Source organism: Mugil cephalus, chromosome 14 (genome assembly GCF_022458985.1).
Source record: "Mugil cephalus isolate CIBA_MC_2020 chromosome 14, CIBA_Mcephalus_1.1, whole genome shotgun sequence".
NCBI classification, from domain to species: Eukaryota; Metazoa; Chordata; class Actinopteri; order Mugiliformes; family Mugilidae; genus Mugil; species Mugil cephalus.
Window position 1 is genome coordinate 8,168,951 of NC_061783.1, and position 144,179 is coordinate 8,313,129.

The window sequence follows — 144,179 nt, forward strand, 5'->3', positions numbered from 1 at the left end:
TATATGCGAATGTGAGTCTGGATATTTATCATGGCGCATGTTTAAACTGATTCAGAAGAAAAATATATGTCTGCGCACAATGGGATACAACCAATCAGAGCCATATTGTTGTAAACAAATTCAACTGCACAGCACTTTGGTATGCCTAGTCACACATACCAATTTGGTATGTGTGACTAGGCCGCTGTTATTATTCTGTCCATCACTACAGTAAATAAAGCCCAACCAAACAATTTGACTGGTCTGGCAAATCTTTACTGGAGCATAATCAGGGGTGTTTTACCTTCTGATGTTGGCTGAAATTACATCGATTTCTCTAGTTGGCCAGGTTTGCGTGTTCTTATTGACGAGGTTATTATGTCTGGTTTTAGCTCATATATTCAGCCAAAAAACAGTAGAAACTTGAATATCTTGCACTGTGTGGAAGAAAATATACAACAAGCCTGAGGGGAGAAAGTGTTTTTGGGCACATTTGTGTCATTGGAGTCTGTAGATCCATATATTTATCACGAAAATGTCAATCAAAATTTTAGAATGTCACAGAAAACACAAATGTAATGTGTTACCATTAACTCGTTGGTGGCAAATATATACTACCAGACTGTGTAGTGCTTGCAAAAGGCGGCAGTTTATGTTTCTATTGAGTCTGATAAACGCAGTGGAAAAAACAGAGCTCACAAACACAAGAAAACGCTCATAAGAAGACGTAATTTAATCAGATGTCTTGGCCTTCAGCAAGAGGAAAAAGGGCTTCAGGTTTTCTTCAACTGAGCAAATTTGATTATGCTTTCGTGTTTGCCATTATTGGACATTTATCAATCCGCACAGCAACGTTCACACCAAAACAACATACACCATACCTCTTGGGAGAAATGGGGCCTTCTTCTTTCCCTCGATGGCCAGCTGATCAGTCACATCAGTAAAATGTTCACGTCTTCGAAGTAGGTGGTTCCACATCCAATTAAGCTCATTGACATTTTGCACAATTCAGGAAAATCTTTCTGTTGCAGTTTACGTAGGCAATGTTTTAAAATGTGGACCAAAATACATTTATGGAAAAATTTATGGAAAATACATTTATGGAAGCGTGTGATACTTAGGGTTAGTGATGAACAGATGAGAACCAGCAATGTGGTCATTACATCATGTGAGCGACATGGAATTTATTTAGAACAAAATTACTCTGAATGGTTGTAGGACTATACATTTGCTGCTGAGTTTTATTTTTCTTGGTATCAGTTGAAACGCACCTGACAATTAAATCCAAATGGTGTGCTAGTCCAAGCATGACTAGCTTCCACTGGCAGTGTGGAAGATCTAAACGAAAGTTTGTCAATGTTATCGCTGAATTCTACTGGACTTTGACTTTCAATTACAATATTTCAGTGATAATGTCACAATTTTATGAAATTGAAGGGAGGTTGGGTCTAGCTAGCATTAGCTGCCTCTGTGCATGGGTGCACTTATATTAACAGCAAATGGTCATAATGCCAAAACACACAGCAAGCATCCCCTAATGTACCCAATGCGGAAATCATGCGGCAAACAATAGCTAACAACATTAGCCCCCGAAGCCCTTACACTTATTGTAGCACTTAAATTACCCGTACCGCATTGCCCCTTGGAAACACTATTATAGAGGTAATCACAATTTTGACCAAATGATTACACAAGCCAGAATAAACACCAAGGAGTCCTCAGCAATGAGAGATTAGGTTCAACTTAGCTATCTTTACAGAAAGCTATAAAACAGAAACAGGCTCAGTGCTTTTTGAGAATGAGAATTTAATTTTATGTAGAATTTTGTTGCTCTTCCCTCCTGCTAATCAAATGTAGAAATTTACCTTAATTAACTTGGACCCACTGTGATGCTCAGTTGCTCTCTTTTTTCTTTTGTCACTCAAACCTGCTTCTCTAGATAATTATGGATTCGTTCGCATCGCTGCTATTTTGTGGTGCATCATAATTGCCCTCCCAGCCTTATCTCCTGCTGCGCTATGAAAGATTCAGTCCACGCTACAAACCAGATCATCCACTTAATCATTGCCTGAACGGACAGACTCACAGCTCGCTTTCAATGCACTCTGCTGTTTCTTTTCAATACTCTCCGGCGACAGTGATCAAGCACCTTTGACTCAAGCAAGCACAACAGAACTCTCCAAGGATAACAGGGGAGGAAGTTGCCCCGTCACACATTTAACATGAAGGCCGCTGCTTTTCTTACCGTGATCAATACTCCCACAGAGGAGCAAAGCAACATTACCCTTTCAAATTTAACCTTTTCTCTTTTCGTCAATTTTCTTGCTTTTTCCCAGTGCACAATACGAAAGTCCTAATCTCGCATATGCTTCCCATGCGCCGTAGCGCCCGCACCCTTATCTCCCAAGCGCGATGAGCATTCCTCGCGACAACCGTTGTGTGAACACTTAATGACCCACCAGCTTTAAAGCCCCAGTGTGTGGCCACATCACTCAGCCTACCAATGACTTGGATCTATAGCGGCACGTATCAGCTCATATTCATCCAGGTCATGCACGCACTGTATATACTACAACGGCAACCTTGCGAGCACAGCCCGATTGATTGATTTTCATTAGGAAATTAACTTCACCGCGGAGGCGATGGTGCTGATTTCATACGCAGGGCTGTCACTGCGTAAAGAAACAAAGAATGTTTTTCTTCAGCCTCAAACTGTTGGCTCGTTGTATTCTGAGCACTGTCCCCCCTGTGTGCGTTGGTGAGGCATCAATTTGACTTGTGTGTTGATTAAATTAAACGACTTCCAACTACCGTTCACGGGAGAGAAAATTCCCTGCAGTCTCTCCTCTTGCCATCGATCATAATCACATGTCACTTCATGTCCGGCCTCGGTCCCACAATTGCGAAAAAAAAAACACAAAAACTAGATACGAGATTGTTGGCAGGGGGGGTCCCACTGAGATGAATTATGCACAAACACAAGCATGCTTCTGTTTTTATGTGTAGAAACAATTTGCGCACAAGACTTTGTATGTGATGAAAAGACGGCACGTAGCCAGCGCATTGGACGTAGCGGAGTAATGATCTCGTGCAAACTCACTGACGCAGCGGTATCAAGAGGGAGATCGCAGAGCATTGCTCCCTTTGTGGCCTCTTTATGGAGAGTAAAAAAGAGCACATTCACATTTTATTGCACTTAGTTTTTCATCTAAGAGCAGAATAAAGAGGAAGATGGAATTAGGTCTTTTTGGCAGAGGACAGGGCCGAGCAGAAACCGAACCAAGCAGCAGTCTTGGCGAAGTCGCGTTGGAGCGCAAGACGTCGGTACTGTTATTATTTATGGAGATGGTTCGAACAATCAAACTGCCTCAGGTCTGTTGTTTGTCTAGCAATACGCTATGTATCATCAGACTGTGTTCAATCATCGCGCGAGAGTAAATATTTAAAATTACAGAGCCTGCTTCGGCTTACGCAACTGGATACGAGTGAAAGTGAAAAGTGGATGTTGGCGTGTGCTGAGAGGAGTTTGACTGCCGTCCAGTATTCTTTCATAAAACAACTATCTCGCTCTCAAACTAAGCCTGCTTCCCTTTGTAAAACATCGTGTGTAGTACCTCACATAATTTATATCTCTGAACCCTATGGGGCATTGTGGAGCACAGGCACTAAAGGGATCTTCTCTTCCTCGTGTATTCTTTTTGTGACTGTGTGATCACAGCGGAGTTAAAAACAGAAGAGACACCGCATCACAAAAACATTTTTTATGACACATGGTCATCAAAATGCAACATATACATAACCAGATGCTCTGGAATATCCCTGAATTATGTGTGTCGATAAAGGCCGACATATTTTCTCATGCCCTTTTTTCAGATTTGCCCCTGAAAAGTTTTGTGCGCCAGGAAACGTCTCATATATGTAAGGTTAAGTGGTTTGTTTACTGAAATGCACATTTCACACATGAACACATTTTCTGCCATATAAAACAAAGTTTGGCGTATAATTAAATGACCGGGGGCCTGTAATTTATCGCACTCTGCAGTTAAGCGCTCCTCCCGGGGGGAAGTGGGTTGTTTAGTTTAGTGTCTCCTGTCAGTCCGAGGTATTTCCCACTGCTCCCCGAAGGCCCTGAATCAATCCGCCTGCTGGATTTGAAGGTGACATTCAGCTTCCCCTCCCCTCTGGTCTGGACCCAGCGACTGGATTTCTTCCTCGTCTGCAACCCTCACCCTGTCCCCTGGAAACCAAGAAAGTCATAGTGGACAAAAATAAAAATCGTTTGTGTTAAGTTGGATCAAAAAGGGAATAGGATGATGTAAATGTTATTTTGATAATGATAATTTTATTAATTCAGACTCGTTGAAAGGCCGTCCGTGGCCTGGTGGAGCGGTGGATGGTATCCACCCTGTGGTACAGCCTTGCGCAGTGGGACCCGTCACTCCTCAGTGCAATCTAAACTGTCCTCCTGGGCAGGGTGGAAAGAACAGAGAGAACTGAACTGTCCCAGATTCCCCATAAAAGTTCCTCCTTTTAAAAGGCAGCCTGGAACACCGAACACCCTCACCCACCCTCGTCTACTCTGGCTGTCACTCAGAAATGCCCAACTGTTTAAAATCTGTTTGCTCAGGCTGGCAAATGGGAGAAACTTGAGAAGTGACCGTGCACCTCTGGCCGCGATCCTGTCACTGCCTTAATAATAAGTGTGATAACAATGACGGCGATGTTAGCATTGCTTCGCTGCCTCCCATCGCGCTGTTTCTGAGAGAACAAGGCAACTAGGCAACGGCGAGCCCAGGGGAGCTGTTCTGCAGAAAAAAGTTCAGACCGCTAATTTGAACTGGAAACGATGTGAACTCGACTGAACCGCATCTGACGAGCCAGAGAGTGAGAAAGGTTCCTCTACTTGATGCTCATTTAAGACATGCGGGTGAATCAAACTCCTGATGTGTTCACTGATTTGTGAGTCAAATCTCTTGTGCCAGAGGTATGAAGATGACATACTCCCAAACTGCCAGGTCCAGAAAAAACAAAGCCCCGCTTTGAGAGGTGGGGACTAAATTGAAGCTTGAATGCCACAGAAAGTGATTCACCCGTGGACCCTTTTGATTGTGTACACAATGATATGCCTTCATTTCCATGGAGACTAAACAAATAGACCCGTGGGTGCTCTTCTATTCCAGATACAGTTTTACCTCTGCTGCCTGTCAAAGCAACCAGACTATTCCAAGTGGGAAATGCTTGCGTTAGCAAGAAAATATATTATTGACTATAAAACCCGAACTTACTGCAATTAAAAAAAAAAGAGAGAAAGAAAGGTAGTTGTGCGTAACTGATTGAGACTGATGTTGACATAAAGTAAAGGAATGACAAATGTGCACATGGGACATAACAGCATTCAGTTAGAAGTAGATAGGTAAAGAGTTGTGAGAATGTAGCGGCTGAGTGTGTGTTCGAACGTGCCAACTGCTCTACATAGACAATTTAACGGCCCTCATAAAAAAACAGGAACATTAAGCAAAGCGGGTCCAGATCCACGTCTGTCTCTCATCGACCTTCCTCGTCCATTCCTCTCGATCCACTTCACCAGGATGAGGAATGTCCCAGCTTCGCTCTCTCCTTTTTTTTTTTTTTTTTTTTTTTTAAATTTCACCATTTAAATTGCTGTCTGTGACACATACAGTCTGCTATGTGAGAGCGGCTTGATACACGGCCCAGAGAGCATTATTCATAGCAAGCAGTCTCTTGTAAAACACCGCGAGAACCTGTTCGATGCCTGGGCGCAATTAATTAGAGAAATAGACAGATGAATAGTGTAATGTGGTGAGTTTTTACCACTGCGGCTTCCTGCCCAGTGATGGAAGTACACAAAATAGGTCGAGTTGCAAGAAACTATTGAGCTAATGCACATGGATTAATCATGTCACGCCAGGAGTCTAAACTGTAAAACATCAGTAAAAGTACCTGCTTGGTCCAGTTGTAGTTCATGTCACCATTGCGCCTTCAACATGTCTGTTTCCATTTTTTCCCCCACCCTCCGGTGAGACAAGCTTTCAGTGGCTCCACACCCGATTCAACTATAAAGGCCTGTAATGTGCTTCATATGTGATTTCCAACTGCAGTGGGTGAGCGAGGTAGTGTGTGCATGATTAGGAGGCACCTCTCTTGTTTTGCAGTTGGGATTAGGTAATAGAAAGCGTTTTATGGATGAAACGCATATTGGAAGCAGCTGCCTTTCCCCAGCTGTTTTCCCATTACCTTTGCTGTGTGTTGGGTATCAGGAAGTCCACTCCGGTGCCCAATAGCCCAACTGTCGCTACCTTCCAAGCTAATGAAAAATATATACTTACAGGCTTGGATCGGTTTACCAAAAATTGCTGAAAGTAAGTTCTTTGTGGACGGCTGCAGGCAGCCATATGTGGCGCTGCTTTGTGAAGTCATAGCCATTGATGTCTGTGCGCGTTTCAGTGAGAAGCAGAGGAACATATCAGCAGTCTAACAAACCCTACACATGGCTCTGCACGTCTGTACATTAGGTCTCACATGGAACACATGTAAAAAGGCCTCTGACCCAGCACACACTCAGTAGTCTGTTTCCTTTTCCTGACACCAGCACCTGGGTGCAGTTTTCCACTTTCCATTTTTTCATCCCAGGGGGTTATCCTTTTTTGTGTTTGTGTGTGTGTGCATACAGATGTGTAGGCTATGTGTGTGTGTGTGCGTGCGTGTGTGTGTGTGTGCGTGTGTGTGTGTGTGTGTGCGTGTGTGTGTGTGTGTGTGTGTGTGTGTGTGTGGGTGTGCATGTATTAGGCCCTTAGCGTCCGGCTCTGGTGGTAGTGACATGGTCCCTAATTGGGGCAGAAACTTTTCAGTGGACTTAAGATGATTGAGTTATTTGTGCGTGTGCGTCAATGTGAGTTTCTGTTTTTGCCTTTGTATTGCTGTCCCACATACTGCCCTAAAATGAAATTGAGGAAATAGACATTTTCACATTGATTATTTTTTTTTATTATTTTGATTATTCAATATGTACTGGAATAGAGCATGCCTCAAACTGGCACTATATCATCCAGATTAGGCTCTCATCACCACACCCCCTTTTTAGGAAACACAGCTCCGTTTACTGCACACACGGCAAGAATGTTAAAGCTTGAAAGACTTTTTGTGTTGTTGGTCGTTCCAACAATAAATCCAGAGGCGATTAAGTCAAAGAACCTATGACTCTGGACACAGTGAGGACAGAATTATTGATAAAAAGTCCAAAAAGAGTGGATTAATAAGAGATGTGCTGGCAGCTGAAACGCTCGTTTGGTGTCTGAAATGAGTCACTTGTGTGACTTCATCTTGTGAGATTAACTCAGCTTATAGAGTAACAAAGACAAACCATTTTACTTCCATGAATTCAATAGTAACATCTACGATGCTGACATTTTTAATGTCAGCATCGCAGGTGTTAACAGGATGGTTGCAGTCTGTTATGTGGGTCATTTAACAAATAAGATCATAGCCTTGTACAAATTATGTTGGATAAAGAACAGATTGTAGTGAGGCCCAGATCTTGTAGGCCAATAATAATAACAATAAATACTTGGGATCAGGCTGCACTGAGTAGAGTAACATACAACGTAGCTAGGTCATGGCTAGGCTTCTATTGTTATAGCAAGACAGAAAAGTCTGTATTGTGCATGTTATATGGTAGACAATGTGGATATAATCTGATGTGAAATTGTGTCTCTGATCATTTATGGAACCATTTTGCTGGCAGGTGTAATTTGGTTTAGCCCAAAAGAGGGCGGGGACATGTTCAAAGTCACACCTGCAGAAAGTTCTGGTCTGATATATGATGTCAGCACACCATAGATACAAGCTAGCTACCAAGCTAACCAAATCATAGAATGGGTGAACGGATTCTGTTTACGTCTTATCGTTTAGCTTAATTAGTAGTTAAAGCAAAAAAACAGTGCTAATTGATTGATTGAAGATACAGCTCTCCATTAAATATGTTAGCGTTGCAATTAAAACAAATGTTAGCTGGAAAATAGAGGAAGCTTTTGCTAAGGCTAACTGTGGCTAAATCTCCAGCTACCTTTTAGCATGACATTGTTCTCTGTTATTCAATCAAAACTGTTGTGCTTTGAAAAAGACATAAACAGATTGTGAGATACCTTATAGTTTATATATGTTATGTAGGTGAGTGGAAGGTGGAAATGGTGAAAGTTTGGCTTTACCAAAATGGAACATTTATTCCTGAGTTATCAACAGTATTTGTTGCGTGAGAAATTTGGAATTATCAATATGAAATCTTTCTCAGAGGGTCGCTGAACCAAACCTCTACAGAAAACATTGAGGGAACATTTAAACACACCATTAAGACAATGTTTGTCTACATGTGAAATTAAATACTAAACAGGGTCTGAAACCCATAGACAATTTGTCATTCTGACACAAACACTAATACGCGGCAATCTCAAGCAGATCTTATTGAAATTCTGTGAACATTATGTCCCTGTGAATTATAGTTTTAATGCTTCATCTGCTCCCATTAGTCTATACATCACACCAGTGCTCACTTCATCAAAGGAAAACGGAGGGGAGAGGGAAGGAGGCATGCACAGAGAAGAGTAGAACTGACATAGATTTTAAAAATAAACAAACAAAAAACTGAAAAAAGCACTGAGAAATGAACAGAAATGACGAGAGGGTGAAGTAAATGAAGAAAAAAAATCGTGCCGATAAGTGGTTGTAAACGGAGGGATTAGAGGGATAGGGATGTTGATATGACCTGGAGGGAGATAAAACGTGTGGATAAAATGAACGAGCAACAGCAGCGGCGGAGAGACAGAGCAGAGAGAGGAGTCATTTAGACAGATTGATGGTGATGAGGGAGGGCCCGAGATCCCTCCAAGCCTACTGATAACTACTCACAGCTGCTCTGACTGACAAAACGGGCCACGTGTGAGGTTCTGTCTTTTTCTTTTCTTTCCCTTTTCCTTTTTTTCCTCATTAACTCTAGGTCAGATCCTTTGCTGCAACAGTGGCTTTTTCAAAAAGCGGCCTTGACGCAGGGTGGGAACCAACTAATATTTAAAGCCAACACTGGGCTGTTTAGACATGCATGATCCAAACCATTAATTCTAGCTCAGCGTCTAAATTGAATTGTTGTTCAAGGGTTGTTTGTCAGTTTGCATTAGGTGTTAGGTCAGGGAAAGAGTGAACATGCCCTGGTAAAGCACATAATTGTAGAATGAAACATTTAAATACATAGCAACATATCATACAATGCAAATTTATTATGATGACTCATGCCACTGGTCCTTCTATCAAACGAGATCTTGTTACTTTTCATGTCATCAAATTATAAAAGAAAAATCTAAAGCCAATCCTTTGGTTGTAAGATCAGGGACAAATAAAGCTTTCGTGGTGAATTAATACTTTTACCTCTGCACACAATGTACTACTTCCAGCCTTGATAGTAGACCTTGTAATTTTGTGGTTTGAGGAAAAGTTCACTTCACACTATTATGTATTTTCATGGCAGTTGCAGCCTAACATCGCAATTTTACCTTTGTTCCAGCAGCTTTTCACACATTTTTTTTCCTTTTCATTTAGAAAGCCTTTTTACTTTGTTATATAACTGCTGATTTCTTTTTTATAAATCCATTATGCAACCCTGGGTCCAACGAACCGGAGCAGCCACTGGTTTACCATTCAGCGTGCTGCATGCCAGGCCACCGAGGTCTTTATATAGAGGAAATATCAATTCAGATGGAGGTGTTAAAGTAAAATGCTGTCAGAAATATGGATCACTGGCCACAGAGGGTTTCAATCAGCCATGCGGTACGAGAGGAAAAGGCATGGCAACTCTGTCCAAAATGTCACTGACAAATGCGCAGTGCGAGAGCTCTGAAGGTTGTGTGTTATTGGGAGAAGAGGGTGGGATGACAAGGAATGAAAGAGTGCAAGATAAAGAGATGGATGAATCTGGACATGTGGCAGAAGAGGGGAGATAACACAAATGAAGAAAAGTGAGAGAGAAAGAGTTCATTGAGTCCAGCGAAGGGAGAAGTTGCTCGGTGTATACGAGGACACAAAGCCATAGGTTGCAGTAAAGGCTTGAAACTAGCGTGTCTTATCATACGAGATCAGCCTGAGGGATGAGATGGAAATCCTGCACAGAGGTGTCTGGGTGAGGAAAGGGCGGGGGGCTAGGAAGCGCATGGGGGATGATGGGAATGATACAGCTGGGCTGTTTCATAGAAACCTGTAAGGAAATAGATGAAAAACAGAGAAGGTGCAGCGAGCCATATGCTCGGTCGGGTTCACGACGTTCCTCCCTGAGCACCTACAAACAAACATCCCACACCGCTCTAAAAGTTAGACACCGGCTCTTATTATTTTACAGTACAGTGTTGTCAAAGTAAGAAATGGGATGTAGTCGCGTGTTGCTCGGGATGAGCAGTTGCTCAATTTGCGGAGAGCACTTTTTGCTTACATTTCCATAAACCCCAGGAAAACCTAAATACTGCTTGATATTAAGCTGGTCATGTAGCATCTGGTGTTACTCAAGAGGCTCAAAGCAAATAGCTGATGTGTGTGTGTGTGCGTGTGTGTGTGTGTGTGCTGTGCGGGAATTGTTGGTTACTAGCCAGTTTTAATGCTTTTACTTAGAAATTAAATTTCACACAATGTCAGCCTGCGATGTGTAGCAACACAGCAAGACCCCGGAGGTGAATTTATGTGTCTTTAACCAGGTGCTCCGTTTTGTGCGTATGTGTGCATAAAGTGCAGTATAGGTTCACTGAACAATATTTTATATTTGAGTTTTATGGTCTCCAACTGTGCCCTATTTGTCAGTAATGTTTTATATCATGCATTACAAAGTAATCACTTCTAATTTATAAGTTGGATCGAATACACAAAAGCACTTGTAGTGGGTCCAGATGACTAAACCAGAACCGTCTGTGCTGATTCTAACATAATAGGGTCCTTAGGCCATTGACGGGCTTGGCTTAAATGCCCATACACATGTACGCTTGTAGAACATTCGATTGTTTGCTATTGCTTTCAGACAGATAGTAGGTCACATGATTTGTGTTAGGCCTGGTTTAGGTCTTCTCTGCATGGTGTAACATCCACGAAAAACTACCCACAATGCTGCTCATCCAAAAATATCAAATGATGCATTTGTGCCTTGATAGTAGGTGGCAGCACACCAACAAACAGACACAGCGCCAACTAGCATTTTATATAGCTTATAAATTAGGCCATATAAAGCTACGGAAACAATTACCTATTAATAATCAAGCAAACAATGAACGAATTTTGGATTATCATACTCCAACAACTCCTGGTGGAAATAACAGGTTGTGCAGCCACTTACTGTTCCACCAACTAACAGCTAATGTTTTCTGTTTATTGCTGGAGGATACCATATGTTGGTTAATAAGAGCTTTTTTGATGATAATTGCTGTGGCAATGGTTCATGAATGTCAAAATAAACCAAGATGGTTAAGTTGTGGACCATAAAAAATAAGCCTTTGGGCTCAAACAATCAACTTGTTTTTCCATCAAATATTTCAACCATTGTTAATATGAAACATTTTGATTAAAAGTGAAAGTAAATTTGCATTATGGTTGAGTCGTTTCTTGTTGCTGAGTGGATTAGGGGTCCAGATGTTGGCTGAGGTCAAGAAACATACCGAGAATGGAATGTTTATCGGATCAGGCTTAAAAAAGTGATAATATGCATATTATATTTCTGTTCAGCACATCCTCTTAGTCATCTTTGGATCGGTTTATATCTGTCACTACATGCACATCAAGCAATTATCTGGACCCCACTTTTACTAGCTGTTTCTAATAATAATATTTAATATGAAAACTCAGTCATCACTGCAATAATGCAGATAGGAGCTGGTGCATACTGCTCACTCTGCTTTATTCTTTGCTTAATCCGATTCAGAGCTGAGAGATCCATGAGTCAACATGAGGCTTACAATTTAATACAATTCTCTTTAACAGTTTAAAAGGTTTGTGTTCCATGTGTAGTGCAGTCCAGATGTAATCCATTAATTGAGACTTGCCTTTGCTACTCAATCAGAAATAAACTCTTGTTTTTATTACGTATTTTACATATAAATGATTCTAAAGAAATGGTATGAGACAGATATCGCTGGTATTGCTGAGAAATTTGGAAAGATGGAGTAAATCTTTAGTGTTGGATGGTATATTATATAATTTAAAACTGCTCCGATTTTATATACAGTGACGATAACAAAATTGTTTTTGTCCAACTTTATTTAAAGCTGCACTGGATAGCTTTTTGGCCACATGGGGGCAGAATTTTACAACAAACTAAACTGACAAACTAAAAAGACATTCCGTTAGAAAACATAAACATTCAGTTAGAAAACATAAACATTCAGTTAGAAAACTAAAAAGCAAGTGTCACAAACACACTCTTTACTTTTAACATGGGGCTTTTACCAGTCTATTTTTGCAGAAAACAGCTTTAAATTAGTTGGATGACAGTGGTGAGACTGACTGAAATAATTGTGGGCCATGATGAAACCAAAACAAATAGTTAAAATGCACTGAAATACTTTAAAGTACAGGAAATTGGCACAATCTGTTAATATTTTTTACTGGTATTTCACAACATTCTGTCTGTTTCAGACACTGGATCAGTGCAGCTTTGTGAATGAAATAAAATAATATAGTACATGTGTGCTGTACATGTAGATGAGAAAATGAGAGACAAACGGAACAAATTGTGTGTGTGTGTGTGTGTGTGTGTGTGTGTGTGTGTGTGTGTGTGTGTGTGTGTGTGTGTGTGTGTGTGTGTGATGAAAATTGAAAAATTGAAATTGTCTCCATTTATGCCACGGCACCAAATCACACAATAACGTCAAAGTTATTTATATACTGTGTATATGCATGCAATGAAACAATGCCCCCACATGCATACAGTATCTTTAAAACTGGGCACATGAAGCTGAAAACTGATCCCTTTAAGTCAGTCTTTCAGATCATTCAGGGGGCAGAGAATTGGGCTGTATATGACCATTGTTGGATTGTCTTGGCTCATTTTGGGTGCAGGACTTTTGTTTTAGTCATTATTGGCCAACGCTTTGTTGTGGATTTATTTTGATTTATTTTGCATTCCATAAATGAAATGACTCTGGACCACAGTGTAACGGCCTAACACAACATTTTTCTCTTATTTTTCAAGGTGTACTTGAGGTCCAAAAAGCCCCCAACCTATATCCTTGGACTTGTTTTTGGATGTCCCGTAGGAAACTAAGCAGATTGTAAACAGCAGGGTGTTAGTAGTATTGCTAGGAGTAAAATAGAGGGGAGGTATGGTTGGCTTGCTGTTACTCAGTTCAGCTTCTTTCCAATAAAATTAAACATACACATGTAGGGAATATGTATGGGAAATGGAAGTGGAACTCTTGAGCTAATGAAGGAAGTCAAATGTGTTTCTTTTCTAAGCTGCAGAGGAGAGAATATTGTACTGAAAGACTCGTACACTGATCAGGCACAGCATTAAAAACACTGACAGGAGAAGTACATTGGCAATGAAATGTTATGCTGGGAAACTTCTGCACCTGTTATTAATGTGGATGTTGCTTCTACGGGCACCACCCATCCCATATCAATGACACTACTTGATGGCAGCAGCCATCCCCAGCAGGATGCAGCCTGACACAGACCCACAGACACACACACAAAAACTGTTTAGGAACAACTAAAAACATGAAGAACACACAACACAAGGTGTTGACCTGGCCTCCCAATACACTAGATCCCAAACTGATCAAGTATCTGTGGGATGATCCACAGAGACACCTTCAGAAGGTCCATGTCCATTCTCTGATGAGTCACAACTGTGACTCAACTGTGCTGGAGGCACAAAGGAGACATAGCATAGCAAAAAGATAAGGGAAGGGAAAGATTGGGAATATTCTGGAAAAGTCAGGAAACACATGAACACTTGGAGTTAAGCATGAACATCTCAAGTAACAGACATTCATGTCCGTTCAACAAGGGGAGACAATGTCATTGAGGCGAATCTCAGATCGTGAGGGCACTGATTTCCTTACTGAACTTTCACCTCAACTTCATTTGAAGGCATATGAAGTATGACACCACAGGCAAGATGCAGTTAGCTTGTGTTAACATTTTTTTTTTTAAATAAAGCTAGTTTACATCTGTCTACAGATTAAAAAAGTGATTTCATAGTAAGTGCACCTCTGACATCAAAGGTGATGGAATGTGTTAGCACTGGCTTGTTGGCTGTTTCCTCTTGTTTCTAATCTTCATGCAAAACTAACCATCTTCTGGCGGGAGAGATACAAATACTGTTGTAACTCCTGGCAGCAAAACAAGCGAGCAAATGTCCAATCAAGTGACACACAAGAATGCGGCACCTCAACATCTGCAAAACATGTGGCAGCATAATCCTTGCAAAGCCTCAAAAACATGAAATAAACATAATCTGCATGTTTCCACTTACATCTGTAACACATTTATTGTGATAACTTGGATGTACTGTTCCTTATTTATGGTGTTTGAAGTTTGGAAATCTCACACCAAGAGCCCAAATAGGATTTAAAGACCACATCGCTTCATGCCAGACCACCTCCACAGGCCAATATATTCCACCAATTATGTTTGCTGAAAACAGCACTTCATCGCCTTAATCTTAAATCAAATTCACGGGAGGCTGGGAAAACTTGTGGAGGATACAATAATATGTAGCTACCATAATAATGTCATATCATGAAATATTTACGTGTGAGCCAATGAAAACACAGTAAATCAATAGTAAGAGACTGTCTTTGATCCCTGTTATTCCTTATCACTGGTGGTGGTGGTGGAGTGCGGCTCTGGGCTTTACCCCGACATGCAATATGTGTCATGCTTTGTTGCCTAGAAACCCCTCACCAAGCTGAGGCTGGGGTCAGTGGCTGCTAAGCGGTGTGTTTTTTTAATCTCCGCAGCAGTCATCGCTCTGTCAGCCTGTGACTCTGGGCCAGTTCTCACAGTGCAGCTGGGTCTCGCCACCACATCAGGTTCAAGTCAGGGTACCAGGCTCGGTGAGAAACCGGATCCCACTCTATGACAGTTGCACTTTGCAAACGCACCTCAAGACGATGAAAGTGGCTTTGCAGTGGGCAGCGCACAAATAGCAGGCTATTTTCACTTCTGGGTGTCATCTGGCGCCCAAGAAGTCACTGCACGAAGAGGAAAGGAGGTCCGAGGCACGATTGCGTGTGAACTTTCACCTGTCACGCATATGCGCACACCCTAGAATGTTTTGTACTGTCAGCTTCATGACAACCGAATCAAACCGAGAAATGTCTTCATCCGCCGAATCCCTCGGTAATTTTACATGTCAGAGAAGTTTTAACCTCCGACTGACTGGAGCGGCTTTCTCACAGCGAGAGTAGCCACAAAGCACTCCAATGAATAGGTTTCATACCAGATAAACTAATATCCCCTGCCTGCATAACATCAGCCTGTCAGTGCGTGGCTCTCCTCCCTCTACTCCGGCTGTAAGCTATCAGTGGAGGGCCAGGAACAGCAAAGGCTTCGGGGTTGGCCTCAAACCCGACCGGGTTCTTAATGACCTCCTCTGTTATCACTGCAGCGCTACTCCTCACACCTGCGCTCAAGAATAATATTTACCCTGTCCATCACCGTCACGCGGGTGGATGTGTGTGTTTGTATGTGTCCTCCTGTCTTTGTGTCTGGCTGTAATGATGACTACCATTCTCCTCTTTCTCTCAGGCGTCTTATTAGAGAGGGGAGCGGACGTGGCCTGTCCGTGTGAAACAGATCTTTCTCAGGAACACTGGGAGCACAGAGCCGAATACCAGCGCAGAACCAAAACCTCCCTGGTCACTCGTAACATTTCAATTAGGCGCTGCTCAGATGCGTGAGCACGCCCTTTGTGTGTCTGTGTGTCTGTCTGTGTGCTTGCTTTGTTCTGTTTTGTTCATTAGTGGCGGGGAATCTGAGGCAACCACGTGTGAGGACGGTTGAATTTAGGTGGCATCTCTCAGCTATGATAAGTATGCTGTCCACCCGCATTTAGAAAAATAAAGAGTTAAGTCATACTCCCCTGGGGTTTTAAACATGAGCAGGAAGAAGGAGTCAGACAGAGAGAAATTCTGTGAGGCTGAGAGAACCGGGAGAGGCCAATATTTTCCTTAACTGTTTTTTTGAAGTTTGAGGAAGCTGGGGAATCATTTGTAACGAGAAAGACAACAATTGGATAATGATTCCTTTGAGAAGATCAGCCCAGCAGGTTTTTGGATACAAATGCATTTCCATGCATCTCATGTGTCGGTTCCTCGCGTTGTGTTATACAGTTCTGTGCGTGAGATTTTTATGTGGAAATGGAAAATCAAATAAGAACTGCTTTGCTTTTCATGTAACAGCAGAGCAGTCCTGAAAAGTCTATTTGTTAGTTTATGTTCACTCTAGACAGTGTGAAATTGTTTGACATTTAAAAAATATGCTGAAACACTAGAGTATTATTTATTGTGATAGCCAGATCGCCTAGCATAAAGGCTGGAAACAAGACAAAAGGCTCTGGTAGCTCTCCTTTCTGTTGATTATTTGTACACACTAATAATAACAACAACAATAATAATAATAATGATCTAATTTGCTGGTTAGAGAACTATAGAGATGAAATAAGATTTTATTTAGCTCAGGTCAAGCTGTAACTTCCGAGGCTAAGAAATGAAGTCAATGAAGACATGCCAAAACTGCAGTACCTTACACTGACCCCATCTTTGAAACCACCAATACATCACAAGAGCCCGACATGTGTAGGGTGTCCCGCATTTAATCAACAGAAATAATGTCCTTTTTTACATTGTGTAAATTTTTCCAAATAATTCAAATAATATATTTTTAAAAAAGTGACAAATGAGCTGTGGGTCCACAGAAGAGAGCACTGCCTCCTCGATATATAGTTGGATGAGAGCATATCAGCTGCTTGACACACAAAAATACCAATGTCTACGGCCAAATTGGCGAGACAATGTGCGAGGCAGACGCCGACGTCAGTCTTAAAAGTGTTGGCTTAAAGTGAAAAAACTTCGCCAAAGATCCTGCCAATAACTTTTATCCAGCGATTGACACATGAGAGTTTGTTTACAATGTTGGTCCGCTTGTCAAAAAATGCAATGTGACTTGAAACTGAACCAACATTTTGTTTTTCAAAAGGTCCGGACCAAAGCAAGTGAACTATCGGACTTTCCTGTGTGCACACGCCCTTAGAGAGAGTCTTAGCTATCCTGCCATGCTGATTGGTTCTGAGCTGGTCACATGTTTCATGGGTGCCATGTTAGATACATCTAACCACTATTCACCCACAGTAGACGACTGAAAGGATGTCAACTAATTTCTCACTATTATGTGAGGTAAATGTCAATCTCTCTCTTTCACGTTTGACAAAATTATTATGGCCAGCGTGCTCATGTTATATGGTAATACTAAATAACAGTAAGACTAGTTTAATTTTCACTATTTCCGACTATTTATAATTGCAAATTTTTAACTGCGATAGATACGGGAGAACACTGAAGAGAAGATAAACACAGCTCCATGACTGATGAGGCGATTGGGCTACAAAGGATTTTACAGTCTCATTTAAGATATTTAAAGTAAGTAGATGGTGGGATATTTAAGTGAGGGCCTTTTACATAGTGTCAGATGTTGGTAATAACATTTATAGGACCGTTGATGAAAATAAGACATTTATTTCAATATAGCATTTGAGTTAGCCTTCCCTGTAGCTAATTTCTCTATTTATTATAGCTATAAATTATACATTAAGGCTTAAGGTTATTAATGCATACGGTGTATTTAAGTGAGTGAGCAATTTCAGTGACAGGCGGGTACTGTCTCAGGTTGCTAGCTGTCTGCTTCGTTTGCTAGCTGTTTGCCCATTTTTGAATTAGCCAGAAGTTAGGCTGAGGAACTGGCAAGATGGTGGCTGTTAGAGCCACACACATTAAGCTTCAAAAACACTTTTCATGAATTCCATGCATGGAACCCAGAATGTTGGCCCATCTTTATATTGGTCTTTTATTTTGAGCAGATCCTGGCTGGTTGTTCCTGCGTGTTTCCAATCAAGTTACAGAGTTAAGCACTAAAGCAACAGTGTCCTCATATGAGGGTACCTGCCTCAAGTAACAAAAGTAAACACAACATGAAAGGCTACACATGAGATGAATTAAACAAAGCTTAAATATATCACACAAAAGCTTTAAAGTCCACGTTTTGAACCCCCTCAATCAAATTGTCAATCATATGGTCATTAAATCATGTTCCTCCTCAATGTGGCAATAATCAACCGTTCAAAGGAAGTGACTCACAGGAATTACAAGAAAAGGGTACTGTGTCATCTGGCTTTGCAGGACGTTGCTGACACTGTCACTTTTGCAACGTACTTGTTGGAGCAGTGGCTTCACAGTTCACTAGAGCCTAAGGAAATCAGAAGACCATTTACAACGACTGCTTGTGGTCGACGCAAAACACAAATTCGGCCCTCTCCTTTTAGCGTGCAGATGATGAGCCACAAGAAAGAAAGTCGTGCAGCATTATACAATTCATTGCTGACTTCACAAACCAGCTGAACCATTTACCACTCTGTTACACTGAATATTGAACTGCTACGTTTCTCTATTTCTTTCCAGGTCCTGTGTGTGAAAAGGAAAAGAAAAAATTATGTTGAAGTAATTACAATACTGTAAGAGCAAAAACAAAAAAGATTCAGACTGCATATTTCATTTTAATTATTTGGTTTTGTAACTATGATGTGGCCTGTTTGAAAAATAAACACATAACATCACCAGGAAATTGTTAATATATAATATTTTGGGCCTAGTACAGAAACTGCAATAGCCATTTATTTGCACTTAGGGAGAGTAGAAAAATCTGTAAAACAAATACAGCACAAACGCCACCACTGGGCTTGTGTCCTAATTTGTGGTTTATAACCGTGTGCTTGGATTCCCTGTAGTATGCAATAGATTTCAATATTCACTATGATCTATATTGTCACGGTGGACGGCAAATGTGATGTCCGCCTTTTGCATCGGCAGCCAAACAGCTCTGCAGGGCCTCATTCGGTGTGTGTTTGCTGCCATCTAGTGGACAGAAGTAAAACATTTATATGGTGCAATGTGATCTCTGTACAATAGAGGTCACTATAAGTTACTTTTTCACATCTCGCCGAGATTTGTTTATTCTGCTTTGAAAGGCCACTGAGGATTAGTGCGAGGCACTAACCTGTTCCGTGTGAAATGACCACTAGATGTCAGTAAATGCCTTAATTTGCATCGGATCAGAAAAATGAAACATGTTGGGAAATGTTTGCCATTTCCAATTGCACTTCACAAAGCAAAGGATGCATCACAGTTTTTTTTTTTGTTATTGGCTGTTTCCTCTTCTCTCAGTCTCTTCCATTCGCATGCTTTTTTTCTCCTCTTTGGATTATCTTTCAGTTTCCATTCATGTTTGCAGACGAACACTCACATGGCGAGCTGTTTGGGGGGTATTAGCACCGTCATGCCAATTTTAGCCTCAGGGTGTGAGGACAAAAAACGCTCAGATTTGCAGAGAGAGAGAAAGACAGAGGCGAATGCCAACCACAGGCCAACCGTGATTGGTATTGAACAGAAAATTGTTCAGAGGCCTGTGATTACAGTAGGAGTTTTTACACAGTTGGCTTGATACTCTGCTATTTGTTCATTGGTGCTTCCCTGCTGATTTGGGAGGAGCTTGAATGCTGCTCTGCCCAATTACCTATTTAACTAATCTGTAGAGCGTCCAATCTCAGAAGCTGAGTCCACGTGCAAAAACTTTTTTTCCCCACCCCAGGTGTAAGGCTGGCATGTATTTGGCTTGCCTTTGTGTACCTATATATAGTATATGTTTTCCCCTCTTTTGATGAGTGGATTCAGTGTTTTTTCTGTTCAGGGGCCGGCAGTGGGGGCAGGATTGCACCTCTCTCTCTCTCTCTCTCTCTCTCCCTCTCTCTCTGTGCCCTACTCCCTCCTCATCCATCCATCCCGCTCCCCCACCAGCCCCCCCTCCCTCCTTCTTCTCGGGCAGCCTTGCTCCACCAGTTCTGCACTGTGCCGGCCTGGAGTGGAGTAAAGGAGCGTAAAGAGGAGCAAGAAGAGAGGATTTGCTGAACCGAGGAGAGACAGACGGGGGAGAGGGACCATGGCTGCTCTCTCTGCCTTGCTGAAGACCTGGGTTATACTGCAGACCCTGTGCCTGGCTCTGGCCCAAGTGGTGAGTGGACAGGGGAGCTTGAGACCTGCTCTGCTCAGGCTCACCTCCCTTATTCAGGGGTTCAGGGGACAAGGGCCCACTGGAAAGTGCCAACTGGCTCTTGAAGTCTTGAGGTGATGTTATAGGTTTCATGGAGTATTGTAAAGTGAACAAAAATGTTGGCGCCTGACACCTGTTTTATAGCATGAATGTAAAAGAAAACATGAGTGTGGGTTTTCATCTGTGGAGAGAAAATAAAGCCGGACTATCTTTTATGGATCATCATCCTTATCGTGAATGGACTCTTATCTCTTCCTAAGTGCGGCGACTTGGATTTGTCATTACCTGTTATCCTTCTCTGAGGCCAAGAGGACTTTTTATTATTTTTTTTAATTTTTCTTATTTTATCTAAGAGTAAAGGAAAACACTGACTTTCTTCAGGGGCAGACTTGACAGCCATGAAGTTGAATCGGTGTGCGCTGACACGAGCACACAACCTTTATCCACAAAGTGTGAAAGCGCCTATTCAAACAGACGCCTACGTGCTATCCCTTGGACTTCTTTCAATTTCAAGGATTATTCTTTTTTTTTTTTTTTTTTTTGCTTTTAATTGAAGAATTTAAAGTTGGATTAAGGCTTTTTTTCATGTGATGGACTGACTGAAGATGACATTAAAGACGGGGATGGAGAGAGGGGTGCGAGGCGGGGGAGGTGGGGGTAAACAGTGCCAGTCTCATGACCCCTCCTCCCACATTCCTCCTCAATGCTTTGTTTTTACCCACAGTTTCACTTTAACTTCACTTCTCCATTGTTTTGTTATGATGTGCACCACGATAAAGTCTGTAGACATTATGTTTAGGATGTCCCAGAAAACAGTAAACCCCTCAACAAATATGTGTTATTTACATCCTGATTCTTCATTTTTAAAACTGAACATATGCAAAAGAATCCATAAAAGTAATGTTACCATCCATTATATCAATTACATATAATGTAGAGTTTATTATATGTTATTTTAATATTTTAAAATAGTTATTGTCATATCCGACATTGCAAGTTGTTTGACATCTCTTCTCTCTCCCTTAATTTTCAGAGGGGCCCACCTGGACCTCAGGGCCAGCCAGGCCCACCAGGCCCCTCTGGTACTCCTGGGTCCGATGGCATTGATGTGAGTATCCCACTCAGGTTTGCCCAACAGGTTTGTCTACAAAGCTGCTCATTGTGCTGCAGAAATATACTGCAGCGCTGCAGTCTTACCAGCAGAGGGCACTGCAAAATGAAAACACACCTGCACAAAAGGGCTCTGTTCCCAGCAGAGAGAGGGGTCTTTGAGACCGGACCCCGAGTCCAGTCCTGGGTCTGTGTCGCAGTAACGTGATACATGCGAGTTATTTCTGAGGGTTAACGACAGACAGGTTGTATAAATATGTTGGCAAAGGAAGCGGCTGTGCTGGTGGAGCAGGAAACAGTCTGGTGGTGCAGAGATAACATGCTTGGCTGCTTAATTTAATTTTTTTTTTTTTTTTTAAAGTATCACCAGGTTTTTAAAAATGCACTTGTTATGAACACATACATAAACATACATAATGCCCATAATGCTCATCATCTAGTTAACCCTAGAATGTTCTCGACCTGGCCCTAAACACATCTAAATGACGGAGAATCTGGGTGCTGTTTAAACCCTCATCACTGGTGGAATTCTCAACCATGTGCCATTCAGTGCACTCTTTAACCAGAGGGACATTAATGTCACCGTAAAGTATGTATATATGCAGAGATAACACGATCTTTTGAATTCCCAGCAGAACTATGACATTATATTTAAGCGGCCATAATGGTTTCCATTAGAGCATGCAAAATGACGGATTATAAAGGGGATATAAGGGATTATAAGATAGACATGCAAACAAAGTCTAATCATTTCATAGAGTTAACATGTCTACTGTGTGTCTCTGTAGGGAGACAAAGGACCCCCTGGGCCGCCTGGACCACCAGTAAGTTTGTGCTGTGCTGTGCTGTTTGTGAGATTTAATATGAGAGAAACATTCACATCACATTCTGTGATTTACCTGGACTCGGTTTTCTTCATGACAGTGCTGTGTGTTTTACTGTAGGGGCAAAAGGGAGAGCCAGGAGAGCCAGGTCCCGATGGACCCCCAGGGGAGAATGGTATTGATGTAAGTGAACTGACCGGATGTGAGCTAATTAGAAGGAAAAATGTCAATTTTTTCCTTCAGAGTATACACTGTTTCAAGATTTGTCAGTTAATACGAGTTTAAACGCGTGTTTGTGGCAAATTATAACTAAGAATCTATAAGAAAGATTACTGATTTTTAAAAGTACACTTAAGCATTTTTGACCACTAGGGGTGCTGTAGAGAAATGTTTCAGCGAGTGGGCCCCAATGTTGTTGTTCGTGAATTCACATGCACAGTTACACCTGCAATGAAAGATTTCTTAACTTAGCAAATTTAACAGAACACTTTCATTCTACACGTTGTAGCATCTTGAGCTTAGCAGTGTCCCATGACTCTCATGGAGTTTGCTTAGTCGTGTCGTGGCGATAGATCTGTTTACATGAGAGTTTAGTCACCTAAAATGTACACAGCTGTTTCTAAAAAGTACTTTTTTTTATGCATATTAAGCATTTAGAATTGTACAGTGTGCTGGGTTTTAATTATCATTTACAGGTGTGTTTTGTTTTCATAAAACTGCAGTGTTCACCTTTGAATCTCCAACTGTTGGTTTATTGTAATATTAAACAATTTTATTTCACAGCGGGAAACTTGTTGGGAATACTCGCACAATGATGTGAATGTGCAGTAGTTCAAACTCATTAAACCTGCTGATTATACTAATTGATTTGATAACTGTTAGCGTGGAGATAAAGACTCGAAAATGCTTGTTTTCCTCATTATTTACGGATTTAGCTCATAATAAGTGCTTCATCAAGAGGAAATTGAGCATCAGTGCGGAATTGTCACATGCTACCAGAAGCTGGCACACATACACACACGCAGGCATTCCTCAGCGGTTTAGCCAGTAATCTGCCCTGGAATCTCGATCTCAGTTTTGCTTCCCAATTACTAACCAGAACCGTGTCAGCTTCGATCAAATTTGCGGCTAACCGAAATCTGAGGGGGGCTCAGGTCACGTGTTGCCTCAAGAAAGCACAGTAGCAGGTGCGACTCCCCCTTTCCTGACCTCATGTAACACACTTTCATCCCTTCCTGTCCGTCTCCAGGGTTTGATCGGAGCGAAGGGCGACCGCGGCCCCATAGGGAACCCTGGCCAGAAGGCAAGTGTCTAAACCATCTCATGAAAAGATTAGTATAACACATTCACCCTTGTCCTGGGAAAAACCTGAGAAAATATTATATATTTCACAAGGGTTTTATAGCATATATATAAAAATATCCCCAGGATGTGTTCCCTTTTCCTTGCATGGTGATGTTGAGTATTACACCGAGCCCTCTTTTTTTTTTTTTTTTTACAGGAGAAAACATATACTGTATGTCACTAGTTATAAATATATTACTCTACCTCTTCTCCTATAATGTTCTAACATGTAGTCATGTTGCTCTTTTACTGTTGTCGCAGGGTCAACCAGGTTCGAGTGGTGAGCCTGGACCTCCTGTAAGTAAATGATCTATCTCTTACTAAAGCGAACAGTTGCCAGTTTATTAGGTACGCCTGCCAATGTAGTCTAACACAAAAGCCTTGCACGTTATTGCACACTTTTCTCCCATAAATATGTTTGTTGAAATGAAGTTGGCTAAAAATGTGCAACACAGTATTAGGTTTTACATTATATTTCACTAGATCAGTGGTCTTCAACATTTTTCAGGCCAAGGACCGAAAACTGATGGAGAGATTAAGTAATGAAACCCTACCTTCTATATGTGTTCTATAGCCCAGTGCTATTTGCAAATATACATTATTATTTTCATTTTGCATTCAGTATTAAGCTATTCATATAATACACAGGTTCAAATATGATTTTTTTTTTTATTTCAAAATGTGCAACAGTAGGGTGCTGGTAACGTCTTCTGCCTCCATTTATTCCTTTACTGAAATATGTTGCATTCATGTTAATTTGTATTTAAAGAAATCTAAATTATGGGGGAAAAATTAAGAAATATATAAAAAATGTCTAATCAACCAAAGATTTAGCGACCCCACCTGCAGTACCTACGCGGACCCCCTAGGGGTTGCGGACCCCCTGTTGAAGACCTATGCACTAGATCATTCAGCCACAGGATATGAGCAAGTGGAGGCAGATAGTCAAATGTCTTGTGGTTTAGCACTTTGTTTTTCTTGAGACAGTTTCAAAGAATGAACCTTTCAGTTATTCAGGATGTAGCCTTTGGAGCTGGATTTGATTATTAAGCCTTTGCAGAAAATACTGTATAAAAACAATGAGACCATTTTATACTCCTTTATCTCCTACGCCTCGACCATTACATCAACCCAGCATCTATTAATCGCCTCCAGATCGCACAGTTTTAACCAGAAGCAATACAACTGACCGCATGTTTAACCTTCCTCGCCCTGCCTCCCCGTATGTTTTAGAATTGAATTTAATGTCATACCGCTGACCTTTAACGTCCCGGCGCTATATATCCGACCTCTTACTCACATCATCTCAGATGCTCTGGCAAATACCTTTAATCTGCTCCCAAGGCACTGCTGAAAACTAGAAGAGACACAGTATTTAAGTGAGATCCCTGAAGCTAAACCATGAGCTGCCTGAGGAAATCAGATCAACAGAGTCAGTAACTTCTTTAAATCTCTTCTTGAGACTTACTTCTTACTTTACTGAAAGTCTTTCCTGATTATCTTGAGTTTTATATATAATTTTGCCTTGTCGGCGCTTCAAAGAGTTGTCTCGAGAAAACCATGTGTTTAGAGAGGAAGTGTCTCTTTGATGTGACAGGGAACCCCCCAACCAGACACTTTTCCTGTCAGGGGTCACAATTTAAAATCTTTGCCAACCTCTGTTTTAATCTTTGACGTAGTAGTTCGATCTAAAGTGTAGTGAATAAGAAATACAAAATGGCAAAAAAAAAAAGGAAATGCTCAAGTAAATCCATCACCAAGTTCGGTACTTAATGTGCTCGCCATATATTTACATAAAATGACTAATTAGACAACATTTTCTCATCAGGGCGCCGTGATACTTATGATGTGAGTAATGACTGAGAGAATTGGGCATGGTTTGAAGCCCAGTCGCTTTCCCAACAAACATATTGTCACCCAGCTGGTCTCATAAGTCAGCCTCCCGTGTCCCCTTTTTTGTCACGCCTGACTGCCTGGCCAGCTGTGCCCCCCTTTTGGGTTCAGTTTACCCAGATGTGACACATGCTTTCTTTCGGCTGACATGAGCCTTATTATTACACACCACCCGTAATGGAGGAGACACGTTTTAATTCTGCAGCGCGTTAAATTCAGCCACTCACGTCTGCAGTGGCTGCGACGCAGCCTGAAACCACTTGGTGGTGCTCAGCATCCATCTATCGCACATCCTCCAACGTATTGAAGTCCGGAGTAGCACGATGCCATGCTCGAATGCAGCACTGTTTGTTAATCCTTTGTTTAGCATGAACAGCCCGCCCGTCTGGGGGTTGTGCTGCAGAGCCAGCTGCCTTTCTCCGCACAGACAGGAGATCCTGCCCTGTGGGCTGTACTTCCTCGGAGAAGGCTTACTTTCTTAATTACTTTGTTTATAATTAATTCCCAGCAAAGGAAACAGCACACAGAAACTGATTACATTCCCTGTCTTTGTATTCCCCAGCACTGTTTAACCTGCACTCACTCTGTACACAGGCATTACTGAATCACCGCAGTTGTTATTAACCGGCTTTCTCAAACATTAATTGATACTCTGATGGATTTGTTGCGCTTGTTATTCAGTCATTTAACCTCCTGTCTCTTCTGTCCATGCAGGGATCCGGCCTTCCAGGTCTGTCTGTAAGTACCTTGCGTGGCGTAATACAGCCGTGCCTTTATCTCTTAATAGTGTAGCTTCGAGGTGTGGAGATCATTTGTGCCTGGCAGGGTACCTGCATGTTATGGTTTCTTTTGTTTCTCTGTCTAGGGTATTCCAGGACCAATTGGTCTGCCGGGTGAAATTGGACCCACTGGACCGAAGGTAGGGACACCCGCTTCATTTTGCCTTAATGACATATAAACACATCAGAATACTAATAAACCATCCTTCTTCTTTATCATTTAGGGTATTTTGGGACCACCTGGACCACCAGGACTTCCTGGACCTCCTGGCAAACCAGTAAGTTTCTGTCCAGGGTTGGTTGTACAGGGCAGAAAATAAAATAAATAATAATAATAATAAAAAAAATAATAATTAGCTGCCATGTTGCACTTTAATCAGTGTAATAATGACCATCCTGAAAAATGGAATGTAGCATGACCAAATGCATCACTTTTTGTAACATATTCATATAGCAGGTGGACAAAATAACACAATTATCCTCTATAGATACAGTAAACTCCAGCACTGCGCAAAAGTCTAATAGTCGGGTCGAAAAAAAAAAGGACTTGAAGCTGCAATAACTCACAAGAGCGTTCCTGGATTTCTGAGGCTGAGACAAATTTCAATATGGATATCCATTTGAATTTATAAAATAAAAGTGTCTGTGCTCTGTGGTGCTCAGTCTAAACCAATCAGATATTGTCTAGGTCTCCCTTGTGCCTCCAGAACAGTAGTGACTCATCAGAGAATGGACATGGACCTACTGATGGTGTCCTCTGGTGTCTGGTAAAACATTGTTGTTAGTGGGGGCCTTTGGCTCCTATAGGTTGTGGGAATCTGCCTCTGTGGATCATCCCACAGATACTTGATCAGTTTCTGATCTCATGAATTTGGAGGCCAGGTCAGCACCTTGTGCTGATATTAATTTTTGAGTTGTTTCTGTGCTTTTGTACGTGTCTCTGGCCGTTGGTCTGGTCTAGGTGGGTGGTACAATTAGCATCCACACAAATCCCAGGTATGAAAGTTTCCCAGCAGAACATTGTATCAATGTTAGTGGTTCTCTGTTCAGTGATTTTAATGTTGTGGCTGATCGGTGTGCGTCTGCCAGAAATACATGAGCTAACAGGTCTTCGTTGTGCCTACGTCGGCCTAAACGCAGCTGACTTACATTACCGAGCAGGATGGCAGCGTAAAAGACAGGCAGTGGCAAACTGCTAGTGTCATGCTGAACGTGTGCTCTATTCAGCAGCAGTTAATGTGCGTTTTAAATTCACTGTACAGTAACAAAAACACCTGCCAGCGCACACTGCTGCCTGTGCATGGTCCCAGAAGACAGCACTGGTTGTTGAGATACTGCCAACAGTTTTGAGAGGTGCGCTTTTAAATTTATTTTCCAGTGGCGTATGCACTCTCCCCTGTGTGCATCTCTGACTGATTCCCAGAAGGGCGTTGGGAGGGAGGGAGGGGGGGGGGGGGGGGTACCTCCACTGACAGTGATGTTCCCAGCCCAGGGGAGTGTATTTGTTTAGTTTTAGTGCGCTCCCAGGGTAAATAAGCCCCCCATTAGATCGGTGGGCTGTCTCATCTGACTGTAGCAGGAATACATCAGCACCCGTAGAGATCCTTTAGTTTCTAACTCAGTCTAAATACGGAGAGAAGGAAGTATGGACGAAGGAATAGATAAAAAGAAGAAAAGAGAGAGAGTGTGGGCTCACCTCAAGGGACAAAACACGGTCTTCATCTATGTATCTTTCTGTCTGCTTAGGGTCCTCCTGGCAAGTTCATCGGTGGAGAGGAGGGCAGCGCAGACTTAGAGGTGAGATCCAGGGCATTTCCTTTATTGCAAATTTGTTTTGACCCAACTTCCCTAATCCACACTTTTCTTTCAGTGTCCTCTTAACTGCCCAGCAGGACCTAAGGGTCCCCAGGGACTGCAGGGAGTCAAGGTGTGTGTCTTTTTTTTCCTGTTTGTTTCAAGCATGATTATTTCATGTTACAATCTATATGTATATCAAACCACGTTGACTGATTCTTCCCCTCTAGGGACACAAAGGACGTGCCGGTATTCTCGGAGAGCCCGGCAGCATAGGAAAGCCGGTGAGTCGCGCGATCTCCGTCAGGGAGGACACACACATGCACTCAGACGGCGGTACATGTACATGTCGTACAGTCTCCCCCACTCACCTGGCATTTAGGGCCAGAAGAAGCAAGGATTAGCTCTAATGAAGCCCCCAGAGGAACATGACTGGCACTAATCTGGCCGCGATTAGTCGTGCCTGGCCCCGGAGTCAGCATGAGCCAGGCCAGATGAAAGTGGCGGTGTGGAGCCAGGTACAAGAACGGGGTGGATGATGGAGTCTAGGTTCACGCGGACCTCTCACCTTGCTGTATTAAGCAGAGCTAATGAGCACACAGCGGGGCTCCGAGGGAGCAGCCAGCCGGGCCCCTGGAATTAGCCTCTGATCTCCACGCACAAGGAGCCTTCTGGCAGCGCTTAGATGCTCCAAACACTCAGCACGCCGAGTAACCTAACCACTCCTCCCAGACCGAGCAGTGTTTTTGAAAGATCTGCCCTGACTCAAGGTTGTACTGTTTGACTCAGGTTGGGAGCTGTTTTTTTGCTTTCTCTTCGCAAAGACGGCCAACAGGAGCTTTGTTACATCCCTACTGGCTTTGCAGCCTAGAACACTACACAAAAGTTTGTTTCTACCTGCTGTATCTTTGATACAAAATCCATTAGTGCAAAAGACAGAGCAACACTAACACATTTATCTTTTGCTGAAATTGATGAAAAATAAAATGCATTCATCATCTGTATGTCAAATAAACAGAATCTGATGAATATGGTATTAACGATGAGGTTAACTTGAACTGTGAGCATTCTTTTTAATTGTTGCTCAGAGTTAGCTGAGGTAATAGACACCGCTCTGACTTTTTGTCTTTGTAAATGTAGAGCTGGAGCTGGGAAATAATTAGGGCAGCTTAGCTAGGATTATTGTAACGCAGAAACAGCATGTGTAACTCAGTACAGAGTTCATAAATCCTACCAGCAACTCCAAAGTTCGCCGATTCCGTTGCATTTTGTTTGTTTAATCCATCCACTTTGGGATATGCAAAAGCGAACTGTGGATTTACGGGGAGCGGCTGTAAGGGATGTTACTCTTTTCCCTGTTTTGCACTGCTTTTTATTCTCAGTGCTAAGCTAAGAAACGGGCTCAACCATGTTACCAAGATTCACATTCAGCTCTGGGTAATAGCGTATTGGCTTTCTTGAGCATAAACATGTTCTGCCAATAGTCTAATTTCCCAGGTTGGGAAAGTTTTTTTTTTTTTTTCAGCTTTAGTGTGTTCATGCACTACTAAGTCAGAAGGTAGCATCAACACGAATGTAGCTGTTTCCATTATTCGTGAAGGAAATGGATCCGAGGAGCCATGAAGCACAATTAATATTAAACACATACATGTTGACTATAAAAATCTCTATTTTCTCAAAATTGGATTTTATTCACTTATTTGAAATGGAAATTGACAGTGACAAAACTGTAACATGGGCCAATGTTTAGTTAGGTTTTCTTATCTAATATCATTGCATTTATGACATTGCCAATTCAGCAACCCATGTCCCACAGTTTTCCTTTGCATCCTGAGCTGACAGATCTTGGCAGATGTTTGCAAGAAGTATTTCTTTTTCTTCTAATAATAAAAATAAGTGCAATTCCCAAAATGTTCAACTTTTCAATTAATAATACAGACCTACCATTACCTCGATTGAACTGCTTCAGGAGCCAAAACTACCTTGAAATAATTACTTGAGAAGGTTACGGTTGTTGTTTTTTTTTTTTTTTTTTCTTTTAGTGTTCATTTATTTTTAACCAGCTACATCTAACAAGTTAGTTTGGCTCAGGTAGATTTTTATGAAGCTGGATGTGGTAAGTGGACCTTGCCCAGTGTGGGCTTCAAAAGAAACCATCAGACCCCTAGCCCCGAGTGGATTTTCTCAGCAGCTCAAGGTTTTACTTTGTGAACACGCACATGAGACAAAATAAGAGCTCCTATGAGTTTGGGAAAGATTATTTTCAATGTGCAGTTATTCACAGTCACACCTGCTCCAATGAAAAGCACATTATGAGAATAACTAATCAGCGTGCTGTTATTCTTCCCCAGGGTCCCAAGGGAGAAATAGGCATCTCGGGGGAACAGGGCATCCCAGGACCTCCGGTACGCTGAGACATTATGTCACTAATAGCAATTAGAAATGTGTTCATATCCTATTATTTACTCATATTATGGTGTTAAATTGACGTTTGCCAATGTCTAGTTTACGTCTTAATTTGTTTTACATTCCTTCTTAGGGTCCAATGGGTCTGCGAGGGTATCCAGGAATGATGGGGCCTAAAGGAGAGGCAGTGAGTACCACATTTCTTTAATCACATAGAACTTTATTGTCTTTCTGTCGCTGCGTGTGTACGAGGCTGTCCTCGTTCTTAGATGAGCACCGCAGCCAGACCTGCCCCCACTTCGCAAACATCATCCATTACCAGCAATGGGGACATATGGAAATGATGCTAACACAAATCTCTCTCCTCCTGTAATGAGTTGGGGTTGTCTGGGTCCACGGTGCCTCCATCTGTAGTTAATGATCCACTGTAGCCATCCGTCTTACTGTTAACATTAGCCGCGTTAGCCAAGTTAGCACCCCGGCTTAGTGCCAAAGCAAGAGTGGCTGGCTCTCTGTGTAGCTCCCATTAGTAAAGTGAGTTAAGTGCTAATTATCCCAATGAATAGTAGACTACTGCGACGCGGCTTCCTCTCTGATCTGAAGTGACTGATGGCGCTTTGTTTTTTTCCCGTAGGGCCCTCGTGGTTACAAGGGCATCAACGGACCTGTAGGAATTCCTGGGCCTCCTGTAAGAAGACGCACAAACACCAAGACTAAAACAACTACTCACAAAAAAAAGAGGTACTTACACAGACATTCTGTTTCTCTATTTCGCAGGGTGAGGAGGGACCTCAAGGACCACCCGGAGAAGCGGGAGACAAAGGAGACAAGGTCGGTGACTCTTCAAGTGTTTTATTGTCAAAGCAGGAGAAAAAAAAAACTAAGTGGGGACAGCGATCCAGACGTTCATTGTGAATAATCTGAGGCTGATTGGGTTATCTTCTGCAGGGTAGCCGAGGTATCCAGGGCCCGCAGGGTGCGGTTGGCAAAAAAGGAGAGAATGTGAGTGAACACACTTTTGTTACAGACGGTGTTCCGAGAATGTGCCAGTGAGGTCCACTGACTCGTTTGCATGCTTTTTCAGGGTCTGCCGGGTATAGACGGAAAAGACGGCACACCTGGTATTCCTGGAATCAAGGTGAGCATGCACCAGCCGTGATGATGATGAGTAACTTCAGTCTGAGGAAAAGACGGCAATTTATTTTAATTCTGCTCTTTTTCACGCAGGGGGGCCCCGGGCAGGCTGGAAGACCTGGTCCTCCTGGTCCTCAGGGAACGGCGGTGAGTGGTCTTTCATCGTGGTGGGGGGTGTGGGGAGGTATTACTGCATGTCTGAGGATTCTTAAGCAACGCCGCCAAAGCCACATGCTTATTTTGTTTTCTGGGCACTCGTCCAGTCTAACCGCGACCCTGTGATCCAGTCTCTTTTAAAATATAAACCACCTTGAAGTAGCATTCTCACTCCCACTGCAAGTGATTCATCACAATCAGACCAGTGGTGTTTGTGTGCGCGTCATTCTGACTAAGGGGTAATGGAGCGTGAGATGCCCACTTTGCTGTGTGGTCACCGCGGTGACACTGACAGTGCTGCAAACTCAAACACTTTAACTTAACCTGCTTATACCCGGCTGTGATAAACCACCAAATCACTGCAAGGCGCGCGGCTGTTGCTAGGCCTGTTTTCATCCACCTTATTAATACACATTACATACTTTTGTTCCCGCTTGCAGATTCGATCTGCAGTGCGCGGGATGCATATGATGCAGATTTAATTTTCATTTGAAGTGTTATCAGTCTTGTTAATTCTGTCTATAGGGATTACCCGGCAGCCCAGGGGCAAAGGGGGGGCCTGGAGATAAGGTACGCACATTTACCTACTGCGCATTTAATTATTTTTCTGCTTTTCATTTTTTTTTTTTAATGATTGCTTTTCTTTTCTCGCCATAAATTGCCAGGGTGAACCTGGACCAAGGGGTCACACTGGCTCGTCTGGTGCACCCGGACCTCTGGTAAACACAGTTTTTTTCCAACCTTTTCAGGTTTCAAGCTTATATTGTGCCGGGAATAACTGTACATTTGTATTTACCTAGGGTGAGCCTGGTATTCCTGGTGAGCCCGGTATGGAAGGAGTCCCCGGACCCAAGGTACAGACTCATAATATTACACCAAAACATTAAAACTGCCACTTTAAACTGCACTTATTCACCTTAGCTAACTTTTGCAGGGCGACAGAGGACAGCGGGGAGAGGTTGGGCCACAAGGAATAGTCGGCAAGCCTGTAAGTTGGAATTTCAAGTGCATTTTAAGTCGATTCCAGGAGGTACTTCTAACACCCTATGTATCATTCCCTGACAGGGAAACAAAGGAGAAAGAGGGCCTATTGGTGTCCCAGGTGCCCAGGGTCTCAGTGGGACGAAGGGAGACAAGGTTTGTCCACTGTGTATAATATTAGTATTAATACTTACTGTTCTCAAAGACACTTTGATATTGTAGTTACTTGAAGCCATCCTTTGGGGGCAGTATTTAACCACGAATAAAACTGAAATGAATCCACTGGAAATCATTGGAGGAGGCAAGTAATATAAATAAGCAATATAAATGATAATCTGAGCGTCGTCATCTTCCTTGTTTTAGAGATGCAACAACATCCTTCTTACTTTGTGGTGTCACTGGCTTCAATCAATGTTTAGTTGCTTCTTTTTTTTTTCTAAAGGATAATAAATTCTAGGTCTGACTGCATTTACATGTGCTCTCTACCCATCTCTGTTCCCAGGGCTTCCAGGGAAAAGTGGGTTCAAAGGGGGACATCGTGAGTAGCGCTGCCGTTCTTCTTATTTTAGACCCCGATGTCAGAAACCTCTGTATCCATCCTTCTCTATCCGTCTTCATGGTTTCTTTCCCCTCTCTGTCCCTTTTAGGGTGACCCCGGTGTTGAAGGATTGGCTGGCGAGAAAGGTGAAAAGGTAAAAACTATTACACCACCACCTAGAGCTGTTTCAAACTTTGTGTTGGAAAAGGCCACAAAAGTCTCTCAGTCTAAAACGACGTTTCAGACTTGAGACGAGAAGGAGGCTTCTAAGCAGAGTGATATAGCAGAACATGGTGGGAGAAGGGGATGCCTGTTTTTGAATTAGCATGCAATCCCCATAATAGTCCAGATGGCAAATAAGCTATTTACATGACAGTGAAGCATTGTTGCGCGCTGTTTCTTTGAAGCCACATTTAGACATTCCCATATTTCTGAGACACAAGTGGTAAATGGAAGTGCTGACTGTCTGTCTTTGTCATGGCAGGGTTTGTCTGGTGAGCCTGGGCCCAAAGGACAGGTGAGAACCAGATCTCGTAGAAATGTAATGACTGTCGGACATCTTTCGTGACTCTTTATCATCCATTTTCTTTAATGCTCTTCTCTTTGCAGCAAGGAATTAGGGGAGACTCTGGGTACAATGGACCCACTGGAGACCCTGGTAAACCAGGAGACCCGGGACCACCTGGGCTGCCCGGCCCAAGGGGACTTAACGGAGAACGAGGAGTGCCCGGCATGCCTGGCATTGGGGGATCACCGGTGAGTCCAGTTCACCGCATTTATCTTGGACGGAACCCAACTATAGCGATCAATGTTTGGCTGGCTGCTGTCTTTTTGCAATGCTCAGTCTCCTCTTCTCTCCAGGGACGGGATGCGTCTGACCAGCATATTATTGAAGTGGTGCTGAAGATGTTGCAGGGTGAGCGTCTAGACCTGAACACTCACCTTTGATGTCCATGGGGGGAGATTAGATTAGCTCATTTCACCCTAGTGCTTTCATCTCCTGAGCAATCAGTTGCCCACCATCAAAGGCAGTTTAAGTAAAAATGAAGATGCTGTCTCTTCTGTTACAGAGAGGCTAGCTGCGGTGGCAGTGAGCGCCAAGAGAGCTGTGCTTGGTGGTACAGGTGTAATGGGTCCTCCCGGACCCCCTGGGCCTCCAGGGTCACCTGGGCCTCAGGGCCAGCATGGCTTACCTGGTGCCCGTGGCATCCCTGGTATTATTGGAGCACCTGGGCAGATTGGAAACACAGGCCTTAAAGGTAAACTAATAAACATGGCCACATTGATACTTTTGCACATTAAAAGCAAACATTGCTTTTAGGCTACATGTGATGTCTTTACATCATTTTGTCCTCTGCAGGAAAGAGAGGGGCAAAGGGAGAGAGAGGAGATCCAGGAAAACCTCACTCGGGACCACCAGGACCCCCAGGAATCCAAGGTAAGAAAACTCTCGGAAACGTTTGATTTAGAATGGTCTGAACATGTGATGCCTGTCAAGTTGCCATCCAGGGCTTCAAAAACCACCCCACAGCTGCCAGTCAAAACTCAAGTTAATCGAATTTTCTGGAAAATACAGCGTGATCCACCAGTCATGGCTGTGCATGGTGCATGGACGCTCTTTTCCAAGCTTCAGCATTGTGAAAGTGTTGGGTTTATTTTCGCTGTAGCAGCATCTGTGGAGCAAAACCAAAAAAAAATAAAATAAAAATACATATAAAAAATCCCATACTATCCAATGTGTTTACATACTGAAGGGAACATGCATACACATAAATCCACTGATGTAACCACCTTAAAGAGTATAAAAACTTGAGGTGAATTACAGGTAGTTCCACGCAGGCAAATAAACATCACAGTTTATTAACTCACTTTGTCACATTTAAATTTTACGCTACCAACCTTTCCTCCTCTGCCGACTTTTTCGCTTTTGAACCTCCCGTTAGTTATGTGGCAGTGTGCATAAAATCGGTTCGATGGAAACGCAGTTACTGGCCGTAGGTGAAGAAGAAATGGACAATAAGCTACTGAAGGACTTCGGCTGATGCCACTGGAGAGGCTGCTGAAAAGCATTTTGAATGCATCGTTAACTCTGGTCATTTAACAGACGCTCTTGAATGAGAACGTAATAGGATTGCAAAACCTCCACGCTAATTCAGGCTAAACACACTCCATTGTGCGCGCATAAATTCAACTTAAATATGTGCACAGATACAGTACGCAAGTGTAATCAAAAGTCCAGTCCGGTCCCAGTGCAGTTAATTATCCCGACCTCTGTCACCCACAGGTCCTCCTGGCGTAGATGGCGTGGCTCGGGACGGTAGGCCCGGCGAGAGGGGACCTCAGGGATCAGCTGGAGAGGCTGGTCGCCCCGGGAAACCAGGCCCAACAGGGCTCCCGGGTTACTGCGAAGCAGCCATGTGCCTGGCCGCGTCGGCGTACACCTCCCCGAGACTACAGGAGGCGGGAACGATCAAAGGACCCAACATTTAGAGGCCTGCCCCTCCATCAGCGGCTCACAACACCTGGGAGAGAGGGAAAGAAAGACAGAGAGAAGGCAACGGACCACTCCTCTCAGTCCAGACAACATCAAGAGCGAGAGGTGGGGGACAATAATAGTACAGTGACTGGATGTGAGGCCCCCCCCCCCACTTCCTCCTAGGACTGACAACCAGAGGTTTTGACTGGTGGGACATCGTGATCTTAATCCCCCACATCTCCATGACAACAGCAGCTCATAGCCACCCACATCTCTCTGAATTCTAGTGTTTTTTCAGATGATGTCAGTGTCAGTCCCGTCCAAATATCCCAGCTCCGTTCCAGCAGTCGAAGAGGAATAGATTCGTATTGCATCTCCTTGTCTCCCACCAAAACAGTATCTGTGAGCTGAGAGGAGCTGAAGTATGGTGAAGGTTGCTTTTTTTTTTTCTTTTACACCGTGGTCACTTTAAATGGTTTTATGCTACATGCAATATTTTGGTTGTGTTTTGAAGTTTAAGTGACCCTATCTCTCATTCAACGGATGCCTTAAAAGTGTACAAAAACGACCAATAAATGACCAATTAATTTTCACTCGGTACTGTACTCTATTGTAAAATGTAGTCTTTTAATCTGTGAGCTTAGGTGAAACCCTCAACTTACCTCATGTGTACATTGCCTTCCCTCCTCTCCCTTCATACACCCCTGCTTTCTACCAAAGTCTCATTTTAGAAACTAACGACTAGCTTTATCTCTCCCCCTTGTTGCCTGGCAACGGCATATCCCGATGGGCACTCCCATCTCCCACAATGCAGTGCTGTAAATCTTTGTAAATGTGTGTTGATTATTATGTAGAGAAAAAAGAATGGGTTACGATATGCACCAACAAAAGTCCTGTGTTAATGAAATCAGTGAGTAATCGAGGAGTTCCCGCAGAAATAACGACTTTTCCTCAAAAACACATCAGTTACCAGACCAAATGCGCTTTCTATGCCACTGTCGACTCTCCACAGGATGTCAGAGATTTCATGACTGATTTATTTTCATCAAAAGAAGCTATTTATTGTTCTTTATATAATCATCTGTAAAGAGTTTTTTTTCCCCCCCCTGGTTGTTCAGGTCTTCCCAAACCAATAAAGAAGAACCTTTTGTAAAATCTAATGCTCTTCTGTATCATGTTGGGAATGGAAATTCATCTCCTTGGATACGGTATTGCTACTTTTTCCAAATCTTTAATAGTAAAACTGACTCATGCATGTAAATAAACTCCCATGCTTCCGAGCTGCATACGCTCAGCTTTTTTTTCAACATTAATGCCCCATCAGGTTCAACATTATCTAATACTCAACTACAGCTTGTCAAATGCACCTAGCATTCCTTTTGCAACAACCACACTTTTCACTCGGAAAAGCATTAGAAAGCAGAAAAGGGGTACCAGTAAAGCAATATATACGAAGGCTTGGGAGTTTGTGGGCACACAGATTAAATACTGAATGTGATGTGATCTGTTTCGAGATGACTTGAAGTATTTTGTGTTGGAAACTGCAAAGCCATAGAAAAGGCCAAGAACGCAAAACAACCAAAAAAAAAAAAAAACTCACTGCAAAACTGCTACAAAGACAAACAGAATGATAGACTAGCAGCTGCAAAAAACTACAAAGAGAAATACGAGTACTTAAAAGACAGGGAAACTACAAGGCACAAACAGACACAAAAGAAGTGTAATGACACAAACACCTACAGCTAAAAAGAAGCACAAACAACTGCAAAGACATCACAAAACTACAAAGAGACAAAAAACTACAGACAAAACAACAACAGAAAATGAACTAACAAAGAGACAAAACAACTACAAAGCAGAATAACACAGCAAAAGTGAGTGAAATGGATGGAAAAAAAAGCAGAGACAAAACAAAAAGATAAAAAAAAACTATTTCAAAGAGTCGCCACTAAATGACACAAGCAACTACAAAGAAATAAGACCACTGCAGACAAAGGAAATGGATGAAGAAAACCATGGAGACAAAATTGCAAAGGTGCACAAGTACTAAGAACCTACAAAATGATATAAGCAACTACAAAGAGACAAGGCCACTTCAGAGAATACTAAGAGACAAACTGCAGGGTGATGCAAGAATTTGAAGCAGAGAACCACACATAAAGACATAAAACAGACAACTGCAAAGAGGCTCTAGTGTCGGCACATGCTAGGACACAACATAAGTACTACACAATTAACATCAGAGTGAGTGAGCTCACGGGGTGACAATGATGACCGCACGACGCAGGATCTTTGAAAAGCAATTTAATTCAGTTTAACATTTCCCATGGGTTAGCTTGTGAGAACCAAAGTCCGACCACGGCTCATAGTTTAAACAGCTGATTAAACTACAGAGCATGTAAGAGATGGTAATGGTTTGAAACTCCGCAGATATAAAAAAATTATTTAAAAAAAATCAATCAAAAACCCCAAAATACAGTAACATGTAACACTACAAAAGTTGTTAGTGAAAAAGTGTTCAGAATATTTTCTTTATCCTGATGTGATGCTGAGGGTGGATGGTGGCTGTGCTCGGTGGCTGTGCTGCATTACAGTACCTATGGTGAATGGGCTCAATTGTTAGCGTGTTTTATTCGTTTTCTTAAACAAGTGCCCAGCGAGGCAGGCAGATGGCTTTTATTGCTACTTTGTAAATGCAAAATGAGATGAGATACTTTAAAATGGCTGCACTTCTAAAAATAATGGCGGCAAAAGGACACAAAGTGGACTTGAGCAACATAATTACAAGAGCCGATGTTCTTCCTCCGAAAACGCGATTTTCTTCTATAAATAATTCTTCTTCTTTAACTGAACACATCATTCCATTTTGAGAGCTTACAGACAAACAGAAAAATATCAATTTTTTTGTTGCCCAATAAATGTCGACAGTGAAAAATAAGTTGCCACGTGTATGAATTTTATCGAAGTCTTTGGAAAAAGTATAAAACAGCCGCTATATATATAAATATAAATATATACAAAACAGTCCATCTGTCAAAGAGGGTATGGACGCAACTGGCATCTGTTTCTGCAAAACTGAATGGCATGGGATATTCTCTTACAGGTCGAATTCAAATCACACCTCAAGCGCTGAGACGGAATATTAGAAATGCATGGGATGCACTCGGAATGAGATTGTGTGAGGAAGGAACAAAGATATGAGAGATGAAAGCAAAGTGCTACAATAACTGTGTGTATTCTCTTCCTGCAGATTTAGACAAAGAAATTGGAGGAAGTAAAAAAGAAAGAAAAAAAAACAGCAGAGGCCAGAATTAATCAAGGAGGAGGAAATACAGATTGTGATTCTTGTCGCCTCTCCTGGGTAGTTTGAGGAACACACAAAAGGAATAAAACATAGTGAGGAGGGGAAAAAAGAGAAGAATTGAGGCAAGGCCGAAATAAGAGACTGTAATATAGCAATGACTCGGCAGTCAAGGGGGAAAAGACTGATGCAATGAGAATGTGCTGCTGGTGTGTCTGCAGGCCTCAGTTCCAGCGGGGCCATTATAAAGAAATTATGGGTTTCTGCTCAGATGTATGGTAGAACTCTGTAAATCTATCTATCCAACAACAAAGGCAGCTCCTGTATTCCATCTTGTGGTCAGACTTAATAACTGTGGGTCATGGTCTTTGGCTTTGTGTCTTCTCCGTATAAGTCTCTTTACCCGTGGCCCCGTCCTCTAGCCCTCTACCAGGGGCCCTTCATAGGTGGGCCCTTGGGGCTGTACTCCACTTGATGGCTCATACAGTCTGCTGGATTACACCGGCCATCATTTCCCTTTGAACCAGCCTGTCCAGGGGGGCCTGGGATTCCAGGAACGCCCTGTTGGCCAACAGGACCAGGGGGTCCCATCTTACCGTAGCCCGGGGGTCCTGGAACACCTGGAGCGAGAAAAGGAAATGGAAGCTGAAATAACAGCTGGTCCAAACCAAGCAAAACGCCGCCGGTTTATTTGATACAGCGTCTGGTCTGGTCTGTGATAAGTGCTGTGCTACATGTCTGAGCAACATCCACAAGAATCCCATGTCCAAAATAATGGAACTGTCACTAGATGGTCAATCTTATTGACTTCTCCTGTCAGTGGTCATAATGTTATGCCTGATTGGTGTATATATATACATAATGTATCATTGAATTGAATGTTTTTTATCAATAATGCTATAGCTTTTGGAGGTGTAGGCAGTATGTTTTAACCTTTGAACAAAGTGCTTTTCCTCTGTCTCTTGGCTTTATGCTAAGCTAATTTTATGGTTATTGTGGCGTCCTCTTTTCCATAAAGACATCAGAGCGAAAACCAATGCCTTTTAACACCGTATCAACAGTGTAGATACAAAATTACAACTTGATCACGTGATATCTACATTCACTACAGATGATCTGTTGAAAATATGTAACATACGTGATGGTGTCATTGCCACAACAGGGGAACATTAATGAAATATGAACAGTACTTTGATCCACCCACGTGGATACTCTTTTTCAAGCCAGATTGAACAAACAGCTCCATCAGATGCTAATTTGCTAATTTAGCCAATGCTATTTGAACTCAATGATGATTAAGGATTCTTGGATGCTGATTTGGATGGAATGAACTGGAATGGTAATTTTAATTTAGACAGCTTAAGAACGGGAAAAAAATACCTTCATCGTGCTGGCAATTTGTTAATCAACAACGAATGCAAACATTTTCAGTAATTAGCGTCGGTTGTGGAGTTTTAGCCAATTTCAAATTTTGCACCAGCTGTTGCTCAGCTTTCTCCACACGTAAGTGGCTCAATAAAAGAGCTGAGAGAAACAAATAAGTATTGGAATTGAAATGTCTCAACGTTTGAACTTAAACTCAACAGACATTAACAGCAATTAGCATGAGAAAAAACTAAGCCAAAACTCAATATGACGAAATCTGATAAAACATTTCACCACAGAGTGTAGTCAAAACTTCTGATTCCGAACTAAGTGGCTGCCGCTTACTGATTTATCAACCAGTGGGCTACATTACCTGGTGCTCCTGGAGGTCCTATATCTCCCATCTCTCCAATACCCTTGTCTCCTTTTTCTCCCTGTGGTCCTCGTGGTCCTACAGGAAGAGAGTCGCATAAAATGAACGCATGTAACTATTTGCAGCTAATGATGACCCATAGCATTATTTTCACATTGTTATGAGTTAAAGGTTCACCTGGGAGTCCTTGACCTCCTGGTCGACCTTGTCTGCCGATCTGTCCCGGCATTCCAGGGGCACCTGGAGCTCCTGGATTACCGGGTGTCCCGTCTTTCCCTGGGGGTCCAGGTCGGCCTGGGGATGACACCATCTCTACTGGACTCTGCATACGAGACAAGTAGTAGCCCATTCTCTCTGGGGAGAGGCAACAAGCAATAATAAAGCATTAGAAGCGGTACCCGACAGGCAAATTTGAATCATCCTTTGAAATGTGCATCTAAAGAGAAAGTACTCCTCTGGTGTACAAACTGCGGCATCGTGCTCATGAAACATTCACACAGCAATGTACATTTGTTCATTCCCTCACCGTCAAAGATCTTGATCACCTGCTGCCGGATGAAATTCTTGATTTCATCATAATTGACGACAGCCTATTTTAGAAGAGAGACAAAGAGCAAAACAAACAGGCAGCCATTAATCAAAATAGATAACAGAAAAAAAAGAACAGATTGAGATAGTGAGCGTCTACGACCACTGCTACATAAAGCATGAATGGGAACTAAAGAGCTGTAACAGCAGTATAACTGTATCTCACATCATTTCCCGGTGACCCTGGAAGACCAGGAGATCCAGGGGGGCCCTCTGAGCCGGGGCTTCCCCGTTCCCCTCTGGGTCCGACTGGGCCAATCATGGGCTGTGCTTCTTTGCCATGGTATCCTCCACCACCAGGGGGCCCTGGTCTACCTCTCTCACCTGGAGCACCCCTCTGGCCAGGGGCCCCTGGTTCACCCTGGGAGACAGACACGAGCAAAGGTGGTGGTTAAAGGACAATATATCACGAGAGTCTTTTACTTGCAAGAAAGAGTTCAAGAAATACACCTTTTTGCTTTCTAACCAGGAGTTAAGTAAGTGCTCTGATCTTATGCTAAATTGGAAGTTTAAACCTTTAGCGAGTTAGCTTAGCTTAGCAGAAAACCTTGAAGCTGAAGCTTCACATTTCAGTCTTCTCAACTGAGTCACAGTCCCACAGGAAATAATAAGATAAATATTAATGCTCATTCTGTTATAAAGTGTGAGGGACTATCATCAGCTGTGTTTGAGGGAACAGGCAGGCCCGCTTTGGACAGCTTTCGGGTACATCTATATCACTTTCCACACGGCCGCGCTCAGCATTCAGGCTGCGTAAATACACTCAAACACAGCCGCGCTACTTCAGCGACAGTGATTTATCGAGGACAAAGAAGCCCATAATGGACGTCTAATGTTTACACGTCAGCGACAGGCAAGCGGCTGTTGAAATAGAGAGGAGCGGGAAGAATAGAGGAGTCCGTTCTTGTCTGTCTCCTCTGTTCTCCTCTTCTGCGTGGCTAAAACCCTGACAATGCCGTCCTGTCAGCGTGACAAATAGCCTCATCTAGCATCTCCCCTCATGCTTAATAGCATTATCCCACAGGCAGAAGAATAACTTTATCACTGCAGCCACCTACTGTAAGACTGAGTCTACAGAAGGGCCCAACAGGCTCAATAGCCGTGTGGGGTTAGCTGGGGGGGGCGGCTGCCAGTTTGCAGAAGGGTGAAGCGAGGTGAGGAGGAAGGAGGTTGTCAGTCGGGGGGTCGGCGGGTTAGTGAACTGATGACTGTGTTAAGTGCGGGTGCTGAGCGGGCAGAAATCAGGGGAGTGAGCGTCTTCAGCACCATTGTGTCGGCATAAGTCTCCCTGGGCTAAGGGAGCATAAAAACTGTGAATCTCGCAGCGTTCTGATGGTCTGCGGACGTAATGGATGGCCGACGCTCAGCTTGATGTCGCACACACACACACACACACACACACACACACACACCCATAACGCTGCGCCACGCTGAGTCAGTCCTTACCTTCTGACCTGGCTGCCCGCTGTCCCCCGGAAGGCCCGCCGCTCCCTGTCAAAATAAAGACAGAGATATCCATCAAACAATGAAATATATACACATCACCACATCAGTCTCTCTGTATTATACTTTTAACAGCACAAACAACACCCTCAGACATTACTCACATCTTTACCAGCTGCACCGTCGGTGCCTGGCTCTCCCTGAAACACAGAGCAGGAGAACACATTGAGTGGCAGACTGACACTTTGGATTATGTTTAATTGAACCTTCTTTTGTTTAAGGGAATAAACTTGAGAGCTGATAAGATAAGCCGCAAAGTACTAACCATAGACCCCGGGTGCCCCGGTGGTCCTGGGGGTCCTCCCATCCCCGGGAGACCCCTCTCTCCAGCCTGGCCCTTATCTCCTTTTATACCCTAGAGAGCGAGGCAGAAAACGCGGAGGTGAATATCTTCGGTTGTTTGTTTTTGCTTTTCGTTTTTTCGGGCGGCAGGACAGAATTTCAATTGCGTCTCGTCTCACCTTCGCTCCTTCTCTCGCGCGCACACGCGCATACCACATGCGGACAATAATTCATCATTCTAACACTTTCTGAAGGCCCACAACAAATTATGACTTTAAATGAAGATACTTTATCCTATCCGTGGTTATCTGTTTTATTTTTTCTTTTCAGTTTGAGCAGCCTCCGTAATTATTTCTGTAATCACAATTAATGTCTGTTGTCTTCTGCGCTCACATCTTTCTATGACTTTATGGTCTCAGTAAACAACACGTTTCCCCTCATTTCAGTTCATCCGATCAAATTTAAACATTCAAGTGCTGAATGATCAAAAGCATTGATTATGCTCTCTTACCAATCCTGATGCACCAGGAGGTCCTGGTGGTCCAGCTGGACCTGTGGAACCCTGAAAAAGAAAGGAAAGGCATTATTAAACATGCTAACATGCTACAAAATTAATAGATGACAAATGTAAGGTTAAAGGAGAGGTATACGTACAGCATGACCTGGGGGCCCAGGTCGGCCCAGAGCTCCTGGGGCACCTGGATCACCCTGGAAAGATCACAGAATGACCATTAGACATTTTGGTTACACTAACTGTGATATATGGAGGCAAGTCCTTTGAGTATGTAAGTGGATTATTAATGTGCTCCTTAAGCAAGAAGCAGAAATACTCACATCATGGCCAGGTCTGCCAGGTTGTCCAGGTGGACCTGAAGGTCCATTTTCACCCTGGAGAAAAAAAAAGGTTTATTAAAAGGTGATAGAGGAAGTATGAGAGGATCGCATCGCTCTCATGGTGGAGGTTCAAAACAACAAGGTAGCAAAGCAGCACCGCCAGACTTTAATCATAATTATCAGCTTGATAAAACAGTTTGGACTCACACACAAGCATGAGACAGTCGCTGTAGCTACACAAACTGAGAGACATAGTGTGATGGTAAAGCAATGAGTTGCTGGCTAACCTTCTGTCCGGGAAAGCCAACATGGCCAGTTTTCCCTTTGAATCCCTGAGGAGAGACATCAAAGAGAATAAGATTGGTAAAAATTCACAATGTCGAGGCTGCCAATGGAAGAGGCAGACGCGTCTTTGAAATCCTGAACACCTGCTCTTGGGCAGAACACAAACTGAGATACAAAGAGTGTGAGGGGGAAATAAAAAGAAAGAGACAGAGGGAAGCAAACTACGTTGTGTAAATATCAGCGCTTCGGCTGCATCCGTACACAAGGCAGAAAGTTACGAAGGTATTAGAGGGAGGTGAGGGGCCTAGAAGTTTCAAATGGGGTCGCTTCAGCAGTGACTTCTACAAAATTAGCAAGACTGAGTAATGACTGCACATATTAATGTAGCGTTCCCAACATGGGTGAGGCAGGGAGAGGGGTATCATCAGTCACATTCCATGATAATTTGAATAGGGCATTGCCGGAGACACTTTACATAGGTTAAGAATTAAAGTCCTTTCTGAAACTCTTCTGCACATGAATTTTGAATCCAAAATACGTCTCGCTGCCGAGGGTGCGCACGCCCATCCATCCCAAAAGAGCCACAGAAAAGGTTTTAATGACAAAGGTTTTAGTATGCGGGCTGATTTGCATACTAGGTTGCTGTTTCTGGAACTCAATGGGAGCCGTGGCAAGGTCTGCCTAACAGATTGGATGTACAAAAACAAGCTTTAGTTGTTGAGAACTAATGAGAATTTTTCTGGTGTGAATGTTCAGCGGAACGCAACATTTCACATTTTCCCCATCTGTATAATACTGATTCTCCAGTTAACACACTATAGTGGGTTGTGCAGCTAGTTTTGCAATTAAAAAGACAAGTGATTTACCTCTGATGAGAAATATAATACCAAATTAAAATGGAAAATAGTAAGATGATACTGGTACATTGTTACGGTGAGCCTTGGGGAAAGAAAGTGCGCCAAATTTCTGGGCAATAAATCAAAAATATTAACGATACAAGCCTCATGTTGGCACGTAGTGGAAAAGTCAGAAGGTCGTCAAAGTCATTTAGATTCATCCGGTGTACAATGTGAATGTGCAAAATGATCACAGCCATCTAAAACAGGGGTCTTCACTGTTTTTCAGGCCAAGGACCCCAAACTGATGAGAGATTAAGTAGGGACCCCCAACCTACTATATGTGTTCTATATTAAACTCGGCCTATTGCTATTCACAAATATACATTATTATTGTTATAATTTTGCATTCAATATTTAGCTATTCAAATAATACCCAGATTCAAATATTCTTTTTTTGTATTTCAAACATTCAACACCTTGGTGGCAGATAGATAGACAAACAGATGCGGTCTTTTGATTGGCTCAGCAGCGATAGGGGCGGGGCCTACTGTGCACAGGAGGCTTAGATTGACAGGTCTAGTGTGGCGCTCTGTGTGAAACGATGCGCTTTTGAGACAGTTCCTGCATCACTGAATGAGTGATGATAAAATATATAAATATGTCTAATCAACCAAAGATTCTGCGACCCCCCTGCAGTACTCCCGCGGACCCCCTAGGGGTCGTGGACCCCCTCTTGAAGACCTATGATCTAAAAGAGAAAGGATCACCATTTCAGGATTTATCCTCTGGGGACCATGAGAGTCTTTAAAACAGTTCAGAATCAATAAAATACATATAAAAAAATCAATCATTTAGTTAATATTACATTATAATATGAGCTGAATTACATAGCAATTACTTTGTACGACATAGACGCTGTATTTCACATGTCTAATGCATGTTGTTTTCTACACCGGTCAGAAAATTACATCGGGTTAGATAAATGTTAGAGGTCATACTCACTGGGATTCCTCGTGGTCCTGCTGGGCCTGGAGGGCCTGTCTCTCCCTGATAACGGAAAAATAGCCGGTGTCAAAGATCAGATACTATACCCATGGCTTTATCTATACTGACTATAGCTGTAATGCAATGTGCCCTTGGATATGCAGCACGTGTGTAGGCACATGTGTAGACACGCTTACCCTCAGCCCTGGTTTCCCATCTTTTCCATCCATTCCTTCAATGCCGGGAGGGCCCTTCCATTGCAAACAGGAGTGGAGAGTACACATGAAGACTCAAAATAGCATTTAGTTCACAATAGATAGGTTGGGCTAGGATGAACTTGGATCATATGCAATGAAATAAACATATGTACCATCAAGCCTGGGGAGCCGGGTGAGCCGGGGGGTCCAGATGGTCCCTGGGAGCCTTGAGCACCATCGTTGCCCTTCGACACGAAGGAATTTCAGTCCAACGTGATGATTTTAGACGCATAGTAATTCATGACATGATATCTGTGTGGTTTGTACTCACTTTTTCACCTTTGAGCCCAGGAAGCCCTTCTCTTCCAGGTTTGCCGGAAGGACCTGGTCCACCCTGGAATTGTACACATAGGGTCAATACAGTTGTTAAAAAAAAACAAAAAACAAATAAACTAGGGTGTTAAAGCATTTACATACTGGTGGTCCTGGGAAACCTGGTTGTCCTTGGAAACCCTTCAAATTAAAAGCGCAATGTGTTAATATGGGTTTAATTAGTTTCCTTCTTCTTTCATGTGCAACATGTGTTAAACATACCTGATCCCCTTTGGGCCCAGCAGGCCCTGCTGGTCCCGTGTCTCCTTTAATACCCTGCAAATGAAGAATATCCTCTAAGTTATTAAACTTGAAAATGATAAATGAAAAAGCCAGACTCCAAAAACTGCCGAGCCAAATTTATGACGAAACACTGACCGGTGAGCCAGCCTGTCCTTGATACCCAGGGTTACCAGGAGGGCCCTGCAGAAGCAAAGGAACTGTTAACCAATAATTTACAACACAACCGGCAGATTAATTTCGTGCTGGCGCAGTAGCTTACCGATTCCCCTTTCTGACCACTGCCTCCCGGGCTTCCACGCTCGCCCTTCAGTCCCTGACAAACACAGAAAGCCAAGTGAATCAGTGTCGGCTCACACGTCAACGCAACCCCAGACCCATCCATGAAAGCTGTCAGGATGCTGTCGGGGCCCTGTCCCCACAGCTCCTTTATAATGAGGAGGGGAGAATAACTTACAGGCAGTCCAGGTGGTCCCATGGTTCCTGGATACCCGGAGGTCCCCGGAGAGCCCTGAGGTAAAGATCGTCCGATCAATCAAAAGAGGAAACCAATTATTTTTCTTCATGTTATAATTTCAGGGAAACCGACTGTCAGATACTTTACCTGCTCGCCCTTCATTCCAGGGAGGCCGGGTAACCCTCGCTCGCCCTGTTGACCCTGAGTATGAAAGGAGAGTGGAAAGATTAAAAAAAAAAAAAAAAAAAAAAAAAAAAAACGAAGGACAAGATATCATATGTATCTCTGCTGGACGTTTCCTGGTGGAAATAAAATGACGGGAAAAGTCGATATCAAACACAGGAAACAGGTAACAGGCTAAACAGGATCTTCTCCCCCCTGGAATTGCCTAGTTTTGAGTTTCTCCTCTGCTGTATATGTTAGGAAGCTTCTGGGTGGTGATTTAACTCTGATGAGTCTGGTGATACCCAGGAGCAAAACACTGGCTTCTCAGTCCAGCTGGTTCAGTTTCTATTCATCTATTATTTTTTCTGCACAAGTCACACAGCTAGGGATCCTTTCAATTGTGGCTTCATCTCATTGTTTTTCTCTCGCACAAACCACACAAAAATGTAATAAAAAGAAGAAAAAGTGTATGAGCCACAAAATATGGAGTTCATATTACAGATACACTTTGTCACGGTACTACTATTATGCTGTTTTGATGCAAATATTAATATGCACATAAGTAAGTGTGATCTGTTGCCTAGCAACGGTTCATGTACGTGAGAGACAGATAAAGAACAGAAAAGGAAGTTTTGTTAAATGAGTTAACAAAAAGATGGCGGATGCAACTTATTCTTTACTGTGAAATTGTGATTCTGAGAAAAAAAAAATGCAAAATTATCTGAGACAATCAGTGGTAGCTGAGCACTGAATAACTTCCCCACCACTAAAGAGGGGCAACACATTCAACAGCATGGTCACACTTCTCCTCCTCTCCCTCACAAACACCTCAAACAGACACGCAGCAGAAGCTGACACCTGCTATGAAGTGCTACTACGCCGCAAATGGATTCCACGCAGCGCTCACATGGCTCGCTCATTTAGCATCTCTATTCTCCTGAAACAATAAATCTGTGCGGGGGGGAAAAAGGGAAGGGGAGAGCTCCGCGCGGCAGTGCCGCTCTCCATCACTTAGACGGGGTAATAATTGAACAACTGGACAAAGAGACGACCAAATCGTTTCTCCATCTGAAGTAACTTTCATCAAAGAGCCACGCGGAGAGGGCGGAGGGGAGAGTGGCGACATGGCAAAGACGGAATAATCAAGGGGCGGTTGACTGATACAAAGAGGCACAAAAAAAAAGTAACTCCAGTTCATGCTGCTTTACACTTCAACAACGCTACTTTTCAGACGTTACAATCAATACTATTTTTCAGGTGGTATAATAACGATAAAAGAGCTTAAATCCCAACATGTGATAGTAAAGCAAAGACTAAGTCCAAAATGCTGCTTATTTTGTTTACGGTTTGCTTGACTGATGTAAGCAAATGTAGACTAATTAGTTAGTCAATGACCCCTTGACCATCAGCAGCTACCACAAAAGCATTAGCTTAAATAAGAATTGCCCATTTTATTTCAGAAACACTTCTTTTAATTTTCTACTTGCGTTACATTTACCTGCTCAACTGTTACTTCAGAAGGATTTTTCACCTATTTTTACTTACACAGTAATACTAATTCAGCTTCTTCCCTTTGTGATTAAATGAGAAAAAAATGCGTGAAAGTGTGAATGAAACTTACACTTAAACCAGATGGACCCGGAGCACCAGGGAAACCCGGAGGTCCCTGTGGGCAGAAAAAAAAAAAAAAATGACATGAACACTTTAAAAACACCTGAGACAAGATGTACTTATATATTCACACCTCTGATTAAAGCAGATTTCAATCTGCTCCTGACAATTAGGTGAAATCCGCAGTAGGCACTGCAGCAGTGTGCTTGTGTGAATCAGCATTTAAGAGGTTGGTGTTTTCAGTTCACTTTGACCAGCAGGGGGCTCTGTGAGCTCACGGAAGCCAGCAAGCATGAGCTCCCATCAAGTCACTGCAAATCTACACTTTGAGACGAAAACCCTACGGTGCTGTCCTAAAATAATGAAAGAAAAGTAATCTTTTCACTCACAGAAGTACTGGCGTGCTACTGTAAGGCAGTGATTAGAATGCCGTTTAGCATTTTTGAACCGCAGATAATAGATTCTCAGTAGCAGGACGATGGAAAAATATATCATAATCAAGCTGGAGAACTTTTCTTAAAATACTGATATAAGCAATTTAGGGCCATGATAAGAAGACTTCTGAAAACGTCTCATAAAGGTGAGTCACGTGGAATGGTTACACGAATAACATATGCACTGTTTTGAATATTAAGGTTGGGATAAATCCTTACCATGAGTCCTGGGATTCCTGCTTGCCCCCTTTCTCCTGGGGGACCCTGAAAAAAATGCGAGGAAAGAAAAGTTACACTTAAATCTTCTACTCTCACAACGAAATAACAGTATATGCGAGGCATCCAGCTTTGGACTCACTTGATCTCCTTTAAGCCCCGGTGATCCAGGCATTCCTGGAATACCAGGTGCTCCTGTGCACGATTGATCGACCTGTGAGGCCGAGAAATAAATTACCAGAAAATGCACAGGTGTTCACGTACAATATGCGTCTGTGGGTATCGTTAACACGGCAGTGACTTCAACTGACCGCTGGTTGTGTTGCCTGTTCCCTCTGCGCCCTCTGGAGTCTCTCCAAACACTACAAACAGAGAAGAGAAAGAAGTTATCAGAGCAAAAGTCGACGAGAGAGAGTGAAGGAGACGACCACATCAAGCCATGCACACACTCTGAGACAATACAAAACGATGGACTGTCATTTTGCATTGAACAGCAAGCGCGGTCGTTTCACATGATTCTGAATTTGGAGAATCATACAGTGAAGGTGAAAGGGTTTTTGTGAGGAAAAAGTGGCCCCGAGTCTCACCCTGTCACAGCTGTCCAAAGGGTTTACACCAGGCTTGCCCTGCTCTCCTTTTTCTCCCTTGGCACCAGACATGCCTGGCACCCCTGGGGAACCTTGGGAACAGCCCCCCTCACAGTCATCCTGCATCACACACACACACACATATATATCGTATATATACACAGGCCAAAAATGCAAACCCCCTCATTCTCTAAAACGCAGCGTTGGAATGACGAACTTACATCGGTGCTTTCGTCTCGAGGCAGCTCGTGTGGTCCGGTGGGGCTCTGCACAAGAAACAGGGAAACAGAAATCCAATTAATATTCATTTAAGAATTTATGGCTTCAGAGTGAGCAATTAATGGAAGGCAAATAATCAACCATTCCACATTTGAAAAACAACACATTTTACCCGACGCTCTTCTCCAAATACACCGTTACAAACTTTAAGTTTCCTTAAGCCGCCACATGTTCTCAATGACGTCATCCCTTAATATAGACCAGAATGCAATGTAGACCAATTTCTTTTTCTTTTCTTTTTTTTTTAGTTCAGTAGAGTGATACTTCTTTATACTGTGCTTATGATTCAATATGATGACTAATTCTAACCAGGATAAATGGTGTGTCCATACGGGAGAAATGCACAAATATGCAATATTAAAAAATACGAGGACGTTTTATTCCCCCCGGCAACGTACGGGATCAAATGGAAAAACATGGTTCACAAAAAGGGATGTTACATTTTGACAAATATTCTAATTTTCAAAGTAGAAGGTCTTGGCATCATCAGTGCAAGGGCAGCACACACAAAATCCGAACACACAGCCACAAGTTACACCTGAGGCAAAGATCTATTTCTCTAACTTTAAAAAAAAAAAAAAACACAAACACGTATTAAAATCTTTCTAAGTGGCTGATTAAAAATGATCAGATGTTTCGCTAAGCTTATTTGTCGCCGTACAAATGCGATTTCACACCCTAGATGGGCTCCACTTACTGCGGCTTCACTGGGAGCAGCAAAAACCTGGTACCGGCTGACACAACCTTTCCATTAGGCACAATGTCAGAGGAAAACAAATGACCACGGCTGCAGAAATGAAGAAAACGAGCGGGTGGAGAACAGAGGTTCTTTGATCACGTCACATCACTCATCTCAGTCGTTAGGTTCTTCGACTATACCCACCTGACATAGATGAAAGGCGGGGTCACACCCACATTCACACCTACTGTACGGCCAATTTAGAGTGACCAATCAAAGCCAGAGAGATCGGAGGAAGCTCATCAAGGCACAGGGAGAACATATCTCACAATACAGTGTGTTGATATTAAAAAAAAAAACAACAGAAGTCCAGTTTTCTTTCCTGCCTTTGAAACTAATTACATTCTGTCAAGAGATCAAGTTCCAATAAAGGTTAAACTTGAGTTGAGTATCAGGAACAACACATCAGAACTGGCTCCGAACACACAAACTACCGAGACAAAAGCCCCAGCATAAATAAATCAATAATAATGTACCAATGGGCCAACAGTAAATTCTGAAATAAAACAGCGCATTCGACATACGAGATCACATTGACTGTGAAAGGCGGTCAGCACCCCATCAAAGCAACGGGACCCCTTCTACCCAGAGAGTCTGTCAATAGCACCTGGCCTTGTTTCAAAGTCATTACAAACCCATTTGACATTGTTCGAACTGGTGCCATTAGCTAGAAAGGCTATTTCATGGCGCACGCTATTGGCTGTTACACGAGCAAGAACAAGGCCCTGTGCATTAACGGACCTGCTCGGAAGAAAGTTCTCTATATAATTATGTGTCACCGCGCAATGTTCACGTCTGTCGCACTCCGGAGGGATCAGAAAAATTGCCAGCTATGTGATTTCTCACAATTATTGCTAAGTTTTAAGGACAAATCAGCAGTTCTCAGAACTATGCCGCTACTTTCAGAGAAATGACATCTGCGGGAACATTGCAGAAAGAGACAGTGACAGGTTTTTGAACCAGAATTGAAAGGCAAAACCCACGGGGGGACGTGTGTGTGTACAAGTGAGTGTATAGAGGAAAGCGGGTGCCAACTTTTACACGCCGGAAAATTCAATAATCGGTCTCTTTTTATGACACACAAATTTGAGTACAGAGGTACTCGTTAACAAGTGACCAATCAACACTTTTCAGCAGAGAGTTTGCGTGAAATCAGTTTGAGGGAGATTAGGGCCTCCCTTTCCTCCATTAAACTACAACTTTAATTCCTATGTTGAAGGTGAAGTTCCCCTTGAGTGCTGGCTGGGGATCAGTATTGATATCCCCCTAATGAAATTAAGCCATAAACAGACCTGAAAGAACAAAAGTGACACCATAGGCAGCCAGAGAATAGCTTCCTCCTTTCTTTTTTTCACCAGGATTTTGTCCTTGCACTGACTGTAAGTGACTTTCTGTACTGTGCACAAGCACGCATAATGTACTCTGAGGTTACAAACAGACCTGTGGTTGAATAAGGAAGAGGTGGAAATTCTGCAGGTGGAGAATTCAATGCATGTTTCATGTAATGCATATCAGCCATTATGAAACATACAGGAATATGCATCCTTTTAATTTTGTGTAGCACACAACTTGCTCTATCCATCTGACATCACAAGCATCCCTGCAAAACTACAACACACTTGGACTCAAAACTTTTGTTGTCAAGAAAGTTAAATCTGCAGTACAGCTTTAGGGGTATAACATTATAGCCAAAAAAAAAAAGAAAAAAAAAAAGGTTTTCCAAACTGACTCTTGTATGCTTTAACTGTTTCCCTTACATTAATAACCAGAGACCTTAAAAACTAATCTGAAGCACACATGGAATATGGAATTGAGGGACCATCGTTTTTTTTTTATAATTCACCTTAATGACACATGCATTTATTTTTCCGGTCTTGCATCATTTATGCATAAGGCCCCAGATCCCAAATCACCAGATAAGAGCCGCCTCTCCTCCTTTTTCTGTCTAATTTTACTTACGATGTTTCCAGGCAAACCCGGTTTCCCCGGTAGCCCGTCGTTTCCAGGGATACCCTGAAAGAAGGAACTGAGGTTGAGCTGGTTTGCTGCCAATCACTGGCTAGCCACTCCCACCGGCGGTTAAGGCAGAGTCAAAGGGGCAGGGTCAAAATGATGAAGCCTGTTCCCTCTCTTGTCATGTCAGAATTTATGAGTCTGAATTAACACAATATTTGCATTTTGAGCTACTTTGAGTTCAGTTATTAATACAAAATGCACCCCGTCAAGAGACATGACCTCTTCAGTCCAGTCACCACCCCTGCTGTCTTTCTTACGCCTTTGACTCTTGCAGCACAGATCAGAGTATCACTTTATTTGAAGGTCTGTTTGAAGCACAAACGTTTGAAATTCATCAAATTCAGATATTGGATAAGCGCAGCACATTTGGTGAACTTTTGCATTGAAAACCAGGCCTTCAAATAACTGTTCATGTCTTGACTGACATTCTGAAAGCCAGCTGAGATGCTTTCCACACGGGTTAAGGCTTGAAGCACCAGGTGGGTTAGTGCATTTTATTGTTTAAACTTGACTTGATCCAAAGACAATACTTTATATCATGTCAGTCCATTTCCTACATGCATATTATGGACTTTTCTTTCACCCCCTGAAGATGCAAAGCATGTCAAAGCCACACTTATGTACCCAACGTGCCCAAGCTGGAAGCCTACATCAAAACTAGGCCCTAGTTCAATTCAGGCTAATGGAGCAGCTTCTGAATTGAACTAATGAAACAGCCCCCTCGTCAACCTGCTGGCCCTCTCTCTTACCTGGGGTCCCGTGTTTCCAGTAGATCCCTGAGGCCCAGGTGGGCCAGGTGGGCCAGGAGGTCCTGGGGGGCCCTGTAATGTATGAAGGCAAATTACATCGCACACATTCACATTCAAATGCAAACTGAGAGCATTGTGAGTTTGCAAACAAAGTTTGAAATGTAACACTAGACAGGATTGCTGGCTGTCAGATCAGACCTGAGGCCCGGCTTGCCACGGGTTCATTGGAGTTCCCGGGGCTCCCTGGAAGGCAAGAATAGTCTAAATCAGAACAGCACCGGTGAAGTTAAGAAGAATGCAACGGATGCCAAATCACAGGAAGACGTCGAAGAGAAATAACAAGTTTTTCCACGTGGAGTCCTGATTGGTTGGTTTGCTGTTCATTCCCGTGTGTGTGTGCAAGTGTGTACTCACAGGTCCGCCTACACCAGTGTGCACCGACGATATGCAGTTGCACTCTCCGGGTTCACCCTGAAACATGTCAGAAATAGATCCTTGAAAAGCTATAGCGTAGCACAATTTTAAGCAAAGCCTGAGACTCCATTCAAAATGTAATAGAAACTTCTCTTATAACTGTAATAACTGTAACATCTTGCAGTACACTTTTGTTGAGACTGTCTGAATCCTGGAATATTACCCACCACAAAGCCACTTCAAAAGTAGCAGAGATATGATGCTAAGGACAGTTCTTTGTGAAATGTTAGGAACTCAAAGAATTGTCCCCGCATGTTTACAATGAATGTATGATTCTTTAAGGCAAAGAAATTCATCAGTAGCAAGAGGATCCCACATTATATATCTACAATCATGTACCTGCGTTCACTATTTTCCTCTGACAGCCAGAGCAATTTTTTACCGTATGTGCAAGCTTTGCCAGAACAGGTACAGACTTTGAGTAAATACACAGAGCAAAGACTGTGACGAATCTCTAAATGTAACCTCGCGCTCATTTCTCTCTCCGCTTTCCCAACTTTTTTAACTTTACTCTGGCTTTCAACTCAGCCTTAATAAACGCTCCTGTCCCACATCCCACCCCCCCCCGCCCAACCCTTTAAGCACTGCCTCCACCGCTTCTTCATTTCTCCCACCTTCTCAGTGACAGTCTGGACTGGTGGCTCTGATGAATGTGGTAATTAATAGTCTCGCACACACTCTCTCTTAAGGCCCCCGAAACTCCTCTTGTCCGCCAGCAACAGTACACTTGTCACCTCCGCTGCTACTCTATCTGTGCCCCGGGGCCGGAGTGTGCGTCTGTGTGTGTGTGTGTCTGGGGTGGGGTGTGCCGAAGTTGGTGGGGTGTTGTGCCATCTCTTGTGATTACCATCTGTTCCATCCCCTTATAATCAAACCCCCTCAGTCCCCTTCATCTAAACAAAACGGTAGACTTACCTTGTCCCCCTTAGCTCCGTCACGCCCCTGCAAGAGAAAGGAGACAGAGAAAACGCAAGCACACACACACACACACACACACACACACACACATTGTTACTCTTGCTTTGTTGTTTCACAAGAAAGCTCACGGGGCAGTGAGTCGAGCGCAGATCAGGGGACAGAGGATGAGATGGGAGCAGACGTTGCCTCTGTTATGGATCGAGGCAGGCATCCTTGGTTACAAATGATGCCTAAATCAAGGACAATTCCCGAAGTAGCTAAAAGAAAATTAAAATGCTAACAGAGAAGTAACAACTCAAGTTTGCCCCTTGAATTTCTCCAACAACTCTGGTGTATAAAAATATGCAAATGAAATGCGCTCTCAATGACGATGAGGGAAACGGACAACTCACAGGTTTGCCCTCCGCTCCGGGCAGTCCTAAAGAGCCGGGGGCTCCATCTCTACCCTGTTGGTCAAAAAGGAAGTAGGACACAGTGTTTGAAAATATTTCGGCACTTCGTAAGGCACTGCAAGGCAAAAAGACATTTATTTCTTACTGGAGGTCCTACTGCTCCAACACCCTCTGGACCCTGTGGTCCTGGAAGCCCAATATCACCTTTGGAGCCCTATAAAAGGAAACACTCAAAGTGAGTTTGAACACGGCGTATCTGGTCGTATACTGCAGTGATTATATGTATTAAACCCCTTTACCTTTACTCCTGCGGGGCCAACAGGGCCAGGCAGCCCACTGATACCAGGAGTCCCCTGTACAAATGCACAGATTACACCAAAGGTTAAATATGTAGTGCAAAATAAAAAAGGACTTTGAAAAAATGGGAGGAACTTACTGCAAGTCCTGGGAGCCCCCTTGGACCTTCGACACCCTATGCATAAAAGAAAAATGAATAAATAAAAGCAGGAAATAGAAGTAATGTGGGACAAACAGCAGTCTAAAAGGATATGGAAGCTAGAAAGCAGCGAATACGTTGGTAGACAACTTATGCCACCTCAAAACTTTGTGCAAATCATGGCTATAGCTGCCAATAGTTCCTCAGAGGACGCAAATTATTCGCCATGGTTTGAAGCATTGGCAATGTGTACTGTCTTGCAATAATCCAGCTGCCTCAGTTAAATATTTAGGAATAAAAATGAAGACATGTCAACACAGCATCAAGCAATTGCTCTTTATACTTTTGCTGTCAAGCCTACGCAGCCAGAAAACCACTGAGATCACAGGAGAATATGGTGTCGATTAGTGAGCGGATGCATCCATCTAGACACTCTTTAATGTAACAGATGATTTAACAGCTGAATCAGTTGTCAACATAAAACTTATTTATTGATCCAGACGTCTTTTTTTGCCGCCTTACTTGCGGTCCCGGAAGGCCAACTCCTGCGACTCCAGCTTCCCCCTACACGGTGCGAAAAATATCAGAACTTAGATGATACATGAAAACGCACAATCCCCTGCATGTATTTATAAACACGATAATACAATAAATGGGAATTCACACCTTGCTCCCCTTGGGACCGGCAGGCCCCTGCACACCTGGTAAACCTGGTTTTCCCTGAAAAGGAAAACATGTGAGATGCTCATTAACAAACCTCATAGTACAAAGCTTTAAGTACATAAATAAATACACAATTTCCTCACATTTCTGCCAGGCTTCCCTTCTCCTGGGGGACCAGGCTCTCCTCTCTCTCCTTTGGGGCCTGGCACAGCTACGCCATCACCCACCACAGCGCCAGGAGAAGTACAGCTGGTACATGCGTCCCCCTGGGAACACACAACAAGTCCAGACCATGATGCAATGATCCAGGTTCCTTGGGCACAAATCAAGCCTAATTAAATAAGTGTCAGTGCCCTCATTGAGCTTCTCAGTGTAACCCTTTAATCCACACTATCTTAGCTCAAACACTTTGGCAAATGATGTCGCTTGTAATCATGTAAGCACAAAAATCCAGACCCATGCAAAAAACCCAGTTCTATCTCCATTATGTAGAGCATGGTCTGTAAAAAGAATTGGATACTGTACAGAGCAAATAGGTGCAGCATTTTGTGACGGAATTAGGTTGGACAGAACAAAGTTGAAGTGACTCCAAGCACTGGACCATGTACCTTCTCTCCCTTCAAGCCTGTTTGTCCATCCCGACCTGGCTCTCCAGGCAGTCCCGGGGCTCCAGGAACTCCATCCAATCCCTTGTCTCCACTGTCACCCTGGTCACCCTGGTTAAATTGAAATGAAATGACAAAAGGCTTGACCAATCGTAAAATGAAAGCTAATTCAAGTAGTACATGAGTAGTAGCAAATGTAAGCATAAATGTACTAAATGTGTTTTGGCAGACCCCACCAATATTCACAATAGATTTTGGATTGCACTGATTGGAAACATGACTTTGGTTATGATTCCCAAGAGAGCTCCACAAACTAGCACTTATTTTCCTACTCCAACAACACATGAACCACGCCAATAAGTTTGGCTGATCTGTGCTTGTCTAACAGAAACAGTGACGATTTATGCAGCTCTCCAATGCAGACATCGGTATCCATCTCAGTATTCCAGTAACTATCTGACTCCACTTTGAAGTTGAAGCAGAGTGATTCCCGTGGACAACTTTCAAGGTAATTTAAGGCAACCTAGCTCTGCTGGCAGCAGATTTATTTCTCTGGCGTTTTTGGGGGAAAAGTGATGTGAATGTTCCACTAGAAAGATGGGTGATCTAAAATAAAGCTAGAGCCTGAGAATGAGTGCAGGATAACACAGTGCAACGTGGTTTGGGTTTTCCCGGAGACATCCCTGGTCTCAGCAGATGTAAAATGAGCAAAGAAATGATGTCTCTAAAGGCCTCTAGAGACTCCCCAAAACTAGCTTCATTCATTCAGGTTCTTCAATAGTTCTTCAAAAGGTAAACTGTTTTGGGTATGTGTACACTGAGTTATCCCAGTGGCTTTAGATTCTCGGCTGACAACAGTGCGGTTAACTGTGGTGTGAATTTCTTCTTTCTTTTCTCTGGTTGGTGAATATGTACACAGCCAGAGCGGCTTGTAATAGACAAGGTCTGCAGGAGACTTTAACAGAAAAACGTACCTTTTCTCCTTTAGCACCAACCAGACCTGGTAGGCCCTGTGAGAGCAAAAAGAGGATGATGTACAAATGCACAAAGACACACTGGCACTCGCAAAAACCCATCTGCGAGAACCGCACAAGCCTCCAGCAATTCAGGTAAAATAAAAACTGTTTACATAACGCCAACCACAGAGGCGCACGGCATGTAATTGGGAGGTGTGACGGGAGAAGCCGACAGAGATTTATTATACTTAGTAACAATTCTATGGTAAGAGAAGTAGCTTTGCATATGCTATTTGTACAATAAGCATTATGGGTTGATTCACCCTTGGGGTGAAATCTTTCAGCATCTTGAAATTTCCACTCATCCAGATGGTGCTTAATCTGTTTCACTTTGGAGAAGAATATGATAAGAAGCAGCTGAGGTTTCTGTTGCTAACTCTAATTAAGATCAGTAATGGATGTTAAGGCATATGTAGTACATAGCTAATTTCAATTTGTTCTTTGGTTTGGTTGTAAGCCACAACATTACATTCATTCCCTCTAGTTTTATTATTTTATTTAGATTTTATAGTGCACGCACAGAGTAATGAGTATAAGAAGCAATGGAAGCACACCAACGCATGTGACAGTCTTAAGCACAACAAAACAAATGGTGTAACTATATGCAATATATGATTTAAAGCATGCAGCAACACCAGACACAAAGTCAATACCCTAACAGACTAACTTAATAAACACCACAGTCTAAATGATTTCATGTCAGTTTAACCAGCGAGGATTAAAGAGGTTCCTGGGCTCAGGGGTTCAGGTGCCTCATGCTGCCCTCTACAGGAAGGACCAATAATGGTTTAGAAAGGCCCTGACCTCTCATCATCTGAGAAATCATCATACTGTGTATTTCTTACATATGCAATTTTCATTTTTGTAGTGCTGTGAAAGTAAACAGTATCATCGTTTTTTCTATCCCGCTGGTAGAAATTGGCTCAAAACAAAGCAATAACACTTAAAGGTTTTTGTGTACTGTTTTTATTTTTAGATATTTTTTTTGTGACGGGTATCTTACTTGTTTGCCATCAGCACCAAGACCTGGTGGTCCAGGTGGCCCTGGAGGACCCGGTTCACCCTGTGTGCCTTTCACTCCCTCGGGCATTCTTATGCTGGCAGGGCCGCTGCCAACCTCTGATGGCTGACACACACCGCACTCGCCCTAGTGAAGTGAAGGCAAGCGAGTCAGGAAGGTTAAATTGTTCAAGTTAAATGGTGCAAAAAACAACACAAACGCTTACCTTCTCACCCTTTAGGCCAGGAGAACCGAGACCAGGCAGCCCTTGGTCTCCCTGTAAAAAAAAAAAAAAAAAGGACACATGTACATGTAGATGCAGTAGATTACCTTCCTACAGCACCAAAAACGCAGAAAACCAGAATGACAATAGGCTTATGTTGAGACCAGCCTGCGGATTTCATTTTCTGCAAATTGCAAACACAATGAAAACTGCAAAGCATCACTTTCAGCCCAAAGGGCACAATTAACAGTTAATCTGGTCAGACACTTGAAATTGGTGTTTTAAGCTGAGGCAGTTAACTGGTGAGCAGAGCTATTTTCTTATGATCCTTTTGCTGATAATAATACTTATTAAATCAGGTCGAGATTCTCCTGAACCTTTGCCTGTCCTGATAGACGTATTGGGTTTTGAATTTACTGTGAATTATTTAAATATAAGGTTTTAAACTTTGCAGATTTCCAGCAAATTGCTTTATTTCTAGATACTTACAATGTCCACATTATAGCAGACATTCTAGCAAAAGCCTTCTGCATTTTTGAATTAAAAAGGGTAACTAGCCAAAAGTTGAATGTAATTTTGCTTCGAGCAGCAGTGTGTGCTTGTTAAAAGAGAACAAAGATAAGACCACTGAGCCCTTGTTACTTACTAGAATTCGGAGGAACAAGCACATTCACACATACTTACTGCGCAGTATGTCAGAATATATTCTCCTACCTTTGGACCTTTCTGTCCATCTTTGCCGGTGTGTCCCCTCGGCCCAGTTTTTCCCTGCTCACATGAACACATTTCATTTCAAGACTTCAGTGAATCAGGGTGTGAAGCAAAACAGTCTGTTTCACAGAGCTAAACATGAACTTACCGGCTTGCCATCAGCCCCTTTGCTGCCTGCATTACCCTGCAGATGAGCAGAACAAAAAAAAAAAAAAAAAAAATCTGAATCTGAATTTCACAAATTGATAAAAACGAATGGGTCTTTTAAATCACATTTCATAGTAAGGTGGAACCTAAGGGCAGCCGTGTCCAATTATTTTGGTTTTTGATTATGTAAGCTTTTCGTTAATAAGTTTCCCGCTAAGGAAATTCCCTGCGGCACAGAGTTGGGGGCCCTAAAATTAGTGCACTGCTGTGATTATCTCCCTTATGAAGTCTATTAAGAGCCCCACTCTGGAACCTAAAGAGTGGGTTCTCCTTGTGTAAGCCTCATGTGCTATTGAGGTCACCTACTCTCTGCTTTTTCTATGTTGCCTACCTTCTCTCCTTTAAGGCCAGGTGATCCTGCATTTCCCGGCTCCCCCTGTGGAGCGGAAAAGGTGGACAATATATCATTTTAATGAAGGTGCTTATCACTGCTCACACATGGAAGCAAACACACTGACGCAAACAACATCTGAAATAGAAATAAAGTCAAGTACAGCAATTATCTAATCTTTGTTTTGTCTTTTGGATGATGCCATTGGCTTCTTTCAATAACTGTTTACAGGTCACTGTTTAGTTTGGACTTATCAGAAAGCCCAAACGTACACACATTTGAGATAAAACAAAAAGTCTTACTTGCTCTCCTTTCTGTCCAATCCCTGCCTCTCCCTTCTGGCCTTTCGTCTGTTGGATTTGGGTCATGGTACCAGGAACAAAATTAGGAGGTAATTCTCCAAGGGTGGGGCACACAGAACATGGCTCTCCCTAGAGCGCACAGACAGATCAGAAACATTTTAAGAAACAGCCAAAGTGGATGGATAGTTAATGCATTGTAATAATAAACAACACAACTTCATAATTTTATAATATGTCTTCTAATAACACTCTAATCTTTTCAAATGGCCTTTCCTACCTACATTGCGCTACCCTGTGGTGTGCTAGCTTGCCAAACCTCTGTGGCTTCTCGATGCCAACAGTTGTTAGCAACAGTTTGCTCGCAACTTTGTCTGTACTTGTGCCCATGTTGTACGACTTTTAGATAAGTTCCAAGTTGGCGAGTTGTGACTTGTGTCACAGACAGAAGTGAATGCTAAGCTAATATAAGAGAGGCAGATTAGTTGTACATATATTTTTTATGGTTTTATTATACATATGAGCATAATACTCATGTTTTTATTTTGCCTCTGATTTTCTTATACTAAGTTACCTGGCTGTTAGCTTGCTAACTGTTAGCCTCTGTAGCTTCTAGATGCCTAGCAGAGAAGAAGTTAACTTTTTCATTTTAAGGCGGCAATTGTCTCGACTAAAAACACCCTTTTCACAGCTGCCATTCTGACAGGTCAAATCAGGGTAAACACCATAGACTGTAAGAAAAATGGACGTCATGACAGCTTCTTAAACATGAAGCTGCAGCATGTGGAGCTCCACCTGCAGGCTGGTTGACATTTTCAAGAATGGTTTCTGTCATTTTAGGTATGTATGAAGTATGTTTAAGTGTCTATCTTTCAGAGAAGTTTGGTTTTAGTTTGTTATTTGTCCCTAAAAAAAAAAAAGAGGATGTGTCATTACGATAGACAGTTGCCCCTGACGACCGCGTTGTGAACCAGTCCCGTAGGGCCGAGAGAGTAGGAAATTAATTCTTTTTTCAAAAGCGCAGTGTATAAGCCAGAAATTCTCGGTAACTTGTAGAGGTAGAGCAGAGCCGGTATTAATCACGCCAGTAAGTCTAGCAAAAGTATGGGAGGAGGGTCATCGAAAACACAGTTCCATATATTCTGGCTCCCAACATTCAAGATGGTGTCACCAGTATGGATGAAGTGAAGACACAGCGGCCATTTTTTCTTCAATCCATTTTAAACACAGGTTTAACAATTATATCTGTGCAATAAGACATGTCTGCTATGAAAAGGGCCTACTGGTTATTAGTTAGAGACAGAATAACTAAGTGTTCTGGTGCTCCACGTACAAAACAAGCAGGTCTTCCAACAAAGACAAAGCAGGGCTGATTAATTATCCTTGTCTGTTTGTCCGACAGCCAAATAAAGTAGCCTAAACAAGAAAATGTTCAAGAGTAACAAAGATACCAGGCTGACCTTTTCTCCTTTGGCGCCATCTGATCCTGTGTCTCCCTGCCAAAACATACAAATACACAGAAATAAAACCCAAGAAAGCAAATTAATCCCAGCTCAACCCGACGGGCATGTTTGTTTAGAGATGTCGTGCCTCGGCATGGAGTTGGAAGCATACTGGTCAATGCAATTAGGCAGATGTGTGAGTATATCGGTAATGTGTGTGTGGGTGACTTGAGCAGCTTGAAATTCATGCAGACACACACAAACACACACGCACACACCTATTTAGGTGGCCTTAAGTAGGTGTGTGCGTGTGTATGCAGTTTTTTTCTCTTTTGTGTTTTTTTTTTGGAGTTTAGTTGAGCCAGTTTGCTTGCACCGGCTTTAGGAGAAAGCCTTCTACTGTGCTGATCTTAGCATATCTGAATGTGTAGGAATGCAGATGAGTGTGTGTATAGGTCACACTGCCACAGAATATGAATGAGCTGTAAGCGATAAATGAATGAGGAGGAACTCTGTACCTTCTGTCCTGCGCTGCCGTCTGCTCCTTGAAGGCCCTGGTAAATAAGGGCAAAAAATAAAAGGAGAGAGAGAGAAGGGAAGCAGGGATGATCCAGAAGTTAAGAGTTAGTTAAACTTTGTCAGAGTGAGGTCATATTTCCCTCTCCCTCTCGGTTGCTCAACCTCCTTCTCCCTCTGCCCTAACCAGCTAAGACAGATGGATGCTGGCACTGTTGGAAATCGTTGCACAGAGAATCTCATAAGGCTCAAGATTTATATTATTTTTCCCCCCCTATAAATCATTCTCTATATTACCTTCCAGGTAAGATGCAGAATGAACAGAAAGAGAAACAGAACGCACCGTATGTGGAGTCACTTGAGGGAGGCGTTAAGACGTTAAGATTACATTAAGAAAAAAGACCTTTACCTAGGAGAATAAACATTTGACAGCGTATCACGCCTTCTCCCCTTGAGTTGACGCAACACCGTGAGAATTACAAGGGCAAGTGCAGCCCCGGGGTGGAAATAAATGTCATATTTCCCCTCAGAACGATAAGAGAAATAAAATACGCACACTATCAAACGAGTACTCAAGGTTCAATTGTCAGCTACAGCTCAGACCATGTCTATAAGCCCTAAATAAAATATGTAGCAAGATCGTAAAAATGTAAAAGTGAACATCCCAGGCAGCTGCAGAATACATTACAGCCTGACATTACGATCAAACTGCTTTACTTACAGGCGGTCCTCTCTCTCCTACCCCCGGTAATCCAGGTTCTCCTTTAGGGCCGGGTTTCCCTTGCAAAGACACTGTGTTGCCCATGTCTGTAGGCAGCACTGGACAAACTTCACATGGGTCACCCTGAAGATTGAGTCAACAATACAATGTGTCCAACAGAGACCACACAGACGTGTAGATAAAGAGATTAGGGACAGTGTTGGCGAGGAATTATACCTTCTCTCCCTTAACCCCCCCTGGTCCCCTTGGTCCCTGGGAAAACAAAAGAATCCCAGTCAAACACTGATGTATCAGCTCTTAGGCAGAATACTGTCTACTGGAAGCTCATGCATACATTACTGAATACCAATCAATGTTTAAAAGAGTCTCACTGGATCTCCTGGAAAGCCATCTTCCCCCGGTAGTCCTGCATCTCCCTAGTAAAACAAAGTGAAAACTGAAAATTATACTACAAGTTTATTTTTTTAAACCGCATTCATCCCATTTTGGGTTTGCGTGCAATCTAAAAGAGATCATACAAGCTTTCCACTATATTCAGCTTTCATTTCAACTACAGCACCTTCCAATGAATGTTTTATAGGGAGGAGGTTATTTTATTTCAGCTTCACTGTCAAGAATAATGTATGTTAGGATCTAAGGTATGTACTGTATGTTAATGCAAGATTTGTGTCATCACAACTATTACCCTGCTGATATGTGACGTGGTGAATGGAAGCTTGTACTACAGTTGCTATTGTTTTTTAATGGTAAAACCATATCAGACACAAATGTCCACTTAAATAACATGACATATTTTTTGCCACCTTTAAACATAGTAATGGAGGGAACTTGAACTCTATAAACTGTTTAAAAATGGACAGAAATAAGCTTTGGAAGCTTACTACTTGGAATCTGTCCAATACTTTTAACTATTTTAACTTTATATCAATGTTTTTTACCTAAATATTTGAATTATTTTAAGTTAACTATTTAAATAAGTTATACATTAATTTAAGCTACCTAGTTTAGTAGGTTATTCGTTACATTTAGCTAGCCGTAGCGTTTAAACAGATCATCTGTTAGGGTACGTAAATGTATCTTGTTGTTCCCTCATTCATTCATTTTTACAAGATATTTGAACAGTTTATCCGCTCCGTTTTGCTCCCATTAATTAAAGCCATTTCATTTTGCTTGTTATCTGTTAACTTCAGCTAACCATCTCAGCTGCTAATCGATTTCAATCTAATTTTATTTAATCCATCCATCCAATTTTATTTTATTTTTTCTGTGTTCAATCATTACATCACAATCACATGCTTTCAGCTAATTATTTCAACTTCCCTGCTCTCTCACTATGTGTTCTCCTACTCAACATGTATAGAATATGTGACTATACATTTTAATCATCTCTCAGCACTATGTACCTCCTCCTCCAACTGCAGAGTTACCCCCGGAATTACAAATACTCCAGGTTGTCATTGGTTTTGATACTTTGATATAACATAAAGAACCACAGTAATGCAACAGGGACTGATACAATATTATAGTAAAAAGTATCATGTCAGAATTTAGCCTACCTTTTCTCCTTTTGCACCACCAGGTCCACCAGGAGGGCCCTAGCAGGAAAAAAAGGAACATAAATCTTTTTAAATGGCTTTCTTAAGATGCTTTTAGGCTTTTGTCAAGGGCAATAAAATCTGCGCAAAAAAGGTGTCCTGCCAAGTCCTCTCTTGCACTTCTGAGAGCACTATCTAATAAAAGTATGTTTTTGTCAAGCTGAGAGGAGTGTGAGGAGATTAAGGTAATCAGTGCAAGAACTTTATCTGATAAGTGCACATATTGTTCTCATTCCTTTTGCTAAATTGCACACTCACTGGAGGGCCCGGCTTTCCAATTCCCGGTAAGCCTGGAAGTCCGGGCTTCCCTGGCTCCCCAGCCAATCCTTCGGGACCAACCGTACCTGGTGTACCCTGGGAGACAGGTTAAACGCGAATCTATTAGATCCAAAGTGGACTGAATGAATGCGACAGAAAGGTTGACTGTATAAACTCCCAGACTTAATGCGGACAGACCTTCTGTCCCTTGGGGCCGACCACACAGACGGACCCTCCTCGACCCTGGGAAATGGTGACAGACAGAAAGAGAAGCGACATCATCAGTGTCGGCCAAGAGTAATCAAACAACCTCTGCTGAAATCTATTCCCCAAATGTCTCCATATATCCTTAAAAAGGCACTTGTTGGTTTCCCTCATTTGTTTGACATTTCACAATGGGAAATAGAACGATGGAGAATTATAGTGCCCGTAAGATGTATTATCTTCACTGGCGCATATGCAATATTTTCTGCCTGTCTGATTCAAGTCACATAAACAAGCACATTCATATTCACAATGTCAGATGGATGGGAGGCTTAAGAAAATCTATCCTCCGCCGAATCCATCTGGCCACGACAAGCACTTAGCCCGGTGAACAGCTAAATGTGAGCGCGTCTTATTCTGAAACCGGGGGGGAAAATCTCAGAGCGCGCACGCACACGCCATAATTTGTTCCTCAAAACTTTTCATGCGTCTACAGGATCCCTGCACCGAACAGGGAAGATTAAAAGGTTTAAGTCCTCCTGAATAGACGGCTGCCTGTGTGAGAGAGACGAACAGCACAGTCAATGAGGCAGCATTGATTGTGCAAGCTTTGTTGCTCTAGCCTAATCTAACAGGCATTAACAGGCCGACTTAACGCAGTGGGAGAGAGGAGGGGGTGAGAAATGATATCAATGGGAGTCTGAGCTTAAAGAGTAATACCGTATAAGTTTGCTGAATATCTGCTGTAGTCTGATAAAAGTGGCTGTGTAAGTGGATATGTGTGTAAGTGCATTAGCGAGCGCGCATTTATAATATATATATATATATATATATTATAACACAGCATCAGACTTAACCTCAAAGAGAATGTCGTACCCAATAGACTGTGATTCTAATACAAAAGAAAAACAAACACTTACATCCCTCCCTGGAGTGCCTGTCAGACCCTGTGGACCGATCTCTCCCTTCTGACCTTTTTGTCCCTAGACAAAGCCGGTGAAAAAAGAGGTTAGAATTTAATTAGATGACCATTGGAAGGTCATATCTTCATTACTCATCACCAAAAGTTTCTTAAACGGTTCACCTTGTAGCCAGCTGCTTCGCCCCAGTTGCCTGGCGATGCCTGTGGAGAGGAAGGAAGACAAGGCCCAGATCAATGGCGCAGCTCTAAAGGGACAACACACACACGCACACACACACACACACACACACACACACACACACACCACCGGAGCTTTGCAAACAACACAGTGACCAGTCAGCACCCCGTATGGAGTACAAGCAGGAGCCATATGCCCCATTCACACAAACAACCTAACAAACAGGAGCATGCACTCGTATTATGCAGACACTGATCTGAGGTCTGAACAGATGCATACACATGAATCACACGCAGTTCATAAAACACAATGTATGCAGTCGCAGAGGCACACACACACGTGCACGCACACTCATCTGGAAATAGACATAAAAGACACAGCTTCATTCCAACTGCATGATTAATATTGGAATTGGATGCTTCAAAATGGTGTTTTGAATAAATATCAAACTAAATGGCCGAGGGCTATTTAGGGTTGGAAGGCAGGCGGATGCGTCGCCGTGACTTGTGGGGAAGCGTTGGCACTCACCTGCTCGCCTTTCTCTCCCTTCTGGCCCTTGGGTCCCTCTGTGCACTGAGGTTAGAGACATTTGGTTGGCATGTATTGTCACAGAACACTCTTGGAGAAAAAGATTTGCAGGGCTTTCTGCGCTGCATGTCAAATAATGAAACAATGTCGCTTTTTTTTTGTTGTTGTTGTTGTTGTTGTTGTTTTTTTAATCCACGAGACGAGGCACAGCGTGAGAGTGGGACACAATGGAAGAGTTACTTACTGGGCCTGAATGGGAGCCAGAACAGCCATCACCCTAAAATGGAGCGAGGAAGAGAAGGAGATTGATTGTTTGTGGGTGAGGAATAGGAGCAGTGTCAGGTAGGTGGTAAATTGGTACATAGCCAGAAACATATTAGACTACAGCAGAAGCATCAAAGTGTGCCGTGTATGAGTGTGTGTGTATCGTGCTAGGCTTGTCTGGGCACATGTGATGACTTCATACATACCACTGACATTACTTACTACACACTCACACGCGCATATTTGTGTGTCTGCAGATGTCCTTCACACTCACCCGATCGCCTTTTTCTCCTTTCAACCCAGCAGCCCCATCAGAGCTTACTACCTGCAACACACACGAACACAGTTACACACTCCCCAGTTTTATACTCCTCACATGATCTCATGGAAAGAGGTGAAAGTAAAGATCAGTGACCCTTACATTTTCTTCCCTATTCAGGAATAAACAACCAGCACACTAAAGATAGACAGAGAAAAAGAGATTCATTATTGTATTGTGTCTATTATCAGCTGAAGGATTCGTTGTCAAGGTCTGGTAGTTTCTGCTGTCACCTGGCAGTGGCGCTGTTGCACAAAACTAAACGGTGCTGAATCCTGACAGCGTGCAGGATGCAGTTAAAAAAAAAAAAGGGATGAGAGGTGGGCAAGTGGGCATACATGCAGCACACACACCCACCGGAGCCAGAGATCAATAGGAATGTCTGATTCCCACAGCACAGGAGTGAGCCGACCAGCTGCTCCTCACAGGAGGGCACACAGGCACACACATGCACATACTAAGTAAGTATAACCGTTATAAATAACTGAAGCTTTTTCAGCGGAAGCGAGTAATTAAAGCCGCCCAGTGTTTGTGGGAGGCCTGCTCCCACAAACTCCCGGAAGTTGCGCTGAAGCTGTGACTTCTGAGCTCGCTGAAATGACGAAGGTGGGCCGGTAACAGCACAGAGACAAAGTATAATCCTCTCCTTGCTTTTCTCCCTCCACCTCCTCCTCCTCCTCCTCCTCCTCCAACCTCGCACAAGCTACAGATCTATCAATGGCTGGCTAGACCAGCTGCAGTGACGTGTCACTCTTTCCGAGCTCTTTGCTGCGTATGTGAGCTCAGTCGGGTCCTTAAGTCCATTTAAAACTTGAGCAGACCTGCTTTTCATTCTTTATTCCTTCAATGCTGAATGAAAAAAAAAAAAAAACTAAAATGCAATGCTGTAAAAGAACAGCATACATTTTCCACGCATTATAAAACTCTCAACCTCTCTTTTACCTTTAACATCATTTTGTGCATTTCTGCACGTACTGTGTATTACTTCCCTATACGGCATAAGAACATGAATGAATGAAAACTACACATAAGAAAAATCACCTTTAAGGGTCTGTCATTTCAATATATATAATTATCATTGCTGTATTTGTATACTCAAGCTGCATTTTGTTTTGCAGCAGTCAGTACATAAAATATATCATACATATAATACAGTATTTTCATTTTATAAGTCAATACAGCAAATGTGTTCAAGTGGAGAAAATCTGATTCTTCTGATAATTATCAGTTAAATTTCTTTTAGCTCTGTGTTGGTCTCCACCAAGTTTATTTATCTGCTAAAGCTCCTACTCTTGCTAAAAGTGGGGTGATAACATGACCAGTTAGCTAGTACTCGTGAAACATTTCCCGTGACACATCACCACTTCACCTATGGTCTCTATAAAAATGCAGATTACTGCAGCTTTAAGCATATTTTGTACAAGTATTAACTTTTTGATTTTTGAGGGTACAGAGTAGGGCCAATTTTTGACATCTACATCTAAAAAAAGGCTCTCGTTCAACATCATGCATGCAAACACCACTGATTATTTAGATTATTTATCTGTTATTTTACTGTGCAGGCCTTGTTTTTGGTGCTCTCTCTTTTTTCCTCACCTGCCAGTTCTCGCCAAAAGAAGGGAAAGGCCCAGCTCACACTAATGACAATCACATAACATTTGTTTCAACTGGTATTTGTGATCATCTGGGAAGTTATTTTCAGAATCAGTGTAAAATGGATGCTAAATTACACAAGAGATTTTATTTCTTCAATAGCCTTTTTTGTGAAGAGATTTTTGCAGATATGCGGAGCTTCGCCTTTTGACCCGCATAATGACGAGTCCACTGCGAGAAGCAAGGGGAGAGTGTGTCCTGGGACTGTGCAGCAGAAGTCAGATCATTTACCGTCATAATCACATTAATTCATACGCCTGCTTGGTGTACACGTTGCTATTGCTCAACGCTGTGTACAGTGTTGTGTTATTGATGAATTCCTATGGGTGGCCTGCCTACCTTCACACTGAAGAAATCTCTTCCCTGTGTAATCTGACTAAATTAAATTCACAGCACAAAAGAGAAGTCACTTTTGTTTCTTTTGCAAGTGTGTGCCCCCAGTGGCAGGGTAAGCTTGCGCGGCTCCGGGCCCAGGTAATAACCTACATTGAGCAAGTCAGGAGAGGCGGCCAGCTGCATTAGTAAGCACACACAGGAGCAACATAATGAAGCGTCTGGAGTTTTGTATTCTATTTGTGAACAGAACATGCCTATTGTAGGTGAATGACAAAATTAATAGGCAGCAGCAACTCCCGGCTGAGACTCGGCGCATAATGAGGTGTAAATCAGTCAGTCAGCAAGCTGAATGTGTGTGTGTGAGGGAGGTAAGAGGAAGCAGAGCTTTTCTTTCTAAGTCCTGGGAACAACACACATAGACAAAAAAATAAAGGAGCACAGACTCATATGACCTGCATATTGTCTGCCTGTTATAAATTCAACAGTACACACATGCGGTAAGTCTGTCCATATGCTTTGTAATCTTGGACTCGAGTACACATGGGGGATATAAAAACTTAGACTTTTGAGCCCACATGACTTTCTTGCTTTGATTGTCTTAGTTTGAGCCACTACATTGTCCCACAAGTCCCAGAAATTCAATAGTGTTAAGCTGCGTGTGCGTGCGTCGGTGTGAATGGGGAGGCTTACCTTCTCTGCCATGTCCTTGGAAGCAAAAATGTCCTGTTTGGTCAGAGAAAGGCAAGAAGAGTCAGCATTTTCACTTTCACATCACATCTGACCATTTTTGATTCAACTTTAACGCACATCTGGCTTGTGTCTATGTTAGATTGGGTCACCTGATATCCAAATACGCCAGAGGCCATCTAGAGAAATAATACTATTCTGGATGTCCTCATTTTGGCGAATCCAGTTTCTTATTTCAACAGTTTTATTCAATATTATTTTCAACATCTCTCAACATCTCAAACCTTTGATATTTATAGTCCCAGTCACTGGTTCAAATAACAGAATCTGGATTTTAAAGATGCCATAATATCTACATCGTGAGAGATCTTTTATATTGGGAAGCTGTTGTTTTCCGGGTACATGTGGAGTGCATCCCCTTAAATCATGTTTCCGTTACAATTTGTTGCATCAGTTAAACAACAAAGAAAGACGAAATAGGGGCCATCTTGGTTGCACACGCGGGTCATTAGCAGTTAGTCTTTATCCTGGGCAAAAAAAAAAGAAAAAAAAAAGAAAAGACATGAAAGAGGAAGAGAAGTTCTGTACCTCATAAGCCCTGAGGTAAATGAAGAGATGGACCCCACTGTGCACGGAATTACAAATCAGACCGAGAAAAAAGAAAGGAGTCAACAAGAAGGAGGAAGGACTGGAAAGCTGAGCGGAAACAATCCGTTCAAGATGGCAAGTTGGAGGAAGAATTAAGGAAGAGCTTCAGCAAAGGGTAGAGGAGAGGAGACTTTTTAAAGATGCTGTTGGACTGTAACACAAAAAGTCAAGTGGAGACAGAGTCCCTGGAAACTAGACACAAAGAAGACTTTGGGTCTTTCGAGGACTAGATGACCTTTCAGCGGGGAGCCGAGTTGAAAGGAAGAGAAATAAAGATGTGCACAGTGGTGGAAGATAAGAAACATTGTGGGGGAGATTTGTCGAACCTCAGAAGGTGGTAACTGCTTCGACCCACACACAAACACACCAAACCTGATTCGACAAAAGAGCGTTTGTTTGACATAACAGGATGATGGAACTCATTAATGTATTTCACTGTCACTTTGTGCCGCCACCGTTCAAGCATACATATCTTTATATTATTTTTTTAAAAGACATTCCAGAGTTTCCAAAGTGGCTATACAAAATACTGAGTTGAATTTTGTGAAAATATAAGCAAGACATTCAAGCATATATAATGTGGAATGCCCTACTCTGAATACTTCATTCACTAGTGTGAATTAGCGAGCTAGGCTAGAGTTTATATGAGATATGGTCTAAACTTCTTCAACCTTAAGGCAGCAGTTTCACTTTTTTTTTCTTTTTTTTTAAATATGCTTAGCGTACTTTGCCCGTGTTTCTTTGCCAAAGGTTAAATTAAAAGATTGCTCCTACATATGAATAAAGTCGCTTGTTAGCTTGAGACTAAGACTGGAAATAGGCTCTGTTTAAGTTAACAAATGTAAGCTAGAAGCTCATTAAAATACATTGTCTATATGGCATTTTCATAGGCAACCAGCAAAGTCAAGACACACTTTTAGGCCCACTTTATTACTTTTGACCTGAGCCAGGCTAGCTCCGTCTTAATTTAGCAGCGGGGAAGAGCTAGCGGCAAGTTAGCTTAGCTAAACTGAGTTCCATACAGTATTTACTGAGCAGACATGAGCGTAGCATTGACCCTCTCAACTAATTCTCTGCCAGAAAGCAATTACGAGTAGGCTATTACCCAAAATGTCAAAGCTTTTTCTTTCAAAGACTACTCCAAGGGTTTAACATTTCGCTCCCAGATTCATACTGAACACTTAAAAATCCACTCACCAAGAACTGATCAAATTTGCAGAACCAGATATACTATTAGTTTTTCTTCCCTACATTACTTCCGCCGCTACTCAGTTGTTGACAGTTTCAGTCAAATATTTTTGTGTGTCCTCACTTGCTAAATTACGTGCGAAATGAACCATCCACGCTGAGTAAAATTGGTGGTTTCCCTTTAAGGCAACTTAAAAAGGGAAAGGAAGTAAATACACACCCACAGAAATGGTATTTAACCTGTAGGTGACACCACTCCCTCCGCAGGAATAATGTGATGTACGGAACACATGACATTCCACGTATGCAGCGGTTAATGTGCAGTCACTGAGCAAGGCTTAGTGGTTCAGTGGAACGGTGCTACGGCTAAACAACATCTGGCCTGCACGCTTGAATCTTGAGTTGCACAGTTAATTTACTGCACGAAACAAACATGTAGATGGTAAGAGAAAGTCCTCAAGATGTTGCACTGTAAATGCATGCATTTGCATGTGTGGAAAACACCCTTGAAGGGTAGGGAGAGAATGGATAAAAGCTGCTTGTCAAAAAGTGAAGAAATACATGTGTTGTTGCACCGGATGTAATGGAGACAGAGATGCTGGTTACGTTACTATCTCCGAAAATATTGTCCTATAAAACTAAATGTCAGTCTGCGGCGAGCGATAGCAGAGCAAATAGCAAGGGCTACAGGTGAGGGAGAGAAAGAAACATGGAATGAGATGACATGCCTGCCGTTGCCTGGAACCGTCTGCGGGACTGATTAATGCGCCTCAAAGTCTGCCAGAGCTCTAAGTTAACACCAGCATTCCACATGACAAACACCGAGCTCTAATGAACGGATAATTGGATATAGATCCCATTAATATGAATGATGAAACAAGCGGGTGTGAAAGTGAATTCCCTTTGCGTTACACCGGCGGAAGTATCAGGCAGTATTGAAACAGCCACATAAAAAAAAATGCCGCGGATGTTTTGTGTTAAAAAAAAACAAAAAACAACTGCTCCCATGTGTTGCGAATGGTTCTGTTTGTCATGCGTTGGACACCGCTTGCAGAAACATTAAACGATGGCTCCCAGTCGGCTTAACTAAACGGCAGTCATAATAAACTCAGCGGTGGTAAAGACAGAACAGAAAACATGCTTTCCATGAGGGAGTTTGAAATGAGTACAAGTACGCCATTTGGTTTAAGTCCTGTTGGCCAGTGTTCGCCTGCCAGCAGGATCATCCGATTATCAAATAGTTGAGGCCAATTATGCGTATGTTTGTGAGCGTGTTATGTCTCTGCCTGATGTGTTAAATTACAATGAAAGAGTAAGATGTTTGAGGGTAGATTTAATGGCATTTCCGCTCTGTTTATTGTGCTTGAACAGATGCTGCAGTGTTTATTAGGTATTTGGCGTGTTTAAGGAAATCGTATGCGATATTTTGTTTTATTTTTTCTTAACTATAGGATAGATGTCTCAGTGCTGTGCTGGTGGTCTGTGATTTACCTGGTTGAACGTGTGGTCCAGGTCATTTTCAGCAGCACGGCGGCTCTTCGGGGCGTCAGGAGGGCACTGCAAGCATGCAATACACAAATAAATTTAAGACAGTAGCGCTTCAGTTGTTTGTGCAGGGTATAGAAATCCGACATAAAAACAAATCCCTCTGAATCTCGCATCCTGTTCGTGGCTTGGCTAACACAGAAGTAGCCATCTGCGCTAGCTTTAAAACAGATATAAAAGGTAATTCCAAACCCACAACAAAAGTAAAACACAAACCCAGTAAAACAGAATCATAAATTTAAGCCAAACCATGTAACATTACTATGCAGTTTTATCTCTCTCAATTGCGTTTCAAGTGGCTGTGTGAGGCGGCCGTGCGAGGATCCACATATGCGCGCGCTCGCTCCTCCACTCCTCCACTTATACGCAGCTTAAAGGGAGCCCCGTAGCACACCTGCCTCGAGGAAAAGGAGAAGATGCTTCCTCCTTCACACCGTCTAATCGATTCTGCAGCGCACGGTCCCTCGTCCCAAGGGCCCCACACTTTCAAACTTCTGAAGGGGCTTCACACCTTGTTTGTATCCCTCTTATACATTCATTTGGTAATGAAAAACACACACATGCATGCACACGCACACTGCTCACATATGCTCAGGCCCCCCGGAGAATTCCGAGAAAATGTTGGCAAAATAAAAAAAAAAAAAAACCTTCAGCTTAAAAATAAACCCGAGAGCTGGCTTTTTTACAATTCTTCCCATACCTGAACAATTGGTTGCTCAACGCACAGTTGTACAGGCCAATGAATCTGTTTTCTATTTGATAAGGCTCTTGTCTGAACTCTGCAAACAATAACGGCACAACAATACAGAAGTAGGAGAAAAGACAGACAAGAGCAATATGGAGAAATATAAAAAGAAAGAAACTGCGTAGAAAAATGGTATTTCTGAAGCTGCCAGAGAGACGTGACGTACTTTGAACTGGGCCCTTTGTCACACTTGACAACGGGTACAAATAATACTGGCAAATTGCATGTGACTGAACTGCACACAATGGAATTACTCAGAGCCCAGTCAATATGTATAATATCACACTGCAAACTGTAGAACAGATTAAGTAGGGACCCCCCCTACCTACTATATGTGTTCTATATTAAACTCGGCCTAGTGCTATTTATAAATATCATTTCATATCATTTTTATGTCAGATTCATGTTAATGTGTGTGTAACGGCCCACCAAGACACTTCCTATTGTTACAATTGAAGGAGCCTAGGTGGGTCGTCAGAGGAACTGATTTCACCTGAGAGATGGGAGGAGCCAAAAGGCATAAAGGGATAAAGGGATGGCCTCCCATGATGGCTTCTATATTGGTTTAGGTTTGGTTTGTTTCTACATTTGTTTCAACACTCATCCAGACCCTCTCACGCACCCACACTTTGCACTATTGATCCTCTTCATATTTACACACTTCATCTTTTTAGTTTATTTCTGTGGTTAATTTAAATAAATCACATTTGGTTGACTTTATCACTGTGTGTGATCTCCCTGTTTGTTACCAACCTGAGTCAGGCTGTAACAACATATACATATAAACACACACACATAAAAAATGTCCAAAGAATTTGCAACCCCCTTACACTGCCTCCATGGACCCCCTAGGGGTCACGGGCCCCCTGTTGAAGAATATTTGTTAACTAACACAGTGCGATAGGCTTTTCCTATTCTGGAAGTCTGCTGGAGTGTTGTATAGTTGACGAAATGTGTGTTGCATGACAAAATGTAACGTAGCCAGCAGAGGTTTGCGCAGACCATCTAAAATTAGTCTCAAGAAAAAGAAACTGAGCATAATATGTTATTAAGTGTCACCAATTAACAGCAATAAACCTCCAGAGCATTTGCGGCAACTTTTTCTAATTCTATTTAATTTTGATAAATGTTTCCTGCAGCTGTGTAACAGTAAAAGCTTAAAAGAGACTACTGCCTGGGTTAAAGTTTCTGTAAAAATGGATACACTTTAAGCAGGGTTAAGAGGTTCAGGAAAAGCACAACATTACAAATGAAGCCTTGTGAAAGTCAGTGAATCCCAGAACAACTGCAGCTGAACAGCCATACCGATTCTCAAGAATCCACAAATGAATTTTCCTGGTAAGCGTTTACTTTTTTAGACTCAAACTGGTTGAATCAGACAAAAGACTGAACTGAACTGAACTCTGCTACATGAATGTGTAAAAGATTATCCAGCACATAACCTTCCCAACCTCTGAGGTGTCTTTTTGTTCCGATGAGACAAATGAGATGGTATTCACCCTCATTGCCTGATTACACATGATTGGTAATACCAGTGGATCCTGAAAGGTAATTTGATCATCTAGAATTATCCTGTCAGAGAATTGTATTAAAAAAAGATTTGCATTTGGAAAGGTAAGTATTATTGAGCTTTTATATTCATCCTCCAAGCTTGCGTCCATAAAGACAATGACTATTTTAATTATTTTCTTCTTATGGAACAAGGCAATTTGTTAACTGCCATTTGCCACTGAACCACTAGCCAGATACTAGGTATCTTGAGCATCAGGTTTCCATCTATGCTGACAACCTTTTAGTTTTTATGTCTGATCCAGACTGTGGTGACCCCATCCATATTCCACCCCCTGATGAAGACATTTGAACAGAAACAAGTTAGAAAATTTCCCTAAATTAATTACTATCCACCAGCGCTGAGGTCACAGACTATCCTCTCTCAAAGTTAAATTACCTCTCAGATTTGTTCAAATGTCATTTTTTTCCTCAGTTTGACTCCAGCAAATATTTCTCCTCTGCCATTCTATGCTTTGCCATTCCATTGCTCCCTTTTTGCAAAGCATCTTTACATTGATGGAACGCCTGCATCTTTCGCAAAACTTAACCCATGTATACAATTTACTAAGGACCCATTATCCAGTATCCACTCAGATACTTGCAATACTGACACTATTTTCAAAATCACTGCACTGGTTTTCTCACTTCTCTGCCTTCTACCTTGGCTGACACTATTTTAAACATCAATTCTTACCCCAGAGGTGCCATTTCAAAGCTATAAATCACTCTCCTTAAACGCCTATCTTCAGGCTGTGACAGTCTTTGCAGTACTTGGTCCAAGGTTTTTTAAAAGAGTAAGAGACTGAGGTTTGGAAGTCATTTTGTAAAGGCATGTGCAAGTCATCTGCCTGTACCCATCACTGATACTTACAATGCAAAATAGTTTACATCGTCCACTGGTCTAAAAGCAAATTAGCCACAGCCTTTGTGGCACTGATCTCATGGCATATCATTGAAACTATGGCTTTTCTCCCACAGCCAGTGAGGTGCATTGTTGCGATGGACTGGAAGCGTCCTTATCCTCATACCTTCATAACTCATACCCACTGTGCTAACTACATCCTCTCCTTTGTGAAATTACATAAGCCTATTTTCCCAATGCCAGCATACAGAATCTCTATAGTACGACTGTCTCCATAGCGTCCGCTGCACTTATTATTCTTATTTATTGTTCTTTTATTTGGTCACATTGTTTTTATTACCCCCCTTGGTATCATGACTACCTCTGCCAATGCTTAACTCATTCCAGATTTGTTTTGCATTGTATTGTATTTTTTTGTGTACTGTTTTAGTTTTAGTATTGTTATTTATTTCTGTGGCTGTGCTGGATATTCCACAAATAAATCATATATATGAATAATTTGATATGTTATGTTATTGTGTGCTGTTTACAGGAAGGTTTTTGTTCGACTTAATACCAAATCAAGGAAGCGGCTTTGTTCCAGGCCTTGCGCCTACCTACATTACACATTATTTCAGACGATGCTGGAAATACTTCTGTGTAAGAGAATAACGAAAGCGTGTGTAAGAGAACTGAGAATAGTCTCTGCTCCACGCAATAAATTATTGTCAGTTTCTATCAAAGTTAGTGGAGGTTTCCGGTCTCACCCGTGCCCCAGGTATCTCACAGCAGGCCTCCTGAATGGCAAGCGAGGGGTCACAGTACAGCATCACCTGCTGAATGTCCATCTGCAAAACAGAGACAAAGAGTGGTAGAGGTGTTGGGCTGGGCAGTATTTCACATCCAGTTCTCCATGAGTCTTCTGTTTATTTTATAAGGTTCATAAATGAGGCAGTAAACAAGTTTGAGGGCCAATTAATTTCTCATTTAAATGTAAAGCACTGGGAAAGCACTTGTCTTATTGTTTGTGTGTGTGTGTACATGAGCATGCATGTGTAAACACTTCCTCACATTGCTAACAAAAGGCCTTTACTGCTTCCTAACTAGATTATTGGATCTTTTCGGTGTTAATAGTTCCAGATCACCACGTACATAATCTCTGAGGCAGTCCACTCCATAAACACAAAAATATTAACGTACACAATCACAAATGGGGAAAATAACTATTTCGATACTAAGGCCTAAATAGGAGGATGGTTTATTAGAATGTATCACTCTAACTGTTGTGTTGGTTAAAAGCCTGGACAGGATGGTCATAAAAAAATGGTATGTCATTAAATTCTACAAGCCAACTTATAAGTACACTCAATTCTATCATTTAATAAAGTACTAACATGCCATTCTTTATGGTCCTGGTCTCAGTCAAGGCTTTATTACACATCTGAAACAGTTTGTTCTCTATACAGAGAGACATTGATGGTCACCACACGTTTAAATGGCAACATTTACATTGCAAGGCTCAATAGTCACAGCAGGGCAGTTACACACTTCATATTTAATTGAGTTTAACGCAAGTATTTTGCCACTTCTTCACTGGATACTTACTTTTAAAGCGCATAGTAGTTCCATTTCCTCTTAAAGAACTTGAGGCCTATCTTCCATTCATTTTAACTGTCCATCTATTATTAACTATTCGCTCCATCACAGGACAAACTCTGAGACAAAATCATTTGTCTTACTTTCACACAACAGCCCTGAGTCATGACAACCTTAGAGACAATGTGTTAGGGCACATTTTTAATTTCTAACCAATAATAATATGGTTATAGATTTTAAAATATCCCAAATTGGTTTATAGACCATCCACAGCAGTGTGACACACCCATCAAAGTGGCCAGTGCATCTGGTTACTGGTCTATTTTGATCCTACTGGCACTGACACCGTCAATCCAGCAAACCCATTTGAAAAAACTGGGTTTGCTGTGTATACAAAGAAACTAGAGTAATAGGTCAAGCTCATGAGTCACAGTGCACCTAGACTTCCTCAGACAAATGTGTCTTGGTTTTTACAACCATTAGCTTCCTTACTTGGGGCCAACCAGAAAAAAATATCTCAAGCAAATCTAGAGCAAATTTCAGATCTGTATAACCTTTTCTTAAATGTTAACTATGCTTTTGGTCTGTGTTTGGTTTTATTATTACTGCTAATGTCATACTTGCACTGGTCCTGCATCGGAGGCCCGAATGCCCAGCAGAGTGTGTCCATCAGTGGGCAGGACTCCTCGCGGCTCCAGGGGTTTGGTCTCGATGGTGCTGCAGTCCACGTGGAGGGAAGCGGCTCCTTGTTTAACGCTGAGGGCCATCTTATGCCAGCGCAGGTCCATCAGGGCTTCCACGCCCTCCCCGGTGAAAACGCAGCTCACCGGTTCAGCTTCAGGGTCCGTCCCTCTGGCTCGAAGGGACACGGTGCCTTCGGGGCCGTTGAGGTCTACAGAGAACTGGGTTTTGGTGTAGGTGGAAAAGCAGAGGGGGCATAGAGAAGTGGAGGGTGTGAATGATTTTCAAAAGGTAAATGGGTAAAAAAAAAAAAAAAGTACCTCGTTTCAAGGTGTCTGACTAACAGTGGCATCCAGAGTAACATATACATGCAACTACAACTAAAGAACCTGTAGAACATGGTACCAAAGACGTGGTAAAGAGGAAGACATATTAATTACACACACAAGCTGTACAGCCAATCAATCACTCCTAATGAGGCGACCTGGCCTCCATCCATCATACACATTGAGTATTTAAATCTGGCCTCAGACTCTCAGTGATTATCGGGACTCTGAGGGACTCCAGTGCTTCATCATGGAACACACATGAATAACAATGAAGGTGAATGAAAGAGGAGACAAGCAGATGATCGAGAGAGGAGCGACAAAAAGACAGGCAGGGAGAGAGAGAGAGAGAGAGAGAGAGAAAGAGAAGGGTATCTGATGAAAAATAACAGGACAAAGGGCGCATGGAATGAAAGAGGGTAGAGAATTGAAAAGATGTCATGAGAGAAAAGAAATCGAAAAGGAAAATGAATGGCTATGCAAAAAAAAAAAGGGGGACGAGAGGCAGCGAGAAAGAGGAGACAAAAGGCGGGAGGAATAAAAGGTGAAAGACCGAGGGAGGGAACAAACTTGTTCATGACAGGAGGGAAGAGGGGTCGAGTAAATGCGTAAAGCCGGTGATTGGGAAACAGAGAGTGAGCTGCACCTGTGGGTATCCCTTCTGATCAGATATCTGGAAGAGGTAGATGGTGTCCCTCAGGGCAGCCTTCTTTAATGCCAGGGTGAAGATCAGCGTGAACTCGTCTGGTAGGCCGTGGGGGAACACCTGACTGCAACACAGGAGTTCAGCCAGGTCAGACAGCTATTCACAGGAGCTGTGAAGCTATGTTGATGTAAACTTATTCAGTTTTATGCAGAACGTTTGTGGGCAGTGCTAGCCTCTGAGCCTTTGTGGTACACCCCTCTGCACCCCCACTGGCCATGAAGTGGTAGTGCAAGTGCCTTTGGCTGGTGCATGGGCTGAAGAAAGTGTGAATAAAAGGCACAGCATATGTTGTTCATGGGTTCAGACTTAAATGGAGAGTCATCCGGGATGTCTTTTGGACCTGCTGAAGAGTTTACACAACACGGTTTTACAAAATCATGCTGTTGGAAGCAGTTTGGGAAATACAGGGATTTTGGAGCTTGAAATGTATTGGGTGAAGGTATGGATGTGCTAAATCGGCATAAAAGAACCAACCACAACAAATGTGACTGTGACGTCCCCTTGCATCACCTTTGGGCAAAAAAGTTGAACACTATAGCCAGTGGCCAGGTGGCACATAAGTTGTTCACCTGCATGAAAGGAAATAACCCAGAAGTGAGTTGGGAGGCAAGGAAGCTAGGATGAGAAACAGACTGCCGAATAGGGCTGGCCATTCTATTCAGTCTATGATTACGTCAGACAGATCTTTCTCGTTGTTGTTGTGTCGCACTTTCAACATATTGCATGTGTTAAAAATCCAGCAACAGATGTGTGACTACTGCCAGCAACACAGGACACAATGGAAAACCTAGGGCCAGAGATACTCACTGACGGCCCAACACTGGAAAACCTGGGGCCAAAGATGCTCACAGCACCCCAACATCAAAATATCTAGGGTGTTCACCAATGGTCCAACACCAGAAAACGTCTTTCTTGGCCCAAAAAGTAAGAATCCCTCAGACTTCAGTTTTCCTTTAATTTTTTACAAACCTGACTCTTGTGGATCTCAGTTTATGGAAGAGTGACATCAAGTCAAAAAATGGTTTTTGGTTCAACAAAAGGCATTTGACGATGTCAGCTTGGACACAAAAATGTGATTTTTTGGACCAGTTTTCACTATCTTTTCACATTTCAACCACTAAACACTGGAAAAATGGCAGATTAATCTATTATGAATGTAGGTCAGCCGCAGCCACAGACAGCTTATATTGCTTCTATCTGAATGCAGATACAAGACCATTTCTTATATCCCACTAAAAAACATACCTGGTCTGTCAAGACTTGCACTGTATGTGTTCGTACATAAGTGCATTTGTGGTGCATGAATGTATAGTCTCATCATTCATTCATGATTTATCTACAATATAATAAAGGCAGTCAAAACCTAAAGATAACTTTTTACAATTTATATATCTTTTTTTATGTCCTTGTGAGATCACAGACATTAATCTTAAGTGTGTTGTTTCTACTTTTCAACTTTCTTTTCTACTTTTTTTATATTCCATGCAGGTTTTTTTTTTTTTTTTTTACCTATTTTTCCATTTTGTTATTTTTCTTTCCACCTGCACAGTTTGTGACTACAGACAGAAAGTCCGACGCACAGCCCATGTGTGTAACCCCATGGCATTAATTTTCATAGCAGATACAGTCCGGCAAACCTCATCCCTCAGTTTTGGTCAAGGGCATCTAAGCACACAAATACAGTGGGCACACAAAATATTCAGTGCATGGGAGTGTGCAGATGTATCAAGAAATGAAGGGTTCACAAACAAGCCGAGTGAAATGCATGCTCACTGAGATGGTAAACACTTTGAAATATTCTCTCTTGCATTATTTCTGTCCTCTCTTTCTCTTTTTGCTCACGCGCACACACACACAATTGTTGATGCTGGCAGCTGGTTTCCCATTCCTAGAAGTGGGGTGACAGTGATTTATGACTGAGGGAACATCCAAGGGAAAACAGCCAACTACAGGACGTCAAAACAAAGAGAGGATGGGTGGGAGGAAAGGTGGGTAAGAGAAAACGTGGGGGGAGCGAGAGAAAAGGGAAGATAAAATAGACAGAGAAGGAGAGAAAACTACAAGGAGGGGCCGAGAAATCCTGGGTATAATATGAGCATGCATGAGAATCTGACATGAACTAATAGTCCTTTATGAATTATGTAGGCGGAGATATGCTAAGACCAATCCTGGCGATCATATAGTGTATTGTGTGAAGATGGAAAGAGAGAAACGGAGAGAAGCGAGAGAAAAACCAATGCTGAGGACAGAGTTGTTTTGCTGTCGATTAGTGACACGAGCTACAGGGCACAAAACCACTCACACAAACTATTGACTTTTAAGTTGGAAGGACTGCACCTTGGCCTGTTACATTCAGGAGCCCTGGGAGAAAAAAAACACTGACGCAGACAGGGAGATAAATCAGTCAGTATGGACCCGTTTCAATTCTAGGAGAAAGTTACTTTTGCGTCTTTGGTTTTAAGAAAAAAAAGAGAGAGAGAGGCAGAAGAAAGTCCGTGCAAGAAAGCAAAACACAGGGGAAGTAGGGGAGAGGAAATCTGAAGTTGGAAAAAGCAGATCTTTGGTTTAAGATGGGAAAATCACCTGGAGAGGTGCAGAGGCATCGTTGCACCGGATTCTAACTGTGCTGGAATCAATTGCTCTGAGTACAATCCCTGAATATATATAATACACAACTAACCAAAGGGAATTGTAACAGCCAGAACCTGGCGCATAAAAGAAAGAAGGCAGGTAAATGCTGTTATACACTGTAACTTTTTTCCCTATGGCTAGCTGGTCTTTGTTTGTATTTTAATCAATGTGTGTGTGTAACCATGTTAAAATAAATATCGCTTTGGAATTTTGGACGGCTTATGTTGTTCTGGAGGCAGTGTGAGGCTGCAGCATAGTCCTGCTTCGAGCTAAATGCTAACGCCAGCACGCTAAAATGTTTACAGCGGCAATGTTAATGCGTTGATGTTTAACAGGTAAAATGCTCAAAGTCACTTACATTTGCAAATAAACTGCAGGATTTTTAAAAAAATCAATATCGTTTTGAAATCTTGTCACATCGCACACTTAAGGTCGATTTACCGAAACGTAGTATTTTTATTTCATGTCACGTTTGTTTGGTGCGTTCTGTTTTTATGAGCTCGGCCTGCGTGTGCATTGGGAAATCAGGAAGTGATCAAAGCGGCGGTAGCCCTGTGGAAAGCAGATCAGGGAGCAGTGATTGCACCATCTCACAAGATCTCACGAGGGAAGAGGACGCACAAAACTGAGGCTGCGGTGCCAGAACCTGCTGAAAATCTACTTATCCAAGTCCAGTCAGGCAGGTGGCGGTAATGGTTTCCCAAGAGCCGCTGAAAACCCAAAACAAAAAGAAATATCCTTTAAATATCCATCTCCAGTATGTTGAATGTTTACCATTTCCTGACCAAACTGTGAGGTGCATTGTCTTCTCATTCGTTACTGTGAAAGTATGCAGTCGTCCAGACTTCAAATCCTGAATTTCAAACATGTTTAATGTTAATAGGGGCGGCACGGACGGATCTGCGAGCGGTTCAGGGTGTTAAAAGTAAGATCTGTAAACCCTCACATTACCAGATAATCTGGGCTGAACCTCGCTACCGAGCGACTCCTCTGCTGATTGTCTGGCAGGGTGAACCAGGGGATAAATATTCCCAAAACTCCTGTAGTCTGAGCCCAGCTTTAGCTAATCACAGAATACAGCTGAGGCTGATGGGAATGTCATTAGTTTTGCAATTATTTAACCATAAACCGCGGTGATTACAATTCAACCACCGGGGAGAGGGAATGATTTAAATTTCACGGCCGCCCAATGAACAGTTGAGACATTTCACTCAAAAGCGTCAATGTCAGTCTCATGCTTGTGCGAGCCGAAATGACAGGGGAGTCCTAAAGTCATTAGAACTCAGCCTCCGGGGACCACGAACGTCTGTGGAAAATTTCATCAAGTGATTCATCGGCGCAGTTGTTAACTGTCAGATGTTTGACTGAAAGTTAAATATGTCCCCCTGCTGGTATTGCATGAGGGAAAGTCAAAGATCACTAGGGTGATTTGATTTATTCAGTGAGGACATGAACATCTGTGGAAAAGTCATGGCTATGTGTCCAAAAGTTTTCTCTTGACTTGACCAAAGTGGTGGAATGAATAACCAAAACACCAAGAAACTGACTGGGTCTCATCTCTAAGTGCATGGCAATAGAAAGTGAAATAAAATACAAAATAAAACGGGATTCTCAGCTCTCGTCTGCAACTTTGAATAAGAAAACAGGAAGTCTGCGTAGCAAATTTAGCATTAGCGACACAAGCAATTATCCCCAAACCAAATATAAGTTGAAGTATTGCCTTCTAAAGAAAATATTTCTCTCCTCACTGACTCATATCCCTGGTCTGCTATATGTATTTATTGTCTGACAATAAAAATCACTATTTCTGTCTCTGTATTTTATGTCTATCCTGCATCTAAGCCCTTTTATGATCCCTCAGCGTTGACAGGAACATTTTACTGGCACTGGAGCCCTAACCTTTGCTTTATTATCTTCAGTTACCGTTAAGTTTGTTGATCTTTCAGAAGAATTATTTCGACGGTTGGGCTTATAGACTTTTTAAGTAACAGGAGCAGCAATGTGTAAACAAACTGCAAATTGCACCCCATTCGCCATGTGATAGTATTCGTCAAATTAAACGCATTTGAGGTCTGTCACGAATAGCTCTCCATTTGGCCGAGCGCCATTATATCACAGAATTGCTTCTGCACACTGTAGCCACATGAAAGAAACAGGCCCAAAGCAATCAAATCCCATTTTGCCGAAATTAAAATGCATGTGACCAGCTGAGACTGGTGCGCGTTTCAGGCGGGAAGACGAGTAGCTTCATCTGTCTGTCAGTCATTTGTGTTAGCCTGGATTAGCCGAATGGATTAGCCTCCGATACAAAGCAAAACGCCGCTTTCCAATTACTGTACACGCGCCTCACGCTTCCGTCGGGCCTCACCGGCCGCGAATTAAAAAGCTGCCTGAGTGACGGGCAGCCTGTTCGGCACGGAGTTTCACAAATACAGTAGAAAGTAATACTCTTGGACTAGGGATGGCGTGAAAGCTAATGTAAACGCCGCTACTACACAGCACAAACACACAGAGGCTCGCAATTGCATATGCATAAAGGCTGAGGAAACACATGCTCTAACTGCTACTGAGAAAAAAGCCATAGAACATGCCTGAGGGTTTGTTCTGTTTCACTTATTGCCTGGATTTGAACCTTTAACCCCCCCCTTGCTTCCTCACCAGTAAATCCTTTAATCTGCCCTCCGCCTCCACTCTTCTTTTCAAAATGCCTGCAACCTTAAAAATAAACGCTGAAATCCAAAACTCTAAATAAAAACAAGAGATGAATTATTACTAACACATGTCAACAGACGCCGCTCTCTGATGCTATCTGCTTCTCAGGCGAGGCGCGGGGGGTGGGGGTGAAAAGGCAAATTCACGAAAAGTAAACATCTCGTCAGATTTTGTTTAGTCATTTCTGGAAACACGGACAGAAGACGGGAGAGTGGAACAGAATGAAAGGCCACCGACAGGCGAGGCTGATGGGCTAACATTGATTATTCTCCGTCGCAGTTAAAGGGAAGTCACCCAGGTAGCGCTCTCCACTGATAACAGTGACAGCAAAGCTCACGATGGCGTCACAATATCAATAAACGGCGCAGCGCGACAAAATCCCAGACCAGCAGCAGAGGGAAGCTCGAGAACGGCGTCTTTGTGTGGTTTGAGGCAAAAACAAAACCCTCTTGGATTTTTTCTGTTTGGCTCCAAAGATGCTGGTTTCCTGAGAAGTGACAGTTTGTTCTGCGTGTTTTTTCTACCGTGTTTTTTTCTTCTTTTTTTTTTGACAACAACTACTCTCTAAGCCTGTGACAAATAATATATGTGACACCTTCAGAACAAAACGTCTCAACCCAAAAAGAGTTTCTGTTTTATAGATAGATTTATCAGACCTTCAAGCGAGCGGAGCCGGACAGAATGATAAAATGCTGACCCAGTTGGTGAGTTCTGCAAACCGCTTTATCGCCGGGCAGAGAGAAGCTCGGCAGTCTGAAAAATAGCAATGATTCACAAGAACTGGGGGGAAAAAGAACAAATGCGAAGAAGGAAAAACAGCCAGCGCACAATAAGAAACTGTCACAGGGTTCTAAAACCCCGGCCTACACCCAGCTCCCGTGTAACAGCAACGCACGAAAACGCAAGAAGGCGTAATTATACCATGTCACGCGGCAGGGCTGGATTTTATGGCTACACGTTTGTTCACCCAGAAACAAGGGCAGAAACAACCTCTAAGATAATGCGGCGATTAAATTGAAGATCTTTTTTTTTTTCTTAACCTCTTAAATGTTTCTTGCTGGCGTCTGCTTTGCGCTTTCTAATTAACACATCACTTCAACTGTTTCTGGTAAGGCGTATAAGTCAGACCCTTCATTATGAGAGCTTGTTATAATAAGAGTGTGCGGTTACAAACGGAAAACCAAAAGCCTGTTGCAGTTCAGTTTTACAAGCCAGTGTCAGCGCCCAGGGAAATGAAGCGAGATTTCTGCAAATGCAATCAGCGATTGACCCGTAGTGTATGGTTTGCCAAGAGTCTTTTTTTTTTTTTTTTTTTTTACACAACAGCCACTGGACAGCGTTGATACTCTGAGGGTTCAGAGGCTGAGTAGCCGTAGGGCGCTCACTTTCTCCGCTTCTTCTTTTCGTTCGGGCGCAGAATGAAAAAGAAAGGACCTGTCAACATAAGCCTACAGAAAAGTTGAAAATCCTGCAGAAAATTCACTTTGTGTCTCTTCCTGTGATACATTCCCCACCATCTGAAGCGGTGTGTTTGTCTGTAGGTGGTGGAGAGAAGAGCAAGGGGCAGAGAAAGAGATGAGCAGCAAACTTACTCGCTGGGACGTATGAAAGCCGCCTTGCCCAGGCGGAGGATGACGGGTCCTCGGGGGTTGCGGATCTTCTTGACATCTGAACTCTTGAGCAGGGAGAATCGCCTCACCAGATTAAAACCTGCCAACAACCAGCACTCATCAGCACCCATGTCAATGCGTGAAACTGAGAGGACGATATGGGTTTTTGAGCTCGTCTTTTTTTACCAGTGATGTTGTGCCTGGTCGTCTGAGGGAACTTCCAGTCATCCACTTGCAAGGATGGGCAGTGTACATCTGTGGAAACAAAAAGATGGCACGGAGGGTTAAAGTTAAAAATAGACATTGCAAATCATAAGTCATTTGACTTGCTGTTACATAAAAAGTATAATGGCCTTGCTAAAAACTTATTTATAACTTATTTAACTTATATAACTTATATAACTTATTTATAAGTATTTTTTTTTGTTTTATGAAAATATTCAAATATGACTTAAGCCAGACGTGTTCAACAGGGGGTCCATGAAGGTACTGTGAGGGGGGGGAGGGTCAATATTTTTGGTTGATTAGACATTTTATTACATATTTTTTTTAAGAGGCATGTTGCAGTATTAACAGAAGAGAAGCGAACAGTGCAGCTCGCTCCCATCAGCCAAATACTGAGGCCAAAATGGATCGGTTTGTCACTTGAACAAAAAATAGGGATAAAAAAATTATATTTTAACCTGTGTATTATTTCAATATCTTAATATAAAATTCAGAATGATATTAATAATGTATATTTATAACTTGCCAAGGCCGAGGCCGAGTTTAATATGGAACACATATAGTAGGTAGTGGGTCCCTACTTAATCTCTCATTAGTTTGGAGTCCCTGGCCTGAAAAACATTGAAGATCCCTGACTTAGGCAATTATCCTATCAGGCTAACGAAATGCGCTTTAACGCAAGCATTGGTGCGGTGTGAAGAAGTCACTAGAGAAGTCAAATGTAACATTTGACACCTGAAATGGGCAGAATTTGTGCGAGAGAGGACCAGCAACCTCAAACATATATACATCAGGAAGTAACAGAAATATTGATCGGGGCGAATGGGAGTCGGTGGGGGTGATGGAAGGTCCGAAAAAGAGTGTAAAACACGGAGAGCGAGATGAAATGAGGGCAAAGCAGCGCGGAGTGGAACACAACCCAGTCTGACAGGTTGTCTAGCACCAAGCTTGTCTGTCACGGTAGCCCCCGTTTGATGGATATGTTCTCACCCTGTCAGGGGAGGTTGCAGAGAAAAGTGTTGCCTGTCAGAGAGGCTTGCCTGCCTACAGGGGGGGATGTGAGATGTGTAGAAAAACTGCGCCGGTACCGGTAGACCCTGTGAATCACTATGATACACAGTTAATTGATCTCTTTGGGGCCAAGGACCACGGCCCTGAGCAAGACGTTCTGCTGGGTGCAGTTTTTCAGAACCCTAACTATGACTGCAGAGACTCTGGAAGCAGGTGGTGGTCTGTGTTAACCAAAAATAAAACTCAATCACCTTCTCTCAGCTGTCAGATATATTCTAAATCATTCATGTGCGCCTTGTGCCAAAGCTGAAGGTTATATATTTTAATTTTTGCGCGTGAGGAGGTTCGGTTAGGTGTGAGGACTTGAACATGAAAAAATAAACACACCCCACGGAAACAATTGACTCTTTCAACACATCTGAAGGAGCAAACATTTGATCCTCGCATACAGAAAGAGATGACACACCTGTAATTAATTAAAACAACAAGGGAAATTGTCTTTTTCAATCATCTGTTCAACGGATATTCCAATAGACGGAGAAACCTCAACGGAAAAAGTAAGTACACACTTGGAAGTTTTGCGTCATTGCCCGCCAGCCTCTCACACTGGCTCGTGGAAAATTTTGACCATGCAAAATTCCCTCGGTTCAACACGCTGTTACAAACCCCTCAACATTTTAGTGGTAATCCAAAAGGCGTCTAAGGAGGCAATTGGACTTGTAGAGTTTCTTGAACACATTTCGCCACCCAGAATTGAAGAAGCTACTTGGATTAGCGAACTCCAAGTCCAGTTGCCTTTTTTAAACGGCTTTTGGATTACAACGACCTGGATGACTGAGAACCTTCACAGACATTTCAGTGGTATTAAATCTGGGCCCTGACTGGGCCATTCCACGACTTTCAATTTCTTCTTTTTGAGCCATTCCTCAGTGTATTTGCTTAAGATCTTTATCCTACAGAGAAGACCATGTCAGGTAATTTAAACATCTGTCAGACTGCTTTAGATTATTGATGCAGAATTAATGCCAGAAATCTACCCAGCAGCGAAGAACCAGAAGACATAACATCTTCTCCACCATGCCTAACAATCGACTTTCCGTGGAGTGCACCTATTTGTTCACAACTGTATACTAATGGAGATAAAGATAGATTAAGATAGTTTCTGAAATCACTGCATTTTGTTCTTCAGCTGCACATCTTCCACGGTAATCATTGCAGATTGCTGTACATTTGTACAGTTTGAGAATGCGTAGCTCGATAGGTTTAGCAACATTAACTAAGAAGGATGGGGCTCAGCTAATGGTCAATTACGCGCACAGGAACATAAAACTTACGATCAGGCACGACGTCCAAGTAGGGCTTGAGTGAGAGACGTTATTCATCGTCACTACTGATGAGAAGAAGACTGAAGCAGAGGAGACAGCCGTGCAATGGCAGCATAGTGCCTGCTTCCAACAACAATTACATTTTTATCTCCCACCAAAATGACTCCCATATTTACCGAAAAGATATTTGAGTTTAATTAAGGAATTTAATTTCATGTGGGCCTAGTCAAAAGACGAGATGACTTTTTGGCGCTTCGCAGCGTTTTATCAAGATCATCGCCTGACACCCTGAACCTTCTGTTTCTCATGGTTTCAACATGCAGTGCCAAGATTCTGTTTCTAAGCAAGGCATATTTCAGACTGCCTGCTTGCCTGGTGTCTACAAATGCAAATCAAGCTGATGTCAAACAGAGAAGATACAGAGTTGAGTGAAAGTTGAGAGAAAAGCAAGAAATTCCTGCAAGAAATTGCAGGAATTGGATGTTAATTCCGAAGATAAACAGATAAACTCTTGTGGAGAAAATATTAAATAGAGGTTCTGGTTGTGACTCTGATATCTCTCACTCCCTCTGTTTTATAGCCTTTTCCCACACACACACACACACACACACACACACACAAACACACACACACTGTATTTATAACTTAGCTGGTCAATCCAGAAACCTTATCTTGCTAACTTGCTAACTCAGCACTGTGCTGCCTCACAAAGACACACACACACAAACATATATATATGCACATACACTATGATTTTTTTCCTCACATCTCTCCCATCGCAGGTTTCTTGAAGTGAAGATATGGTAAGATCCCCCTTTCATTGCTGCTTACTCTACTTTCTTTCCCTTTTTTTTTTTTTGCTTTTTCATCACTCAGACTTTGCCATCACAAAGAACAGAGATGAAGGTTTTGTCAGGAGAGATGCTGGCTGCAGGCAAGCACAGTGAAAAGTTAAAAAAAAAAAAACAACGCACAAGACAGGGGAAGGTGGAGAGGGAGAGAAGGAGGAACACAGGAAAGTGGAAAAAGAAAAAGGTAATAGGAGGTGTGAAGTATCACTTGAGGAAAAGCAACTTGCCCTAATCACCCGGACAAGCGCTCTTGAGGCCATGTTTTTCTCATCTGAGGTGACGCTAAGAATAGCTGACAGCGTTCAATTCCAGGATAAAGAAATTAAGCTATAAGAGGCTTCTTTGAAATGCTGTTGTCTCTCTAGTAACCATCTCAGATTGTTGACCATGCCCACAGCCTTAAGCCACCACGGATTGAAACTGTTCAATGTAGAACAACCGATAGGAAATGTCCTATCGCTGCCATTTATCATACTAGGAATTAGATCTTGTCTAGTTGTTGCTGAATATGTAACAGCTAAGCTACACACCCCAAGCTAAAGATCCAGGAAATGTAAATCAGCTGGAATTACCTTCCACACATAACTGCACTCACTGGCCAACTTATTAGGCACACCTGTTCAACTGCCGTTTAATGCAAATATCTAATCAGCCAACCACGTGGCAGCGACTCAGCGCATTTAGCCAAGCAGACATCTGCTTTAGTTCAAACCAGGCATCAGAACGGGGAAGAAAGGTGATTTAAGCGACTTTGAATGCGGCAGGGTTGTTGGTGCCAGACGAGCTGGTATGACTATTTCAAAAGCTGCTGATCTGCAGGAATTTTAATGCGCAACCATCTCTAGGTGCTACAGAGAGACGTCTGAATAAGACAAAATATTCAGCGGGTGGCAGTTCTCTGGGTGAAAACGTCTTGGTGATGTCAAAGCACCTTTGGGATGTGGTGGACCGGCACATTTGCATCATGGGCACTGGGCAAATCTAAAGCAAGAAGACTGTTTCCACCACCTTGTTGAATCAATCCCCAAAAATGTCACAATGCTAGCAAGGTATACCTAGTGGCCATTGAGTGCACCCAGTAAATTGTAATTCTAACAGAAATCAAGCGCAACATTAAAACTACTGGCAGGAGAAGTAAATAACATTGACTATTTTGTGGCAATGCAATGTTCTGCTGGGAAACTTTTAGATCTGGCATTTTTGTGGATGTTGCTTGCACCACCCACCTAGAGCAGACCAGGCATCCCCAGCCCATGACAATGACACTATGAAAGATGCAGTTTGACACAGGCACACACACAAAAATAGTGTAGGAACAACTAAAAAAACATGAAAAGCAGCATAAGGCGTTGACCTGGCCTCCAAATTCACCAGATTCCACACTGAGCAAGTATCTGTGGGATGCATTGGAACATCCCAATATGGTTTAAACATATTTTAAATTCAAAGTTTGCCAGCAGTCTGATTAATGTTAGCCTAGTCTCGCTACTTTATGAGCTTAGTAAGCCCTGTGCCCTATTATTATATGACCTTTAAGAGTGTGTTACATTCTCATTACTTATTTCTGTGCTGCAGACTTCCAACAGGCTTACAATAGGCCTGTGTCAATAGCAAGCAGAGTTATTCCATTGCACTGCTATGCAAATGGGTAGCATTTTGCCAACATCTATCTAATTATACTATAACTAAAACAGATTAGGCAATTTTGTGAATACGCAACGCAGAAATATGATGGGACTCAGCACATTAGTCTTCATTTAAGTTCTGTCAAAACCATTGATATTCACTTAGCTGTCGTTTTATGAAGGATCTGACAGCTTGGGTGGTTGGTTAATAATTCTTAGTCATCCCTGAATGAAATGCCAGCGATTTTTATGACACATCAGGCGGGAGCTTTCTACCGTGTCTTCCAATCTACCGCTCTCTATCTATGACTTAAACTGTTCACATAGAAGATAAAATAATAATGTGAAGCTGTAGTATGTTAACATGTCGGCATTAAGTCGACTGACATGAAATAGCTTTACTTCATCACCCCAAGCTATTTCATGTCAGTCTGATCACAGAACATTCATACAAAGAATTAGAGATTAAGGACTAGGAGGCGTTTCTTCGGATCACTCAACGTGCTTGCATAATGGTGAAATCCCGAAAGTGTTACCCTTTTTTTCTAAGCTGTAAATCAGTTTAGGTGCTGTGTTTATTTGTTAGAGGGTCAGCCTTTTCCTAATGCTCAGAGGATGGATGATATTTTAGTGGACTGTTTTGTACTTGGCAGTGCGGCAGAGGACACAGTGCGGAACCTGAACCCCATTTCCTCTCAAGCTGCGATCAAAGGAAAGCATTTGCTTGTTGACAAGCTAATTAGCACAAAGTATGAGTGCCACTCCAGGATCCTGCTAGTAGCTGCATGTAGCCTTAAAGAGATTGGATGGTCTTGGCTGGGTTCACTTCCTCTTTGATGGGTTGCGTTTGAGTCTTGCCAAGGCAGGTAATGATACTAAACTGGCAGTCATGTGGCACACTGCTGTGAGTGTTCGCCCAAGCCTCCATCTTGCCAAAGATAAAAAATAAAAAAAAAAAATGGGACATTTAAGGCCTTTAGAGGGGCAAATGCTGCTTTTACACATTTAAAACACACTTAGCTTGGAGGGAGTACAAGTAAAATGTGTCAGGGAAAAAATGCATCTGGATGGTTTGATTAATGCGACACTATAGATACAGTTTGAAAAATCAGATAGAGCTTCTGCTAGGTCTGTGACTACACAAACTACCCAGGGATTCACTGTGACACACAACTATGTGTATGTGCATTATTCACTCAACTCAAGCTGACCTGTTGCAATAGCTCAGCTTAAGTGAGTCGTGTTTTGCACTGAGAGTGATATTTAACAAATTCCATACAGTCGTGGCACCAATGCCCTTATCTTTCAGTGCCTTGTTGTGGTCAGAACTGTGTTTTAATTCTGCGTTCACTGCAGCAAAGTGTCCACAGAGTGTTTTCATCAGGAGGAAGAGGTCGGATGTGTGCTCGCATTGCCAGAGTGTGCGCTCTGTGCTTTGTAATAAGAGAGGGTATAGTCGCAATTGAATCTGCTTTACAATGTGGCAATCCAAGATAATTGGACTGGAGTGCTGATCAGCAGAAAGTCGGACTCGGGGAGAGCGTGTTCCAGGCCCTGGATCTATAAAAGGGACGCAACATATTGGAAGGAGAGGGTCAAGCTGGCGATGTAGTGAATGATTCAACCCAATAAGTACAGTATGGCCTGTGTGAACTAAACGTGCAGGGAAAATGCCAAACTGAGGGGGTAATTTAAAAGAAGGAAGGCTTGAGACAGAGGGAGAAAGTGTGTGTCTTACTTGGGCACATGAGAGAGAGAGAAAGAGAGACAACATTCCTGGTTATTTTCCAGATAGATAAAGTTGCAGTACAAAGGAGTGGAAAGACTTGAAGCACAGCACTTTAGGGGGATGAGCTCATTCATTTTCCCCTTGTAGGCCTCTGGACTGCTCTCAGTACTCTCTTACAAGAACACGCGGATGTACCCAGACTCATGATGCACATTTACAAGCTTTACACAACAATTAACTTGGATAATTGATATTGTGTCATTTGACATAATGTCTACCATCCTGTATGTGTGTGTGTGTGTGTCTACGTGGGACCGTGTGAGGCTGTTTCCCAACATATTTTATTAGGGTGATTAATAATGTTGTGTCGCTCAGCTGTTGTCCGTACTCAAAAAAATATATATATATTAACTGCTTCTTTAAAAAATAAGCAATTCTTACCTTCCCCACATTCTGGTTCAACAGCACTGCGCTTTACTACGGGCAATAAAGACGCCCTTATATTTTTAATATCCCCTTTCCTTCTACTATGCTGCTCTGTGTGTAATAGACTTTATGTGAAGGAATACATCACGCAGAGTAGTCAGTTTATTTATCTTTCATCCATGCATATCCTATAAGACAACGCTGTAGCCTTCACCATGTCCGCTCCGTAGACTGTTTTTATCTGCTTTTCATCTCTAACGTCTGCAAACGAATTTACGACTACTGCACTCGCTGGCGCTAGAAAACATGCAACCGGGGGACACACGGGGAGAAAAGGCGAGTCAAAACACATCAATATATAAACCTTTTACTTTAGACTTCATAAGGTCTCCGGTGCATAAAAAAAAGCACCCATATCAGCAACACTTTCCCAAAGGCGGCGGCAGAAATTCAGCGATTTCATTTTATTTTCACTAGTCTCTGTGCCTGACAGGCTGTAGGACTGCGGTGCAATCATCAGGCTCGACTCTTCAACACTAGTTTTACTTAAACCTGCTTTTCTGCTGTAATGTCAGCAAATTACCAGTAAGTAGGGATTTGGTTGAGTCAGAGGAATAGTGATAGCATGTGTGTGTGTGTGTGTGTGTGGGTGTGTGTGTGTGTGAGTGTGTGTGTGCGGTGCTCGCTGTGACAAAGTGTTATTGCTGCACTTGAGAAAGCTCTTTCTTCCAACCACTGGAGACGAAGACCTAGGGGAGCTGCAAGCTGACTCAGTCTATTGTGAAATGCTCCGACTAGGGTCTCCCGGGGGGGGGGGGACTCCCTCCTTCACAAAGCTCCCTTCAGAACTCCACAGACTACTTGCTCGCCACCCCTCTGGCTGACATCACAGACCGGCCCCTTGCGTACACACTGACAGAGTGATGAGGGAGTAGGACAGTTCAGAACAAAATAAATAAATAAAACGAAACAATAAAAGATGTTTCTCTTCACCTCTCGATTCCTCGGGTTGTCTATTTCTGTCTCACATATTCCCACAGACAAGATAGCATTTTAGAATCCATGTAAACAATCAAAACCGTGTTTTATTCTCCTCGCATACATAACCTCAGAATGACTGATGGCCGTTGAAGAGGAACACAACCGCACATGGTAAAACACACATTCCTCCTCGCCGCAGCCTAACCGCACTGCTACCAACGGCCACCAGCGTCAAACGCACATAAGCTGTAATTATTCTGCTTTCGGCGAAGCCTCAAGTCCCACCAAACGTATGGGGGCACATACACACCCGGCCAGAGGGAGTTCCGTCTAATTTTGATGGGTGGGAAGTGTGAGAGGTTGGTCAAGCGCATACGTCCAGCTTGTAACTTACAGTTTGGGACCTTTTTCTTTTTGGCATTTGAACAAAAATGCAAGAAGAGTTTCATTCTGTAACTGCACTGCCAAAATGCTAGTCAGCAGGATGATTCTTTGGCTGAGTGTAGAACTGTGTACTTCAAACAATGGCTTCCAGGACTGAGTGGCTCATGTTGGAGTTGGGAAATCATAAATTTTGAAGGAACATGAATTGTCTGAGCTTGTCAGGACACTGGGAGACGTGGACAAGGAAATGGCTTTTGAACCATTACAATTATTGCATTTTAGGACAGGTGTGCATCAGGGTCTGGCTTCTCCCACGGGTCCTGCTCCCTAGCTTTCTCCACACCTGAAGATCTTTCGCTGATGCATTTGATTCCTCTCACCCCGTCCCTTTGATTAATTTCCTCCATTTGTACCCCTCCCCTTTGGTCTTGTCAGTTAGTAAACCTTTTGTGTTCAGTGTTCATTAAATATACAGCCAACCAACTATTTTTGATTTGAAACAGACCAGTAACTACAAAAATATCAGGCACTTTTGTGATTGGTCATAATGTTGCAGGAAAATGGGATTTCAGGAAAAATAATTAAAAAATCAATAATATATATATATATATTTTTTTAATGGAGCAGTAGCAGTGCAGAGTGTGGGCACTGACATTTATTCTTCTGTGGTTCTTGTATATAAACAAGCTGTTTGACTGAGCATGTATCTACTGAGAAGGCACAGACTGTTGCTGCTAGAAGAAGATCTGCAGGCCTACAACAACATGTTCCTAATCAGGTTGGTCTGACCTGCTTGATTATATAATTAACTTATAAATAATAGTCGTATAGGTCTGTGCCTGACATATTCTCAATGCAAACAAATCTCTCCAGGCAGCGATCGCAAGTGAGCTAAGCCCTCCGCCTCTAACCAATCTCAGTTCTTTGATTTGTTCAGGAACAGAGCGTGATTGTCATTTTCACTCCAGCCTAAACAAACCAACCTGCAGGGAAACACTTCCAAGATGTTGCTTGTAACTTCAGTTATCTAATGCTTTCTGAATTTTCCTTTTTTTTTTTCTTCATAACGAAAAATCACTGTTTGTGTATCTCCGAAACTCAGGCAGGAGTAACTTACCTTGTTCTGACATCGGCGTGTCACACGATCCCAAGCTGAGGGCCAGCAGAGTCAGGAAGCAGCAGAGAAGCCACATGGTTCCACGCCTCCGAAAACACCGCCCCGCCTCACCTCGCCTCACCTCAGCCACCAGCTAATGGACAAACAAACAGAGAGAAAGGGGAAAGTCAAAGAAGTCGAACCCCGTCCTCCGTTCTGTCAGCGCACCGCCCAGCCTGCTCGCTCCTCCGACAGCTGCACATTATGCTTGACTCCCAAATAGACGTTGATGTATATTTATGAGTCAGACAGAGCTGATGTGTTAATTACGTGGTATGATGCGAGCTTTGTTAGCGGCATAAGAATTAAGCAGAATGTCCCTCATTAAGGAGTGTAACTCTATAAAGTCTGATCATAGTCATTATCCTGTCCATCTGGTTGGCCTTTGACTGGGCAGCTGCGACACATGGGCAAACGCGCATATTTAAATATGTCTTAAACGCGCACGCGCGTCATCATCATCACCATACGACGAATCCAATATCGTAACGAAGCACACATATTGTTGTCTTCTGCATAATAAGACAACACAGCCAACGCACACATGAGAGCCGCTTAGTTCAGCAACAAAAAGACAATGGGGCCAAAACACACAAACACATCTGGAAACTATTCCAGTGGAGTCATGGCCGCATGGTACCAGATGCTTCCACGTGGCCAAACAACGCACACACACACACACATACATATGCAGAGATCCATCCCTCTCCCCTACTACAAGCTCTGTTCATAAACACACACAAGAATGCGCGTGTAAACACACCACCACCGCCGCCGCCGCCGCCTGCTTCCCCTCGCACAAACACGTCCCAGACGACCCGGATTTGCCCTCAGCATGTGCGAGGACCCCATAACTCTGCAGTGTTTACAGGTACAGCGGGGCCCTACGGGGCGGGCAGGCGGGCGGGCGAGCAGACTGCGTCTCTGTACACACCTGTCCCGTCTGCCAGGAGAAATGACCCTCACGCTCCCTCGGGGGCTACACAATGTGGCGCTCCGGCCCTGGCCGGGGACACAGTGTGAATACCATCCAGTCCGACCCCAGCTGCCTGCGCGGAGAAGTTAACAGACACTGCGGTGGAGGACAGCATTTCAAATTATGCTCCGAAACAACAAGGACAGCTTGACGTGCCCCACGTTGTGCGTTCGGTTTTAGGGCCCGCTGAGTCAACGCGTGGCCTTCGTCGTGCCTTTTTACGCATTAAAAGGTTATCAATTTACGTAAAACCGAGATTAACTTGGACAATAATGCACATTGCACAAATTATCTGCGTGCACAATTGTCGACAGCGTGAGCACTATTTAGGTGAAAGTAGCTTTGAGCTAAATGGCGAGAAGGACGGTTTAAAAACACGTTTCCTCCCGCAGTGAGATTGGCGGAAGCTAAATCCAAGGCTTTAGATTGCTGTGTGCGAGCCCTCTGCAGCCATTATTATAGGCTTTGCGCCACATGATAGCAATAATACGAAAGTTTGCACAGTACATAATGCATAATGCATCACACTAGGCTACCGCTATTATTATCTGTCCGCAATCCAAGACTATTTAATAGGCCTTCTTATATATGTTGCCATGGATGTCTATTTTTTTCCTCTTCTGTTCCTGGACTGCATCCACAGCTTGCTGCAGCAGATAAAGCCAGGATGGGTTCAGGCCACCAGGCTTGGCCGCTGGGCTGGCAGCGAGCCCGGTAAGCAGGCCTGTGAGTGATCGGGTCACTGTGTACGGAGCCAATACAGGAAGGAAAACAATGAGAGATCTGAAAGCATTCCAGCCCAATAAAACTGAAGACAAGAGCTGGTGGATAGAAGTTGGGACTGATATCCATAATCACAACACGGCCCCTATTCTTAGTCTCAGGTTGGATGTCTTCCCTTTGTCTATTTTTTTTTATTGAACAACTGAATGTCTCCTTTGAAGACACAGAGTCTGGCTAAGTGGTTCTAGAAGCTTTTTGGATGCAGTTCCAGATGTCCATTTTCTCTTTTCAGTGCAGCTCTCAGTTCCAGTCCTCTTCTAGGAGGGGGGGGGGCGGCGGGGGGGCTTGAATGCACAGACAAAAGAGGCAATGACACTGTCCTACATAACAATGGAAGCAATCTGCGCTCAGCGCTTAGCAATTTTTGCTGTCAAATATTTCATCATCGTTGCCACCGCTCACAGATGGAACAACAGCCACAACACAGGCTTGTTTAGAGGAATCCACTCTGACAGAGTTAAATGAAACATGTCCTCTCGATACCCCGACAAGAGAATTGCTTATTAGGCACCCAGACGTGGATGATTAAATAACAGTGAAACCAGTAGCCCACTGTTTAGAATACTTTGCATCTGTTTAAACGGGAGAACCACGGGCAAACGTGTCAGTCACTGCTTTTCCAGCTGTCTCTACCAGCACGCTGCGGCGAGGAGATTGATAGACGGCTCATTCACAGGCTACTACTACTCCACTTCCAATCCGCCCCGCGCTATCTCACAAATACAAACAAGCACTGTGGTTTTGCTGCTGGGTTGTGAAAACATGCTGTTGATTGGCCCGCCAGACACCCCTCTGAGCAGAGAATGGATAGGGAAGTGCAGCAAAAAAAAACAACAACGTGAAATTCTGCCATTAATAAGAGAAGTCTACATAATGAGTGGACAGGGGAGACATGCATGAATACATGCATTCACACAGAAGCACATCTATATACAATCGAACATCAAGTCAGTCTGACGGACTGACTGTGTGACCAGGGGATAAATAAGGACACGCAGAACGTGCAACAATGACATTAGAATGAATGGAAAGGCTCGGTTAGAAACACAAAATTTAGTAACGCAGAATAAAAGCATTTGCATATATGCATAAATCATACATATATTATATAATATATATTTGGATACAAATTTGGCAGTGAGGTAGGTAGGGTACAGTGTGCAAAATGGCCATGAGGCGTTCACCTTCAGTCCACAAAATGTATATGGTCATAGGCACACACGCAGTTTTCCACATTTTCCAACATGCACAGTGGCTGTGACGTGCAAAGCTGACGGTCAGCCATGAATGTCTTCGGGCAACTGTTTTTGTTGTGTGTCTGGTAGCACCGTTGGCACTAGTTGGGCCCCTGCTGGCAGATGATGAAAGGTAAACAAAAGCACTAATTTCAGAGGGCGTTTTGTATCCGAGCGGAACATTCAGATGCACAAAGGTTTCTGCAACGACATGATTGTCTAGAATGAATAAATTGTAGATCAACTCATCAGCATGATTCAGGAGAAGCCAGCTCTGATCAATGGTTTGTAGCTCTCCTACAACCACAGATCTCACTACAGGCTGTTACATACTCAGCGAGAAGAGAGAATTTTGTTCTCTCGCAGGCTGTCCTTGACCCATCATCTGTGTCCGACAACTGTTCTGTCATTGGTCAGAAATTGGAAGTGGGTGTGGTTAATGTGGAAAGGCGGGATTGCTAGCGGCCACTAGCTGTGAGATACCCACCTGATGCTAATATTCACAGTGACACCGCTAATCTCTCCTGGGTAGAGATCGGATTACTGTGTGTGGCTGTGTCTGTCGACAATACGACACGCCGACATCCGAAAATTATAAGAGAATTTCCTCACATTGTCCACCTCACGCCCCAAAAATACAGCTGAAGAAGTTCAGGGGAGATTGTGCTTTCTCAGCTGCAACAGTTTGCCTGAGTCTATGAGGCAGGTCCGGACACTGTCTGTTTTTTAACACTTTCTTCTTATTTATATTTCGATATCTAAAGTAGGTTTACTTCCTCCATTTTACTTTAGTTGTAAGAACTCAGTTGTATTGTTTCGCATTTAATTCAGTTCAAGAACTGTTCTTTTATTGTGTATCTACCATGTATTTTTTTATTGCCTCTTCCTGTTTGTTTTTGTGTTGACTGTGTTAAATGTTTTATACATTGCTACACGTCTGTCACTCTGTAGAGCAGTTTGGTCAACATTTATTGTTTTTAAGCGCTTTGTAAATAAATTGACACTGACAATTGATATTTGCTAGTTTCTTAGCCTCTCAGCTAATAGCACAGTAGCTGTACCGATTTCCCAAAAGAGTTGCTGTGCTGTTGCACAGGAAGACTTTCTGCAAAGTGCTAATATCGCTATGCTGACACGCACGCAGGATAATGATAGTGCTAATGATCGGTTGTTAAGCAGGTATAATGACACGGGTTCATCTTGTTTGGTTAGCATGTTAGCATTGATAAATTAGCACTAGAGAAATGCAGTTGATGCTGGTGGAAATGCCTTTCCCAAACCAAATTCAAACAAAGACCATATTAGAGCTAAAGTATAAATACATTTCATTGACAATCCATCTTATAGTTTCTGAGGCATCTCCCTCAAAACCACAGGCGTGAACTCATGATGATGCTACAGGATGGAATTCACCCTCTAGAACAGTGGTTCCCAACCTGGGGGGCACCACAAACCACAGGGGGTGCGCTACAACTTGTCTGATCTGAGTTCACTGTCAGTTTTCAAGTGTTTCACCAGTCACAACCTAACAACTTGGGAAAAAATTAGATCTGAGTTGTCAAACTCAGAAAAAGTTTGCTTCCAAAATAAAATGAAATAAAACAGAAATAGCTGCTGCACATATTTTAATGTTCAGCAAAAGGTGTACCAAACTTATGTTTTCTCAGTTAAACTGTAACATGAACTCTATGATATCAGAAGTCTAAAAATTTCCCAAGTTGCAATATATAATTTCCGAGTTTTTGTGAAGGCATCATCTAAGTTGGTGTTTTTCAAAGTCACTGCTGTCAGAAAGAGTACATTTCTGAAGCTAGGAGAATGTGTCCTAACTGCAAACATAGGACTTAAAAATAGTAAAATAAATGATAAATTAGGATGTAATTTTTGCAATTTAGAGTTAGAATGTGATCTACAGTTGTTTTTAAATAAACTGAAAGTGAATTAAATGGTTAAATTGCTAATCGAATAACGTCTCAAATTCAAGGAACCCTGAATATGTTTCATGTATAGATGGAACTTCATAAGACTCCATTAGGTGCAATGGTGCGTCTGTTTGTGCATGGGGTGGGGGGTCCTGCTCCTGAAAAAGGTTGGGAATCACTACTCTGGAATATCACTACTGATTTCCTGAATAGACCTAATTCTGATTCTCAACGTCCTGAAATTTGTGGTATTTTCACAATATTTTACCTCTAGTTGGCACATCTTTCATATGGCTTTGCTTTTGTGCAACTCTTCTCTGTTGTCATACTTTTTAAATCCATTCAGATTTCAAGCATGGCCCTGCTCTCAGGGTGGTAGCTCAAGCCCGTCACACGTTGAGCCAATGCACTTTGTACATGTTGGCGCATCACAAGATAAGAGAAGATTTTGTGCTGCACGTTGTGCTAAAGAAGGGTTGGGGGCTGAGAGATCCTAAGACATTAGGCCTTCTCTTCCTCTTTGGTCTGTGAATATCAGTACAGCAACAAAGATATTCCAGTCTGGTGGGTATCTGACTAACAGACTGGCTACCAGACCAACATCTCTTTCCATAGGACCAGACTCCTACATGGCAAAGAAGTCAATGCTGATATCTGTCAGTGTGCTGCTTGATGCCTGTCAAATACTTTTAAAGTTCTTTTTAGTGGACGCAACATGAACAGACAAACTCTACCTAAAGTGGAATCTTCGGACGTGGCTCAAGCCACCGTGAGAGTGCATTGCACACCTGTTAGAGCAGGAGCGCATGAATAAAGTAATAAAAGAAAAGATGCCCCAAGGCTTTGATAGGCACTTCAGATATCCACTGTCCGGGAGCAACAGAAACTTTCAAACAAGCAAAGGTAAGACCCAGCCATGTATGACACTCGAGGGAGGCAAGTTTGTACTGGTCTTACATTCTGGGCAGTGTTCAAGGCCTTTAACCGAATAGTTGTGAGTGAGAAGGCGGCCAGCAAAAGTAGGGAGTGGTAAATACACTTTAAAAACACACTTGCTCAGAGTTACCTGGAAGCCCTGTGAATGCTTCGGGTCCACTCGCAAACGTAATGATGCAAAGTGAGGCAGAGTCTGATGACATGACCTACTTGGCCCCGAGCCCACGCTCTGCACGGTTGACTCAGCCTCCGGGGAGCAAGTGACCCGCTGCTTTTCTTCGGCTTGATTGTACATTTCTGATATGCAATAATGTTCACTTCACTGCTGACCCGTGCGAGCCAACCAGGTGATACGATTTGCTGCAGGCCCATAGTGCAGGGAAAGTATCTGTGAAACAGACACTGCAGGGCCTCATTCTATAGGAAGCCTGTAGCAAGTTAAGCGAGCAACACTTAATGTGTAATTAAATTCAAAGGCATCAATTTGTAACATTAATGGGGCAATATTTCCTACTGTCTGGAGAAAAGAGAGGAACGTATTACTTGGGGAGAGGGGGGGGCAATTCCCCAGAGGCACTGCTGCCTCAAGGATTTATACCCTTTGTAAAATATAAGGGAGATAACAGTTTTGATAAAATGGCCACTCCAAGAAAGATCCCTAATGTTTACTGCAGATGAGCATGCAAAACATTTAAAACAGAACATTTTTGCAGTGGTGGCTGGTGGGAGCATGAAAAAAAATAAAATATTTCCCTTGGAAAGGCCTGTGTTTGTGTGTCGGTGTGCAGCCCCTGCACACACAGGATACGAGAGCCAGCAAACATGTGATAGCTGAGTAATGAGGAAAGCAGATGTGACTGTTGCATTCAAGTCTACTCCTCCGAACTTCCCTTTTGTTCCCCCAGGTAGAGGAAAGAAGTTTGGAAAGTGATGCCACATTAGCGCTCTGACATTGCTTAGTTTCGCAATCGGCTGCCGTGCATGTGATTCAAACTGTTAGGAGGCTCTTCCATGCCACAGGGTTTGGATGGCAGCCACAGAGATTTACAGTAACAGCCCGTTATGTGATGTGTCCAGGCCTTGGCTTGGATACGAGGGGAAAATCAGCATCATTTTTGCCAGAGGCTCTAAAGTGGTGCATTAAAAAAAAAGTTTCTCCCAAAAAATCCAACTACACGTACCACGCGTCAGGACCGCTGAGGAGATATAACTTTAATGATCTCCACTGGGAGATACAGTGAGTTGAGAGTACTCCGGCTAAGCAGTGGGTTCACAGTGGCTTTGTGGTATGTATATGGTCATCCACTGCATGGTATGACTGTATCCCCATGTGAGGGATTTTCTCATCTTGCAAACCTTTCATCATAAAGTTTTCACACGCTCTACAAACTGCAGCCTTGTCATTGTAGCCAGTATATGTGTGTAGCAGTGTATGCTTAAAGCCAACGACTTTCACAAAAGTCCATAAAAGGCATACCTTCAACTGCGGAGAAATCCACAAATGTGCGACCTCATTAATCCGTAAATAAATGAGTCCAAGGAAGCGGGTTGGGAAATGCGAGCAGGGCGATGCAAATGCAATAATCCAGTATGGGCTTTTGTCCCTCTTGACTTTTTCTTTTCTTTTCTTTTCTTTTCTTTTCTGGAGGGCTTCTTGCACAGAGAAAGGAAAAGAGAAAAAAGTTGCTGCAAGATTGTCCGTGTCTAACTTTTCCCCTCCCCTCTTTCACTCTCTCCCTCCTGCTACTAAATCCCAAGCGTCTTTCTCCCTCTCCCACCCTCTCCTTGCTGTCTCCAGGTCTGTCTCTCTCTCTTCCTCTCTCTCCGGTTTCTTATTACTTTGTCTCTCAGTCTCGTTCTTTCCCCCCCCGTCTGTGTCTTATCCAGTCACTTTTCGACACCAGCGTTCTCCATTCCTCCCCCCCCTTTCCTTCTCGCATTCTCTCTTGCTGGGAGACTCCTCAGAGAAGCGTGTGGTGACATCACCTTGTCCACAGTTCTGGAAAATAAGCCTGGGGCATCTCTCTAATCTCTCCACCAAGCTGTTCCAGGCCTCTACCCTCTCTTTACCCTCTACCCCCTACCCCTCACCCACTCCCCCTCCCCTCACCTCTCACTGTTTGATTCATGGCATACTGGAGGGGCAAAGGAGTCTCGGTTTCAACTCTATGTTAACGCTCTGTAGTAGGGCAGGAAATACAGATTACAGTGAGCCGGTACGTTATGGAGAAGAATTTACTCCATTAAAATTAATGAACTTACTTATCATGCTTACCTATGATTGAAGGCCAGGTCCACAGCTACCATATTGTTTTAGCGCCGGCTTTTATTGCAACCAATCCATAAAATGGCCTCGGTTGCAGCCCCCTGACCATTCAGAGACACTCCTCTTAACAGCCGCATAAATTCCACCTTTATTGTCAGTAAGTAAATAGTTCAGGAGGCGAATAAATATCATTTTGCCGTTTGATTTATGCACGGCTCCCCCTTTGCCACGGTTGAACGCGTACCGAAGCGTGCTTACATCTTCGGATATTTATTTCCATCCTCCGCCGAGAGGTCATCTTCACTATGTCATTATCTTTCTCTGTCCTCATTAGAAAGAAAGAAAGAAAGAAAGAAAGAAAGAAGGAAAGAAAGAAAGAAAGAAAGAAAGTGGAGGAGGCCTAAACCAAATCCAGTCACTCAACTTCATCAACGACTTTGCCAGCTGTCTGGTATCGCCGCAAATGCTTGGAGTTAGGAGCTCACCCGGATGTGACCTTCGCGAACTTACAACACTGTTGGAAACAAGGTCATTCAGCCACTGTCTGTGGACCATCTGGACAAGTGTGTACGTCCATGCGCTGACGGCTCAATCCTACAGAGGCGGAGCGAGACAGAATGCAGTAACTTCCATCAGACAGAATTTGCAAGATTTACAACCTCCTCTATCAAATGAATTGAATTTCTGTACAGTGTCCAGGAACATATTCAGTTTTTGACTTTGAACTTGGAGACTTAAGTTTACCAATTAGATGTTTTAAAACGTATGTGTTTTGATCTGAAATGGATTTAAGGAACTTTTCAAATGCAGTGGGGATCGCTAGGCTGATCTGCTTTGACGGCCATCTCTCGACAACTAGTGGACTTACAGTAGCCTATTCCCTTAATGCAAACTTTTGAAACTAGCATCTGAGTGGATATTACTGAGATATGTACCACCCATCTAGACCAGACACCCCCATCCCATAGCAATGACACTCCTTGATGGCGACAGTCATCCCCAGCAGAAACTCAAACAATATGAAAAACAGCACAAGGTGTTGACGTGGCCTCAATACTCACTAGAACCCAAACTGATCAAGTATCTGTGGGATACACTGGAACAAGTCTGATCCACAGTGGTCCCTCCCTTCAGCCCATAGGACCCAAAGGCCCCCACTAACAACATTCTGTTGCCAGACACCACAGGACACTCTCAGAAGGCCCATGTCCATTCTCTGATGAGTCAGAAACAAATGAACATAGGATATATTCTACTTTCTATGGCTGTCAAATCTATAGAGGGTATGTATCACGTCACTGCTGCCTTGAGCTGAGCGGCAAAAACACAGTGAAATGTATCAGTAAATACAGAGAGATCGGGAAAACTGTGGATTATCAGATCAAATTAAAGACAATTGGACTTGACAATTATCCATACAAACTAGTATAGATTTGGAAAAGTGGATTAGCCTCAGTTTCAGTTGGTTTAAGTTATTTTTACGTCTTTTCAGTGATAAATGTAGCTAAATAAAAGTTGCTAACACTAAGAGCTGTACTGAGAAGTAACGTTCCCCGTACAGTACTGTAGCGTCCAACCAGACGTTCAAAGGATGACAAGGAGTGATCACAAATATTCCGGTTATTGTTTTATTGTTATTTATTGTTGGAACTGAAATAGTTACTGTCGGCAGTAACTACACCAAAACAACAACAAAGTTATGTGACTGCCCTCCACAATTTAACTTAAGGTATGAGTTCATCAAAAAATACAGCATAAATTAATATTACCTGACACTAAATGTAAACCACAACACCAGGTTTCTGTGCCTGGATTCCAGTTGTTTTCTCTAATGCAGCGATCCAGCAGTCGGAGATATCTGTAAATGTATCCCTGACTGCTTTTCAAATCTATTGGTACAGTCATTCGCACAACAGCTCTTCACCTTTTTTAAAATTAATTTTTATCTCCATGCTCAACTGTCGCTTTTTGCCCCCAGTGGCCGTAACCACGGAGACGTACCCTCTACACTTACACTTGGTTACTATGAATACCTGGATGGTGCACTAATGTATTATGAGTCAAATGGTTGTGTCATGGTATTGGGTTTTAGGCTATTTCTGTCTGGATTTCCTTGTTTCTTACATAATTCTGAAATGGTATCTCCTCCTGTGTTTTTCAGTTAGTAGTTCTTCCTGTCTCCTTGATTGTTTGCTCCTATCTAATTGGTCTCACCCGTGCCTCATTAGTTCTCAATGCTTACATACAGTCCTGCCTATCCCTTTTACCATTATCAGTTCCTGTGTTTGCTTACTCCAAATAAACTTGTGTTCTTTCCCATATGTTCTCCTTATTTATTTATTAATTTATTTATTTTGTGGTTCGTCGCCTGCGCTCTCTCTTTTGTCTTCTTGGTTTTCTGCATTAACCTGCTCCACAGCCCTTTTTGTTACCTCCACCATTAAGTCACATTAAACAGAATTTGGCAATTTCATCCTACCTTCCTTCAAAGTGTATTCCTGCATTTAGATCCTCCCTTTCCCTACAAGTTGTGCGTGAAACGATCTTCAACCTGAATGGGCAAGAAACCAAAAGCTGTTATACACAAAGTGTATTTTCCCTTAAGCTCCTCTCTTCTGTTGTTAGCCTATTGGCTTGACCTGGTAGTCCTTAAGGTTTGACAGCTAGATCAGACAGTCAAACATCGGAACTTCTAGTCAGTGCACGACTTGTCATGTTTGACTGAAATTCACAAAAACACAGTTGAGTATGTATATAGTATATATAGTGTGCATACATATAGTAAACTTCCTGGAAGTGGACTAACAGTACACAGTTTGAGATGCAGGTTTTGACTTTGTCAGCGTGTTAGCAATTTGCCAATGCTTGAGTTTTTAAAGCTGGCATATTTAGAGATTAGAATCCAGAACACTTAAATTACACTTAACTTTAATGATTTTATCCTCAAATGTTGCCGGTGCTTAAATTTCAGCAGCATTGGCATTTTGCACTTGTGTCATCTTATAAGGTTGCAGTTATAACAGTCTACAGCTTTTTTATTGTGCAGTGAGAGGAGAGCATGTGTCAACTCTTCATCCAAACAGCCACTTACCTGCTATTTTAATGAAGCCTTGGTAATTTTCATTGTCACCATAGGCACTGTAAGCTGGGAGGCACAGATTACACAACACGTCCCAAACACACAAACACTGTTCGATGTACGCTACCTTGCTACTTCACAAACACTTTCATCATAATCGACTTGTAGCTACCTACCTGCTCCACTTTGCCATCGTCAATAAACGTCATGATTACAGAGGACAGATAATCTCTGTGCCAAAGTTTTCTGCCGCTATGTAGCCCCAGATCAAAACTTGCCAATGCAGAGGAGAATTGCTGTAATAATTACTAGACCTTCCTCTTCAAAGGTGCTCTGAGTGTTCGGGTGCGACAGAGGGAGTAGAAGAGAGGGGACTGACAAGAAAGATGCAATTATTTTGAAGCTCTCTGTATTATACATGAAAGGATGCTGTTTCAGACCCCTCCCGAGAGCTACATATGGTTAACAGATTTGTCTTCTCTTCCAATTCTTCACAGCTCTACTATGCGTACAAGAGAATCAGGCCACGTCGTGGCATGCGACTACGGTTTCAATGAGAGCTGATGTAAATGCTCCAGTTCACATGCATATGAGACATTCATATCTTCCCCTGGTGGGACTAAATCGTGATGACAACCCTAAGAGACACAATTATGAAGGCTTCATTGTGGGGGAAAAATGGGGAAACAAAAGATAATGAAACAAAATAAAAGATTGCAGAAGGATCGATGACAGAGATATAAACATAAAATTCCAAGGGAAGGGGGGGGGGGGGTTCCAACAAAATTGGCCCAACTTCAAATCACTGTCTGCGCTGTTGTTAAACAAATTGACAGGGAACACAAGGCTTCCGAGCACGGCCTGGTTAGGCTGGGCCAAGTTTTACTGGCTCTGTGTGCATGTGCGAGTATATAGGCGTGCGTACGTGCTTGTGCGATCCATTACAATCACACATACTGCGCGTGGTGGGTGGGTGGATTTGGCCGGGTTCCAGCTCTCGGCTGGGGAACGTCTCTGAAAAAGGAGGATCAATGAGGCAGTCAACCGGCATCGTATGGTGGTCTGAAAACCTTCCATGATTTACGAGACGCGAGGCCTCGGTCTAACCGGCTTCAGTCTATCAGCGCTCGCAGGTTTCACCTCACCTTCTGTTCAACTTTATCTATGCCCGCCACCTCTATTTCCTATGCGCCGGCGCCACGTGTATTAAGAGTGCACACCACTTTTAAAATTAAGTAGGTCTTTTCAGTTTAAGCTCCCTTTAGTTCATCTAATTAAAAATGAGCAGTAAAGCAATCTGGGCTGATTACAGCTTAGGACTCTTGGGGTTTCTGCTGCACAACAAATTGAAGAGTCTTAAGTTTTTTGCTTTGCGATGGGAAGGGATTGCACCTGTTGCGAAGCCCTCTAGGGGGTACTCCAGGACTGAGCCAAAGTCCCTGTAACAAGAGCCCCTGAGTAAGCGTGCGGCACCGAGGGGGGGCTGTCCATATGCGTGTTCACACATTCCCTTCCATCTTCCTTTTGTCTCTTGATCCTCCGTCTCTCCATCTTCATTCTTTCCTGTCCTCCTCCTCCTCCTCCTATCCTCGCCTCATCATCGCCTCCCAAGCCCACGCCTCATGTTATCCCCATGTCATCGTGCGCAGCTGCGGTCACGCTAGAGATGGAGTTTCCTTATCTTTTCCCCCCACTCCCTCAATACCCATCTTCAACACTCTTTCTCCCCCTCGGTAACTATGTGAGGCACAGGGAGTGGATGGATCCTGGCAGCGTCTTTATTGGCTCAGTTATTTCCACTGCATGCTCCCCTGCTCCCCTAAGAGGATGAAGGATTGGGAGGGGAGCGAGCATTGAGAGAAGGGCGTAGACGGGCCGGGTGGATAGGCGTTGCTTAGGCTCACATGAGGAAGTGCACTGAGAAAAAAAAAAAAAAAGAAAAAAAAACGAGAATGAAAAAGAAAAAAATAGGCGCAGTTAGTGAACCTTCACACGTGCGCGGTTAAAGTGTAGCGCGTACACACAGCCGAGGAGAAGATGCAGACGGTGCACTTGGCGAGTCCTGTGCATCCTCTGTGCAGACGGAGGAGTGGATTCTATTTCAAGCATGAGTGCCGATATAAATCAGTCACTCAATGAGGAAAGAGATACCCACAAATTCTTATAGATGGGCAGCCGCACAGAACACACTCCAGCGCACACTGCTGAATTAGTGCGAGGAACCCCTGTTTTGATAGTCATTAAAAGCCTCGGTACACTTGTATGTACTTGTAAATTGGCTTTACACCCAACACCGGCTCACGCTGACTGACAATGTAACCGAGGTACCAGCTTAGCATGTAAAAAAACATGTGCATCTGTCTGTTTGTGGGCTGCCTCAGTTTGCCGGTCTGCGTTATTGCCGCAATAAGCCACGGCATAAAAGTCAAACTGCCAGGCGGTGAGCTGAAACATTCCCACCGCTGCAGCAAACCAGCAACTTAAGTTACAACGCCGCCGCACACCGAGAGCCCTTCGGATTTAAGACCCGAGCCACGACGCCGTAATACGTTACTAAAGTCTAATTTGCCCGTCGTGACAACGGGGAGAAGCACAAAATAGAGCGCCATAAAGAGAAGGAATGAGATCAATAAAGAAAAGAGCGAAAGATAGTTACTGAGAAAGATGGGGAAGGAGTTTTTTTGGGGGGGGTGTCAGGGGTAGATGAAGGAGGAGATTAAGTGTGCCACATCCCGCACCATGACGACGAGCATGTGGATCCTATTTGTCCAACTGACACATATTCCAACAACAGCTTTTCGTTTCCACTCAGTCTTTCCGTCCAGAGGTTTCGGAAAGCAGAGATGGGGGATGGGTCCGGGGAATATGCTGACACAGGCTAATGAGAAAGAGGGAAAGAGTGGGGGGAGAGATACAAAGAGACATGCACAAAGAAGGAGAGGGAGCAGGAGAGGGCCAGAAAGTTGTGGGGAGCGGTGGAGGAAATACAGTAGCTGCAGCAGTAGTTTTCCATTGGAGTATGGAAAGAGTTGGTGCACTCCGAGCCAGAAGCCTCTGCGGTCACATGATCACTACGCCACGTTACTCAGGAGCAGAAGAGACTTTGGAGAGAGAGCGACTGTCTCACTGCCAGGTTTTCCAAACATGCTGCATAAACTTAACATGAGTGCCCCATGCCTGCATGCCAAAAGATTTCTTTCCACATAAACTGTAACACAGACAGCTCTTGTTCAAACAGTTCCCACTCTTTTTCTTTTTTTTTCTTCCCGGATGAAATCATAAATACATGTGCTTTGATTGAACTAGTACATTTCCTGGCATCAAAAGTAGGATGCTATCTATTTTATGCTCACCTTCATATGCAAATGGTGCAGAGGATGTGTCTGGACATATGTGTATGTAATTACTGCCATTCTTGATATTCACCGTACATTATCCGGTCCAAATATTTTCCTGTTCACACCTGTGCAGTCACTAAGGAAACAAGCCTCTACCTGAGTCTCTAAAGCACCGTGTCAATGCTGTGATGTCCAAAACACACAATTATCCACAGCAGCAGGCTCGTCTGTTAGCACTGATGCCTTGCACTGAGAAGGTCGGGGGTCGACTCCAGCTCTGGGTGGAGTCTACATGTTCTCCCTGCGTCTGTGTGGGTTCCCTGAAATATAAAGGGTTAAAAGTCAGAAAATAATCAAACTTTTGGTATTTGTGATTAGTATTGAAGTGGATTAAAAGATTTAGGTAACAAAAAAAAGTACACTTTTGTCCCTTAATGGTAACAACATAACAATTTTAAAATCAGGTATTTGGGTTAATGCCTATATTATTCAGATCAGAGTCTCTAAAGGCAAAGTTCAGTTGGTTGGGGAGCTCCACGCAAACTGTTTCCACACCAAAATCCTGCCAGTAATATGCCACCGAAAATTAGTGACATGACACCTGTTAATCCCTTACAAGAAAGAAGAAGAAAGAAAAAATGAATGAAAGCAGTTATTTTAAAAAAGAAAAAAAAAATCTCATATTTTTTTGTGTTAACTAGGTAGGGGATTAGCCCGGTTAGCCGATTCATACCAGCTGTCCCTGCATACAAGCACTTCGAGAATCCAAACTTCTATTTGGTGACTTTCTAATAAGATGCAGCCATATATTTTAATTAAGAAACTAGCATCTCATTGTAACCTACTGGAACAGATTCTACTTATGATTTTAAAATCAAAAGTGTTGTGGAACTGCTTTTAAAAATGTGAACTCCTATTGTCAGTGTGCTTGGTAGTTCTCCAGGACATCATATTGAATTTATAGAAACAACAACCTTTCTGTGAGGCTGCAGTGATATAGTCACTGAGACACCGTGCTGCCCTGATGGAGAGAAGGACTGGGGCAGGTTTAGGTCATGGAGGGAGGGTGGAGAGTTGAGGATGATCAAGATGGAGGAAGGCTGAAAGAAGGTGGAGGGAGGGTGGAGGTAGAGGGAGCTACTGATCTGACCGTCCGGCCTGAACACCATCAGCCTCCTCTTCCACTCTCACGTTGCTGAACTTTCTGCGCAGCCAGCTCCAGAAACCCTTCTTCTTCTTTTCCTTCTTGTTTGACTTTGTGGAGTCAGTTTCCTTCTTCTCTCTCTCCATCTCTCTCTTCACCTCCAGCTTTGTTCCTCTCTTCCAGAGCAGCATTTCTCCTCTCCATTTCTTTATTTTCCTCTTGCATTACTCAAAGACTTTCCTTCAGTTCTTTGCATTTCTCTTCCATTTCTTCCTTCTTCTCTGTCAGCTCGTTATATTCTTCCATTATTTCTTTCTTATTCTCATTCAGTTCTTTATTTTTCTCCTGAATGTCATCACTCCTCTGCTTCAGGTCTTTGTTTTCTTCCTCCGTTTCTTCTTTTTGGCCTCCAGCTCGTTCTTCTCCCTCTCCAACTCTTCATTTGCCTGTGTCATTGTCTTATTGCTTGTCTCCAGATGTTTGATAGACGCCTCCAGATGTTTAAAGCTTTTCTCCACTTTTCTCATCTCTCGCTCTGCATCTTCATTCGTCTTTCAGTTGTTTAACTGTCTTCATCATTTCTTTCTTAGTCTTATCCAGATATTTCATTTGTTCCACCATTTCTTTTATCTGTTGAGCCATGTCAACGTTGTTCTGCCTCAGTTCTCTTCTAATTTTGACATTTTCCACCTGTTAAATTTCTCCTCCAGCTCTTTATTCTTGTCTTCCAGCTTTTGTATGTTTGTTCCTCTCCTCTCGCTCTTCGTGTTCCTCATCCTTCTTGTCTGCTTCATTGTGAAGTAGTTCTGTCTTTTCCATCAGAAGCTGTTTTTTCTCCTTCTCCAGAGCCTTCTTTTCTTTCTCTGTCTTTTTTCTGTCAGTCAGCACTTTTTTGAAGCTCTCATTGAGCTCTGCAGATAAACTCTCCTTCTCCTTCTGGAGCTGCAGGAGTTCTTGGTCTCTCTGGCTGAGTGCCTCCTTCAGGTCATTGACGTGTAGCTGGAGCTGGTTCAACATCTCGTTGGGACTATTTGAAGGTTCCTCGTCCTCCAGCTCATCGTTTTTTTTACACTTGATGGAGCTGGAGCTACTGTAGAGCTTTTTCTTTTCAGAGACAACGTCATTGTTCTGCATGCGCAGTGCTTTTATCTGCAGTTGCAGATCGTGGACTTGCTCAACACACAAGTCGAGTTCTGTTTTGTCCCCAGTGAGGGCGAAGAATCGCGCGGGGACATTGTGTTGAAGAGTCATTTCAGACTCCTGTCTGGATGTTGGGCTGGTTGTTTGGGCCATTGATCCAGGTGACAAGGACAATGTAGAATCAACCGTACACTGGACTTTTGAAGTCTGCAGTTGTCTGTTGTATCGAGGTCTGTAGTAGACTGTATCGAGGTCTCGCAAATGTAGTTATGTCTCACCAGTAGTTCCACAATAATGTGAAGTTAAAATGTGGATAGCGTCTATAAAAACAATGAGATCATTTGACATCACTCATTTGCCTTAGATTTCACCTTACAATCATCACATGACCACTCTTATTCTGCCTTTGATATCACCCAAAAAAATCACATTTGTTTGCTGTTGAAGATGTTTCCTAGTCGCATCAAGTGACTACATCTGTTTGCTCTTTAAGGTGTTTCCGAGCAGCATCAAGTGACCACATCTGTTTGCACTTGAAGATGTTTCCTAGCAGCATCAAGTGACCACATCTGTTTCCTCTTGAAGATGTTGCCTAGCAACATGGGTTCCATAGGCAGTCTACCTACTCTGCACCACTGAGTTCTTAAACATGGACGACATGAGTCCAAAAGTGAAGTGGCTCACTGCACCACTGACCCTTTGCAGACGCGTCACAATTATCACATAACTGGGGAGATGGCTCCATGATGGATGGCAGAAAGAGGCAGATAGACCGGGAAATTCTCGGAGAACGTGATAGTAGGGTTAGCTCCCGACCGATAGCTTCTTCCAACAGACATGTTTATAGACCTGACTAATCTTCCAGTCAGCATATAAAAGTCTGGATGCTGATCAGTTCTTTTTAGCTGGTTGGGTTACCGAATGCTAACAGCAGGGGGGGTGTACCTCATAATGTAGAGTGACCAGACTTCCCCCATTTCTGGGACAATCCGCGTTTTGGATGACTTGTCCCCTGGCTAAAGCTGTCCCCAAAAATATCCCCGATATTAGCATTTTATAAATGAAAATGAAAAAAAAAAAAATGTTCCGTGCAGACTACAACAATTACGGTAATCAGTCACACTGTTATTGACATAACAGTTTAAACATTTAAATATGAATAAATATATCAAAATGTAAAGACATCTGGTCACGTGATCATAATGGCAAATGTAAGACATACCTATAACACACCTATAGTCAGCATTATAGCTATCCATTAGCTAGCTTCTGCTGCTACAACATCATGCGATACAGCAGCAGCTAGATGATGCTTAGCCAGACCTGTGAAAGGCTAGCAAGCAGCATATGCTTTGACCTGTTTCCCCCAGGATGCCATCAAAGCTCAAATCATCTACACAGTATTACCATCTAGCTAGCATTTGTGGTGCTTCAGCTATTGAGTAAAACAGTACCTGCTTGTTTTAAATGCTATTATATCGCGATGGTGTTCATATATCGCTAGAGTGGAATGTGACGTCATGTGGCTCTTCCTCTGTCTGACGAATGTTGTTGAATGACGGTGGACAACAAGGGACAAATTTTTTATTCACAATACAAATGCAATTATACAACAAAGTTGGCGTATTACAGCAGCCTGCCGATGGCGAGTGACCTAATTATTTTACTCACCAAAACATATTTTTATACGCAAGTGGAAGCACTGACGATCCCGCAAGCAACAGGGAGGGCCTAAGAACACGAACTTGAAATGTGTCTCGTTAATTACAATTCAAGCTTCAGCCATCTGCAGTTTTAATTGTGAAGTGAATAGTGAAGGCGCAGGCAGATTTCGTTGACTCCGGCAATGACGGCTGAAATAAGATTAGATAAAAAGTATGATGCAAAGTTACACTGCCGGAAGCACGACAACTAAGAGACGTACAAGACATGAAATGAAAAGAATAGGGTATTGGTGAAATATTTAATAAGACTAATAGGAAAATATTGAAATGTGAATCAGTGATTTTAATAAAGTATAGTCCTGTGTGACCACAACCTTTCCTCTTGATTTTTCCTCTGCATTGTGTTGTGCGGGAATGAAGGGACACATAGAAATAAAAACAGTGAGTTCTATGTGTGGGTGTGTGGCTCAACAGCAAACACTCCGGTCATAGCAGTAACTAGTGGTGCATAGGTCACAAACGAGCCAGCTCTAAAACTTGGCTCTTTGAAGTGAACGACCAGAGTCGGTTCACGTCATTGGAAACCGTTTTTTTTTTTTCTCCTCATCATTTGTTCTGTTTAAGCCAAATATGAGCGGGGAGAGGGGTTACACCTACGCAACGCACAGTAGCACAGAACTGGAGGCAGGGTGAAAGAGACAGAAACTACATGTATTAGAAAATGAGTGAAAGAAAGCGGAGTATAGTCTGGACACATTTTAATGTGCTTGATAGTACAAAGACGGTTTGTGGACTGTGAGTTAAAATTGAAACATAAAATTTGTGACCTGGTGGTTAGCACTGATGCCGCACAGTAAGAAGATTCCAGGTTTGAGTCCGGGTTTGGGCAACCCTCCAGAAGAAAATTTTTGTTTGCAGCAGTTCAATCAGGATTTAAATGAAGCTATTTAAATAATAAAGAATTAATGCAATATAATTCCATTAGTAATTTACACTATACACATAATTTGGTAAAAAATTCGAAAATAATAATACTATGATAATAATAATAATAATAATAATAATAATAATAATAATACGGAACGGCAGTGGATATTCACAATTATATTTACATCCGCTTACACTAACTTGCATAAAAACATTAATTCCTCTTTAACACATAACAAAACAGAAAGCATAACAAAATTGGCAAATAGAAAAATTTCCCAAATTATATCAAGTTAAATAATTAACTTAAATAAATAAAACCAGTCTTCCAACACCCATCAAAAACCCCATTGGACTCACAGACTCTCCAAAACTCAACTACATTCAACCACAAAAGAAACATGAACATAATTTCCATACCTGTCAACAGATATAAAAACAGTGAGCTCCGTGTGTGGGTGTGCGGCTCAAGAGCAGACACTAAAAGGAAGAAAAAAAGCCTCGTTAAAAAACCCGCGAACAACTTCGTAAGACTTACCATACATGCTAATGTTAATTTAAACTAGCAACGTTAGCAACGGCAATAACAAAGATAAAAACATATTTGACAAATTCATGACACACAGCAACCATATTTACAAATATCCCGGGTCGACACGCCCCAGATTCATGAACAAAATTAATCTCAAAACAGCTCAGGCAAACTGATGGGAAACTCTCTCGAATCTTACCTCCGGAAACAGCAGGAACGGAAGTGACCGGGGCGCGCATGGCGCATGCGCAACCTTACGGGGCATTTCGATGGTCTCGCATGCACACGCTCACACATACATACTACTACACGACCAACAGGCAGAAAAGAAGAACCCAATGGAAATTAGTAAAATTGGGGTGCTTTGGTGGAATGAATATTTTTAGCAAACTGCCACACCAGCACATAAGGCTTTGCTGGCGTCCCTCGGCGTTATTGGGGATGTTCACTCACGAAAATACTCTATACTCTGTAAAACCACGCCCACCTCCTCCTCCTCCTCGTTTAAAATCTTTTTACCAAACTCGATTCCACTGCAGTATGTTGTATGATTGAAGTCTGTATGATTAATGTTTTGTCCCATGTTACTTTGTTTATTGCACTAGTAGGCTAAGTACAGCACTGATTTGATTCCAGGCATATTTCGTCTCATGTTACTTTGCATATTGCACTAAATATCTTAATATTTGAAGATATAGGCCCAAGGCCCAGGAACAATCCATGTCTGTCTTCAAATATTCCAGAGTGCTACAATTATTTTTCATATGTAAAGAAGCCAGATAGATGTCCAGTCATTTTTATAATAAATATGAAGTAAGCACAATAACCAGTGTCAATCATTTTTCAAAATATTTTTTGTGAAAGTGTTTATTTTGCTCATGCATGCTATATATACACCTATATGCAACTTAATGTAAATAATGTATTGCAAAATGAATAATATGAATGGGCACATAGTTGTTTGTTAAGTTTAATTTGGTAAAAGTATATTAAGATACTGTAAACTTTTTTTTTTTTGATAACGTGTTATCAAAGCTATAGAGCTCCGGATGTCACGTGACTTTCTTTATTGACACCGCCATATTGGCAGGAAAATGAAGGGCTGATTTCAGCCTGTCAGACTGTACTGCACTTCAAACAGATACCAGTACAAGGCAAAACTCAACAGGTTACATATCACAGACTCTTATTATGCCCCAGGTGTGTGTTTTTGAGCATTAAAATGGCCAGCGGGGACAACGTTCCTGACCTGTAGTATCCGGATATATAGATCTACCTCTTTAACTTTCTTTCGTCACTGAAAGCATTGAAGAGTCTATAGAAGTCCAAATGGACGCAGTCAGGCTCTGATACACATACAGTTTTGGAGTTGGTCGGCTAAAAACAGCGTGTCTTTGTCATAATGTCTCTCTTATATGCCACTCTTCTATGACGTTAACCCAGTTTAAATGAATGTCTAAATGCACCACGACATACACTAAGGTATTCTTTTCTTTTTATTTATTATACAATTGCATTGCACTGTGTACAGTAATGTAATCACAATAGCAAGTAACTGTTTAATTCCAAATGTCTTTCTCATGGTGAGTAGTTTTAGTGCTGAATGAGCAACATCCCTTTGTAATCCATGCTAAAAGTATTGATCTGACTTGCCTTTATGAAAAGAACACAGCACGTTAAAACGTGCTAAATAAACAAGATATTACACTTGGAAAACACTGGATTCTGTCACTGATATCAAGTGATCTCTACCCAAGTAAAACCTGTTTCTTGAGGGGTCTCACCGCTCTGTTTTCTCGTTTTATTGCATTAATCCACATCTGCCGTCTTTTTTGGGAATCCTGGCATTCTGGGGCACAACAGCTCCAGGTTAAGTAGTTGCTAGCAGTTTGAAGTGTTTTTAACGTAGCTTTAGCTGCTGTGGGTCTGGCTCTCACAAGCTAAATTGAACTTGACATGAATGAAACCAGGTATTAAACAAAGACGGCCTTTGAATATCAAGCCAAAGTTTCAAAAACATTAATTAACATTAATTTACCTGCTTTTGTTTCTTGTACAATGCAACTTTTAGGATGGTGTAATTGTTAGCACTCTGGACTCTGAGACCAGCGATCTCAGTTCAAATCTTGGTGGCACCTTAATTAAAGCCAGGATAAACTCATCTGATTAGACCTCCTAATCAATATTCCTCTGATAAATCTCCCTCTTTTTGCAGTTTTCTATGTGCTCTTTATACAATTTCAGATTCATAAAATGTTATTTCTTACTTTCTGTCTTATTAAAGGCACACGTGAGCAGCATGACTTGGTGAAGAGACAAAAAGTACACCACATATACAAAAGCTATATTAAAAATGTTTGAAACTTTTCAAACCGTCCACAGAGGATGTAAACAGGGATAATGTTATAAAGCATAAAACAATAACTTCTCTGGTTAACACATAAATACCCAGTACATTTAACCAAGAGTTAGTCATTAAAGACTTATGAACCTCATGATTATATCAGGAGCTATAAAAATGGGACTTGAAAAAGTTTGAAATAGATGATGTATTGGAGAGTAAATATTTCGTACAGAAAAAAATAATGATAATTGCAAATCCAGATCAGATTGGAATTAGTGCCTCTTTCCTATAGTTTGGCAGCTTGTTTCCAGAGGTTTTCAATATTGTTTGTGTCTTCTGACAAAGCCTTTTGGCTCCAGTTAATTGTTTCATGCAAAAATTATCTAATCATTTAAACCTTGATCGATTTATCAAAATACATTCATATTATAATCTGCAGAAATCATGTCAGAAACCTTATTTTCCACGAATTCCATAATGAAAATATGCAGTTTGTACGTTTAACACTAAATGTAAAATTAAATGAAGTATGACCAAACTTTTTCTTTTGTTCTGTTCTTTTATTGTGTATTTTCTTATGTTTCTTGCACACTCTTTGCCTCGCCTCTCTTCACCTGTAACAGGAGATAATAGGAGAACCTAGAGCAAAAACATGCCAAAAAGTGTGTTTAATTCACAGTGCTTGGCTCTTCTTCTTCTTCTCTCATCATATTATTGTTTCGAAGAGAAAATAAAAATGATAAAATTAACTTTAAGAATTATTGTCAAGATTCCTTTTAGTAAATGTATAGGATAATGTATAGGATATTTACCATTATTAATGAGCCCTTACCTTCCATATTTTCCCTTGTGACCTCCTTTTTGTCTTTTGGTTCTGTTTCTCCTTCTTTTTGTCATGTTTGTCTTGCTTCATCCTTCCATAATTGTTGCTTCTTGATTTAACAGGCGCAGCGTCAAGCAGCCATCATCATATAGAGGTTAGTGCTCTGTGTTGTGGCCGTCGCAACCCCGGTTTGAATCCTGGGAAGAGTCTTCATTTGTCTTAATTTTTGCAGAATTTCTTCTTCTCTTTGGAACTTCTGCCTTGACACTGAAAAACAGTCAAAGAAATAATGGAATTAATTCATTGAAACCATGTGTAAAAAAATTATTTCTGACAGGGAATCACCATGTTTTACCATAACGTTCATCCAGAACACATCCTCACTGGCTCTCTCTTTGTCTCTTTGTCTCTCTCTGTCTTGTTTCTTTCTCACATCATGGCCTCTCTTATTTCTGAAGGGAAAAATGCCTGAAAAAAAGTAATATTGATGAAAACACTTATTAAACCCACTGGAATCATGATAAAATGAATAAGAAAGATTAAATTCTGACTCAAGGCATATATTTACTTCAAAGTGCAGCTGGTCACATGTTCTTGGCTCCTTCTCTTCTTTGTTTTGTCTTCTCTCCTCATGTCATTGTTTCTAACTCTCCTGGTCTTCTGTTCTCTCTTCCTCTCTCAATTGTAAAGTTAATATCCAGAGGTCATACAGGGGGAACCTGCTCAGCTGTGATCGTATAGAGGTCAGTACTCTGCACTGTGGCCCCAGCAACCCCAGTTTGAATCCAGGTCACGGCACGTTCAACTGAAGTGGAAGAAACTTCTTTTGTCTTTTTGCATAATGTCACAGCCTCTCTTATTTCTAAAGGAAAATGCCAGAGTAATAATAATAATAATAATAAAGTAATAATGACAGAGACAGTTATTAAAATAAATACAATGGAGATTAAATGTGCAATTACAGTACATGCTTACTTCACAGTGCAGGTGGTCAATTGTCCTTGTCCTCTTCTTCTTCTTCTCTCCTCTTCATGTCATTGTGTGTAACTCTCTCCTTGTCTTGTATTTTTATTTCCTCTGTTTATCCAGAGGTGATACTACGACACCAGCTCAGCAGGTCCATCCAGCAGCTGTGATCGTATAGAGGTTAGTACTCTGCGTTGTGGCCGCAGCAACCCCGGTTCGAATCCGGGTCACGGCAAAGACTGCTGAAGAGGAAAAAACTTCTTCTGTTGTTGATTCTCTTCTCTTCATTGAAACAGAAAGATAAGCAAAGAAATAGTCAAATTAATTCATTGAAATGATGTGGGAAAAATTTATTTCTGGTATAGAATCAATCAACATGTTTTACCATAGTGTTCATCCATAGTGGCTCCCTCTTTTTCTGTCTCGTTTCATGGCCTCTCTTATTTCTAAAAGACGAAATGGCGTAAAAAAAATAATAATAATTAGGGAAACAGTTAATCAACCCATTGGAATCATGTTAAAATAAAAAGAAAATACATTTCTGAAATACAGTATATATTTACCTCAGAGTGCAAACTGTCACAGGGACTTGGATTCTTCTTCTTCTTCGTCTTCGTTTTTCTTCTCTCCTCACGTCATTGGTTCTAACTCTCTTGTCTTGCTTTGTCTCTTTCTCTCACAATCGTAAGGTTGATATCCAGAAGTGGAAGAAACTTCTTTTGTCTTAATTTCTCTCCTGTTTGAAACAGAAAATTATGTTTGTATTGTTAAAAACAAAATAATGAAATTATTATAAAGGAAACCACATGTAAAATGCGTGTATTTCGCGAGGAGAATCAATGACCATGATTTACCATAGCGTTCATCCACAACACATCCTCAGTGGCTCCCTCTTATTCCTATTCTGTCTAGTTTCTTTCTCACATTATGGCATCTCTTTTCTGAAGGAAAAAAAATGCCAGAAAAAACTACTAACGACACTTATTGAACCCACTGGAATCATGTTAAAATAAATAAAAATGATTAAATTCTGAAATACAGTATATGTTTACTTCAAAGTGCAGGTGGTCACATGTCCTTGGCTCCTTCTTCCTCCCTCAGTTGTGAAGTTGGTATCCAGGGGTCTTTTAGTGTCGCTGCCCAGCGTCAGTCAGCCGTTAGCCTAGCCGTCAGCGTAGTAGAGGAGTAGTGCACTAGCCTCGTATTACCGGACCTATACAGGCCTTCGGCCGAAACTGTGCAAGCTGCTCCTCGTCCTCCCTGGGCAACAATGGGCAAAGAAACAATTAATTCATTAAAACCATGAGTAAATAATCTAGTCTGGTAGAGTATCACCATGATTTTAAATTTACCATTTTAATAGACCAGGGTGTTTCCTTTCATAATTCCTGCTCTGATGTCTTTTTCTTTTTTCCTTTATGGAGAGAAATAATATTAAAATAATAACTCATCATAATGGACATTTTGATAAAATTAATAAATAAATATATACTTCAGAATGCAGGTAGTCTCTTATCCTTGAGTCCCTCTTCTCTTCTCTTCTCTTCTCTTCTCTTCTCTTCTCTTCTCTTCTCTTCTCTTCTCTTCTCTTCTCTTCTCTTCTCTTCTCTTCTGCTCAAAAGACAAATGTCAAATCGATTTCAGAATAACAGAAAAGTGATTGAATATCAGAGAAAATTATCATCACACCATCAAGTAGTTTTACCAACCGGAGAAGTTGTGGGGACATTTCTTCTCGTCGTGTCACATCAAATTTCTTCTTTTCTCTCTTGAGGAATGAAGAAACTGCGATAAAGAATAAAAATGAAATAAAATATGGAAAGTTGCATCGGTACAACAAGATAAATGTTATTCAATATTCAGAGGAATTCTTATGACATAAAATAAAGGAATATTTACCAGTTTTAAAGAGAGTGGCTGCAGTAGATGGTGTGTTTCTCTCTCTACAAAAGACACAAAAATAATAGTAAGAGTTAAAACCTCCAGATTTTTTCCATAATTTGGGGGAATAACTTCCGGCCTGCGTCACATGAACTTGTATTTACAGGAATGGACTGCTTACCTTGTTTCCTTCCCACGTTTGCAGCTCATCTTGTCCTTGTAGCTCAAACTCTAACTCTCTTTCTTGGTGGAGAAGGGCTGCTGGTGATGCTGACGCTGTCTTCCTCTTGTCGCTTTCTCTTTGACTTTGCCAGCTGGACTGTGTGTCTCATAAACTGGCAGAGGACAGACATGGTGAGCTGGCCAGATGCATCGTAGTTGGTGACTCTCCACCGGTTTGTGAGCTGCTTGTCTCGTGATCGATAAACAGGGGAGATGACTCTCGTGAAAGTGCTCCCATCGCCGGACTCCAAAGTGTGGACACAGTTTCTACGGTCCCCCTTCAGCACTTCCATATCCGCTTTCTCGGGGATAACTGGAGTGAAGATCCGTCGAATGGGAGCGCCTGCAGCCGGAGCCAGCATGCCAGGTGGTGTGCGGGTGAACGGAGATGGTGTGGCGTTCTCCCAGTTGTCTGGCTCCATCTCCTCGTCAAAAGGACAAAACACATACATCAAGCTGACGATGTTCTCGGCCTTGATCATGGGGAACTCTCTGGATCCCGTGAGCAGGTTGTGGTAGAGGCTCAGGATGGACTCGCTCATGGAGTTAACGTCGTCATGGGTCAGAGGACGGTTTCTCATGTTGGAGAGGAGCAATTGCGGAACGGTTCCTGGCTCCACCAGATCAACTACAAGGAGACAAAGACACGAGTCACGTTAATTATGACATGATCAGATTCATTATTATTATTAAACATCATTAATGTGACTGAAACATGGGAAATAGTCATGTGAAGTATTCTTTGCTCTGTAAGAGTTCACACTTATTTTTTAACTGAGCACGTTGTAGACAAGCTCAAAGTAAAAAGAAAAGATTCAGTGCATTAGTTCTAAGCAGAGACTGATTAATATCCGATATATGTCTGTCTGTCTGTCTGTCTGTCTGTATATATGTCTATATGTCTGACTCGTGGGCACATTGCCAGTTGACTTTAAACTCATTTGCCACTTCGTTAGGTACACTGGTAAACACAAATGCATTCTCATATAACAGTCCTGCATTATTTCCCTCTGATCTAACCTGCTGCACCCCCCTCCCTGAAACCCTGTTCCCATAATTTAATCTGGAAGGTTATAATCTTTTCTTTCTTTCTTAGTTTTGTGTGTGCATACCACACAAATTTCATCTATCGTTGTCACAGCACTTATACTGTATGAATTAGCTATTTCTATGTTACAACATACAAATGACACAACTCAGCACAGTCTGTGATTGTTAAAATGTTTAGTTTGTATTGAAACAGTTTAAGAAATATTGTAATTGAACTCATTCTATGGAGGTTGTAGCCTATGGCGCTAAGATATGAAAGATATCTAAGTTATATAATAATATGATGCATAATATAATGCTGTATAAAAATATACAGTAGTATCAGCAATGACTAAAATGGAGCTGTCAAAATAATAGAAATACAACAGAATACATGGAAACAATAATAGAAACAAACCAATCCACAGAGTACGTGGATAAACTTTAACTTTCTCATGTTTCTCCATCAGGAGCTGAAATACCAGATAATGATCACACAAGGAACACAGGCTTTGACTCCACCATGTTCAAACAATAACAGACCCAGACTGGCCACACTGAGGTCGTATTCATGGAGCTTGAATCATTCAGAATTTTAGCATCATTCAAAAACAAACCAGGTGCCATCCTTATATCCTTATATCCCTTTAATTTTAATGTTGACTAAAAGGCCTTGGTTAACAAACAACGCCCAATATATAAATATATAATGTTAGATATTTTGTTAAATGAATAAAAAAAATAGGTATAGAAATGTATTATTATGTCAGGTCGTTCCTGTGTTTTTACCATAGCGCTCATCCAGAACACGGACAATGCCGTAGGTGAGGAGAAGTTCCTCGCGTCTCGCTGTCATTTCTCAGACTTTGGTGAATCTCTCGTACAGATATCCACGCTTCAGATGCAGTTTCTTTCGAATTTCAGATTTCTCTCAGGCTTCTCAGATTGTGTTCAGCAACAACGTTGAAAACTTTCGTCGAAGTCCAAGTGAACAATTGATGTACAACTGTCACCATGACGATCACCATGCAGCGATTCGTTCAATTTCACATAAACATGTTTATATTTAAACTGCACAGTAATTAAATTAGAAAGGGTTAATATTTTTGCAGTTTCTCGATATAGTTGAATATTTTATGTGTTAAATAATTAGTCACTAGTAAAGCTGTTTATAAAGTAAGAATTTACATTGGTTTTATTTTCATTTTATTTAAATATATTTTATTTAAACCACATTGTTTCTTACAGATTTAAAATAGAAATGGTAAAAAAAAACTTTTAGGAGTGAAATTGATTAGGCAATAATGAATTGGTCTGTATAAATAAAAAGATAAAATCAAGAACCACTATAACAGTTGAGACCTTTATTTATTATTTACTTTTACAAAGGTTTTAATCGCGATTTATTCTACATGCATACCTGTCCTTACTGCTTATTGCACTTCTGGTTGGATGCTAGACTTCATTTTGTTGTTCCGTACCTGTACATGAGTATTGACAAATATAAAATTGAATCTAATGTAATCTACTGAGTAAACTGTAAATTGAGTAAAATAGTTGAAATCACACACACAGAAACACACAATATAGTTTAAATCACATTTGAAATCTGACAAACTGAAGAAACGATGAATGAGTTGGTTAAAAGACATGGTTGTACAATTACTGTTGGAACAGTAATAGTAATCTTAACAAGATTACCATGACGCCACTGCGACAGAAACCATCAACGTCATACGGACTTACGTTAAAACAGGAGGTTGCATCACAGACGGGTATCTCCTGTAGCGAGATGAATGCCATTGCTAAAGCAAGAAACTCACTTAGAACAGTTCAAATAATCTCCTCTCACTCACTGCAGCCAGCAGCGCCACATATGTCAAATCCAGCGGAAGCATCAATGTTGACCCAAGAAAATGGCAAAAATATCCATAACAGATGTGATTCACTTCTCCTCTGAGCCTGTCAACCAACCGTAGCGTAGTCGCTGTCCTGAGAGTTTCCCTGGCTGGGTCAGCCTAGCTAGCTCCGGGGTTGGGCGGCCTTTCCTTACAATATCCAGCTTTTCCTTCAAAGTCTGCTGTAAAAATGTCTAGTTTGGCTCAAACAGAACCGTCTCTGATCTTCCAGCAGGATATAAGATTAACTTTTTGACCTACCAGCCAAAATATGAACTAGTATGGATTTGGAAAAAGTGGATTAGCCTCAGTTTCAGTTAGTTTAAGCTAGTTTTAGGTAATTTCAATTATGATAAAGGTAGCTAAATAAAAGATGCTATGAGCTTTACTGAGAACTTACGTTAGCCATATAACACTTAAAAGGATGATAAGTAGTGATTGCAAATATCTGTTTATTGTTTTATTGTTATTTATTTTTGGAACTGAAATAGTTACTGTCGGCCGAAAGTACGCAAAAACACCAACATGGACAAACTTATGTGACAGCCCTCCAGAACGTAACTTAAGAAGTGACTTAAGGTATGACTTCATAAAAAAAATACAGCATAAATCAATACTGACTGACACAAGATGTGAACCAGGTTTCTGTGCCTGGATTCCATTTGTTTCTTCTAATGCAGTGATCCATTTACTTCTCTTCTCTTTGGTAGTCGGAGATATCTGTAAATATATTTCTCTGACTGCTTCTCAAATCTGTTGGTACAGTCAATTGCACAACAGAATTTTTCAAATGAGGGGCTAACCTGGTCTAGATGTTGCACAAAGGCCTGATATTCTCACAGAAAGTGAACCTTTGAGATATGGACTAGCCATCTGGTGCCTCCGATTCTTGTTGTATGAGAGGAGTCATTCCCAAGTACTTGTAGCTCTTGACTAGGTTCGCATGGTTTAGAGGACTCACATGATAGGAAGTGGAAGCGTGCTGAAAAAGACTGATGCTCTCGATTGCATATTTAAAACTGAGCTCAAGTCTATGTGTCATGCCATGGACCGCAACAACATAGGGTGTCATTTCCTTAAGGTGTGAGACAACACCACTTCTGGCTCCTACCATCACTGCTGCGCCGCCTGTGGAGATGGCGACCGCCTTGTCCTCCCAGTTGCAAGACAATGACTCCATTATCCCCTTGATTGCAGTGGTGATGTTCTCTGCATCAGCCTTCTCTACCGTGGTTATGTGTCTGGAATGCTCTCTCTTTCAATTTACACTTGAACACCCTTTTGTTCATCCAGTCTGGGAAACAGAGAAGGATAACAAGGAAGTGAGTTATGATTAGTTACAATTACATCTACTAAAATTGGATAAAACATAGACAACTGTGATTAGTGCAGACTTGATGCTAGTGCCAAGATCAGGCAAGGCAAGGCAGATTGATTCGTATAGCTTATTTATTTATTTTATTTTTTTTTACAAAGGGTTCATCTCAAGTGGCTTTACATAGCATTAACATCCTTTGCTCTTAGAACAGGGGTGCAGGCAGTTCATTGTTTAACTCGTGGTCTTCCGGTGCACGTCAATGTGCAATGATGACATTGACATTTTTTTAAGAAAATAAGCTGCATGCTAGCAGTGCTCAGAGCCATACATGCTGCTTGCCAACAGGCAAGGCAGGCAACTGCTTGTGAGCCCAGGCCAGTAGTATGCACCGGAGGGCTGAACAGATGTTAAACTACAGCAGTGGCAATGTGCTCAGTTTTCAATTTACAGTAGGAGACCTCCTAAGAGGCCCCGCTCTTGGCATAACGCTGCTCACTCGACCCCGTTACATGTCATTCACATGTGCAAGCAGTTAAATGTGACAAGGTCGGCCAATTCAAAATCAAAAGATGTTCTCCCTCTCTCTCTCTCTCTGGTAGCCAAAAAGACAGAGGAAGAGGAGGAATGAAAGCAAGACTGTGAGAAGTGAAGCAGATAATGGCAATAAATAAGTTCCACTAGCATCACATTATTTTGTTGTTCTTTCGTTGACAGTTATCTTTTTATTTATTAACAAAGGTCCCCATTAGCTGTGCTATAGAGCACTGCCAAGGATACAGTAATAAGACATATAAAGAAAAAATATTCCTAGATTGAGTCCAGTCGTGAGAGCACAATGCTGTCAAGAACTATAACTTAAATCTGCATCACTTTCCCATTGCCAAAGCCATAACCATTTATTTTTTTTCTTCACAACAGTATCAATGTGTTTGGACCAGGAAAGCCCACTGTCAAAGAGACACACAGGAGCTTAGTTTCCTTAACTTGCTGAATTGGTGTTTTATCTATAAAAATATTTAATTGTGGCCCTTTCCTGGGAGTATTATTTGAACCAAACACCATGCATTAAGTTACATTAAGCATCAATTTATGGTCGGAGACACACTTTATTTTATTAATGGTGTTTAGTTCCCTATTTAAGATGACATTTAGATCAGCAGATGTTCTTGCTGATGCATGGGCTGTAGTGTCATCAGCATACGTTGTTAAAAATTATCATTAACTGACTAAGGTGGCTGAGTCCAGTTATCCGCAAGCAAGTCTAGTGTTGAGATTTTTGCCTTGGGCCCCAACAGCTTTTAGAATCGCTTCTGTTTGGAGCCAAATGTTACTGAAGGTATGCCAGCACATTTGCGCGCTAACAGGATTTCATGCTCACACAGTAGCATGTTCACAATAACAGAAGTTAAAAAACAAATACATGTATTATATTTGACGGATTAATTTAATGTGGTTTGCACACAGCACGGAAAACAATGAACAGCAGATGCTAATGGAAATGCGATGTGCATGTTTCTTATTTTAGTATGTGGGGGGGTCGGGGATTGAACTGGCAACCATGAAATAAGCTAGTCCTACATGCTACCAACTGAACATCAGCTATCCAAGCATGTCTGCAACAAAGTTCATGGTAATTTATCCACTAATTGACAAGACATTTAACTTGAATTAGCCTCATATCCTTATATTTCTAGCATTTGATTATAGAGGCGTCTAAGGGGGGCAAAGCTGGGTTTCTTCACATCTAAAGACCATCTTTTACTCTCCTCCCATTACTCCATCTATTTCCCCCCAGGTCCAGTCAATGAGCAAACTCCTTACATGATTTAAGGTGTGGTCTTTGATGGTGAAAACATCAAGTAGCGCGCCTGTCCAAAGCGGTGGACACACTTAACAGAGTGATTGACTCCATGCTGAGAAGCTGCTTCTAGTTCTAGTTTTTCCTGCGTTTAGCTTTTATGAAAATTAAAGACCCCCTCCAGGCATGTTGAAGGAAACATCAAAATACTCTGGTGTGAATAGTAATTTATATCTGACGTGGTACTTCTATAAAAATACAAATGCAAATATTCATCCTTTCAAAAGCTGGACTGTGGGATACAGTCTACCTCCAATATCAGGGAAAGTCTGTTTAGTATTAATCATGTTACGAATGCTCCTTGCACGTCAACCCTCTTAAATATTCAGATTATATCTGCACTCAGAGGGAGCTGATCATCTGAAAACAGCCAGCATACATAATTCTATACAGTGAAAGTCTGTTGAATGGACTTTAGATGCTAATATAACCTTTTGTCAGTGACCGTAATGTTGTGTCTAAAGCGTTTTCCTTGTTTCCCCCATCTGTTTAGAAAGCATGTTAGGCCCAGTTCAGATTCGGCAGACTGAGTCTCAGGATTGTTTTTTATTAACTGTCACAGAGGCAAACTTCCATTTTAGGTGTACTGCTTTCCATCAGTACTTGGAGATCATTGATTTTTTTTTTTTTTTTTTTTTTTCATTGAGGGTGTGCAAGGAAGCCAAACAGTTCGGCAAAAAGGACCTCTTCACTTTGCTCTCTCTCCGAGGAGGATTTGGGCAGAGATGTCATTAGTTCAAGGGCTGCAGACAGCCAAAGGAGCATTAAGACTTGGCCAAGGTCGACTGTTGACACTTGCCTCCTGATTGCCAAGGGGCTGCATGGGCATGCAATCTGCTTTCAAATGCAAAACTGCACTTTAAGAGATTACAGAGACACACCTGGAATACATATTACCGTTTAGCGTCGGCCAAGACTTTTCCCCTCTGCTGATCAGCTCACATAGATAGTTGTGCGCATCCCGAACACACGTACCGTAACAGAATATATATATGCAAAAGCGCACATAGACGCGCACCGGCATAAGCGAATCTGCATTATCCCATAGGATAGTTTTACAAGACGCTGTAAAGAGGAAATAGAGGCGTGCGCATGTCCTCCAGTATCTATACAGCTAATTACAGGAGGTCATAAAGCACACAGAAAACACATACCACAGCAAGTGCCTGACTCAATCAATACCAGCATGCCTCTCGTGACGGATGTTCACACGCGTTCATGCTTTCACTCACAAGCAGATGGGGTGTTTATAACCAAATCAATACGAGCAATATCAACGCTGTGTGTCTCAGCCGTAACCAGTGCTGCATAATGTCTGCTTCGCCCAGACCGTTATCAGTACCCTCTTGTTATGAGGACTCTCCAAGAACGGCTACATTTGTGTTTGCTAGTGAAGAGCTGGTGAAGTTTTCCACGTCGGCGTAACTGAAACTAAAAAAGTGCGGATTCAGAACCAGCGTCGCTGACAGCGGATCTCAAAGGTGTCTTAATGCCGGTTTGCATCCCAAAAAACTCAGTGGAAATGTAAATCAGCCCTGAGTCGGAGGCTTTTAGGCTAATCGAACTGTCCGCCAGGTAAACGAAGCACACCAGGAGTCCAGGGTACTTCTGACAGCCAATGGTGGCAGGTTTAATGAAAGTGCTGGCTCATTAACATAGGGCTCAGGCAGTGGCCCCCGTGCTGTCCCTTCCAGGCTCGTTATCTCAACAGCAATCCACCTCAGCCATGGCTAATTGGCTTCAACGCACAATAATACTTTTTGTGAGATCATTAGGGCCGTTTTTTTTTTTCGGGTTTTTTTTTTTTGTTTTTTTTTGGAGCCTGCTAGCATGGTATCTGCGGGTCTAAAGATACAAGGCATCAGATGGCTGCAGGTTCACCTAATTTCTCTACCCTAATTATGGACGGGGGAACACAACGGGGAAAGTTTGAGTTGGAAAGCGAAGCGGGCACAAACAGGAGGGCTGTTCTCCTCTTTGGAAGGCGTGTACGTTTTGCTCATGCAATTTTACGGCTGCAGAGTAAACAAAGTGAACACAATGTGCCGCGCGTAATACAATAGCTAAATATAACCAGCGTTGATGCAAACTAAGCAATGGCCTCAAGTCCTCAAGAAAAGAAACCTCTTTTCTGTCATTATGTTACATAAGCTTTCACAATCACTTTCCTTTGCCTACTGTGTTAATACCTGCAGGGGACGAGAGAGTAAGCACCAGTGTGTTTTGTGTTGACTTAATTTAAAATGCATAAGAAACATTATTCCTATATAGATAACCCAAACAACATGTTATATTAGTAGCAAACGCCGTTCTGAAAAACTGCCTCAGATGAAGCTATTCATCAGACATCGTTATACACTTGCTGTTGTTAGAAACCCGAACCCCATGCTGCCCTGTCTTATGTTGCCACGTCTTACACTTCTGTTAGACTGCCGTGCCAATGCATGACGGACAAGGTTTGAAGGTGGATGAGACAGACCATCACACTAAATTTTCCTCTCGTTTAGTTTACAAGTAAATAATTACACGAGATGAAAACAAGAGAACTATTGCAATTCTTCTTTTTGCAACTGACAAATTGTCGGGTAAATCTGCACCAGCATTGACAAGTACAGCCTGCAGGGCAGCGAAAGGAAGGCATCATGCTGCCTCTGCCTAAGGCAGGTAGAGATTGTTAAGGAGTTTTGGGGGTAAAGAAAAACCACAATATATATCTAAAATAGCTGATTTGTGTATATCTCCATCTTTAGACTTTTCATTTCATTTTCAGCCCATTATCCTCTGACTAGAGTCATAATGGTGCTAACATTGATGGTTCATCAACAATTCATTTCTTCTTTGGTGGTGTGTTTCCAAAGACCACACACAGTCTACTTGGAAGTAAGTGAAAACTCAATGTCTGCCAAAGCCGGAACACGCCAGGTGCTTGTGTATTTTGTCTAAAAAAAAAAAAGACATGTGGTGAGCTGAGTGGTTAAATACACTGTAAGCTAGGACTGTGCTGGACTAATGTGTACAGAGTGGAGCTTAGTTAACCTTTTGAAACGTCTCAACCTAAGACGATTGAAACCCGAGTGCCAACCTCTTTGGTCGCAAAAGTGAAGCTGACATGTTAGGGTTAGGGTTACACTGCAGTTCCTTGAAAGGCCACTTGAGGCTAACTTCAAAACTGAGTCCACCCAGGTTGACCTCCTTCTTAAAATGTCTTTCTTTACACTCGTGATTACGTGATTTCAAGGTGTAAGGGTGTCCATTATCCATTGCGAGTGACAAGCGTGTGTCACTTCTGGTTGCTAGCTGTCTCAGTTCCACTCCTCAAGCTCCTCTTTGTTCATTTTTTCAGGACATGTTAGCCAAGCTGCGCCGGAGAGAATCAGTGCTCCTTTGCCCCACAGTCAAAACCTAAATTTGAAACTGAAAGAGCATTTTGTGTACAGTAGTCAAGATCCTCGGAGCTTTGGAAAATTAGATTGCCTATCAAATAAAAAGCCAATCCTCCCTCTGTGTCTGCGGCGAATGCGTTCATCCTAATGACCGCTGTCAATTTAACAGATCTTCTGGATGGATTGTCAAGTCACAGCCATAAGCCATAACATAACATAACACTGAGCGAGGAAAGAGGCTGTGGGATCGGCGTACAGTATGTGCAATGAGGCCAGATTTTTGTCTGAAAAGGCGTAGTGCATATTACACTTAACAAACTTTGACTTGCTCGACTGAACGGATATTGCTTATGTTATTAGGCAAGAATATGTTTAGAAGTGTTATTGCAGCTGAAAGGCTGGTACAGATCTGTAAAGCAGCATCGCGTACCCTAGAAACCTCATCTGGTTGAAATGCACTGAGCGTTGGAGAACGCGGATTAAATTTCTCTGTCTTTCATCAAGTGCAGGCGAGGAGGAGAAGTAGCAGCAGCAGCAGAAGATGGTACCTTTTTTATTTGGCATCTGTCTGGCCGTATTCCCTCACACCCCGTCTACCTCTTTCCCATGCATCAGTGGTCCTCGCAATTAGTTTAGATTAGCCAGATCCCACTGTGGGGAAGCCAGCCTCAGCCCAGCCCTCTGCAGCAGTGAGGTCGGCAGGTGATGTTTTCGGCTCGAAAACCTGGAAGAGGCTCGTCTCAACAAAGAACCTGCGCGGGTTGTGGGCAGATTAATTCCACATAAATAGCTGATATTCCACGCTGTTTTTCCCCCCTCATACCGGCCCCGTCATTAAGAGACTCAGAGGGTTTAGCGCTGACCTCTTCGCCCATACAGAAAAGATACACTCACCATCGCTGCTAAACATCAATGATGGTGTGAGACACAGAGCGAGCAAACAGAGGAAGACAGAAGGAGAACAAGACCGACAGCGAAAGAGAAAGAGACTGTTCCACATCAAGTCCTGAGCTGATCGATTCCCTCCTAACGGGGCCTAGTAGCATTGATCGTAGTGTAAGTAGCTTCCTCGCTGTGGCTTACACTGAAGCCCACACAGCATAGCTGCAATGGTCCACTGATACGCGCCGAAAGTTGTTTTTCATACTCGCTCTATCCCATTGAGGTGTTTTTTTCTCCTCCCGCTATTTCGAAAAAAAAAGAGAGAGAGAGAAAGAGAGATTTTGTGCTTGGAAAAAGAAATCTCGCGGCCTTGATACGGCACGCATGGCCTCACATGCACACTTTTGCAAATTTACTGAGTAAATAATTTGCTACAACCACATGGGAACCTGCACCACACAGGGGGGCTATTATCATTGCAAGTGCTCACCTACACACAGTTGTTTGTTGTTTTCATCCGACGATCGTGTGTGTGTGTGTGTGTGTGTGTGTGTTTGCGTGTGAACGCTCGCGTCCTTTGAGCCACAAACTTGAAGGGATTTTCTCGGTTTATGATCTCAGCGCACAATCCAAACAAGCTAAACAAGAGGGAAGGCAGAGAGAGAGAGTGAGAGAGAGATATAGATAGAGGTGGATCTCCGGCGGAGGAGACAGAGATGAGTGAAGGATGAGGGAGGGAGGGGGGGTAAAAAAGAGAAACAGAATGCAGGTCAGGCCTCGAAAGATTACCGCATGAAGGTGGTCTAGGCAGCACAGCTAATTATGCATGACATTACTGAATAAGCTGTTCCGCTTGCTACATTTTATTAAAGGGAGTGAGAGGCTGCACGCCTTAATTCATTATTCATTGATTTTAATGGATTTTTTTTCCTGGTGAGAAGACAAGGAAAGAGCAGGGAAAGTGTCCACTGGCTCAGAACTCTTATTTCCAGATAATCAACTTATTGATTTGGACAAAAACACACACGCATGGCAACAGCACATTTAGAGTTATACAGTACAACACAAAGACGGAAATGGTTTCCTCTGACAGGACATAAATGTCTGTGTAAATGTCTGTGGGCTTAAGGGAGGTACAAAGTTTTACTTGCATTGTCTGAGATCTCAAGGCAGCTTTGCTCCATTTACTCAACAACAACGGCAATCCCGCTTTACAAATAACTCTAAAATGCTGAGCACAAGACTGTCTCCTGTGCCGGAGTTAGAAGGAATCAGCGAACAAGGTTTTGTTCTGTACAAGGCACTGACTCAGACCTCCAGCCGAGTGGGTTGCGATTCTAATCCTTTCATTTGTTCCCTCCCAGCGAGGCACTTTCCAAAAATGTTAATCTGCCCAAATATGCCGGCGTCTTCTGCAGTGCACGGTAACGCCTGGCAACTTTTGGAAGGGGGGAGCGCTCTCTTAGCTTCGCTCGCGTTACACTGGATTCAGGATGTGAGTGCATGCACCCATCCATCCAAGTTCCCAGATGTGAACACGTAAACAGCGCACGCATGCACACTTAAGCCGAAGCCCCTCTGCACCGGGCGAGCTCTGGGAGCAGCTGTTTCTGACTGAGCATCTCCGGGTTGCCAGTGTGAATTAGAGAGAAGGCTGCTCTGCCTCCTCTAAATGTTTCATGATGTTTACCAGGCTGTTTGTTCTGAGAGCACATCAAGGGCGGACCACTCCCACCGGCGCCCACCAAAGGGGAGATGGGGGGGGGGGGGCGCGGAGGAGGTGAATGAGTTTTTATATGGTTGGATTGATGGATGAAATCAGTGATGGACCAGGATCTAGCCTGGAATGCATACTTCTCCCGTATTTACTGTATGAGTCAAAGAGCCCCTGTGTGTGAGTTCAAAGAAATAACATCAATTTGCTGAGGTTACCGATCATGTCTTTTTATCATGAGTAACCTCTGGCTGCATCCTGGACAAAGTAATACACAGCCTACACTGAAATTAAGTGCATACATTAAGAAAAATGATTGGAACACGCAGGAAGTGGATCTAAACGAAAGTGCAATCAGTGTAAACACAAACAGCTTGAATTCAGTAATAAGGCTGACAGTCGCCGCTGAGTGAGTGTGCTTCATCAAAGGACAAACACAATACCTGGCGGATACAATGATGGTGAACACCATTAGAAGGCTGAGGACAAATGGATGAAAGGAGCAGGGGGCAAATTTTCATGTAAAGTAGTAAACAGACAAATGTAACGAACCGTGCGAATGAGAGATCCACAACATCCAAGAGAATTCGCCGGATTCTCAGCTCAGCACAAAGACAATCGAGGGGAAAAAATACAAACTTAAGTCAAACCATGTGTTCTCTGCACCATTCAGTTTCCATTAAAGGGAGCCAACACTTTAGGGAAAGACAGCGGTTATGTTTAGTTAATGGGGAAATCAAGTCAAGTGTGTGAAAATCTGATGCACTACAAGGCTCATGCATTTGCACCAAGTGGCAACCTCCAGGGATGAAGCCAATACGGAGGCGCAGTTCCACGAACCGCCACTTGAGGCTCGTTTCGGGTGAGTTGAGGCTATAGACTGCGTAAATATAGACTGCATTGACCAAGCTGATGCTATTTTCCCAGGGATATGGGCAGCGTCATGTTGTGACTTCGGAGCCAGAGTCTACGCAGTGCAGTCTGAGAGTGGAGCGATGCTATCAATAACCCAAGTACACTTCCGTTTGATGTTTATTGCACTCTGCTCTACCTAAAACTTTTTTCCGTCAATAGTGTCAATGGAAGCCTGTGGAGATGTTCACAGTGTGGTACGAACACAGGTCTCTATAATTCATTTTCTCATTTATTTATGTATGGCACTTTATTCAACCGTCTGGAGGTGAATATAGATTACTTAATTTGTTCGTTTTCTATAACCGCTTGTCCTCTAGAGGGTCGCGAGGAGACTGGGGACAGAGGGACAGACAACCATTCACACTCACACAATATCACCAGCAGTTATGTGGTCACTTTAATTGACAGGTGGTTTCCCTGGCCCGCAAGATGGCGACGGCCAACACCATCCACGTTGGGCTTCAAAAATGCTCATCAGGAACGCTATGACTGACGCAGGCAGAGCTCCAAGGATACAGACCACATGTTGCCCACTCATCTCACCCCTGTGAACAATGGACCTCACACACACTAGGTTGCTCTCTTGCTTTCTATCATTAGTATTCGTGCCTGTAGCCTTATCTTTCAAACTCTTCCCTTCTTTTATTCTTATTCTGCGACGCTGGGCAAATATTTCCTCCGTAACTTGGCGGCTTTTCATCTTTCTCAAGCCAGACACATGGGCGTTTAAGGCGATAATTGACACTCTCAGACAAGATCAATGGTGACCTGGAAGCGAGCAGGGGAGCGTTTAGATGGTGGCGAAGCTCACCGTGCCCCCGCTGTTCCGCCTGTAATTACACCCTGGGCGGGGAGATTGGTCGCCGCTTATTGAATCCATATCAAATAAAAAGCCAGGGAAAGTGACGGCCGACAGCGCGGCGTCGCATTCTCGCCGTCCCGCCACCGTTCCCTTTCACGACCCAAAAAGCTGGCATTTTCAGTCCGACCTCGCCTCACCTGTGTTTCACCGCATTTGCCCTCCCACTTGCTTTTTCTCTCCTCTTTGTTAGATGCCTTGTGAAATCATTCCTCTGCATCCAACACGCTCACCAACTCTTTTTAGATTTGCATTACTCCCCTCAGATGTCATAATTAAGGCCAAGGAGAATACAGATTACTCTACAGTAGTCTGCCCACATAATAGCAAGTTATGCTTGCAGCTTTGCTACACTCTTCAACACATCCTGTTATTTTGTCTGATGCACTGCCGCAGTTTGTCCCAGCTCCAAGAGTTCCGCCGCCTGCCACTTGGGGGCGACATGACCATATGCTTCCATCTATTAACCTGATCTGCAACTGCAGGCCCACCAGCCCCCGCTGCGCCTTGTGCACAGACCACAGTCTCCGGGTAGCTGCACCATCCCGTGGGCTCCCTCCTTCTCCTTTTCCTCCTCCCCTTCTTTCTCTCTTTCCCTCCTTTCATCCCTCCATTACCCCCTTTCGCCCACACCCACACTTCTTAAATCAGCTGCGATAAAAACAGATGCCGGATTGAAATGTCACAAGCGTATCTCAAACTGCCAGAACATTAACCTGTTCACCCTTAGGTGCCTTGCTTTCTCTCGGGGGAGGGGAGGGGAGGGGGGGGGGGGGGCTGGAACAGAGCAGAAAGACGTGGCGAAAGGGGAGGGAGAAAGAGAGAGGGGGGTGGGGGTGGAATGCCATTGATTAAGAGCCCTCGTGGGTTACGGGGAGAGCAGGCAGATATACAGGCAGGCTGAGAGGAGAAAACAGACGGCGTAAGCAGAGTAGACAGAAAATGCTTCAGCGGCGAGGGGAGGGAGGGAGGGAGCGGGAGGCAGGGAGAGCAATAAAGCAGAGAGACAAGAATGAGGTAGAGAAAAAGGGAGGCAAGAGGGTCGACTGAACAGGAGACGCAAAGTCAAAGAGACGAGGAGGAAGAAGGGGGGAAAAGGTGAGAGGTGAATAAATACTGAGGCAGTGGCAAAAGAGCGTACGGTGAAAGCCAAGGTTTGGAGGTTACTTATGGACTTGCGGGGAGGGGCCAGTGATCTGGAAAGACAGCGAGTGGGGGACACACAGAGCAGTGAAAGTGCAGGTATGTGCTACATCTCAGTGGGGGCGATTTGGTTGATAATAGGCTGATAAAACCGCCGCCTGCTCTCAATGCCTGTCATAAATCTTTCATTGTTACTCTCCTCTCCTCCATCTCCCCCACCTTTTTATTTATTTATTTATTTTTCATTTTCACTTATATTGGCTTTTCATGGGCCTTCAGCTCTACAATACAACCGCCACGGTTGATGCAGGCATCTTAAAATAAGCAACGGAGAGAGGAAGGGCGTGGGGCGGGGGCGGTGATCGGAAAAAAACAATGGCTGAGGCTGCGTTGTGAGAACAGAAACAGCAATCCCACTGTCCTCGAGAGTCCAAGTGGATATGACTCCGATACAGGCTGCGTGAAGCTTCAAGGATTCTTTGCAAATAGGATGGGAGGGATGGAAATGAAAAAGGCACTGAGAGGAAAGTCTAACACTGTCTAACCCAGTGCTTCTCAAACTTTTTGGGTCACGCACCCACCTTGAGAAGCACTGCACTTACCCCTGATCTCCACCGGATGCGTCACGCAGGAGACGCTCCGCGGTAGATCACGGCAATTCGTGAAATTAAACTGAATATTTCCTGCCACGTGTCGCGCCCTACATGTCATGTCACCATTACCCACCAGTGGGGCGTGCCCCACACTTTGAGAAGCGCTGGTCTAACATAAGGATTTGTTAGGCTACACTTGGATGTTTTGCTGTGCTTTTGCCTCGTCACTTCTTCACTTCCACTTTCCACGTTTAGGCCGACCGTCATGAGCCTGGGTGGTTTCTTTTTGTCATTCGTGCGAACACTATGAGGCCACCGCCCCACCCCTTGCCCGTCGCCTCTCTAGCCCTCGACGTCTCACAACAACAGCGTCAGTGACGGACTACAGGCTTGTGACTGCTGCGTCAGATATTGACCCTTGATAGGTGGTTACAGGGATATATACTGTTGCTTCACCACTACGATGAGCTAAAAAGGGATTGCAGTTCTGTTTCAGAAACAGTGCCACCAATTGGCCTCGGATATGTACTAAAGGGCTGGGCGTATCGATCTAACTACTGATATCACGGCTATCACAGTTCAGTAAATTACTCGTCATAGAGTTCATGCGAGCGCAGTTTCTTACTAACTGTGGCCGGGAGGAGCTTCTCCATCCCCACCTGTAGCAAAGGGTGGGATATGGACAGAGCTTGACACTCAAATCCTAGCATCACAGCAGCATCGCACAGGTGGCACTGACGCCGTTATCAAAACTCTCGGAAGAGAAGACAATTGCAGACCCGCTTCTTTGGTGGCAAACGAATGAGCCAACATTTCCCTCTCCGAGCAGTTTTTACATTTATTATTACATTGTTGCTTTTGTTCACTTATTTTGCTCAACTGACCTCGTTGCTGGCTTTATTTTCCATTTTTGTTGTGCTGTTCACATTCTTACATTTCTATTTTTGTTTCTATTAGATTATTCCTTAAAACCTAGATACTAGCCCTGTATTTACTCGGTATCGGATTGATACCAAAATTCCCAGTATCGCCCACAACTACCACAGCCTAGATGCAGTTTTGCAATAGATCGATCTTTAAGGAGAAATTCTGGAAACAACTCCAAGGAAAAACTGATAGTTTTGGTACTTGTGAACGTGGCACCCTAGTTCAAGAGACTCACCTCTATCCATCCCTCCCTCCCTACCTGCATTCCTCTCCTCTCATCCTCCTCTTCACACTGCCTATCTCCTACTTGTTTCCACGTGTCCCCTCCCTTGACACGACCATAAATCACGAGGACTGAGAGGGTCTTGTTTGCGTTGGGGGGTAATTATATGTACCGTATGTAAGCTCTCAGGCCATGATGAATTAGCTGCCTTAAATAGGCCACTCCTGACTGACACAGATGGCACAAGCAACAGCCTCCATTAGACTACTTATATTAACAGGTAAATAGGTGCGAAGGAGACGGGAAAATACATTCAAAGTAGAAATGCAGGACAAGAGCAGAGGCGGACGGTCTTCAGTCTTCAAGTTACACTAGACCACTAAAAGCCGATTGGCAAAAACATCTGCTGGCTGGTGGCCAGGCCGAATTGTAAGGTTTTTTTTCTGCTTTCTGTCTGCAGAGTTGATAAGAAAACACTGGATTATTTACGCATTGGCCATATCGACTTTATTAAAGATAACGTGTCATTTGTTATTTTCAACGAGAAGCTAAAGAGGCTAAACAGTTTACTACGACAGAAATGAGTTGATCATGTTCTTGGTTAAAACTTGCACTTCTACTGCAACAAAAAGTCAAAATGTCCCCCGTGCTGAACACCAGAAAAAAACAATGGATCCAGAGGCGAAGGGCAATTGCAGGTAGCTGTTATTTCTAAATCGAACTTTACAAATCATCTTTCTGTTGCAGCAGCAATATGAAAAGAATGAAATGGGTGTAATCACATTCTAATTATCCTTTTATTGAGCAACCGCCATGGAAGTAAAACACAATGTCTCAGCGTAAACCTTGAAAAATAAGCCTAATGCGTTAAGATGAAAATTTACCTTTTTTGAAAATGTCAATTTTAAGTTTTTAAGCACGAAAACACTTGCAGAGATTGCTTATCTCTACTTTAATATACTGAAAACAAACAGAATTTGGGCGTTTATATGGATGTTGTATTATCTGTTGATGGTATCGCTGATGAGTTCAACGTATTACGTCTTTGCCTAATGCAACAGTTAACACCATAGAAGTGACAAATACTCATCCTATGTCCTAAGAGTGGGGCTTCGTAATTAGATGCACACTCACTTTTGGTAGGTTTTGATTTATATACGTACATTTAGAAATACAGGTATTGCTTCATTGTACTTTGGTGCTGGGAGGGGAGCCAAACCAGTGTATTCAGGTTTAATGTTAGAGCAACTTCAGATCACCCCATAACAACTGCAGTTTTGGATTTACCCTCCGTCAAAGTCACTTAAAATCCTTCCACTTCCTCAACTTTTCCTGCTCCAGCTTCAAGGGCGAACTTTGCACAAGCTCTCACTGACAGTTGCCATGATAACGAGATAACGATCATAATGTTATGGCTGATGGGTGTATATTAGACCTACCTACAAAACAGATATCTACAGTACACAGCACAGTGCAACAAGAACCTGCCTACACTGTTTAGCTGAATGAAGTCTCCTTTAAGCCTAAGGCTTCACAACTTGGATGTCATGTAGATCTAAACTACAGTATGTAAACCAATTTATCAAAGAGAAAAATCTGGATTCATTTAAGACCTATTACTATTTTGAACTGCACTGATAATATACTGCACTGAAACGGCGGAGAAAAAAAAAACAAAACAAGTAAAAGATATGTTGTCACCGAGTGCTTTACTTGCCTGCAGAGTTAATCGACATAAGTGGCTTTTCTCAGAAGCATTCGGACGTTTTTATTGCCAAACCATATCAGATGCACATTTGATTCCTTTCAATGGCCGCTGCTGTGGTGAATCCCGGCCTCACGAAGAGAAGGAACTATTTTGAACACAAAGTGAGACAGTTGTTGACTTCCAGCCAAGACAAGAGCACTCCAGCCTGCCTATAATGGGATTTAAACAAAGACGGAAGTAGGTTGAAGTCTCGCTTCGCCCGCGTACCCTCCGCTCCGCGCCAGCCATTGTCGTCCCTCAGCTGACAAGTGATGTTCGGTGTGTTCCAAACACCGTGACAGAATGCTCTATCGTTCTGTGTCAGCCGGCCAGACTGCTGTGAGGAGCAGAGGGAGCAGAATAATGCGGCTGGGCCGAAGAATACGAAATGAGGGGAAGTGGTGAAGAAATGGAAGAAGGGGCTCCGACGAAGGGCTTGGGAAGAAGGCAAGTCGAGAAACTACATTTATTTTTTGGCATATGAGTAATCTTCTTTTTTTTCGCCATGCACACAATCCCCTACCAGCACATCGTTGCATGATGTTGTCTCTTCATCTCTGGCAAAGGTGACTGTGAGTTGCTGTATGAGAGTAAGACGCAAGGAAAGGAGAACGGAGAAAGAAGGGAGAAAGTGTGAGAGAAAATGTCTCGCAGATGTAGATGGCACCTTCAATATGTCTAGGAGATATGCGTAAACACACAGCTGGACAATAATGCTTCCTTCTGATTGTCACCATGACAATATGATACGCTGAGGAAATTGCAACTGTTGCATAACACAACCCAGCCTCACCCCGAGGTCAGGATTATGTTTTGATATGATGTGTTCTGGTGTGCTCTCTTGCAGCGTGGGTTAGACAGTGCCGACTTTATCTGCGTCAACGTTTCATCTTACGCCGACGACACAGCTCTCTTCTCTGCTGTCTCCTCAGCTGTGACGTCATTGTCTCCCGCCGCCCCCTCCCACCTCACTACTTCCTCCCTTCCTCCTCCTCGTCTCATTGGCACAGGCCTCCTCCCTCGGCGGTGGAGGTGCGCGCTGATCCAGCTGGTGTGTGTCATGCTCTGCTGCTTGGTGGCGCTCAGTAACGGCCGCAGTGGCCAAAAGAGCAGCTGGACACACAAACACACACACACACACTCAGGCACACGCGCATAGGCGAGAGGAAAGTCTTCCCAGAGACCCACTATTCATTTCCCGCATTACCATATTGCCTGTCTGTGACAGAGAACCGGGCCAGGTGGAGGGGGCGGGTGGGATATGAGCTGTTGTTTCACCCCGGAGCTCCATCCAAGCACCTTGGAATTGCTTTGAGTGTGATGACCAGTGGCACGATTCCATTTCCATCAAACCAGAAATGCCACAGGAATAAAGGTTTAAACCCAAACTTGCAATTACTGGATTTTAGCCTGAACTGGCACTGGTAACAATACACTACCAATCATGAGAGCTCTGTAAACAACTCCATCTTAGTTACAAGCCCCCCGATTTATTCTTTTCCACGAGCCTCACGCCAGTCGAGGATGATCAAAGGAGCGCAGCACCGCAAAGCCACTTATATTGCAGCATGGAGATCAGTAGGTAAACACAGAAATCTGAGCTCTGATCTGATGGTTTGCGCTTACAATCCCCAACATGTGTTACATCTACATTGCATCATGAATCTGATCCAAGTGACTCTGAAAACCTTTTAAGCAGACTTTTAAGCGATGGTCCTCAGTCGACCTCCTCTCAGGTGCAGTGGGTGGTCTGCTGTTGCAGTAGATGGAGACATCCCACACAGGGTGGAATTTTATGCTGCAGCTGCTGGGTCCATGACAACTTTTCTTAAATTTGTGTAATAAACTAGAAAAAAAAGGTAATTCAAAACTTTTTTAATACATACAATAATATAACAATATTATACATATTATTATAAATATCATATTT

General features: G+C 42.6%; 2 protein-coding genes and 2 long non-coding RNA genes across 6 annotated transcripts; 1 reads left to right on the forward strand and 3 right to left on the reverse strand.

Moving 5' to 3' along the window:
• Positions 1-20,067: 20,067 nt before the first annotated feature.
• col9a2 (procollagen, type IX, alpha 2) lies at positions 20,068-36,368 on the forward strand. The gene is made up of 32 exons (XM_047605321.1): positions 20,068-20,301; positions 21,374-21,448; positions 22,239-22,274; positions 22,395-22,457; positions 23,524-23,577; positions 23,880-23,915; positions 26,226-26,249; positions 26,377-26,430; positions 26,515-26,568; positions 28,037-28,087; positions 28,161-28,217; positions 28,315-28,368; positions 30,436-30,489; positions 30,624-30,677; positions 31,125-31,178; positions 31,268-31,321; positions 31,439-31,492; positions 31,575-31,628; positions 31,718-31,771; positions 32,306-32,350; positions 32,446-32,499; positions 32,581-32,634; positions 32,715-32,768; positions 32,846-32,917; positions 33,264-33,299; positions 33,409-33,453; positions 33,784-33,816; positions 33,909-34,055; positions 34,161-34,215; positions 34,370-34,558; positions 34,660-34,737; positions 35,584-36,368. The coding sequence occupies exons 1-32, from the start codon at positions 20,230-20,232 to the stop codon at positions 35,787-35,789; spliced, it is 2,076 nt and encodes a 691-aa protein (XP_047461277.1). The 5' UTR covers positions 20,068-20,229; the 3' UTR covers positions 35,790-36,368.
• A 1,696-nt stretch (positions 36,369-38,064) lies between these two features.
• Positions 38,065-105,232, reverse strand: col16a1 (collagen, type XVI, alpha 1). Of its 3 annotated transcripts, XM_047605287.1 has the most exons (71): positions 104,912-105,232; positions 97,544-97,676; positions 88,056-88,124; positions 87,852-87,969; positions 80,857-80,980; positions 79,824-80,105; positions 78,375-78,455; positions 74,417-74,482; positions 71,093-71,125; positions 68,516-68,551; positions 68,369-68,419; positions 68,075-68,107; positions 67,831-67,875; positions 67,287-67,325; positions 67,123-67,185; positions 66,197-66,241; positions 65,999-66,094; positions 65,702-65,740; positions 64,517-64,561; positions 64,362-64,397; positions 64,146-64,268; positions 63,427-63,462; positions 62,927-62,962; positions 61,470-61,598; positions 61,168-61,212; positions 60,778-60,813; positions 60,633-60,686; positions 59,922-59,972; positions 59,699-59,842; positions 58,654-58,689; positions 57,683-57,790; positions 57,218-57,340; positions 57,078-57,131; positions 56,934-56,975; positions 56,412-56,447; positions 56,275-56,328; positions 56,121-56,189; positions 55,976-56,029; positions 55,581-55,607; positions 54,606-54,662; positions 54,390-54,434; positions 54,192-54,263; positions 53,386-53,439; positions 50,630-50,674; positions 50,409-50,528; positions 50,133-50,183; positions 49,964-50,035; positions 49,825-49,869; positions 49,182-49,226; positions 47,543-47,596; positions 47,396-47,449; positions 47,201-47,254; positions 47,077-47,121; positions 46,921-46,974; positions 46,804-46,839; positions 46,658-46,720; positions 46,500-46,571; positions 46,327-46,380; positions 46,148-46,192; positions 44,309-44,353; positions 44,022-44,075; positions 43,842-43,895; positions 43,699-43,749; positions 43,171-43,260; positions 43,010-43,045; positions 42,849-42,893; positions 41,569-41,763; positions 41,341-41,404; positions 40,992-41,168; positions 40,815-40,892; positions 38,065-39,696 (listed from the first exon to the last, which is right to left on the reverse strand). In XM_047605287.1, the coding sequence occupies exons 2-71, from the start codon at positions 97,617-97,619 to the stop codon at positions 39,503-39,505; spliced, it is 4,854 nt and encodes a 1,617-aa protein (XP_047461243.1). In that variant the 5' UTR covers positions 97,620-97,676; positions 104,912-105,232; the 3' UTR covers positions 38,065-39,502. The 3 variants fall into 3 exon arrangements, with proteins under 3 accessions (XP_047461243.1, XP_047461245.1, XP_047461246.1); XM_047605289.1 differs by lacking the exon at positions 68,516-68,551; XM_047605290.1 differs by lacking the exon at positions 53,386-53,439.
• A 15,480-nt stretch (positions 105,233-120,712) lies between these two features.
• LOC125020133 lies at positions 120,713-121,547 on the reverse strand. The gene is made up of 3 exons (XR_007114171.1): positions 121,260-121,547; positions 121,047-121,159; positions 120,713-120,958 (listed from the first exon to the last, which is right to left on the reverse strand). It is a non-coding gene; the product is annotated as an uncharacterized LOC125020133 (long non-coding RNA).
• A 1,266-nt stretch (positions 121,548-122,813) lies between these two features.
• On the reverse strand, positions 122,814-123,253 carry LOC125020134. The gene is made up of 3 exons (XR_007114172.1): positions 123,150-123,253; positions 123,010-123,071; positions 122,814-122,917 (listed from the first exon to the last, which is right to left on the reverse strand). It is a non-coding gene; the product is annotated as an uncharacterized LOC125020134 (long non-coding RNA).
• Between the last annotated feature and the right edge of the window lie 20,926 nt (positions 123,254-144,179).

Bases quoted from the DNA above. Each gene is read 5' to 3' on its own strand.
- col9a2 (XM_047605321.1), top strand. From the start codon at position 20,230: ATGGCTGCTCTCTCTGCCTTGCTGAAGACCTGGGTTATACTGCAGACC. The intron at 22,458-23,523 runs GTAAGTGAACTG...GTCCGTCTCCAG, and splicing joins CAGGGGAGAATGGTATTGAT to GGTTTGATCGGAGCGAAGGG. The intron at 34,056-34,160 runs GTGAGTCCAGTT...TCTTCTCTCCAG, and splicing joins CTGGCATTGGGGGATCACCG to GGACGGGATGCGTCTGACCA.
- col16a1 (XM_047605287.1), bottom strand. From the start codon at position 97,619: ATGTGGCTTCTCTGCTGCTTCCTGACTCTGCTGGCCCTCAGCTTGGGA. The intron at 68,420-68,515 runs GTAAGGGTCACT...TGTGTGTTGCAG, and splicing joins TCCTGAATAGGGAAGAAAAT to GTAGTAAGCTCTGATGGGGC. The intron at 50,036-50,132 runs GTCAGTTGAAGT...TCGGCCTCACAG, and splicing joins AACAGGCAACACAACCAGCG to GTCGATCAATCGTGCACAGG.